General features: G+C 41.3%; 2 protein-coding genes across 6 annotated transcripts; both read right to left on the bottom strand.

Moving 5' to 3' along the window:
• Positions 1-15,450: 15,450 nt before the first annotated feature.
• ALOX5 (arachidonate 5-lipoxygenase) lies at positions 15,451-41,859 on the bottom strand. Of its 4 annotated transcripts, none has more exons than XM_062496291.1 (14): positions 41,710-41,859; positions 37,848-38,046; positions 36,009-36,090; positions 34,211-34,333; positions 30,489-30,595; positions 27,393-27,565; positions 26,547-26,693; positions 26,244-26,447; positions 25,934-26,024; positions 24,088-24,169; positions 21,279-21,400; positions 19,030-19,130; positions 17,047-17,217; positions 15,451-15,825 (listed from the first exon to the last, which is right to left on the bottom strand). In XM_062496291.1, the coding sequence occupies exons 1-14, from the start codon at positions 41,857-41,859 to the stop codon at positions 15,646-15,648; spliced, it is 1,932 nt and encodes a 643-aa protein (XP_062352275.1). In that variant the 3' UTR covers positions 15,451-15,645. The 4 variants fall into 4 exon arrangements, with proteins under 4 accessions (XP_062352275.1, XP_062352273.1, XP_062352274.1 ...); XM_062496289.1 differs by having other exon boundaries at positions 24,088-24,266; positions 25,938-26,024; XM_062496290.1 differs by having other exon boundaries at positions 24,088-24,179; positions 25,938-26,024.
• A 6,987-nt stretch (positions 41,860-48,846) lies between these two features.
• Positions 48,847-115,136, bottom strand: MARCHF8 (membrane associated ring-CH-type finger 8). 2 transcript variants are annotated; one of them, XM_062496419.1, is made up of 7 exons: positions 114,967-115,136; positions 71,351-71,401; positions 63,302-63,381; positions 62,107-62,952; positions 60,010-60,190; positions 56,177-56,324; positions 48,847-53,679 (listed from the first exon to the last, which is right to left on the bottom strand). In XM_062496419.1, exons 1-7 carry the CDS (start codon positions 115,060-115,062, stop codon positions 53,375-53,377), a joined length of 1,707 nt encoding a protein of 568 aa, XP_062352403.1. In that variant the 5' UTR covers positions 115,063-115,136; the 3' UTR covers positions 48,847-53,374. The 2 variants fall into 2 exon arrangements, with proteins under 2 accessions (XP_062352403.1, XP_062352404.1); XM_062496420.1 differs by lacking the exon at positions 62,107-62,952.
• Positions 115,137-116,912: the final 1,776 nt, after the last annotated feature.

Here is a 116,912-nt window from a genome sequence, read left to right as displayed (position 1 = left end):
CACAGCACCTCTCGAGGGACCCTAGTGCAATAAAATGCAAATGTCTTCAGGAGAACACACCATTGGCTAATCTCATCAGCCTGATCTGCCAGAGCAGTTCCCACTGACGGATTTATATATTTTCTTATTATTTGGGAGGTTAGTTTTTTAATGAAGGAAAGAAACTAGTGACATTTCAACTACAAGTTTACTGGTACTGGTGTCTGTCAGTTTGGCTTTTCTCCTAAAACATGCCAAATTACAAGCAGTAAAAGTAAAAATCATGTTTCCCTACTCTAATTGGTAAGCAAAGAAATGTAGAATAACTTGAGAAAGAAGAGCTGTGCCAGAAGATGCACGAAAGCAAGAGAAGCACGTTTACTATACGACAGTCAAAGAGAAATGCAGAAAGCCCAGAACAGCGTAGAGGGCACTGCCTGGGAGGGACCTTTCACTGTAGAAATCAGTGCCAAACTGGTGAGTATACAGTGGTGCTGTGGGGTACAAGGACAGAGGCAGATGAGATGGGGAGGACTTGCCTTGGCCAAAGACCCCATCAATCCCTGTGTGAGGGCCTACACCAGCTACATGGTGACGGAGGGAGAAGAAGAAATTGCAGGGTCAATGGGGAGTTTCTAGAATGTCTTCCACTGTCTGCTCATCACAGTAAAAATCAGCCATTAAATGCTCTGGCAGTGCATGTTGAGCCATTGCATCATTTATTGCCTTAATCCCACAAGGAATAAGAACTTGCATGAACTCAGAAGCATTATCTGGGGAGCAGATGAACAAATTCTGTTTTCCTGGTGGGACACAAGCAGCAATGACTTGAAAGTTAACATAAAAGGTAAACTAGTCAATGAGCCAAAGGCAGAGTTCACTTGATTAAAACAAAGTATGTGACTACTTCATGGTGGAGTGAGATTTTCTAAGCTAATACTTGTATTTGAGCTCCATTTAATGTTTTATAGTGATTGGTTCAGAACCCACAGGGGCCATCCTCTTCCATGGCAGCAGTCTGGATTCAGGGATTGATTCTGTTGCCTCATTCTAAAGCATGCAACAAACTCTTCCAGTCCTCCCTTACTACAGGTTTCATGCAGGGGATCACTGGGTAAAAAGGGCCCATGTAAAGACTCTCCTGCTTCAGGTGTCATCCCTGGCTCCCTCAAGTGTGAAAGTGACTCTTCCCCCTTCCCAACCACCAACTACTCCTACACATATCACCTCCTCTGGAAATGGTGATGCCTAGTGCATTCTCTCTCATAAACATGAAGGATGTCTCCTATCCTTTTTCATATTTTTTTGAAAAGAGGAGAACATTAACTATGATCTGTTTTCCTTACTTAAGAGGTGTGAAGTATATGATGTTTCAATGAAAAATTATCAGGAAAAAAAAAGAAAATAAAATATCTGGGTATGTACCTCTTCCTTCTTTCTCTGTGACTTTCAGATAAAGTTATTAATTGAAGTAAATCTCCCAGCAGTGCTATGACAAAACATACAGAATGGTCCACATGTGGTACTGCACAATACATTCTCTTAGTATTCAACAACCCAGATGACACAGCTGCTAAAAGAAAAAAAAATGTGCAGTTTATCTAATATTTCACAAGGACTTGGCAAGAAGGATATTTGCTTTATCAGTACAAATAAGTAGGTAAAATGTTTCTTAATGAACTCAGTTAATCCAGGCATCACCTGAAAAGTTCCAACATCAGACTTTGTAACTAGGTTGCACTGAAATTGAACTTCCATGACCTCTTTTAGTGTTCTGTCACCTTTTTCACTGCACCTTTTATGTAAGGTACATTGATTCATTAGACTAAGAGCTATTAAGGATGGATTATTATTTATTATTTGATCCAGGTGTACATAGCTACCTGGGGATACCTATAAATCATGTGATGGAAAAGGCCTGCCTAGAAATGTTTCAATCTTAAAAAAGGAAAAATTGAGAAAGGGAAAAAAAGAACATTGTCACCCTCTTTTTACGAACTGAAGAGATTGCTCTAGCCTGAATACTGAACTAATCCTTATGAGTAGTTTGTATCTGTCCTGGAGGCAGGACAAGTTCTGCTTTCCATGGATCCATTTGAATATAACTGGCAGACTGCTGCCTGGGGGGAAAAAAAATAAATACTGAGGCAGAAAATCATCAGTCCAACCCCTAAAAGCAGGTCCTGAACTTTGAATGTCTCACAGACTGTGTACTTGAAGGCCAAGAAAAGAGAAGACTCTAAGCAAAATATGAGCCCAGAAAACCAGCTCCAAGCAGCAGGGATCTGCTGACGTTCCCCATAGGAGACTGGTGAGATGCAGAGTCTCCAAGTGCTGCTAGCAGGAAGCCTCAGCACAAAAACCCGGGCAGCAAACAAGAGCTATCTGGGGGTAGCAGGTACACAGGGTTGAAAGAAAATAGGGTTGAAGAATAAAGGCAGGATGAGGGCACAACCTGTGAGCAGCAGCCTCTGGAAGCAGGGTTGTGACCCCACTTTGGAGATGTGGGGTCACAAAGATGCACAAAGATCAAGGAGGCACTTCTGAGGTGCTGCCCCTTCTGCCCCTGAGGGGAAATATATCTTGGCTAATATAAAGAGCAGTTGAAAGTAGCAAACAAATATAAATGAGACAAAGTATATATTCATTTAAAAAAAATACAGCTAGCTAGATAACGTATAGCCATGGTGTACCAATTTAGAAAGGATTCTAAACTATTTGCTTCAGCCATTGTTTTTTAATTTAATCTTTTATTGATATATAAAGAAATTTTAATCTACTATAATCATGTATATACAGTCTCACTCTATCGGTGTGATAATATTTTAAGTTCCTTATGCCTGTGGGCTGGGTTAAGTTAATTTGGGGGGGGTGGGATCAAAAAGATAATATTAATTCATATCTTTACTACTGTTTCTCTCTCATCTTTCACCTTTCACCTTTCTCTCACCTCTTCACCTCTCTCCTTTTTTCTCTCAACTCTCCAAGGGAAAAAAAAAAAATAAAATATATGGGCCTTCTCTTATACCTCAAAAAATTAAATAACAGGTTCCACGACCAATGAGACATTCCTCTACTACTTTCTATTGCTGGCTGGCTTATCCCAAGTCCAGGGAGGAGTTCACACTGTCATGGATAAACAAAATGATTTCTCCAGATGGCTGCTAAGCAAGTTTTGTGCTGGAGAAGGTGAGGTGCTGCAAATGTGCTTCTTCCTCAGGTGCTCTGTGGATCCTTTTTCTGTCCAGGCCTCTGGCCAGGCACTTTATTTGCCTCAGTGATGGCACTGTCACAACAAATGGCCAGGTGCAATGTGGAGAGAGGGCATCTGGACCATATCTGACACACCTGAGCCTGCAGCACTGGGATATGCACAACCTGCAGATGGGCTACAGAAGTTTAGACAAACCTGGGTGATGTTCATTCAGAGCTTGTGCTGAAAGTCATATACTCCCTGACAGAGTGATTATACCAAAAGATTGATCATCTTGTGCCCCAAGAAGCTGGATGTCTGCACAGGTGTTTTAACACTTGAGATCCAGACTTCTTTTCCATGTTGCAGGCTGCTCCTTAAACTCATGTCAGACAGCAATTTCTCCTCTAGGCTCATCCTCATCTAATGCAAAACAACTCCGTCTCCTGTTCAACCCAAGAATTACACCCTTAATCTCTTAATGAACCGATTAGTCCCATCAAGAGTTACACAGCTGAAATTCTTGCTACAGCCCCTCGCTCAGTCTTCTCCTTGTCCCCATCTAGGACTGTGCCTGGAGGGGTGAGGAAAGCCTTGTCCTCTCTCCCAAATGCCACCTTTTTGACTCTGTGACTGTCAACACAGAGTATGCTGCAGAAGTGTGTGCCACACACATTCACATCTCATGCATTCCCAGCTACTGTCAGACAGTCTTTGGCATGGACAGAACATGGGTGTGGCCCAGGGTTGGTGGCTGGCTCTTCTTTCACATCCACATGCATTTCCAGCAGTGTGTTGCTGTACAATTTAGGATGTTATTCACATAATGACAGGGTTGATGAAGCGGGGGGGACAGAATTTTATCGCTTCATCAGGAACTAAATACTGGTATTTTTTAGCCCAGCTTTCATCAAAATCCACCAAGAAATTCTGAAAAAGAATTCCCTAAACAAACACACAGTGACACACATACACGCTCAAACCCCCCAAAACTCAAACCATTTGTTATCTCAATTATGTTTCACCAAATAAAATTGCCTATTTTTATTCCCAAAGGTCATGTACTGATATATTAACTATAAAAGTGCTATTTAAAAGTGAACAAAACCAAAATCCTTGCAGTATAGCTGCAAAGGTTGTTTATAGGTAGTGGCTGGGTTTCTGCCCAACACTGATGTGTTCTCCTTGCCAGAAGAGAAATAGTGTGGAACAGGGTCTCGAAACAGAGTCATTAGTAACAGACCATTGAAAGGCTGGTAGGTGTCCTATGGCAAAAAAACCCCAATCCCAAAAAAAAACAACCATGAACCTAAAACGAAACAAACAATACCTTCACACTCGCAAAGCAAAGCAAAGCAAAGCAAAGCAAAGCAAAGCAAACTATGACTGGATGAATACTCGTTAACTGGTACTATCTTATTTTGAGAAATGAACACTTTCTGCTGCTTGGCTGGTTTGTTAATAATTTCTGATCAGAATAGGAGAACTCAGGAGAAAGGATAACCTGCTGTTCACTCCCACCAGCAATTGCGTGGGGTGTTCAGGACGAGGGCTCTGAGATCCCAGTGCCCTCTCCTGGCTGGTACTGACCATGCTGGAATTTTCACCGGCAAAGAATCAGGCACTTGCAGAGGTCCAACCTCTTAGGGTTTTCCATCTTTGTTTTTGATGGCAGCATTACTATACCATCCAGTCTCCCTGAAAGTAGCTGGGTTCCTTTATTAATTTAATTAATTAATTAATGCCTCAAATTCATAAACCATCTCTTCCCACTTGTCTTGCTGGGAGAAATAAAGATTGCTTCTTTCCAACAGCTGGACTTGAGGGGGATTGCCAGGGTCTAAAACGTTGCCAGAAGCTTGTGGAAGATCAGGGTAAAGCTATAAAGCTTTATAGCTCATAAAGCTATATGGCAAATATGGCTGAAGGGATCCTCCTCTCTCCACTGCACTCCAGCTCCTTGGAATGCACACACAGCAGCCACTACCATGAAACACTTCATGCAAAGAGTTACAGCTACACAGTGATTTCCTACTCAAGGAGGGACTTAGCAGCAGGGAGGCTCCAAAATTATGTCTCCTTAACTCATTCCTCTGTCTACCTAAAAGGACCCTCTTGTACCTTCTTGTCTGGGACCCCGGCTCAAGAAATGCCAAATGCAGACACCAGGTAATAAATCTAAGAAAATCTCTGCATGAGAAGGGACTCTTTACTCCAACAAATTGACATAGACGTGCAAAAAAAAATAATTCAGAAGTAACACTTTGGATTAACTTGGGAATAAATAAGAGCAGAATTATCCAGTAATGCTCTCATCATCTTCAAAAAGATCTCTCTACAATATGATAACTGATTTTCAACCTTGGCCTGGCAGGCTCTTGGGAAAGGAAAAGCTATGATCCAGTTCTGATAAGATTATGAAAGTCAAATAAGTATAGAGAAAGCCCATTCATAACAAGCTGAAAATCCTTCTGCTGTGAAGTTAGAAAATGAATATTCATTTTCTGAGGTTTCCATCTCTGCTTTCAGAGATAAGATAATTGATCTTTCTCTCCCTGCTTTGCTCTGACCATCCTTTTTGCAAGGGGTCTGCACAAACACAGACTTTACAAAATGACTATTTAAACTTGATGTTTCCTATAATCTCTTGTTTCTGCCATCACACACACTAATGCTTGTGCATTTGTTTCTATCAAAAGATGCACAAAGAGAGTGGCAGAAGATTTCAGTTGCAGAATTATGGAAATGCAGGAAGAGACAGAGCTTAGAGACTAAGTGGTGACATGATGTACCTGGGAGCACTCCTGCAGTCACAGAGCTTGTGATAGCCCCAGAGGCCACACACTGATACCTCACAGCCACATTGCTGCTACGGGACTGCCTTTACCATCTGGGGGTCTCCTTGTGCCACCTTGCTCCAGAAACTGCTACTCTGGTGTTTTTGCTGTGGCTGATAAAGGAAGAGAATCTTTTATGTGATTGTAGCTGGATGAAGTGCTGGGACAGCTTCAGCAAATGTTATAAACATATTTTATGATGTCAGATAATGGAAGCTGCTGACCATTCATCAAGAAAAAAAATGCTATATCCACCCAAGGCATAGGAATGGTGTCTACACAAAATGTCTCAGTGTTTCTATACTGATACCCACTGAGTGAGGGACAAAGTCAATAGCAGTCAGTCATGTAAAGCCATGAGTGTGTGATTAAAACTAGAAAAATCACTGTAGCAGGGGAATGTCAGACATGTCCAGGTGAAAACATAAGCTCCTGGAAAATCTGAATCTGACCTCAGTGCTGATTCCAAAAGAGAGCAGACCAGCAGGGATCACTAGGGCCAACTGCACAAATTGCTGAAATGTAAAGAAGTGAGATGTAAGTTAGTGTTCTCAGAAGTAAAACTCTATCAAAGAGGGAAATCCTATCTCCACGCTTACATGTATTCTCTTAGAAATGCTGCAGTGAGATGCCAGAGCGCTCTGTTTACCAGGTGGTAAATATTAACAATGTTGGCAAAGAACAAGAAATGTTTCTAAAAAATATTAACACAGCCAAGAAGCAGCAGAGGGCACCAGTGAGAACATCCAACTTCTTCAGAGTCCAGAGCCGGGGCAGTCCCCACAGCTCCTTGGAGGCTCCAGCAGCTCTCCAGAACTCTCCTTTGCATCCCTGCGGGGCTGCTTGGCTTCTGGTGCTTCAGCTTCTCTTGCTGCTCAGCTTTGGGCAGTGCTTCAGTTTCACTCACCTCTCATGATACTGTCTGAACTGCTCCCTATGTTATCCTCAGCTATGCCATGACCATTCCCACTCTCAAAGCTTGTGCTCTGAGCCCCCTTGGCATCCTTCCCTCTTTGCTTCAGGTGTCCTGCCCCAGATGGAAGGAGTCGTGCCACAGGTACCTCTCCCTGCCTGCAGACACCCTGTGCTCCTTCCCCCAGGCATGTGCCTGCCCCATGACTACTCCTCCAAGAATTCCAGCACTCCTTCCCATCCTCCACAAGCACCCACACCTAGAATTTGAGAGGTCGTGGCCACTGTGACTCTCATTTCATAAATCTATCATAAAACACTATAGAAAATTCTGATCTCATCATTTTGCTATGAAGAGAGTTTCTTCCTCTCAGCCTTCCCGATGACCTCCCAGAGCACATCAGACTAGGTAAACACAGGCACAAAGCTGCTTCCAAACCAAACCACCCTCCATGTGAAACAAGCTGGGCTCCAGGACTGCAGGACAATGGCAGTGACACCACACTGAAGACCCACAGTATTAAAAGCATGTGATTTGTATCAGGATTCACGTCATACTCGTGTCAGGTATTTCTTTCTGGTTTTCTTCCCTGGCTCTCATCCAGACCCTTGAAAGTCAAAACTCTCCACAGCTGCATCACATGTGCCCTCTCTTTCCTCCCCTCCAGGTCTGGATGCACAGTCATCCCCTGCCAGTGTTCCACTGGGGCTGCACTGGGGACACAGAGTGCTGGCAAAGCTCTCACAAATCCCCCTGCTGCCCTCACCAGCACGGGGGCTATGGAGAAGCACTGCATGATTTCTTCTACTGTCACTATGTTCTCATGCTGTAGCATGTGAAGGACCATCGTGTGGCTCAATCTGGGTGACACCAACTCACACAAGCAGTTATGAGTCATTGTCAGAACCTGAAAACCAACACTGTTAGTGGCAAGATGCTGTTATATTTATGAATAAAAGGACAGAATTTGAATCTTACCTGTTATGGCAATAAAGAGCCAAGCTCCTCCTTCAAAATCCTTAGTGAAAGCCAGCCAACTTTAAAGGAAGGACTGGAGAATTACACTCTTTGCAATGAAAAAGAAATTGCATTTACTGGTCCTATGAATTTAATTAGCTATGTGAATGACTGAAGAGTAAAAATCGTAAATGAACAGTGCGGTGATTTAACTTTGCATTAGGAACAAACAAGTGGCATTTTCCAGCTTCAAGTGGCCCAAGATTTGGAAAACCAAAAATACATCCAAAATATATTCTGAGATGTTATTGGCCTAAGATTTGTGTGAAAATACCCATTCATTACTTGTACCACACATAATACTAACAGGAAACTTGGTTTTACATACACTTTTTTTCTCGGTGAATTTACTCATAGTGAAAACATTTATCATGGAAGGCCTAGAGACAGATGAACTTTGGCAGATCAAATGAGACCAAAAGCAATAAACAAAATCATAAACAAGTATCACAGAAAACTGCAGATATGTAACTGCACCCATTCAACTTTTTCCAGTTGTGCAAGGATTTTTCCTTATTCTCTTGACTCCTCTAAACTAGGTTCTGTTAGAATGTGCATCTATAAATGATGATACCATAAACTAATGCAGTTTAACTTGACCATCTCTACAGAACAATGAATTTTTGTTTCTTAGACCGCCAGAATAATCTTTCAAGATTCAGTCAGACTGAGTTCAGAAGTTGTCAGTGATGATAAATCAATCATCAGCCCTCCTTACTTGAATTTTTCTCTCTTTAGCTACTGGCTCTTGACATGACTTTGACTGCAGCATTTAAAATACTCTATTGATAAAGCAGATAAAGTTTTAAAAGAGATTAATTGATATGAAACCAAACCAAAGCACTCTTTCACTCAACACTGCTTCCATGCTTCACTGGAAGTACATTGTGTGAGTCACTTTTCTTGAAGTTGCCCGAGGAAACAGCCAGGCAAATATATCAGCAAGCCTGTTTCTCTTCATATATGCATAAGGTGTCCAAAAAGTTGCTCCTAATTTATCCCTCATTGCTCTTTATCAGTCTTCAGATTTTTAAATCAAGTGTGTTTAACTCTCTACCAGTGCCAAGTCATACATAATTCTTGCAAAGGTCTCCCCAGTAACTTGTTCAGAGCAATATCTCACCAAAAGGACAAGTTCCCTCCTCCTCTCTGTGGTGCTCCCAATTTCCAGCACAGCATGTTCTGCCAAAGGTGAAGGAAATATGAACAGGGAAGTTTAGCCCATGCAGCGAGTTTGCACTGCATGTTTCTGAAAGCAACTGAAGCCTTCAGACAGCAACCTGCTTGTGACACCTTTTATTTTTATTTTTATGAATTTTTATTATTCTTGCATTTGCATATTATTCAAGAAGCAACTGGACAACGTTCTCATGCAAATGGATTGATTCACAGGACTGTCCTACGCAGGGCCAGGTTATGAGCCTTGTAGGTTCCTAACAACTCAGGATATTCTGTGATACTAGGATTCACATAATTACTGAGATCTTTCAGGAATTGATTTCCCAAGATGTCAGTGTCTTTATAAAGTCCTGAATTCTTCGTGTTTACCCATCACATGTGGTCAGTCCCACTGAGTCTCCTTTGGCAGTTTTCCACACACAGGGTCAAATGCTGAAGCACAGATTCCCTTTTCATGATTGTTAACACGTGTTCTGGGAGACTTTTCACATAAACAGAGTTCTTCATCCAGAACTCACCCAGACTGTGGGTGAGCTTCTAGCTTATTCCCAAACTCACTTTCTGGATCTCCACCTGTATAACTCCCAAAAACCTTATGGAAAGACATTTTGTCATTAGCTGCTTCAATCAAATTGTACATCTGAATATGATCCATTACTTCAGCAAAGCCTCAGACCTTTCTGTGGGTCACCCAAATGCAGCTCAAACCTGCTCTGTCACTGCTCTCTTCAGACCCTCTGCTTCCAGTACATGTATTTTGCAAAGCCTCCTGCATCCTTCTATTACTACATCAGTTGATTTCCTTTTGAGACACAAGTGTTAAGAAAATTTTCTTTCCAGAAACTTTTCTCAAGCATTCTTTAAGAGAACTGTTCATATCTTTGCTGTCAAGCTGGTCATGTAAAACAAAGGGAGTAGAAACATAACTAAATTTTGGCCATGTTTATTGATTGTTTCCACTCACTTTCATCTATGCATACAGAAGTACCAGTACCCTCACTTTTAAATCATGTAGTGATCATTAGCCTTTGAGATCTAATAATGGCAGAAAAATAATGTTTCAGTTCCTGGGAAGGAGAGGGCTTCCAGATGGCCTTTTATTCCCCAAACAAGAAAAAACTGCTGTGAAATGTTGTTGCTGAAACAGCTTGAATATACTGATACAACCCAGACTAAAATAGGATTCCAGTGGTGCAAATCCATTGCTTTTAGGTTAAAATGTAAAAAAAAAAAAAAAATTATTCATGCCAAAATCACATCTGATTTTCTGCAGTCCACTATGAAGCCTGTTGATGGCTATGTTTATGTTGGGTCAAATGAGTGGCCAAGTGAAAATCAGGCAACACTTACATACTTCCCACAAACACAGGAGGGTAGGAAGTCTGCCTCTGACCTGCTGTTTCCACAGGGCCAGGCAAACCAGATCTGCTTGTTTTAGGCCTGACCAAACACAGCTTTTCTACCATTTGAAGCTAAGAAAGCACCAGACAAAGCCAGACTGTTCAAAGTTTTACCCAAACACTTTGTGACACCTGGTCATCAGCCTATCAGGTTGGCTTTGCCATCATGCATGTCTGCTTTTCAGTAAACATGTCCTCAGACAGATTATTCTACAATTATTAGGATGGTGGTTAATGTTGACTATTGACTACTGTTGAAGGCTAATGGCTGCTAGCCATCAGTAAATATGAGTGGCAGCAGACAGTGCCACAGACACCACTCTCTAGAAGATGCAAAAAAGATATTTATAAAGTTGGCAGATCTGAAAAGTTACCAACCAGCTTTGCAATGACCCCTACAGTATTTTCCTCACAGTTGAGTGAGAACTGGCTCCTTACGTCATGTAGCTTCTCTAGGTCTGACCCCAGAACCAGAAAGGAAATAAATGTTGGAGTCTGTATTTGATACTGCCTGAGGGCCAAAATAAAGCTCCCCTTGCTGTCATGACTGCAGTATCTTTGAGACCATTTCATTATCAAATATACCATTATTAAATGGTATGGCTCAGCTTATTGGTGAAATGAAACAAAACATCCATCTGAGAGCAGCAGGCTGCACCCAAAGAACACTGCATTATAAAGTATCTGCAGTCATTTAAATGAGATGAGAATCACCCAGTGCTTTTAGCTGTGCTTCACTTCCCACAGAGACAAAAGGACTCAGAGAGTCTGCTGCCAAGTCTGCAGGAAGATCAACACACCACTTACCTATGGGGGTTTCTCCTGAAAGGGATCCTGAAAAGGCAGCGAGTGGAGAGGGAGGATTGACACGTGGCAGATGTTAGTTTGCACATGACAGCAGTCACTTCATGCTCAGACAAGGTACTGAAGAGTGAAGGAAGAGGTCCACACACAAGCATCAAGTTGGGAAAGGAATGGTTCTTCAGTGTCCTGTATTAAAGGATGTTCTCAGTTTAATTCCCACTGCTGACGCTGTGGCAATTGCACTGAGTTTAAGGCCCTCCTCTCCTGTTTCTTGCACAGCTCCTGGCTGGCCAGGCTCCCCACAAACCTCTGCTGTATTCTGCTCTACGCAGGTGGTCAAAAGCCTGAATTAATGTTAGAACAAACCCTGATTAGGTGAAATACAAGTTAAGTATTTCTAGCATTGGATGATAGAACCCTCCATGGCAGGGGTTTAGAACTAGATGATCTTCAAAGTCTCTTCCAACTCAAACTACTCTATGATTCTACATTAACTCAGCTATGTATTTAGAGAGAGAGCCTAATCACCAAACACTGGATTTTAAATGCTGCAAATCTAAAGTTAAAAGGCTGCTGGATATACATGAATTTGAAGCTTGATAGGGACCTACTGAAGTCCAGGTCACCACTCAACTCTTAGAAGGAAGTATTTGAACAACTCAGTATTTCATTTACTCCCTGAAGGTACTGTCCAATGCTTGCATATGTATAAGCAGGAAATTTGTTCAGTAACAGACAATTTTCTGTGTAGTTTGTGAAAAAAAATCCATAGAAAACCTGCAGATACACAGTTGCAAGCATGAGGTAATGCAGCCTATGAAATAATGACTGAAACAGCCAACTTAATCATCATTGTCATCTGCCCACACACTGTGCACACAGAGGTAGCAGATAAGAGGTTTAAAGTAAGTCGTACAGCAAAAGACTCAGGAAATTATTCAGTTTATCAGAAGAAAGGGGAAGCATGTAGTAGGGAACATGGTCAGAGAAGGATCTTCAACCACACAAGGCTGCTGCAAGAACCATGCCATCTGTTGCAAGATGTTGCAAGAAGCTAGAATGCACACAGAACTAGAAACACAGCATTTATTTTTCACAGCATGAGGGATTCACCAGTGACACAAGTGTCTCAAGCACCAGGGTGTATCATGTTTTGGTACATTGTGAGTGGATATGTTCACAGATGATTCCTAGATCAAGCACCCCTGTACTGAATTTGAAGAGAGAAATGCTTCAGAGAAATTCTAATGCCTGTGTTATGCTGAGATCAGTCTAAGCAATCAAACCCCTGTCTTCTGGCCATAAAATCCCATGACTCAGTTAACCTCTAAATGTACCAGCCACATCGGATTGTGCAATACTTATGCCTTTTTATAGTATAAATAAAGCAGACTATGGCCTTGTGATACTATCTCTGTGTGTGCAATTTCTTCCTAGATACTATGTCTATTACTGTAGCAGGAAAGGGCAGCTGCTGGTTGAAGGTTGCTAGATGGAAACACCTCTTTTGGGGTTTATTCTATACTCTGCTCAACATGCAACAAGCTCAACTGAGCAGTCAAACCTGGACCTGTTGTCCACTCTCTAGAAGGACAAAACTAGCATGCTTCAGATACTCAGCTTTCTCATGTTCTCTCTATAAAGGAAGAACCTCAAATCAGAGCTGTTCTACTGAATTTCGTCGCTCTTGTTCCATCTCCCCACATGTAAAATGGGGATTAATTGGAAAAGGATAGCTTATTTCATATGGGATGACTAAGAAGTATAAGGGCTTAGTTTTCAGGGGCAGTGAGAATCATATTATTGCAAGGTTATGTTTGGGGGTTGGGAAAGGGACAATACCAAAAGTACTTTATAGAGTTAAATTCACCCTGCAAAAAGAGGAAAGCACATTCAGATATGCTGGCAGGGCTTCCTGAACCAGCTGTCTGAAATTAGTTCGGTCTTCCAGCCAGTTGAGAATTACTGCAATTGATTTTCCAGCAAGGGAGACTGAGTTGAAGAGTCAGGCTACATTCCCTTGGATGTGCCAGTAGCAACAGCCATCCAGCCAAGACACGAGGCTGCCAAACCCTGGTAGAGCTGGGCTGATGCACATCCACCTCTAATGTCTATCACAAGCTGAGTGCACCACACACGTCAGAGAGAGCTGATACCTTCATTTCCACCTAGGAGGGAACCTGTAAGTGCGTACTGTACCTTAGTACCATGACTTAGGAGACACCTCTGAGCACTAAAGATGTGGGGAACGAACCCATGGTCCATGCACAGAAAGATGGCTTTGATAGATGGAGACAAGCTGAAAAGGGAGCTGAGAGTGGAATAACAGCATGTATACCCAGAGCCCTGGAAAAGGAAGCACTTTACTATTTGCAAGTATCTGCTTCTTTTCTGGTGCCAGGATTACTTTTAACCTCTTTAGCTCTTTTCACAGCCTTTCCTGCCATTGAATCAGATGCTAATGCCAGTTTTCAAAGCTACACATTTAATTCCCCAAACCTCCCAACTGTACTTGTATCCCAGGTCCTCAGGCTACAGCAGAGTGCACAGATGTGAGAGAACATCCACCAGTCTCCTTCCATATTTTGTTTTCTAAACACATACGTAAATATGCAAATCATTTTCAGATGAAAGCTGAAGCAAGAGGACATTCTCTGTACACAGCAGAAAGACAAGCTGGATATATTGCATCAGCTTGTTGCATTTAAGTTGCACTTTTCTGTTTTTGAGGCAGAGGGCTCACAAGCTGTTGCTGATTCCTTGGTCCTATTCCATGTTGGTTTATTCTGCTTCTACACTCATCAATTCTCATGGGCTGCAGTGAGAAGATGTTGCATAAATCATAAATGTACTAACTCTAAATATACTGCTAATAATAGGAAATGGTCTTACTTTCCACATTTTTCTTGAAGTCTTAGGTTGGGGGATAAAAATAGGAAGCTGTCTGCTGCAAAGGGTCTAAAATCAGTTTCCACACCTGTTTCATATGAGGATGTGTATTTTAGCAGTACTCTTTTCCAAATCACACATGACTGATGGAAATAACTGTATTTCTCAACAACATAAACTTAATTCCTCTACACAGCGCATTTTGTTTATTCCTACAGGGTTTTTGAGACCTACAGCATTAGATGTTGAATTAGGAAATAGATGTTCAGTTCTGTTTTATTAGCACAAGGAACTTTCTTATCTATTGAGAAAACACACTGCATGCTGGCAGATCAAGTACAAGGAAAAAATTCTCAGAAAAATAAACCCAAATTCTAATCAGCAAAACCACAACTCTTAAATTTCACAAACCTCAATTTTGCTTTTCTCAGTGACTTTCTCAACTTTTACCAGAGCCCAAGTGTTTGAATGTAAACACCTCTAAACAAAACAGACAAAACTCAGTGGTTTATAACTAAGATGGAACATGCCAGTTATGCTTAATTGGCCAGATCTAAAGATTCCTCTTAGAAGCTATCAATTAAGCCTTCTCCACTGTTTTTCCCATTATACAAAGTAACCTCTTAATTCCCCACAAAACAGAAGAAATTGTCCACAAACCCCAGCAGCCTCAGCAATGAAACAGAAACTGAGCATAAGCACTGCTAGGTCTGTACTGGCTGACACTGCCTTAAGTAGAACATTTATCCCTATATGTGAATGACATCAAACTCTGCTGGCAGAGGCTAAAACAAACCTTCCTAGCTTTATGTAGAAAATACTTAGATTTAAGTAGGTACAAAATTTCCATCTCCTATAAGAAGTCATTTCACATGAACTTGGTAAGAAAGTGATAAAACTCCATCAGCTATGTCAAGAAAATTTCCTGCTTCGACCTTCATCCGGGTTAGGATAGTCATGATGGTAGTGAAAATACTTGACATTAATCAGATTCAAAACAATGCATAAACTTTAAATATTATAATTTTTCTGTCATCGGTGTCACCTATTAAAAACAGGAAGGATTTTAAAATGTGACTTGCTTATTGCACATGATATGATTTCCATTGAGTAAGTCAATCTGTGATTACATTGTTTTGACAAGGAAAGGAAAAGATAACAGAAGCATGTCTATTGATTCTTAGATTTGTTTAAAAATCCTGAAAAATAAATTTGTAACAAATTTGACCTAGAGGGTTGTCAGTTAGACTTTGCAAGATTGGTCATAACCAAATTTATTTTGAAAGTTCAAATAAACTTAAACAAGCTCTGATGGAGAAGGTGGGTTTCTTATCCTGAAATATCCTTATATTTCTGAAAAGCTAATTGAAAAAGCATAGAACAGAAAAAAACATCATTAGCTTTACAGGCTTTCAAACCCTCCTGGCTATGAGCTCAAACAGCAACACTGTTGGGAATACGATCTGGGGAAAGGTAGTAGTAAGGAAGCTTTTTGTTCTTGTTGCGCTCGGTGATGGTGCTGACAATCTCATCCAAATTCTTGCGGAATTTCGCCATAGCCTCTTTCACCGGCTTCTCCACAAAGTGTTCATCTGGGTACATGCCCAGAAATAGCTAATTGAAAAACACCAAGAAACCATACTTTGAGAAGGCAATTCTGTTACTATATATATATATATTTAAATATATAATACATAATAATATTTTATCTATATATATATAATACCACCACCCAGAGCCTCACCTCACAGATGCTTCTATTAAAATAGTATTATCAATATTTAATATTCCCTCTATTCTTCCCTCTGTTTCTGCTTCTTTCCATCCCTACATGTTTCTGTGGTGCTGGTTCAGGTGTCTACATGGCACTTCTTGACCTAAAGAGACCTCATCCACTGAAAACCATGCACTTTTACTCAGGCCAGTGGTCAGTGAGACAGGCTTCCTATGCCAGATCTCTGTGTAGTCACACAAACATTTATGCTGCTAGAAAAAAAGACAGCATGAGAGGGGAATTCACAGTCAGTGATTTAAAAGGAAGATGACGACTTCATTCAGTGACAGTGAAGATTCTGTTGACTTATAACTGTCCTTCAGAATTCAATATGACAGTTGCTTTAGTCAGCCTGGACTCTGAGAGTTCTCTGAAAAGTGCACTGCCAATGTGCACACTGGTGTTACTTTGGGAACTATTTCCCACAGTACAAGCTTCTCTACTAGTACTGCTTGCTTCTTATAGAGAAACTGAATTTCAAGTGCCCTCTGTCAAATTTCAAAACACATTCTCCAGAGCCCTTGTGTGAAACAATCAGGTACCTACAACATCATTTAACATGAGGGAAATGGCTACAGACCATGCCTGCAAAGCCTTCTGTAGGCTTGTTTTGTTTTCACTTCTTACCCTCCAGGCACAAGCCACAGCTGCAGTGCACATGGCACTGGAGCAGATTTTCCAAAGGAACAGGACTTGGGGACCCAGCACTGCTTTACCTTCTTCCCCAGCACTGCAGGGACAAGGAATGAAGAAAACCTGTATGCCTCTGCAACCCTCTGCCTCCCATACCAGCATCCTTATTCAGCAATGCCGTGCTCAAGCTTATAAACTGGTTATGGCTGAGACAGCCTCAGAGTAAAAATACTTCAGAGTAAAAAAAACTTCCTTCTCAGAGCTGGTTTGCATCCAGAAGAACACAGGCAAACCCACAGCACTGACACACCTCCACAGAAAGGTGAAAATGGCCAAGTCAAGCACAGAGCAGCACAACAATCTCATAACAATGCCATGGCCCTCATGGTCTCGCATCTCCAGCATTTAGAGCATGGAGGTTGACTTACTTCTGTGTCCTGGAATTGGCTCAAGGCCCAGACAGCTCCAAGATGCCAACAGGAACGTCCCCTGTCTGGCAGACTCTCCACAATTTGCTCGATGGTGACTGTCCCCTTTTCTGTTGGAGGAGGGCAGCGCATTGTTGGTGGGGCGTTGGGAATCCAGGAACACCAGTCGTACTGCACAAGAACAAGAGACCACATTGAAAAACCTGCAGTGGCTGGTGTTTAGGAACACACCAAAGAAAAGTTTGCCTCTGTAATATGAGCCCCTCAGAAAGAGATGATACTAATGGGAGATGCTCTAGAGAAGGACTGGGGGTGACAAGGAAGTCCCTACTATTTTGCTCAGGAACTCACAAGAGAGCTGGGTAATCCAAATGAGAGTATTTATTCTGTTAACCACAGGTATGTGCCACACAGCCCAAATTCAGCAGACTGGCTAAGGCTTTAAATATTTTATTAAACAAAGTTCCCTTCTGATAATCTGAGGTGATTGCCTTTACTCCAGCTTCCCTTTTCCACAAAATTTCCTCCAAGAACATGCCCACAGTGAATGCCCATGTGGTCAGATACAGAGATAAAGCATGCTGGTTCATCAAGAGATGTGGAATATGGCATGCAGATCTGACCATGGTGAGCAGCAGACTGGGAGCTCATAGTCACTTCTGGCCTGGTGCAGTGCTGTGAGATGCTGATGTCTCATCTTGCCTCAGATATGACCCTGAGTTTTGCCACCATCTAAGATGCTGCTGTTACCAGAACTCACTCTTTTTCACTTTTTTCATTACCTACCCCTACTCTGCTTGAGGGCAAGTACACAGCCACCTCCTGCTCCTCCCCTCAGCCCTCTCTGCCTTATGGTTCCATGGCTGAAGATCCTTTTACTGATGGGCTGCATACCCTCTGTATGCCAAATTAAGAGATAGTTTCTTGGTGGCTCTTGAACAGACAGGATGCTCTGAGGGGGGAACTGGGAGTTGCCTCAATCAGTTGTAAAGACAAGTTAGAAGGCAATGGTTGCAGAGGTCCCTAGTCATGGACATGTCATAGCAATAGTGTGAATTCCTTAGACACCAGGTTCCAGACCTTCTCCAGGGCTCCTGAGCTGCAGAGGTGGACAGGAAGGTCAGCATAGAAAGTGATGTAGGATATTTGGAAATAACCACCATAATAAAAATGGTCTCTCTGCTTATCTCTGAGATGATATCTCAGAGACCACCTATGCCTGAAGTGAGAACATGCAAAAAAAAAAAGCTCATAAAATCATAGAATATATCAAGTTGGAAGGAACCTATAAGGATCATCTAGTTCAGTTCCCTGACCCTTGCAGAACTACCTAAAACTAAGCCATCAGGCTAAGAGCATTATTCAAATATTCTTTGAACTCTGACAGGCTTGGAACTGTGACCACTTCCCTGGGGAGACTGCTGTAGTGACTGACCACCCAGTCAGTGAAAAAGCTCTATGACTGCCAAAGTGATTTGCTTCTGGCTGTTAAATCTGCTTTCCAAAATGCCTTGATGTTGAAAGAAACAGCATTTGAAAGGCAGGCTGTTATTATAGTTTCAGGGCAGATATATGTCAGCCAAGGCAGGCAGGGAGAACATAGGTTATCGGTATGTGACACATCAAACATCACAGCAGAATCTCAGAGTTGCCACTTGGTTTGTAAACACAAGAAATGAGCAGCAATGCCATTTAAATGCTTAAAAAAATTATTCCCATAATAAAATCAATAAAACTAAAATATACGATTAGAACCCCAATCTGATCTTTGGTACTTACGTAGGACTTTAAATGTCTTTCTCAGCTTTTAAATTACTTCAGTTTCCCCAGATTTCACAGGGATTTATAGATAGCTCTACGGTTATTTTGATAAGACAAAGTAATGCAATTATATGCATCTACTAAAAAATGCTTCTCAGATCCTGCCCTGGTAGATTTACCTCCCATCCCAGAAAGAGGAAAAGTCTTCCCACAAATTCCTACCTGACCAAAGTTCACAGCTGCATGTTGAGCTGATGTAGTGAACATGATCACTGTGAGATATTCTGCTAGTGTCTCTCGTGTCCTGATCATCTTAGGGAACCCTAAATGAGGGAGAAGAAAAGCTTGACCCAGCAATCAAGTAACCCTACCACCCAGCAGTAACCAAAAAACATGGGTTAGAGGGCCATGCAGCAGTCACTGAAGAGCAGGGCATTCCATGAATCATGCTGTGTGGTCTAACAGGAGCTCCTCAACCTCTTTGTGCCTTGGCTGTGCAGCTGTAAAAACAGCCTTACTTCATACAAGTCTGTGAGGCACTGCCACTGTTTGCAAAGTATGTGGTGTTCCATATGGGAAAGACAAAGTATAATCATGCCTTCAAAAAACAGTGTCCCTGTCCTACCTACCCTGCAGCAAGGAACTCCCAGAGTCCCCAGGGCAGGGACCTCAGATGCTCCATTTTTCTTCAGTGTGAACAGGGAAGGTTCTTGCCAAGGAGGAAGAGACCATGTGCTTGTATTCATAAAGGTCTGAGGTTCAGCAATCAAGTGTATTGCAAGAAAGAGTGCAGGGAGAGTTTATTCACTGAAACGGGAAGTGAGAAAATGAGAACTTCTGAAAGACAAACAACAGAATGAGGAACAGAAATAGTTGCTTTAAGCTGTGTTTGAAAAAGAATAAGCAGAGTTATATACAGAAAAAACAGAGTAGTCAGGGACTAGGGAAATATTTTGCAACGGAAGCAACCCCAGGCCTGTATCACTCCTGTCCTCACTAAAGCACAGTCCTGTGCTGTACCCCTGTCCCAGCCCAACGTGACCACAGGTCCCAGTACACCTACAGAGAGGGGCAAGCTGCACCTGCCCAGGCTGCCTGTGCCAGCTGCTTCCTATCTGCCCCACCAACCTGATGCAGATGTGAACTCAGCCTGTGAGAGGGAAGAGGTACCTCTGGCTTAGCCCAAAGAGGAGAGGATGCACCATCCCCTCCTGTGTCCTGCTATTCTAAGTACACTGTGCTCATCTTTAAAGGAGTTTGGCATTCTCACAATCATAACAGCCATCCCAGGGAATAAACAGATATCACAGCCTCCCTCATTTGGCCTCCTCCCATTCTTTATAGTCCTGCCAAGTGTCCCTTCTCTATGATACAGCCCTTGGAGCAGCAGCAGTGCAGAAAGACATGCTGCAAGCCTGGTAGTATTCCCATCTGTAGTGGCAGTCCTCCCACCAGTGGTGCCTGTAGCATCCCACTCCAGCTGGAGCCCTGAAAAGGCTCAGTACTTGTCCCATGTCAAGATGCATAGGTCAAACATGAAATTCTTACCAAGAGGAACAATATTTCTAAGCTTTTGCTAAGAGATTACTAGGCAAAAAATATGAACCTTTGCTTGTTCAGGCAGATAAAACCCAGAAGTCTTTTATCCACTAGGACATAATGATTGGAAACATCACACTTTTGCCTGGACATCTGGCACTCCAATGTGTGCATGCTACACCACAGCCATCTGCCCTAGGTCACTGGCCAAAAGGTGTTGACAGACGTAAATCACGCAGGACAATAGGAAGAATCCCCAGCCACCTCTATAAATTCCTGAAAATCTGTTTGGAAAAAATGTGAATGGAAGAGAGATGCAACATGTTTAGGGAACGACAGTATTTACTCAGGTAGGTGAATTGAGCCATGTTATGGATGAGAGCTCCCATGCCAGGTAATGGTTTGCAAGAAAAGAGAGGCGGCGAGAAGAGACAGAGCAAAGGAACATGTTTATTGGAAATCATTATGAGTATCTTCTCTTGAAGAGAGTAGAATAGTTCAATGATGACACAAATGCTGAACAAATGTGAAATGCAGCAATATACTCCTAGGGAGGTTCTTACATGTTCCTATTTGGTGTGAGGTTTGGAGGAGAGGATTCGAGGGGCCTCACTGCTCCTTGTTTTCTATCAGTCTGCCTGCTGGTTCCAACACATACAGACACACCCCTTAATGCTTAAAGCATGAGCAGACAAACATCAAAGGACCTGTCCCCAGTGTTGAGAGGTTACACAAGTTGCCCAAGCTGATTATGGGAATCTGTGTCAAATGAAGGAGTGATCTCCTGAGAGATGGTCTGAGCCAGGGTCTCACCATAAAGCTGAGCATCTCCAGGCCAAGAAGAGAGGGGGTCTCTAACTAGGGCTGTGCACTCAGCACTGCTGTCAGCAGGGACTGGACAAGCTGCAGACATGGCTGGGCTCACACCTTACCTGAGGCTTTCACACCCCTCATTCCATAGACATAAATGTCTTTGACAAAGGCCTGGAGCTCCACATCCTCACACACCACCTCGTCACTTTCATAGTAGATGTGAATTACATCCTCTGCAAAACTGCAACAGGCACAGACAAACAGAACAAAATGAGAAGGAGAATGCAGCTCTGATATTGCAGAAGATGATCTTCTGACCTTGCAGATGCTACATGGGGAAAGAGAGAAGGGCAAGAGAAGGTCTCAAAACCCTCCTATCTCCTTCCTACAAGCAGTGGGAACGAACAGAGGAAACTTTGATTAATTTAGGATTGCAGCATCACTTCTTCCCCCAAGAAAAAGATCCTGGTCACATTGCAACCCCTGAAAAATCCTGTGCACTTTATTCTCTTACTTGAGGCTTTGCTCCTGCACAGACCTCTGTCATCACATCTACATCTTTTCTCACTCCATACAGACTTCCTCTTGCATGTCCCCATGGCTCCCACACTGGACAGTGAGGTTCCCAAACTGTGATACCAGTACCATTCCCTGCATGTGGGACGCTCCAAAGCTGCTCCTGAATGCCAATAGTTGACCCCTCCCATTGGACATCCTTTTTGTGAAATACTTCAGTGGCCCAGGAAACCTCTGCTGGGAAGAAGAGGTCTAGAGCTTTTTCCTTTGCCCACTGTTTACAGCAGACATCTCCTTCCTGTTCAGTTCCTCTTCTCAAGATGCCTCTTCCTATAAAAGCTTCCCATGCTAGCTCACCTCTGAAAGAAAGGCTCTTAAAAGAGGAAGATAACAGCAGTAGCTTTGAAAGCAGTGAAAACAGGTAATCCTGATTTCCTGAAGAACTGCAGTTCACAACTGAATGACTGGTTAATGGAGCTGTGCTGAGATATTCTGTTAGCTCTGCAGGTTCCTTGCTAAATCCCTTGCTGAATATTTTGACAACAACCCATAGAAACACTTGACTGTAGAAGCTGACTGATGGGATTAAGAATTGCTACCCAACAGAGATTTGTCCCTTAATAAAATATAAATTTACACATTTTATAAATTTACTGCTATTTGGAGACTTCTACAAATCTATCTATGTGGTTCCTATCAGCCAATCAAGAGCTGTCATTGAGGCAGACAAATAACTGCATTAACACCAAAAGTTCAAGAAATTTTAGCTTCCAGAGGAAGTTAAAGGACAACAAAAACTTTGCAACATGCAGAGAGAAGGCTGCTCTCCATGAGCTCTGTCTCCATGCAATTGGCACTGGTGCCAGGTGAGACAGGAAGGGGATCCTCCTCTCAAAAACTGGCAGTATTTCAGACCCCCTTCCATACAAATAGAAATTAGTATATGAAGTGTGGGTGAGACCTTTTGGGCTGAAGTATCTTTAGTTTGGTGCATCTATCTGCAGTTAGATCAGAAACAGGAAGAGGACTAGAGGACTTCACAGATTTTCTGTGTGAGACTCAATGTTTCTATGGGGACAACCTTATCAGCTTCCTTCGGTCTAGGCCATCTACATCATGTGAAATAATGCTGGGGATATAAATTATTTCATAAAAAAAGTGAAGACTGATACCCCTGCAGAGTGTAGGAGATTCCTGGTGAGCAGACACATGGATGACTGTGGGCCCATGGGTCAGGATCTCACACACTCAAAAGGGTACTGCCCACACCATTTATAAATCAAATGATTCACAACTCAGCCAAGTTTGAGGCAGAGTAACATCGTCCTCTAGCAAGGTGAACACCCATAGTCAAACTGAATTGAGCTGAATAAGTACTACCTGGTATTTGAAAGGCATATCTCAATCCACAAAGAAAACACAGGAGAGAGAAGGAAGCTAAAAAAAAAACAAAAAACAAACGACTGCACGAAGAAAACAACCACAGCAAAGTTATAGCTTCCTTTTGTCTCAAATGGGCACTCACAACTGCAGGAAATATTGCAAGATAAACCCTTGTCAAAACACAGAGAAAACACAGGAGACAAAGGTGTCCCCAGAACTTCCAATATTATGCCTGCATCATTAAACTCCTACTTTGTATACACAAAAGATCTGATTTTTAATTAACATGCTTTTCAAAAGTCATGTGACCAGAAACAGCTGCATATTTGGTAAGCAACTTACGCCATGCAAAAGTACGTTGTTTGTTAAATTAAATGTCATTGCAGAATAAAAACCATACAAGTCATCCAAGGCAGTGTTTCAGATCTGAAAAGGAGCCACATTTGTGTGGTCGAGCAGCCTTGCAGTACCTCTCCTTACTCAGAATTGCTGCCCTTCCTGATTAAACTCAGACTTTGCAATTTTAAGGAATTTTAAGAAAGATATAAACCGATGGGAACAAAACCTAATTTATTGCGTTTCAAAAGAGACCCATCATGGAAGCCAAGCTGATATTTTCAGTCCACAAGAACCTTAATGAGCTCACGTGGCTGGCTCAGAGAACTGAGTTCTCTCTTGGCTTGTGCATAACTAAAACCAAAAGAGAACTAAATTCCTTTTGCAGGTTAAATTCCAACTCAATAAATTTCTGTGAAATCCTACACAAGAGTAAATACCTGTAAAGGGTCCTCTGAAATACAGAATGAAAGAAAACAGCATTGGAAAAAGCAGGAATTAACTGTCCTTCAGGAGTGTGTGCTTGACTAAATATTTTTCCTCAGATGAGGTATACTGGATGGAATAGGCATTACATGACTAACCAGCCCAGATACTGTTTACAAGCTGCGATGAAGATCAAAGTGAGCAGGAAAATATTATGTCTGTGTCTCTGTGACTTTATTAGCCAATATCTAGAACTATGGTCTTTACCTCTTTATAGCCTCCCAGACCTTAATGCCATCATCCCGGTAATAGTAGTAGGGGATGTCCTCTTTGCTGTCCATTCCTTTAGCTTTGATCTCCTCAGGGAAGCAGAGGGAACTGTAAGTCAGATCCTTCATTGCTTTTTGCACCATTTGCACATGTCCTCCTCCACCTGTAGCATTTGCCTGCAGGAAGAGCAGCAAGACAGGAACAGTAGGAGATTATGTTCCCTTTGTGCCAAGACTGGCTTTACACATTTGCAGGAGATGGGATACAGAATGCTGGTGAATCTGTTTTTCAAGGAGAAAACCACATTCCCACACAAAGTACCAAACTGCAGAGGTCTACTGGAACTGTGCATTTTGACTTCAGGGATTTCACACCTCTCCCATGAATCATTGTTAATACCCACATTTGCACCATAGGTACTGCTTATGCTGGAATACACTAATAAAGTACAGCATCATCAAAGCACGGCACTCCCTGCAGTCCTATGCTCCAGAAGCTGTGCATGTGTGAAGGAAGGCAGCCCTGAGTGTGTTAGAAGAGGGCTTAATTTAAACTGCCAGTGTTGTTACGGAATACTTTAGGGATGCAGGCTACCCTTAGTCACCCTGGAAATAATGCCAGGAGATCAATCCTGCTGGGCTGCTATGAATGAGGAGTGGCCAGGGTTTCAGTGTATGTTACATTTGAATAACACAGCATGTCCACAACAGACAGCACTGCAAAACTCTGCAGATAATCACTGCACAAGAGTTGCCAAAAGTTGCTTTTCTAGCATAAGATACACTGTTGTAGCAGTTGTGACCTTACATTTACTGTCCTCTTTGTTACCTTACATTTACTGGTTATTCATCTGCATTGGAGCCAACAAACTTCTGGAACTCCAGATCCTTGCTGGCAGGTCTTACCCACACACTCATCCCACATGCATGGGGTATGGACATGACACTTCTGTTTAAAGGGATGCAAAGTCTCCACAGTCAGCAGTGGAGTATAAACAAGGAAAGGAGTTTGGATTTAAACCCTCTATTCTGCTTGGGTAAAAAAACTCTGAAGCAAGGAAGCTGGTTTTGGCCTGGTGCCAGTGGTGTAATGAGGACAGAAGTGTCCTGAAACACAGGCTCCCTCTTTGAAAGGGTATCTGAAACCTCCCTAGACTTCCACAGCATGCCCCTAGCAGGTTGTCAAAGACACTGCTGTGTTCCCAAGCTGTTGCAGATCCCAGACCAGCATTCCATTTCTGCCACCAAGCTTGGTGTCATCTGTGAACTTATAGAGGATGCATGCCAGCCCTCCCCCAAATCATTGATATAGGTATGACATACAGCTATGTTTCACTGACTCAGATGAAGCTGAGAATCAGTCCTAGCAGGTCTGCTGCTTATGGCAACTCAAGAAGACAGTCTGGAATCTAAACACACTCTTTGTGGTCTTAGAAATCTGTCTTACCTACACATCTTTCTGTGATAGAAATTTCCATTTGCAGTCACACATCCCTTTGCTCACAGATGAATAGATGAGTATTTAAAAGAAGTTAGGGGCTTAACTATGTGCATTCATATTATAACCCAAAGGCACATCAGCAATGAGTGAGACACTGACTGACATTGACCAGTTCTGATTTGGCTACTTAGAGGTAAAACAGAACATCTTTAGCACAACAAGGCATCGGTTCTGTGTGCCTGATTCTCAGGTGGTATTACTTATGTTTGCCCTTTAATAGAAAGGTCAGGGAAGAAGACAATATGTGATGATGAAAGGATATGTACATATGGAACCATGAAGAACAAAGAACCATGAATAATGGTGAACTGACATGAACAGTGAAGATTCACAAAGACTTTACCTACCTTGTCAAAAAGGCCACACTCACAGATAAGCTGCTCTCGGGCTTTGGTATTGATGGCTATTGTGAACCGCATATGGGGCACCAAGAGCTGTGAAATGAAACAAACAATGGAAGAAGGAAAATTCTCATATTGAATTCAACAGCAGCCAGATGTAAAATTTGAAGTCCTGGTGGCTTAGCTGTATCTTATCTTGCAGGGCAGCCAGTGAAACTATTTCAGCTGAACGGTCACCAGAACTTCCTTTTGGTTTGTCCAACTGGTAACCACCCCAGCCCACGTGCACCCTCCCTTCATGCAAGAACTAACCTTGAAGAGGGGATGCACAGCAGGCAGCTGCCGGAACATAGCTATGCTGAACACCTCTGAGACCAAGTGTGTCCGTAAGAGGTGGGTCACTGTCTGGTGGATGTGGAAATCAGATGAGCGGACCCAAATTTTAGCTAGCAGCCAGTCATATGTGGCATCTGAAGGAAGGAAGATGGGATTGTCTGGTCCAGGCTTTTGACCAAGCTGAAAGTTATAAAAAGAATATGAGACCCCCAAGTCCTTCACGTTTAAAATGAGACAACAAACAGTGTGACCCTCTAAAGACCCTGACAGCAAGCTCACCTGGATTGCAATGGGTACAATTTTTTTCTCCAGATTCTTATACAGCAGACAGATGGGTGCAGCCAAGTACTGTACTGTGCATGGGTCTGTTTTATTGGCATCCACACCATCAAGAAGCTCATAGTCCACAATGAAAATGTTTCCTTGCTGTGGGGAAAAAAAAAAAAAAAGAAGCATGATGTGTTTTAATGACATGCAAGCAGCTTGGAACAAAGGGAAAATAGGAAGCTTTGGCCAGAGACTGATTTGAGCCTGGTGGTTACAGGCAATCCCTGGCCTGTCCTTGCTCACGGCAGCTCAGGAATGATGCCATTGAGACAGCGAGTGCCATTGCACAAACTACCTGACTTGTGTCTGCAGAGTCCGGCAGTGAGCGTGAGCCTTTCAGCAAAAAGCATCTATGTATTTGGTACTCATGCAGTGGCACTCAGATGCAAGCACGTTTCACCCTGTCAGCTAAAGAGAACCCTGTGTTAATTGTACAAACAAAAGCAAGGCGCCACCCTTGTCAATGCTTCTTCAGCACCTTAGTGGGTAAGATCCTACCAGGAAAGGAAGAGGCATCTTTCCCCTCTAAGGAAATCAGTCAATCCCTAACATTTCAGAGAAAGCCAGTGAAAAATGACTGTTCATCTCCTGGTTACAGCTCTTCCACTGGTCCTGCAGCTCCAGGACAGCAGGAGAAAAGCCAACAGGAGCACTGCCAGTCTGCAGACACAACCAGCTTTGCCATGACCTAGCACATCCTGAAGAAAGGAAATGCAGCTGAAGGCAGTAACAACAGACCCTGGAGATTAGAGGGTGTGAGAAGGAACAGGTGGAGCTCAGCCTGACCCAGAGCTGTACCTTCACTTCCTCCTCCAGTGTCAGGTTCCTCTCCAGACTGCATTCTACCATCTCCATGGTCACAGGCAGCTTCTTGGGTATCTCTGTGCATCTCCTGATCAGCACAGGGTTGCATCCATTCAGGAACTGGTAGCCAAACATAAAATCTTCCCTCCAGTGTTGCATCACATATTCTAAAGGGAAAACAAGCCTACAGCATCAATATCTGTGCAGCATCAATTTCTACTTCATTGTACGATTCCTCCTTTCCCCTTCACCTTTTTGTTGCATGGCACTGCAACTTTGAATACAGAAAGCAGCAAGAAAAGGACTCAAAAGGTGACAGATTTCTAAGAAAAATCACTGAAGTTAAATGGAAAGTTTAATCCTTGCTTCTCACTCTGAGAAGAATTAAATTGATGACACTTTGTTTCTCCATGTACAGAAGCAATGAGGAATAAAATATTCCACTTTTATGAAGAATACTCTCTTCATCTGTAAACCACCATCTCAGGTCTTCCATGATATTTTTAAATCCACCTCTTCAAACTCACAGGGCATGCAGTACAGAGGGGTAAGTTCAAAAACGGGTGGCACAGGGAGGAGAAGGGTGCATCAATGTATTTAGGGAAAGAACAGCAGTGAGTGGAGCAGTCCTTTTTGCTAGAGCTGGGTGAGGGAAATTTGGGGGAGGATTTGGACTCTGACTCAGTAAAACTCCTCATTTGTTATTTTGCTTGTTTGACTTGTTTCCCCTCTATTTTTCAGATGCTGATATAAACCCAGATTAACATCTCAATACAATTCTAGTTTTGGATACTCCATCTCTTTATTATTATATATGTAGTACAACTGGATATTTTCTATATGCAGCGCTCTGTTTTGTAATGTCATGTTGTCACTTCAGTTAACATGAAAAATCCCATTGATGTCTTCAGTGGAAATATGACGTTAGTGAAGTTTTCCACTACTGGCTGGTTTTAAACAAGACAGGACTTTTTCTGAGAGCAATTAATTTTTCTAAAAAGGGTAAAAGGATTAAAAATATAGGCCCCAAGGGAATGCAGTGATAATTTTTAAAAAGTCTCAAAATGCACAATGCTTTTCCATAAAGTGGGAAAAAAGTTAAGTTTATGCAAAATGACATTTACATTATCTCCTTCAAATGCCTAATGAGTCTGCAGCTGTATCTGAAGCCTACCTTAAGAAAAAAATGACTCAGCACCTTGGACAGAAACTGCATGACAGGAAAATGCCTTGAACCACCTTCTCCATTACCCCTGTTTCTGCCAAGGCTTGTAAAAAGAAAATTGAGATTCACATTAACATAACTGAGACAGATGCTTAATGCTTAAATGTAACAGAATTGGAGCTTTCCTCATGAGTATGGGAATGTTATCAATGAAATTAATTGTAGAACATACCTAATTTTTGTGTTAAAAGTACTTTAGGAAGCAATCCCATTAAATGTAACAAATTGCTGTAATTAGCTTTTAATATTTCTGCCACCTTGGGTGCTTGGGTTTATACCCAAGAAAAGCATAATTGCTCTTATTTCTGTGAACTGATCCCATGGCAGCCTGAAGAAGAGTAAAACTTCAGAGGAGGAGGAAAATCCATTTTCCTTTGCAGAGTCTAAACAGCCTATTCATACACATTCAAGGAGTCACACATTAACCAATTTAAAGTCGCTGTGCATCCATTGTATCCAATAATACAGAAAGATAAAAGTAACCACGGATGATACCAGAAGTTTGGGCCTGGCTCACAAATTGGAAGCTCCCCAGCCCATCTCTACAGAAATGACACCATGATCTTCAGAACCCCTGACCGTCTGCAATTCTTTTAACTGGGTTTGTAAGTAACCTTTAAGATTTGTGTATTGAAAAGGGTTAAAGAAAAGCAATATTTTGTCTTTGATATGTCAATGCTACACAAATGAATTTTTTAACAGAATGAAAGATACTGCAGAAACTGAAGGTCCCTGAAAGCAAAAGTGAAATTTATATTCTTAGACAGGGATTTTTGTCTTCTAGTAGGAAGATGTGAGTATGAAATGGCAAGCACAGGAGGATATTTAATGCAATACACATAAATAATTCTGGCACATTTTTGATAAGTGACATTTTGGACAAATGCCACAAGCATTTCCAGGTCTACCTCACACTAACTTCCAGTAAGAAGCATGGTTCCTTCGACTGTGGTCTGATGGCTTATCCTGGTCTGCATCAGGACCAGGTGAAGAAGTTACAGTTTTCAGGTCATTCCCAGTTCTTTGTAACCCATCCACAGATCTGCTGGTCTAATAGCAGAGGCTTTCCTATCTGGAATGATTTCTGTCAAAATAACCCCTCTGGGGAAAAAATTACCCCTGAAAAACATTTGAGTTGCCCCTAGTCACTGACACAAATGGCCCAAGAGAACCAACTGAGAAGGGCTACAGGTCTGTGACATGTACAGCTCTTATGACAGCAGAACCAAGGCACTGGTACCCTCCCCACATTGCAACAGGGTTGAAAAGCCAGGACTTATAGCAGCAATGCAACTGAGCACATGGCTGGAATATCAGGCAACAGCCTTTGATCTGGACTGTGTCAGAGGCAAGAGGGGTCACCCTTGTACTTGCCCTTGACAGAGAATATTACCAGACTTCCCTTTCTGGTGATTTTCTGTGTGTTCGGATTAAGTCCAGGAACAAGGACAATCAAACTTTCAAAAATGCCTTAATAACTACTGTGGTCTGAAAAGCACTCCTACTAAGTTATCTCTAGGTTCAGACATAAAATACTTAAGAAAATCTGACCTATGGGAATTGAGCATGCTTGAAAATACATTTCTAAAAGCCAAAAGGGACCATAATGCCCAGCTGCCCTGATCTCCAGCATAGCTCAGGACAGCGAATGTCACCGAGCAATTCCCAGTAATTCTAGTTCCTTGTGAGATCATAGGTTTGTTTTTAAGTCTTGTGGGTTGATGGTGTGATCAGAAGTCTGAGATTACAGTTTATTTACTGGAGAGCAGAAGAGCAGGTCAGCCACATCCATCGTAATCAGATGATCAAAGACAACTAATTAGTCATTCTATGACGCAAACACGAGCAAATGCTGATAAACTCACCAGAGATTGTGTTGCTGATTCTGACAAAGATCCTCTCAAAATCTGCAAAATCACTCCAGGAGGACTGGAACATGTGCATGAAACGGTTGACATAAAGATTCTCCATCCTAAAAATAAACCAAACCAAAACATATCTGAAAAAAATAATCTCCAGCTTGCTCAATACCCATTCCTACTATTTTCCATGCTTCCATATATCTAAACACAATAAGCTTTTAGCAATGGAATGTGGGATTAGTCACTCTTCAGAATTAATATTGCAGGCTGTACCTTTACACACAAGGCTGAAAGGCACATCAAAGGCCCAATTTCTGCTATTGCATTTACAGAACTCCACTCTAGAATTGTTCTCAGCAGCCTACAGTGGACCTATAAAAACTGTAGTCAGAAAAACTAGTGCTTCCCACATTGTCAGTGGTTAACATCAGCTGAGAGCACTGAGGGCACTACTAACACCAGTTCAGAAAGTGGTATGGTGACACAAAGAGACTGAGAGAGGTGCACAAAACCAGAAGATGAACAACCCAGGATCAGTCAGCCACCATTCCTAAAAAAAAAGAAGAGGTACTGTAAGTATCTACATGACCAAGGCCAGACTGGATCCCAAAAGTACGTGACCTGAGTTTTTGAGAGCTTTCTGTTTACTTGAGCTGTTGGATAAACTTGATGCTCACATCTAACCTCAGAAACCAAGGCTCTTGGTTGAAGACATCACATGAACCCAGGGGGCTGGGAGCCAGAAATGTTTGACTTCATCTGCTAATTCAGCAAATACAGCACAGCCAAGAAAGTTCCCTTTATGTGAAATGACAAGTCCTAAATTATTGCATAAATGCTGAACTGCTGTTATTAGATGGAAATAATTTACTTTGACTGGAAAACAAATAATGAATTTGTAAAAGAAAGCTGGCTTCCCACTAACACTTCAAACACACAAACAAAAGTGCATACAGCACGCAAAGATATGCAGGGCAGACAATAAAGTAAAGAAAAGTCACAGTGTTGTGCAAAAACTTCCCAAGAAGAATTTGAGGAGAATCCCAGGAGGTTGGATTTATAATAAACAAACACATAGAAAAGATTGGATCATAACTGGCTGGAGAGGACCAAAAACCTGGAGAAATAGCCAGTGGTTGTCTGGAAGGAGGGTTCTAGACCAACATGACTAAAACACAGACAAGAGAGCTGCTTCTTCACTAAGCCCAGATGAGGTGCAGGTAGAATGGGCTGCTTCTGTTGCTGCAGATGGCACTCAAGGGTAAGAGGTGCCTGGAGGCATGTTGGGAAGTAAAAGTCACATAACTGTCTAGGCTAGAACATCTTTCTAGGCAAGGTCTTTCCACACTTGACAGGGACACAGAATCATTGTACAAGCATCAAAGCAAGGGTAACTTTGGGCAGGACTTTCTGGACAGGGACCAGGTATCTGAATCACGGATGAACTTCAAGAGGCAGCATGACCATCCGCTGAAGGTTGAATCATTAAAAAAAATATAATCAGTAGTTTGAGAAGAGTTATTTAAGACTGATTAATCTGAGAGTTTCCACTAAAGGTCCTGCAGAACCACTGGCCTCCTTTAGAACTGCTCTAAGATTAGAAAACATTTGACATATAAGTAGATATGTACTGGTCCTCTCCTGCCCAAGATGCTCTTCATACCTGGGGCTACTGATCAAACCAAGCAGTAGGCACAGAACCTGGAATCTAGTTAAACCTGCTGTGGTTTGACCTGCTGAATGCCAAGCACACATCCATGCTCAGATGTTTCGAAGATTACTTCCAATAGGAGGAACTTCTTCACTTTTCCTATCTTGGAAAAAACTTCCAAAGCACTTAGGAAACAAAAATATGTTTTCCTCAAGAAATAAGGACTTGGAAGTCTCTGGCACACACTAGAAAACAGAGCAAGGGAAAAAAAAGTCAAAGAGTTGCTTGTAGAACTTAATCTGCCTAAATGCAACACTGGTCCAAAATAGCTACACAAGCCTGCATTTCTGGCACAGAATCCAGCCTGAGAGTTTCCATTTGCTAGATAGTGTAGGTCATGTCAGCACCAGACACCTTTAGGATTATCTCCACCTACACACAATTAATCCTTTAAACTTATAGAGTTATCCACTTATAATTTACAGAGTTGTCCAATCTTGCAACACCATAAAGAATATCTGAGACATACCCCCCTCTAAGTTAATTTTTGCATGTCTCAAGAAAAAGGGATCCCCCTCCCCTCTTCCACCACTTCCTGTCTCTCATATAACTCCCCCAGCTCGAACATATTCCCATAAAAGTGCTCCTTGCCCACTGCTACATTTTGCAGCTCCACACCTGCCTTTGGATTTCCAGGCACACGTTTGTCTTCCTTCCTACTGCACTCAAACTGCAGACAGGCCCCATGCCTTCCCCCATGTTTCTCCATTCCTGCAAACAGTTGCTCCAAGCTCCCAAAGCACATCATGATAGCCAAATAAGGACTATCAAACTCTTCTCCAAAGATTTTCACAATTCACTTGACCAGAAACCTAGGTCCATATTTTTCAGCCAAACGTTTCAGACAAGAAGCTATACCACTGCTTAGAAAAATCTGTTTCACATTATACCAGTTATCCAGAATGGCTGGCTGTCAGCAATACAGTTTCAGGTTCCTATTTTATGGGGAGGGCCCCTTACAGCCAACGACAAAGATAGATGTCCCTGCACTCTGCTGAGTTGCTTCCAAGTTTCACTTGGAAGTGACTCAGGACCTCTGACAACATGCCACAGCCTGGCAGGATGGGATTGCTAGAAGAGGAATGCAGCCTCCAAATTGCTTATGCCTCCTAATGGCAAACCACTCATCTCTGGCATTCATGTGCTGTTGCTCCTGCATCACTCAGATTGTCTATATGAGCTGGGAAACAGCTGTTCTGTTCTGCACTGGATAACACCATGCTGATTTGACTCTGCATTGGTAGTGGAATTCAGATGCATAAATGAACAAATAAAATACCCAGAATGCTCTGACATGTAAGGACCAGTCTTGTCTCATATCAGACTTCCACCACCTGATAGTATGGTGGGATATCTGAGATGTGATATGGCCTGGGCATTTGAGACAGCACAGAAGGAGAGTCACAGGTCAGAGATCCCATCTACCTCACTGACACTCTGCTATTCCAGAGCTCTGCAGTACTGATGATACAGGCTCATCCAATGGCCATTCAATATTTTCCTCAATTACATGATATGTGCAAGTGGCTGGAACTAATTTGGCTGCCCAAGCAGATTACACTCAGGTGAGGATGACTGATGAGCTGTTTGGAAGAGATTTTCTCCAGCAGGATGTCAAGGGTACATTGATAATGGTCTTCTTTGTGACAAAAAGATTTAATTATCACCACCAGTCAGAGGAGAAAGGTATGTCCAGGGGATAATGCTGAGAACTGGGTGAAAAGTCTCAGGTCCTCATTAGTCCCGCTGATGCTTTTCAATGTCTCCTCCATCTGCCTAAACCCATGGCTAGCCAAAATCCAGAGCCTCAGTCAGTTCAATATTAAATATTGATAACTAAAAAATAAAATAACAAATCCCTTAAACTCCTGCTTTCCTACTTTGATTGGCTGCTCATCCAGCACTTGGAGAAAATAATCCAATTTTGAGATTCAATGAAACCTAAAAGGTGATCAGATCCTTACCCTGCCTCCAAAGAGAATCTGCAAACTCCTGAAGTTCCACAAATACTTACGCTTTCGTGTAGTTCAGAATGAAGTCAATTCCCTTCTCATTGTCGAACTGGATGTCACGAGGCAGTTCATTGTGAGAATGGGCATCGATGCTCAGGGGAAAGCCTGGATGCCACTCCTTCCAGCTGAGAAAATGAGAGAGGTTTGATTAACCATATAACTGTATCAGCATGGGAGCTGTGTCCTTACTTCCATTGTTTTGGTGACTCACTGCTATAAAGGAATTTTGTGTCAGGCTCAGGCCAAAATAAGTGATTTACACCCATCAATACCTACCAGTACTGCACAGAATCCTGAAGCAGACTGGAAGGCATTTACTTGGCCAGCTACCTTCCCAAAGCTTGAAGTAACTTAATATCTGTGATATTTCTACATACTTGCCACATTTGATTGTAACTGGCAGTAGCTTCAAATGTGTTATGAGGGGAGGGGACAGAGAGACAGCTGCCAATGCATGCTCATTCTTGGGACTACACTTCTGCAGAACTGAGATACAGCACATAAACTACTCAGGCATGCATTTAGATTCCTTCAAAGGGCACTCTCCAGGAGTCTTGATTCTAATGTTCAACCTCCAAATGGTGATGGCCCCCATTCTTTGCTCCATTTTCATTTCTAAACCAAAGAAAGTGAATTGTAAAGAATACTCTTTCAATGGTATTTCCAAACTGCCTGCCATGCACAGACTGCATTGTGTATTATCAGCTATGCATCAGAATTTTAAGTAGCTATTTCCCTGAAATTACAAATGGTTTTGCCTTCCATCTTGCATATGTAAATAAAATTTTGTGGCACACCTCTTTTTGAACCATATTTTCCTCTGCTCTATTTCCTGTAATTTGTAGGGAACAGACTTTCCTGTTAAAATGAAATAAACAACACATACACCAAGCCTCAATCCATCAATTCTGAATAGATCCTTTTCCCTGACCCTTATTCTCCCAATAAGGAGATACAAGTGCAAGAAACTTTTGTTATTTTAAGAGAGCATGTCTCTAGCAAAAGGCAATGTCTAATGTCTTCTGGAGTTACCCTCTGAGAAAAAACACAATTTTCTCATCATGACACTCACTAGGAAAAAATGTCTATGTATATGTGTGTATCACATATATGTATCCATATATATCTCTCTCTATATATATCTATATATATCTATAGATATATATATACATATATATATCTATGTATATGTATATATGTGTATCACATAATATATATGTGATATACAGGTATAATATATATGTGTATAAATATATATATATATATATGAAATAGATATGTATAATATACATATGTGAGATTTTTATATATCACAACTGTGTTCTGGTAGCACATTCCAGTTCACTCAAACAGGGCCAGGTTTCCACTCCACCCTGGTTCAGGAAACAGCTCAAGCTAGCTTGGTGCAGCAGCCAAAAAGCTCCAGGAAAAGCTGACATATTCAGATCATGTTCTGAAACTGTAGTACTGCTTGTAATAGGCAAATGAAATATGCCTTCAGATTTTCCTTGAAAGCACAATGGTACACCAGAAGGCCCATACAGAGGTTGCATCACTGAATTCCCACTGAAGTCTTCCAGCCAGGCTTATCTGAGGTACAAGTATCTCATAATGCCACTTGCACCAGCATGATCATCTCTTTACAATGAATTCCATCTAAGCAAAAACCAGATAAGGCCAACATGGTAACTTGCTTTCTCTTATCCAGCAGTTGAGTAATTAGAGGCATGTGATAATGTGAATATACTCTGCCAAACTCTGACCTGATGAGGACAGACCCTGGAGCAGTGGGAAACTCACCGGTACATCTTCTGACGGGATTCGAGCTCTTTGCGTCTGTGCTGCTTGAGAATCTGAGTTTTGTCATCTCGGGGGAGCTTTGCTGTTCACAGGGAAAAGAATCAGGGTGAGGAGGTTCCTCTACCTATCATTCCTCAGGTGTTGAGAAGGACAGCAAAGTTTTCAAATTTTCAAACTTCTGATCTATACCTATACAAAATTTCTGTGGGAAATGCCTACATGATCCCATTTAGTGCTTTTGAGTAGACACACAGGTCCTTGGAGAACCTGTAGAAGAAGATAAGCTTCTGACTTGGTGCTTCCAAGGGGAAATTAGCTTAAGCTAGGAACATCTGTCTCAACTGTGTATAAACCCTGGATTTCTAATGCAGACACTTGCTGTACATATCTAGTGTTACATGGTCTGAAGAGGGACATGGAAGCTAATTTTACAGTTCAGTATCTAGAGGGATTTCCATCAATGAGAAAAACCACAACGTTATTCCAGTTCATCTTCTCTGCTAAAAGACATCTCCAAGTTTCTCTGCCCTTGAGCAATGCCCTGTCAGCTTGGGACAATAATCACATCTTCCAGTCATGAGAACAGAAAGAAAAAAACAATGACACTTCAGTTCCAAAAATTTTGCTCTTCTGACCATGAATTCAATATAATATTAAATAACACAGAGATTTCCTTGGTAATCAGAGAAAGGGCAAGGTACGAGACTCACTTTACATACACAGATGTGGAGGCAGATAAAACCAGAAGGAGTTTCACGACAAAAGCTGCTTGGGGTTGGAAATATCAGAGATAATACAGCTGATAACATATATGGCTAATGGTTTCCAGGTGGTTGTGTTCAAGTTACCAAGAGAGTTTCACTTGCTTTTGTCCTTTACCTCACCATACTCTGAAAGCCACACAAAGCTGCCTTCCACGGAAGTGGTACAGTTGTTATAAAACAAATTACGAAAAATGGAAAGACCAAAAATAAACTGACACGTAGTTGTCATTACAGGACAAAAGACTTCGAACACAAAATGCCCCAGACAGGAGTTGCCAAAAATGTAAGGGGAATATAAACATTTTCTTCCTGTCACCTCACACTTGTTTCAGCTGTTTTCAGGCACTCATGCTGCAGAACATTACAGTAGCCAACCTACCCCACATACCAGAGAGGGGAACAAGCAAACATCAGTGACAAATATCTGCCCAAACCCTGGTCACAGCAAGTAGGTATCTTGAGAGATATTAAGAGACTATATTAAGAGACTCTTAAAAACACTTGTTTTTCTCAGTTGGTCACCATTACTTGAGCAGTCAAATCCAACACCCTGCCTTGTCCTGGACTTGACAACATGCAAAGAGAATGAATGAAAAGTAAACTGTTGTTTCAGTCTGCACCTGCTGAGTAACTTTGGTATTTTATTTCACTCTCATGAAAACAAGACAATTTACAGGCAATTAATCATGAGCCAATTAGAGGCTTAGCATGAAACAAACAGGGAACACTAATTCTAATTAGATCAAAGGGGCTTCCAGCAATGGGGATGTGGAGTAGCCAAAATTTGGCATTAGGGTCAGCCTTCAAATTCAAGTGCAGTGTAACAAGCCAGGATTAGGACTCTTCTTTGTATGTGCTTCCCAAAACATCCAACCCAACTGCCAGTGCCCAGCCCAACAAGCTGCTCAAGAAAGTGTTCCTAGCAGGGAAAGCCCATTCTCTAGGATGGAGCAGAGGGCTGGCAGTGGGTCTTCATTAGAGAGGGAGAAGACTGGGAGGTACATGGAGAAATAGGAAGGAGAGATGGAAGAATTCCAGGTGTTCTGCAAGAAATCTGGTTTCTAATAGCTCTCACCTCTTCCATCTCGAAGGACAACCTCCTTTTCATCTGTAATCCAGCGGTAACATGGGAATTCCAAATAGTCACCCACTGGTGTTTTAACTGTAATATACTTAAGGTACCAGTCATCCTGGTACCAGTATCTTCGTTTCTCAATTTTTATTAGCTGAATTTCTCCAAGGTCTTCTTCCACAGTCACATCGTAGGAGTCAACCTGCAGAGCAGAGTACAGCCAGTGATCCACTGCACATGAAAGAAGCACCACCAGCACCACTCAGGCATTCCTAGTCTTTCCTCCTCTTGCTTTCCAGTTTCTTGTGGGTGAAGAAAGGAAGTTCTATTATTGGACTGCAGTGCAACAGAAGGAGAAAAAAAGAACAAACAACAACATGCAAAGCATTCCAGAAATGGAGAAACGCTTTTGGATGCAATTTAAAAACTATTATTCCTTGTAATGTTTGCATGTCTTAGAAAAACTTGCAGGCCATGAAACCATTCACTACTCTCCTAGCAATAGCTGAAGGAGGTATGCTAGGGCACATCTACTCATGCAATTGGAGTGGAAAGATGTTAAAGAGATTAAAACATTGGACTAGGAATTTAAAGACCTTTGTGTGTTAGATATGTGTGCTTCAGACTAACGACAGTATCCAGGTCACCTAAATCCACTTTGTCTTTTGCTTCCTGGTCTTTTTCAGTTCTCCCTTTTTAAAATGAGGACAATGGTACATTTTATGTTTGTACAGCTAAAATTTGGACAATTATACATTTTATGTTTGTAAGGCTCAGATGTACAAAGGAATTTAAGTACAATGGCACACCTAGAGATATGTACATGTAAGATATAAATTAAAGAGCAATATGAATTGGATCCAAGGTGTTGATAGAAATATCACATTGACAGCCAACTTTCAAAAGAAACTCATTCCTCTGGTAACAACCTACATGCCTATATTAAAAGAGCCCTAAAGTAGTTATTGTTGATGTAATGCAAGAAGGCCATACAATTAACCTAAAAAATCCTGAAGGTTTTTAATCTTTATGACCATCACAACTCCTATTTTAATGGCAGTTCTGAAAGGGAGAGCTCCCTCCTGGTACCTCACACAGCTTCTGCTGCCTCCAAGCCAGCACTGCCATGGGCTCACCTCAGATGACAATTTTGCTAATACAGTGAAGGTGTGTCAGGTTACAGAGAATGTACAAGGTGCAGGTAGGAGCTGACACTTGGTTGCTCAAGGTTTCTATGACATTTGTTGTTTGAGATCCCTTGGTAAACAGTGGGATGGCTGCATGGTGAGCCAGAGATGCAAGGAGCTTTTATACAGTTTGAGTGCAGAGTGAGAGAACAGAAGTAATGAAGACTATTGTGACTGTCCAAACTCCTGTACCATCCTGTTCAACCAATTTAATCTCATGCAAAACCTGAGTCTTCTCTCTTTTTGAGGAGAGATTCCTACTGACCATTCTTATCCTGGAAAAAAGATGGCACAGTCAACTTCTCTTTCTATAAGCACAAAGTTCTAAGTGGAAAAAGCTGTATTTCCTTTCTGGAAATACAAAAGCAAAAAAGAAAGGGGAACAGGAAGGAAAGAGAGAACTGAGGGACACCATAAAACTTTGAAATCACTCAGCACCAGTGGAATTTACTCAAAAGACACTACACAAAGAGCAGAAACTACGACTTTCAACACTGCCTGTGTCCAGAGCTTGAAGTAAGACAGAAAATCTATAACAGAGCTACCATTGTGCAAATTCCTTCAGGCTTTTCCACATACTTTTCCCTCACCATTTGCCATGCAAATCTCCTACTCAGATCTGGCCCTGCCCTCTTTAATCACATCTATTAATATGCCCAATTTGCAATAATGCAAATAAAGACATTACAAGGATAACAGAACTACAGAACCTGGCCCAACATTTAGGGAAAAAATAAAAAGATCCCAAACCTGGAGAGTAGAAAACAACTTACCAAATAATACTGAAAAATGCTGCTCATTCACTAAAAAGTTATATTTGTTTTAGAAATTGATTAACAATTGAATTGCTTTGCAGAAAAAAAAAATTACAAAAATGGTATTAAAAGAAACATTAAAGGCAAACTGTGAAAACAATTGCTACATTTTGCAACCAAACTCAAAGTCTTCTGGCTTGCTTCAGTTTTAGTTTTCTGGTTCTGTACTGTTATTTCTCTTTTCTTTTTCCCTTGCACAACATATTATTAAGACACAGTGTTTTGGGCACAATGTAACCTGAACATGTACCTGGAAAAACATGCTGCATTCCCCTAAAAAACATCCTCAAACCTAAAACTTAGCAGAATGTACTGCAAGTGTCCAGTGAGCCAGAACACAGACTTATTCTGATGGTCCACAATAAATACATGTTGGAAAACCGACTGCTACTAACACCCACGCCCTCTGTTTGTTGCCTCCTCACCCAGTGGCTATGTCTCTGCTCCTGCTGGATCTGGTCCCACAGCAGCTTGCCAGTTGCTGTTGGGTAGATACTGAATGCTCCCATCGTGGCACTTTCTTCCTGCGACAGGATCCAGTCCAAGTGAATGCTCAGAGCACTGCCAGGCTCTCCATCAGAGCCACCTGAAGCCCCTTTTGCAGTCCAGGAGCAAGAGCAAACTGCCTGGTCAGTAAAACCCTGGTGGTGATCTCCTCATCTGGGCAGGGCTCAGCCCTCCTGGGAGAGTGCCCTAAGTCTGCAGGACAGCCTGAGGTCTCCTTCAACCTCTCTAGCTAATGCTGCTCAGTTTTGCCAAAAATATGTGATAAGAGAGAAACAGTGACTGGATGTCCGTTGGGGAGATTCAGATGACGGTCCTAAGCTAATGAATGTTTAATCATGAAAGAAAATTAACTTCAGTGGCAGTGGCTGATAAATATCTGAGGGACCACAGACACACATGCCATCAACACCTACTAAAAATGCTGACTTTTGTTAAGTGTGTCCATGATGTTTAATACAGAAGAGACCATGGACCCAATTCAGGCTGTGAACACATGGTTGAAAAAGCACACATCAGGGCAAAGCAGCACCATGACACTGAAGACTCACTTGTACATGTGGTGGTAGGTCTAACTTCAAAACTTCTGAATATCCTTTTAAAACTTTCCAACTTGTTTCTCTCTAATCAGACCTTCTAGGTACTGTGAGTTTGGTTTCCAGGTAAAATACGCATTTTGGAAAAAGGGGGGGAAAGTATATTATTTCCAGAGTGGACAATAAGCAAATAAATAAATGCCATTCTAAACCAGTGCTCGGAGTATAAGCAATTACATTTGGATATCCAAATACGGTGCTAGGACCGCAGAGAAAACAAGACACAGCAAACAGCAGAAATCTGAGTTAAGAAGAAGAGCACAGCAGATAGCACAGCCACAATTTCATTCTCACTCGTTCATGCTGTTTTTCAGCTTTCATTGACGTTGCCCTACACATTTCTCTTGGCAGGCATTGCAAGTCCCACTAGATGCTCTTACCTCTCTGTTTAATTCTTTGAAGATAACAGGGCTCTGACTATTAGTAAATTGTAACCCTAAACATCACTTAAAACGCACGATTTTTTAAAAAGTTATTTGTGAAGAAAGCAAGAGGGGATCTGAAAGTCCACTGTAAGTCAGAACCGAAGAGCCGCATCTTTCCCAGCGGAATGACCACAGCCGGAGCTAGCTGCTGGGCAGGGATGCGGATGACGGGCGGCCGGGGAGAGCAGCGGCTACCTGAGTCTGGGTACCCCGCTCCGGAGCACCGGCACACGGAGACCGGAGCTTAAGGAAAGCCCAGCCCGGAGCAGCCGCTCGGGCGCCGCTGATGCTGCACGGTGCGCGGCAGCGCGGGGCAGCCGGCGGAGGACGGGACTCACCGCGCCGCGCTCGAAGTCGTTGTAGAAGGGCTTGTCCAGGAGGTGCCTGTCGCTGCAGCCGTCCGTGCCCTGCAGGGTCAGGTACACGTAGTCGTCGGTGCCCGCGAACCACTGGCTGCCCGTGGCCACCGTGACGGTGTAGGACGGCATGGTCGCCGCGGTTCGGTTCGGCTCGGCTCGGTCCCACCGGAGCTGCTGAGCCGCGCTCCTGCCTTCGCCCGGACCCTGCCCAGCGCCGCCGCCTCCTCGGCCACCGCCCGGGGCGGCTCGGAGCCGCCCGCCCCTTCCCCATCCCGGCACACCTACCCCAGCATGGCACACCTACCCCAGCCCGGCACACCTACCCCAGCATGGCACACCTACCCCAGCCCGGCACACCTACCCCATCCCGGCACACCTACCCCAGCCCGGCACACCTACCCCAGCATGGCACACCTACCCCAGCATGGCACACCTACCCCAGCCCGGCACACCTACCCCATCCCGGCACACCTACCCCAGCATGGCACACCTACCCCAGCATGGCACACCTACCCCAGCCCGGCACACCTACCCCAGCATGGCACACCTACCCCATCCCGGCACACCTACCCCAGCATGGCACACCTACCCCAGCATGGCACACCTACCCCAGCATGCCACACTACACTGAGACAACACAGTATGCACTGTAAATACCCCACCCTCTTCATCACTCTAAATTACTCACTCTATCATAGCACCAGAAATCATTAAGCTTGGAAAAGACCTTTAAGATCATTGAGTCCACTCAAATTCATAATTAAACCATGTCCTCAAGGATGGACACTCCTAGGGATGGTGGCTCACACCATACTGCACTCTCATTCTATACACCAAATGTGCAACTCTGTGTACAGCTCACGCTTTTCTCAGGGTTAGACCACTCTATGTGCCCATGCTTTATTCCTGGTATTCCTCTAAGCTTTTGAAACACCCTGCTGACTTTGCATTACTGTGTGTAACACCAAATGCCAGCATGTCTGCACATCAGAAGTGTACATACACAACCAGCTCCCCGTTTGCAGAAAGCCCTCTAAACATCCCATTTCATACTCCCCACCCTGAGTACATCAAGCACCTGCTACCACTAAAATGCTGACATTATGAACAGAAGAGCTGTCTGTGCTTCCTCCAGATTCCAACTTGCCCAGAGAAATAAAGCTTAGCAGTGGCACTGCACACTTGGCACTTCAACACTAAGACCACGAATACTGTTCTCTAGTATTTCATCAAGCAAACAAGTACTACATCCTGCCACCCCTGTTATCTCACTGATAATCATGCTCTGTGCTGCTGGCAGCAGCAGCTGCATCCTACTGTGCTGAGAGGAGTTGGGCTGGGTTTTTGCACATCTCAGTGTCCTTTCATCATTGCTCTGGTCAAACCCAGATCCTCATTTCTTTGCGGTCAGGCACTTGGCATAGCTGGTCTCTGGCTCCTGTGAATCTCTAGTGATGGATATGCGTAACAAGCTAAATTAAAACCACCTCAGGAGTGCTTTACTTGTGGTACAGTTAGAGCTGAGGTTCTGGGCTGGATTAATTAAGTGTATGATGGTAACTAATCAAATCATTCTTTGGTAGCACTTTCAGTATGAGGCACTCTGCCCACAGGTGAGGCAGCAACATGTACAAAGGAATATATAAATTATATATTTCCTCAAACACAGAGGAAGTGAGCAATTAAAGCCAACAGTTGGAAGGTGTTGCTGGCTGCTGTTGTGCCTGTTTCTGTTCTGGCAAGTCCAGTTGCAAAGTGCCTTGTGCCCCTCGGACTGCTGAGCAACATCACGAGATATGCTTATGGATTCACTGCTTCAGCTTCCCAAGACAGGCTCACCCACAAGAGACAGGGAAGGTCTTTTTGTCTCTTCAGGTCAAGCAGAAACTCAAGCATTTTCTGTATTGTGACTTAGATTTCAAGGCTCTCCCACATTCAGCACATGCTTTTGTATATAGACATAGAAAAGTTTCAAAAGCACTCAGCATTAATTTCTTAGATAATTTCTAGTCTGCTGACTGTTTAATTACAAACAGAAGTGCAAAATGCCAACTGTTACATGACCTACCTGAGGCAGCTGCAGAATCCCAGCCCAGAGATCTGACTTCTCCCTCCTGAGATTTAAGCAGCAAAGGATCCTTGCTGTGATCACTTCCATGGACAATGCTACTACACAGAAGTGCACCATAAACCCAGTAAGATCTTTCTTGCTTTCCCCTTCCCTTTACATAAGATTTTGAAGACCTTACAGTTCTGTTTCATTTTTGCACAAGAGCTGCTAGTCCTAATATTTCTATATATTTAGGTTTACAGCCTTCACTGAAAGATACCTGAAACTCTTTAACGTATCAAGCGCTTCAGAAACAGATTTGTCATACCAAGGTCTCTTTCTAGACACCTTCATTTTCACAGCAAATATGGAACTAAGTGGTGTTCCAATCTTGATCAGCGGGTTTCCATGTTTCTTTGCATTTCAGCTCTGATGCAGCATTTGAACACAATTCCATTCCCCTGATTGATGAGCTCTGTTTTCAAATGGTTTGAGGCTCTTCTGTGCAAAGATGTGACTGGGAGTCTCCCTATAGTGTTACAACTTCTCTTACAAACTCATTAAAAAATATGAGATTAGCTCAGTCCTGTACAGGGAAGTTGTAGAAATGCATTTGTTGTGTCTCACCAGCCTTTTTCACAGTGTCTCTTTTTAAGTCTCTTCTTGTAGCGCTTCTCACTTTTATCATGAGGTCCACTTTCAAGAAGTTATTGATAATTTTTGCTTTTGGCATAATTTCAAACACTGTCAAAATCCTGCCAGACAAAAATGCAGGATACATAAAAACCAAACCCAACCATTTTATGGGAGTACATTATTTCACTCATAAGGTGACCCACACTGTACTATCACCACCAGCCAGGCTTACAACCTCAACCCTTTCCCTGGGGAAGCAGGAATTGTTCCCATGCAACACCCGTGCACAAACACCTGGTTCTTCTCTTGGGGAGGGTTTCACTAAGGCAGCAGGATCTGTGCAGCCACATGCAGGCAGCTGGGAAACCAGGCCCTTAAAACATGAGCAGCTGTGATTCCTGGTCTGGCTGTGTTAGTGTGGGGCAGGACAGCTGCCTGCAAGGGGCACATCTACTCTGCCAGAAATTTTGCTGCTTCTTATTCACAGCTCCCCTTCGTGTAAACATCCCTCAAATTTACTACGTGGAGACTCATAGCAGAAATCAGCTGCTGTCCCTCTTTATGCAGCGCCAGTGAAAAACACGGCTGCTCTGTGAAGATGTCACATATCTTACAGCCCTCCTGAGGTTGCAGGCAACTGGGAAAAGCAGATGGACCTCTTGAAATATATTAATAAGGAACTGGGAGTAGAGAGGAATGATACAATGCAGCAATTAATAAATGACAGAAGAGCAGCAGAGCTAAAGAAATTTCCAAGCTACATAAATAATCTAAGGGGCATGAGCTTAATGGCTGAGAACATATGTGTGCTAATTGCATATTACTCCACCAGAAGGGGGAGGAAAAGCCCTCCCTGTTTGTAGAACTGCCTCTGTCCCACCTCAGTGACCAGTGATGAACTCTAGAGCTGCAAAGCTCAGCATGGTGTCCTTGCTTTGCCATCCAGGCAGTGGCAATTCTGGCATCAGTTGAATCTCTCACAACTCCCAACACGGCTGCTAATCAACACTTAATACAGTATTTTTATACATTTTCTGCAAGGGACCATCCAGGTTGCAAGAGGCTGAGAGTCTCCCTATCCCCACAAACTTCCTACCTTCTTTATGAGCTGGTGTTCCTTGGATCCTTCATCCCAGGTACCATGATGTTAGGATACTTCCCTCATCCCTGAGGACCAAATCTGAAACTGTCTGACCTCATCACTTCCCCCTAAATGTGCAGATCCTCTCCTTCTTCTTCAGATATTGCTGTGCAGCTGTTTGACAACTGCAAAATTAAAACAGCAGCGGGAGACTGAAAACTGCTGCAAAATTCCTAAGCCCAAGCAGCAAAGGTAGTCTTGGTAGAGGCTTGTGCATCATCAGGCAGATCCAAACTAATCTGTGAAATAATACCTCTAACTTCAACCACACCTTGATTTGGTCCAGGGCTGCAGGAAGGCTGCTCAATGCAATGGTTTGATTTAATTTACATCTGATTTCTCTGGTGTATATCAACTGCATATATGTGACCGTGAATTTAGTATAGTCCCGAAAGCAGTTTTGGGATAAAATCAACCATCAACTTGCTGCCATGAGAAAATACTGGTTTAAATAATCCCATTATTAGAATCAGTTCTTGTTTAGTACAGCACTTTCAAAGCAAGAAGGTAAACATGAGAGCAAGTTGAGTGGCAAGTCAGGCTCTAGAGAGACCCCAGTTTATCTGTAGGAAGAGGACAGGGGTACTTGGTGAGTTATTTTGGGATGTTTAGGAGTAAAGCAGGTATGATGTATGACACACTCTCCAAGACAGCTGTGCTCTTGCAGCTGGATCAAGTCACCAGCCCAAGACATTTCCTTTCCCTTCCCAACCACAAGGATAACTGTGACAAAGGAATCTGCTGTCCCAGCACCAGACCCTGCAGCTCTAACAGTGATGCATTCTCCCAAGCCTGCTTGGCCTGCCTTGTTTGCAGGTGGCCTTTGAGACAGTATCAGAACAACCCAGCACAGCAAGGCAGTGCCAGCAAAATTGACTGGGAGGTTTGTTTTAGCAAAGTATAAAAATATTAGGAATTACAAGCCTGATTCCTTGAAGCTTCAGGATTTAATGAGCACACCCTGAGTGGTGATCTTCCCACCCTCTGCTCTGCATATCTTTCTGGTGTTTTATTCAGTTATTTCAAACCCTCCTCTGATGTTAAAGCCTTTGAGACAAATTCCTTTATCTCCCTAATACTCTCAAAGTCTACTATTTTCAGATTTCAGTTCCGACACCATTTTTGCCTTTTCCTATAATACACTTTAAAGAGTACTTCTAAAGTTTTCCATCACTCAACCCTGCCTGAGCAATACTACATTTCCAGTTATTCTACCCTATATCATGCACTGAATTTGCTCCCCATTTCCTTTTGTCCAGGGCTCTTTGAATTAAAAAAAAAAAAAAAAAAAGAAAAAAAAAAAAAAAAAAAAACAAAACCAAAAAAACCCAAAAACAACCTCCTCTGCCTCCTTTCTCCACCTAACCAAGATGAACTGAGTTTTCCTCTGTTCAGGTCTTCTTCTATACTGAGGTATTTTTGCCCGATTTTCTTATGTTATACATCCATCCCAAGGCAGTGAAAAATCATCCTCTTCTGCTGTATTGTGGTACACAATACAACGCCAAAATGTCAGAGAGCATCCTACACATCAGAGACTGGAGCCTAGAGGATTTACAGGAAAAACTGGGATCACAAGGGGACACTGACCCTTATTTGCAGTGTAGATTTGGGTACTTCTATGGTCATTCCTATCAACCACACATTATCTGCAATTTGGTACATCCCAGCACAACCCTCACATTCAGCCTGGCCCAGAGGCAAGTGAGGAAGAGGGCAAGAGAAAGGAAATTTGCGTTGCACAGGTAGACTGAAAAAGACAAGCACAGCATGAGATGGGTAACACACTGGGGATAGGGAATCTGGAATGGAGGGGGGCTGACAGGAGACTGCTTCACAGGATGGCTGTGGGAGGTGGGATGGGAGATGTCCAGTTCCTGCAGCAGCGCAGGGGCCTGAGCAGCAGTGCAGGCATGAACCTGGCTTTTGAGAGAGGACATGGTTCTCACAACCAGCAGCTGGAGTTGCATCTTCTGACACCTCTGCAGCCTCCACAGGGCACTCATGGACCTTGCAAAATGCTTTCCTTCTTCTTCCCAGCTGCCTCCTTCTGCCCTGCTCCAATAGGCAAGTCATGCTGGTCCTGCCAGCCAGTCGCCAGTAACTACTCACCAGACAGCTCCAGATCCTGGAGACCAGATGAAAAATCCTGTTCCTGCAGTCACAGCTGTGCCATATGCTGCTGAGCCAGTGCTGTTCTCTGCCTCAGAGATGGACACACTTCACACAGTGACAGCAGTACTCTTTCAGATGAAAATAAAGTTTATAAGAGGAAGTAAGTTAATTTATAATTAACTCGAGATGCCCGAGCCCGAGACAAGGAACACTTTTTAACCAGCAGCCAGATGGCTTTGTGGGCTTTGTTCCTTAAACCATTCATCAGCTTTTCATCTCAGGGACTGTCAGTCAAACAGCAGGTCCTGGGAATTATCCTACCATCTCTCCAGGAGGGTATTTTTGTACAGATGTCTTGTTGGATTTCCAGACTTCATGTAAGTAGCATAATTTACTACAGCCAGACTTTTACTAAGGGAATGTAGGACAGAAACTTTTGTTTTGCATGGAAGACACCTCTTCAGGGCTGCAGATTTAAGAACTCCTTCCCTTCCTTATCTTAAAAGAAAATTAAAATCTCTACTTTAACAGAAATGCAAAGCTGCTCTTTGAGCCCCCTTGTGTCTGTTACAGACACAACTCTCCAGGTCTTTGCTCTTTGGTGTGTATACCTTTGTAACAAGCTCTTTCACAGCAGTGCAGCTTCCTTGACCTACTGGTACTAGAAATGTATTCTAGTGAAACTGCTAAAGACCTCCTCTACTGTATACAAAATTAATATTCTTCCTAGAGGAAGATCATAGCAATGAGCATCTTCTGCTCTGCACTTCCACACAGATGCATGTGAGAATGCTGACTTCATACACGAAGCATTCGATGCTCCATGCAGTGTTGATTCCAGAAGGTCAGATTTTAAGGCCCATGCGAATCTTCTCTCCACACCTCCTGCACGGCAGAAGACAGAAAATTCTCCCTATGATTCCTGCACTTGAGGCCAAATCACCTGCATCGAAGGAGTTTCCCAGTTATTCCGATGGTTACAATGCCTTTCTCATTATGGATCGTTTTATCATCAAATTGTCATGGGATGCTACTCTGCATTGGTCTGCTACACTGAAGAGCCATCAAGTTCTGTGTTTTGATCATCATCTTACTACTGGAGAGCTCAATTTTTCTATCCATCCTTTTTCAAACAAAATTGATACTATAATGGGTTTGGGTTTTTCTGTTTTTTTATAGAAACACTTTATTGCTGCAGTCAATAACCCTGTGCATCACACACAAATAACCAATTACAGTTTAAGAAACTAAAAATAACTCTGCAAGTGGTAATACTGAGAAAATGAACATACATGAAAGGATACAAAACTATACATTAAGTTACTAGAAATTTAATAACTAAAAAATTCTGCAGAAGTATGAAGTGTCTTGTATAAACGTTATACAACACATGCCAGTGTAAAGTTCTTCAACATTATACAATTACCTATCTACAAATGTTTTACCTAAATACAAGATTAGCTGCAAATTTTAAACAGTTATCTTCTATACAAAGACAAGTGCTTTCAGTACTTCATTGGAATATACAGACACCGCAATATCTCAAAACTAAAAAATAATCACAAAATAAAAGGTCCCACTTAGAAATTTTCTTTGCGCATCTAATACAACACTAAGGAAATCCAGCCAGCAATATTCTTGCTTTTGTATTTGCCCTGTTTCACCCATATCTGAGAGGGACCCAACCCAGAGTCACTTTCATTGCTGGCCAGTCTCCAGAGCAGACCACACCAGAAATCTGTATCTTAACACACATCAGCTTTAGGACAAATTCAGACCTGGTTCCCACTTTGCAATAGATACATACTCTGCCACACAGAGGGCAGAAAGCAACCAGCTCCTGTGCACGGCCACATCCATGCATCACTTCAAAGGTTTCCAGTGAGTGGCAGGCCGAGCAGCCCCTTCCTTACAGCACCAAGTGGGACTCGTGCTCTCATCAGTACAGGGGGTTGCCTTGAACAGCGACTGCTGACTGCTTCCCAGGAACTCCCAGGTACAGCACAGAGTCACAGTACTTCTCCAACCTCTCACAGCTTCATTCAGTCTTCACTGAATGCCTGCTTGCTTAAGCAAAGCCAATCTCAATGACATTCAACCAGAGGGAGCTGACCCAGGGTCTTGTCATCTTTTAAGAACACATTTTAACCACCACTTTCACTCCCAAAATACAGGCTAACAGTTGAAAAAAGTTCTGATAATTCACAGGAATTTAATATCTCATCAGCTCTTACACAGGATCAACCTTTCTGCAGCACACACCTGTATTTTTAACATAATTCATGTTCAGGATCTGGCAGATTCATCAAATGTGACAGCAGGGGAATTTCCTTGGCCCAGATGGTGTCTTTGTGGACAGGAGTGCCATCAGTAGAATGGGGTCAGTTGTCTGGGACACTGGGCATATCAGCAAAGGCTCTGGCCATCTAGGGAAGGGACTGTGGTAGATGATATTAAGCCTATGCTCCCTCCTACTTAAATTCTGGTCTCAGGAAAGTCCCAGGGTAACCCAAGCTAACCCTGGCCAAGGTACAAAGATCAGGCTTCTATTTCAGTAATTTCAAAAGCTGCCAGAAGGAAGTACTGGAAAGCCTGATCTAACAGGGGGTGGTTATTCCCCTTACTGACACCTGAACAGAAAGGACAGAGCTCACCTGAGCTGGCATCAGTGCCTTACAGCTGGAAGCTGAAAAATTTCAACAGTATCTTCTTGAAGAAAAAGAAGAAAAAAGCACCATTCAGCCTTCTCAAACATTTGATGGCACCATGCAGAGGTGGAGAACTGCATCTCCAGAAGCCCACCACTAACATCAAGCAAGAATCAGCATGAGAAGTGTAACCAGCACAGATGAAACCCCTGACAGATGGATCTCTTCTGCAGCCTTTCCTGGCATGACCATTCCTAAGCAGTATAAAGAGTTTAAATAAAAGGCCTTAATTTTCATTCAGAAAAGACCTGCTAGGAGAGAGAATTGTTAGCAGCAACACTGGCTAAAACATTTTCATTCACAAATATTTTTCCCCAAGTGATTTTGCTGGAGATGATTTTTCTTTACAAGTTAAGATACTCAGGGGCACAGCAAAAACCTTCAGTACCCTGAATACACTGAACACTACCTGGCACATTCCACATGCAGCTTCCAAAACACCAAATGAGCTTTTGCAATGTTTCACCTAGAATCATGTACAACAGCGACTGAAGCAGAACCAGCAAGGTAGGGTACGCTGTGTCGGTGACGTCAGAACACTGCTCACACACCGGAGCCTCTCAGGTGTGAGCTGGAGAACAGTCAGGTTTCACACCAGGGCTTGTCCATCTTCACTTCACCCACTGGCCACAGACGGGATGAGGGCACGCACAGCACCGCTCAGCAGCTGATCCTGTGCATCCTGCAGCTGTAACGTGAGCATCTCGCAGACGGGCACGCCTTGTGCACTTGGGCATTCCAAAAGAACATCACGGAGGTGTGCAAGACCTGATACTTCACCCACCTGAGTTTATCTAGTGAATCTTTCACAGAACAAAACAGAAAACATAACGGGACAGTGTATTATCTGGGCTCTCACAACATTAGAGGATCACCCACAGCAGAGTTCAGGAAAGGTCTTGAGTAATTGCACTTTAAATTATGGCAGGCACAGGCAACAAACTCTGCATGTGTATGGTCACAAAGACTGCCCTGATACTAGCAGGGTATGCAGGGTTTATCTGCCTGTATCACTTAAGCACAGGACATCCTGACAGCAAGTACAGTACACAAATCCATGCCAGTGCAGCTTTACCAGGACTGCCCAGAGGTCTGGATGTTTTAACACGTCTCAAGAACAAGGTACCACATTGTTCATGAAGATCAGACAGTAAGCTTCAAGCATGAAGTGACAGAGGCACACGTGCTTTTCCTCCAATAGCTTCTAGAAACCACTGGGATGAGTGTTCTTTTACCAGAGTCCCTTCTCTGCCTTCTATTAAAATATTGATTTAGAAATAAATTAATGTTACATTTTAAGAAAAAAAATCCCTGATCTCTTACTGTTATATTTTAAGAAGTCTTAAAGCAGCTGCTTTTACTATGAAAAGAATGTACCCAAAGTTGTACTTCAAAAATACTAAGTGAAACTTGAACTAGAGCTCAGAATTAGTTCACCATCTCAACAAGTAAACAGAAATTTTTACCTGAGAAGTCCAGGCAACTCCTACTAAAACCAGCCATATTATCATCATTGACTTTACAGAGATTTAGATAGGGCTCAGGTAGGGAAAGTCAGCTTTCAAATGCTGAGGCCGCATGTGCTGACTTTGTTTGTGGGGTTTTGTTTCTGCTCCAGTCACACTGAGACTTTGGTTAAATGAGGGCTTAAAGCTGGACAGTGTGCAGTGAAACAGACTGGACAAACAAATCAACTGCAGACACACCCCAGGCTAAAGCCTTGCAAACAGATTTTAAAGCTGTCCCTCTCTTTGCATGAATGCTGACTGATTAAAAAGCCAGTCCCCAATTCAAAAGCACAGACATATACTATTCTCTGACCACACAGTGCATCACATCAAGCAGGTATTTATAAATTTATCCACTTAATGTGATATTTACTTTCTAGAGCTGGATATCAACATCTCCTCTGACAACATCAAATTATGATTAATTCACATATGACACAGCACTAAAGAAAGAAAACCAGTTTCAGCTGTATTGACTAAGTTTCCTTTTTTCTGTAACAGCTCAAATCTTTATCAATATAGCAACAAACCCTTTGCCAATGGTTTGCAACGGAAGTTACATCAGGTATATATGTGCACATATGTTGATGGTCTGACCTGTTGGGAAAAAAAAGAATCAAAACCAACCCCCAAAACAGAGCACTGAAACCACTGAAAACAAACATTGTACACATCCACTACTCCTCATACACAAATCACAAGTGCAATATCATTTGAAGAAAATTGCTCCTCAAAGGAAACCCAAAGAGGCAGAGATTTTTAGTGTTATGTTTAGTAAAATAATGTGGGCAAATACTGGAAATCACAGGCTGAAATTTAAATCTTTTTTTGTAAGGCAAGAGGCTTATGTTCTAGAAGAATAGATGGGGTAAAGAATGAAGAAATGTTTCAAAAATGACACATTCTTTCAAGTTTCATTCTCATTTAACATACATATCACAAAATAAAGATTTTTAAAAGTGCTATATGCTTTGTAAGTCTCATCGCAATATGTAAAGCAAAATTTTACACCTGCTGTCTAAGACACAATGTTAGTGGCAGTGTTAGTGGTAGATTAGTCTCTCATTTCTCTCACTGACTGGGACAACCTCCTTCATCACACAAAGAACAGACCAATCAACCAACCCCACACTACACATCCTCCAGGATCACTTAAGAGTCATGTTCTAAAGTAACACACTCCATGAAGTTGATGACAGCTCGCCAGCGGCTTCCTTGACACCAAACCCAAGGCTCATTCTACCCAATATCCCATGGCTCTTTGATCAGCCAGTATGAGACTCAAAATGTTGAGAGGTATGCAACTATGATGACATTGACAGATATGCCTAAGGGATTTTTAAAAAGTCCAACAAAAATACAAACGTAAAAAATTCATCCGCTAGCCCCCAGCTGTTTGCTGATTTTAAAAAGGTAGAGCAGTTTGCAGTAAACAATGATATTCAAATCTTCAAGGACATACAGAAACACCCCTTACACCTAACAATCAGACATGAAGGATTTCTGCAGCACAGTCTTCTGGCTCTGTGTAATGTGAAGAGTTTGTGTCTGAATGGTGAACCCCAAACATTTCTTTACTTTCGTAGTTTGGCTCCATTAGTGCAGGTTTTTCAAAAATACTCTTTTTGCTAGTTTCTGGACAGTTTTGTACATATATTACTCGGTTATAAGCTTTAAGTCTCTTCCACAGCTGTACGTACACCTTGCATTGTACATACATGAACAGAAGTCCTCCAGTGAAACCAATAGCCACAACTACCAGCTTAGTCCAAAATGGCCACTCTAGAATACCTGGAAGAAAGAAAATAAAAAGAAGAACTAAATTCTTCTCAGAGACTGTCAAACAGCATGCCCTGGAAATTATCCTACCATCTCTTCAGGACGGTATTTTTGTATAGAGGGCTTGTTGGGTTTGTATACTTCATGTAAGTAGCTTAATTTATTACAGCCAGACTTTCTTTAGCTAGACTAAACTGGATCTTTCAATAATGTACTGTAAGGAAACTGCACAGAGTTTGGGTCATGCAAACTATTCTTATTTTGCAATTTTTCCTGTCTAGCTTTTATTTTCCTCTTCAAGTCAAACACACAGACTTCTGCTTCACATACCACATTCTTCCCCACCAGAGAAAGAAAACCCAAAACCACTGATTTTCTGTGTCTGAGCCTTGATGCAGTATAATCAAAGAGTCAAGGCAACCATCCATAATATGCTTAGGGCCTTTTACACCTGTTTTTAAACAAAGGCTGGATCAAATTATGAAAGGAATTCTATGGCATGGTTTCCTCTTCATAGCAGAGACTCAACTCAGTGACCCAACAAGTCTGTTCCACTCTGTGATCTCACAGTACATGGAGACATAAAGGAATGATTGTAAACATATAGCTTGACATGTTTGTTATGCAGATGAGAAAAATTTTATCAGCATCACATCCAGTAACTTGTATCTGAACTAGAGCATCTCCTCTGATACAAAACTGCAAGTGATGGAGATGCTGAAGTATTCCAAACTTACCCTCTGTCCTTAAAAATACCACCATCACTTCGCTTAAATTTGTCTAGTTAGAACATTTAGACAGTTACATTTCTATCAACCAATTTGAAATGAAAAACTATTCATTTTATACATATTCCACTTACATAGGTCCTGTATTCATCCAGCCTGCTTAAAATAAGTGCCATCACAAGATAGATATGAAGCTATGCTGAATCATCCATGATCAGATTTTCCTAAAGTCATGTCTTTTCAACTCTTCTAAGTTTTAACTAAGATACAGGCTGGTTATTTGAAAATGCATTGTAGTGTGGGAGGAATGAAAATATTTTAATCCCAAAATACAAAGGACATTGCAGCCCTACTACTGATGAAATCCCACCTGTGATTCATATCTGACTCTCTCATTCAAAGGTGAGCTGTCTGATGCTGTCTGTAGGCACTGACAGCACATGCTTGTCCCTGTGTGGACATGAACATATATCCACACACATTTCCTGCAACCCCCAGCTCATTACAGCACTTCCTGGATTTAGAATCCAAATGAAAGGAGCAAAGAAAGCACTACAATAGGTACCAAGTATTCACATAATTTCTTCTAGTTATGTTCATCTAATATATTTATTGGGTAAAATAACCTGAAGATGATAAATCTTTGAAAACATATCCTTTTCATTATCATATGGAAACCTTGCACTTTTGAAAGGCCAATAATGTTCACTGTTCATGGAAGAAATGGGGTTGGATGGAAAAGAAACTAAGAGATTTCACTGAAAGCAGCTTCCTGACTGAAGTTGTGAACAATACAACTATAGCATAAACGAGAGGGTAACTTTAATTTCAAGTGATTCTGCTATGAGGAGACTGCAACAGCTCTGTGGATTTACAGGTTCACTAATACTCAACTACCTCCCCAAAGGACATTGTTCTATCACTAAACAAAACACTTTCCACCTGCATGTCCAGTTCCATGCAGGGCTTTGTAAGCAAGGACAGCTTGCCATCTAACAGCTCCCATCCATTCCATCTCCACCTTCAGGCTCAGCTTCTTGAGGAACAGTTTTGTGACAGCTGCAAAATCTGCAGCCCAGCATACCTGAGTAAACACATTTCAGCTTGGTACGTTTAGTGCTGACATACTAAAGAAAACCTTCTATTCAAGAAGTTATTGTGCCTGTGCACTGGGGTGGCAGCCCTTGATAAGACTGCAATACATCTTATCTCAGTTGTGCAAATTGGAGTCCTAATATTCAACTTGAATTTCTTCTGCTTCAAGTGCAATCACTCATAGAAGTTCTTCCAGCCTAACAGGGCTCTCACTGATGACTAACCCACCCCACAGATGACTGGGCGGAAAGAAAACCCTACTGATTTACCTCAAAGATTTGAATTTAAGTTCCTCTTACTTCTTCTCTTTTTTAAAACTGTTCCAGTTTTGCCCAGTTTAAAGGTAGTCATAGAGGCAAACAAATGCTTACATCCTTATCAGCAAATTTAGACCTAAAGTTGCTGAGGCAGTGCAACTTTGTATCTGGCTTACAGTGGATTAGCTGTCATATTTCACAAGTGCAAACTAAAATAACCTGAACTAGATTTAAAAAGTACCCACAGATTAATTCACTGGTTAATTTACTGATTTAACTAAGTAATTTTAGAACTGTGCTTTTAAACCAACCCAACACAAGGGTAAAGCTGACTAGTTGAAGTTTAACACTTATGTTTCACATCCTCTCTGCAATCAGGATAAATAATTATTCCAAGAGAGTAAGTGGGAAGATAAACAAGTAACATACCGGTAGTTTGTCCCTGTTTAATCTCTTCAGCAGTCCTGTCTATCAGGACATAGAGAGACCACACAACGCAGGTGATGGCAATGATGTGGAATGTTACAGAGCACATGATCTTCCTCCTCTCACTGGCTGTCATCTGCAGCTTCTCCCACTGGCAAGAAACCAGAACCAGAGCAAGAGATTAGGAGTTTATTGTAGTTACTAGAGAGTATGAAAAGAGAACATTGATAAGAACAAAGACCAGGCAGGAGACCAGTTTCCTCCTAACAAGGATTTTAAAAGTCAGATGGCATCACTGCTTTGGTTACTGCACGTGTGTGGTGGCTGCCAGCTGACCCTGCTGTCACAAGAGCCATGCTGGTACCAGAGGGGTCTCAAGTGCCCAGCTCCCACCCTGAGCCTCAGCATGATGTCAGCACACCCTGCTTAGCACACAGGGGCAGCTCCAGCACAGAGGGGCCCAAGCAGTGCTGCTCCTTGCTGTGCTCTCCCCTTGACAGCAGGTACCCACAGCTGCAGCTGAGCATCATAAGTGGGAATGAGTACCCTTGCTCAGGGAGGCATTCAACGGAACAGTGGAAGTGGCACATGATTCAGCTGTGTAAAGACACCTCATGGTGAGCTCTCAGAGTCCCATGGGTGTTCAGCTCTCACCTCCTGCCTCTGGGGGTTTCACTCAATCTTCATTTATATTTAACACCACTTATAGCAGTGACACTCACACTTTATTTTCAGTTTTTCAAGTGCACTTAAATACCTATGCCCTAAGAATATACATTAGAATGGGGGTGACAGCTTTTCTAAGTGAGGGGATGAAGCAAATTAAATCCCCAGATCCGCATCTATCAATACTGCTCATATAGCCAAAAACAAAACCACAGGACCAAGCCAATGTACTTTCAGAAAGATACAAGGAAACTAGACAACAATTAGAGATGCTTCTAATATGCCAGACATACCTGGGACACCCAGAAGCTGTGTTTTAAATTTCTTTTATGTAATTTCACTTATGTATATGATAAAAATTTTTGCATGTGGGACACACATCCCTCAGCTTATCTGCTTGGAAGAGAGTTATGACGAGTTTTTCTCATGCTTTCACATAATACATGCTGGGACACATAAACATCTCACACATAAAATGGTGCATTTGATGTTTCATTTGATGAGTAATTTGTAGAAAAAGAGGACGTCAAAAAGGAGGCATAACGTGGAAGGGGGTGAGGATGACCTGAATGGTATGACTGAAATCATCCATTACGTTGAAATATTGCTTCCACTGCCACAAAAACGAGAATGATTGAAACATGAGACAGAGACTTTGTGATCATCTCTGTGCTGCCAACAGACACATCTCTTTGCCCAACCCAAGCCACATTTCCAGTTATGTGGGCATCCAAATCTCATCATGGCACAAGAATTGAGTGCTTCCAGGAATGGCATGCTAGAGTCATTGTACTAGGAAGCTGTATTTTTTTCAATAATTTTAGAAAAAGATTGAACAAAATATTCCCTTTGCATGTTGTATTTTAAACAGAAAACGGCTTTTGCTTCTACACAAAGGTGTTGCCTTTTGATAGAAAGTACAAATTAATTAAATTATTTTGCCAAAAAGCAGCCGTGTTAAATCTATTTGCAAATGCTTTTACAGAGGCAGGAGGACCTGTGCTTTGACTAATTTAAAGTTCTCTTTTCTGTTCCACAGCTTGGGCTCCTCTGCTGGGCAATACCTCCTGCTGGCTCCACAGTCACACAATCAGCTTGCACCACCTCACTGCTTCAAGAGATATGACTGCAAAGCAAAAGAGGAAATATTCTGCAAATTGCACACTAGCCCAGAGAATCTGTAGGTCCCCGCTATATTATTCTGATGACGCAGCATGTGGCATTTCCCACTTAAAATAGTCAGCAGTTCTGGACTTTTCAAGTGTTGTTAAAACAAAGGGGGGAAAAAAGCCAACAGAAAATTTAGATTTTAGGTCTCTTTGTTTCATTGAAATTTTAAAATTAAGCATCTCTCTCATCTGCCCTCATCTTCATTTGAGCCATGACACATTTTCTTCTCACCCTCTTCCCTTAGTAACTTTGTGTTTGAACAGCCCCATTCTGCAATGTAACCTTAAGATGCCAAGGAAGTTTAATTCTATTTCTAACTCTACAGACAAGGAGAAGCCCTATTATTTGTCCCATCCTGCTCATACTCACCAGCTCCAGACTGTTTTCTCCTGACTGAAAGGCTACCATAAAGACTGAGTGGAAGATACAGAGGCATCTTATCTTTTTGCTGCAGCTGAACCTCTAAAAGGACTATTTAGATGTATCTGAGAAGTAAACTCCTTCTATTTATGGCTCTATCCCTACCTTCTGGCAACCTGTATGTTTCCCACAGATGACCTGTTCAGATATAGCTAATGATGCTGAGTGACTCATTTCTGAAGGTGCACAGCACTTTTTTTTACACAGGGCACAAATATTCAGAAAATGTTACCCACCCACTTCGGGCAGAGTGAGCACAGAAAAAAACAAAACAGCAGTCAACTGACATCTATAGCAACTCTTCTTTCCTTGGATGATCTAGACTAATTTCTTTCCTGTCCTATAGTTAGGCTGTGCAAAGCATTGTCTCTGCAGACAGCAGAGCTTATAATGACCAATACTGCAGCTCAGAAACAACCACACTCCGTGCCAAGGGGCTACCAAGCCGAAATCTGCAGTTTTTAGAAGGCAATTATCCACCACAGTCATAAGCAAAGGACATCCCATCCACTGGACATGCTAAGCTATATACTTTGCAGATAGTACATCTCTCTGAAGAAATCAGAAGTGTTAGAAATCTGCTCTATTTTCTGTTAGAAGTCACTTTTAGGATTTGGACAAGTTCTCACAGCAGTTTAGATAGCTGCAGCCCAGACTTCTCACCCTACATGATTTAAACTCATTGTAACTGAATTTAATGTTTCTCATTTATTCTAGTTCCAGACTGAAGTTATTGTTATTAACCTCTTTGGTAGATATGGCAGGATTTGTCTGTACTAAGAATGACTAAGTGACTTCCACCTCAAAATCCTGATGTAAGAACAACTGACATTGAAAGCTCAGAGGATGTAGGAGAACAAAATGAGGATAGAAGCACAAAACTCATCTTAGCACCTATACTTTAGGTCACCAGATTTATGAAAGATGCTTATCTATAGAACAAAAATACAGGCTCTAGTCATTCACAGCTTAAGAAAAGGTAAAAATGAAAACACATTTAACAGGGAACCACCTTTGAATTGCAATGTACTATTTTATGTAAACAGGTTTGATCGTTTAAGAAGAAATTAAAAGCTACAAATTTTAAATTAATTACATTCAAGAAGTACAATTTAAAGTAAATTTAATGTGAAATCCTCATACTCTGAAAAGAACTTAAAAGCCATGTGGATCTTAAGAGCCACAAACTAAAGCAAGTAACAGTAATACAAAGCTCCACATTAAAAAAATGTTGGTAACTGTAGAGTTTCGTACTCTAAAGTCTAAAGGAAATAATCAGATTGTTGCATGGACATATATATATATATATTTATACACACACATATATATATATTTCCACATTTACACACAGAAAGCTGCTGGGCTGTAACAGCTGTTACCAGAGCTGGATTCCAGAGATGTTGAATTTGCCAGGGTGAACACTAATTCAAATCCTTTTGTAGCTACACAAGACTGACCAGACTTACTAAGGAGCCACAAAAACATTAATAAATACATGGTGGGTGCTGCAGGCTCAGCCTGTTCCAGAGCAGATCTCTGTTTAACAAAGCATGCCATGGGGAAGCAGGTCCTGTGCCTACCTTTCTCAAAGGCTTCAGTTTTGTCTCCATGATGAACTCATACTTGCACAATTCACAGCATCGCGTATCCGAGCTCTTGATCCATTGTTGCAGGCAGGCCTGATGCACAAAATGAAGACTTCCTGTACAGTGACAGGGGGTAATCAAAGGGCTCTCATCATCTCCTTCACAGTGACATATCCTGAATCAGAAGCAAAGCTGCTCATTAGGAGAAGAGGAAGCAGAAGGGATGTGGAAGAACCATGTAATATCTGTGATCACACATGGATATTCACTGAGGATCCCGAGACATATAAATCAAAGGGATGTGTTCCACAAAGCAGCTAAAACTCAACAACTCAATTGCTGCACAAACACATACACAGGCACAAAATAATTAAGCACAGACACAGCTAACTAGACAGCTGCTTTCTCACAGATGAGGCACACACATAGAGCCTGACAGAAATGCAGTACCTGAAAGAAAATATGGAGCAAGAAATAACAACATTTCACCCAGACCAATAGCACTTAACTGCAAATAGCATTTAAACAGATCAGACAGCACTTCCCAAGACAAAATATGCACAGAGAGGTACAGCTACTCATGCACAAAGGTCTGAAATAGAAGACAAAAAATAATTCCAATACCAATGGTGAAACAGTCCACCCCAGGATCAGGGGCAACCGATTTAGACAGCATGGATTTTCCACAAGTGATTAATTCCAATGCAAACTGCTAAGAGACCGATCCGCAATGCAAAACTACAGCACTGAATCTGAACCCCAAAACACACTTATTCTAAATGGTTTTGCTTCCCCAACTCTTAGTTAGCTAAGGAAGCATCAGCTCTGCAAAATTCCCTACTTTCCTCCCAGCCTGTGCAAACAGCAAAGACATTTGATAAAGTGTTACTACCAACTGCTGACATTTGATTTCCAGAATCAATTTACACACAACCCTTGGGTAGCATCAAGCATTGCGAAGTCCTTCTAACCATGTGGAAGAGGTCATGAATTGAAAGGGGGATGACGAGGAGCTCAGGGAATGAATACAAGTTACTAAGCATATGTGAAGTACATTCTGGCCTGCTGCCATCCCTATTACTGAAATCTCTTACTGATGTGTAGCATCTTGCCTCTTGTGACCTTGCTGAGCGCTGGCAAGCGGAAATGAAGGCGTGGGTGGATTACAACAGCATCTTGTTGATGGTAAGTCAGTACAGAACTAAATATGGTGGCAATGAGGGGGGAAATCAAATAATATTGGCAAGTAATAACAAAGCCAGCTTTAAGAAGTGCTGTTAGGGAGGAGAAAGACTACGATAATAAAATGCTAGGTAGAGGACATTGGATCCTGAACTTGATGACTCTTGCTCGTCAACCACATTTTGGATGTGGGGCAGGGCAGACCTGCAGATAAGTCACCATGAAGACAGTCCAGATCTCGTTCCTACCACCAGTGCACACAATTAATCCTCTGTAGTTGGAGTAAGTCATTCAAAAATGACACCTGTCATTTTTGAACCTCACACCATGGACATCACACAGGCCTACTGCTGACAGCCGGTGCTCTCATCCCCTTTGACAAAGGCAACCAGGAAGCCCGTAACAAATAAAAAAGTGTGGTGGGATACAAACTGAGGGAAAAAAAATAAATCTAAAGCTCTATTCATCTGAACTCACAAGCAATTTTCAAGCAATCTGTCTTCTTCCTGATTCCCACCCTCTGACCAAACCAGCAGTGCTGTCAGGACAGCACATTAAAAGCTAAGACATGTTCAGCTTGACCTTTATGATGTGTAGCTGAGTCTCTCATAGTATTCCCAGTTTGGGCAACTGATAAGACAAAAATACTATCTCAGAGCCCCAAACCTGAAATAAATTTTAGAATTTATTTGACTCCAAAGGAAATTATTTTGCTTAGTAGCCTTGTTAAGTGCATCAGAGGGGTGCAGGACCGCAGAGAGAAGGCTGCATGCTTCAAATCACACATACTGTATTAGCAAGGTGACAGGGTAAAAGAAGAGATGGAAAGAGCACAAAGGCAGGGGAAAGCAGAACAGTCACCACCGCATGGGAGGGTTAAAAAGGTAGGTGGTTCTCTGGTAAACCAACCTGCAGGTATCCCCCGATGTGGACACAGGGGAGAGAGGGGGTAACTTTTCTGAGAGTGGGGAAGGGCAGTCAAGGTCACTGTCCTTCTCAACTGAACAGAGCGGTGCCCGCTGCTCTTTTGCTTTGAGTTTCACTGAGGTGCTGTCCTCAAAGACGTCATCATCTCCCATATCATCAGAGCAGAAGTCCGTGCTTTCCACCAGCATGCTGGAGGATTTGTCAGCTTGGAAGTGACTGGAATAGCTCTCCAGTTCATGAAATTTATGCAGGCTGCTGATGCTGGAGGTGTGGGAGAAGGAAAAAAGGTAACGCAACAGTTTTTTGCTCCTTGAGGAGTCATGGTCCACCTTGTCCTCCAGCAGGGGGATATGTACAGCACTGTGGTTCTCTGCTCCTCCCGATGCACTTGAGTAGTTGGAAAGGGAAGGGATACAGGAGTGCTTAGAATTGCTAAAAGAAAGAGGCCTGAGATTGAGCGGTTTCCTCTCTTTAAGATGAAACTTGTTAATCCTTAAGCACTGCTCTTGATTCGGGGTCAGTTTGCCTTCTGAGCGTGTTCGCTCCACATAATCAAAGCACTCGTTGGTGGTCTGTGCCTTCTGGTCCACGTCATTGAGGGACTTGGAGAATTTCAGAGTGCGGCTGGGCTTTACATTCTTAGCAGACCTGAGTGCCTGGCCCCGATCCTGCCCACGGGAGTTTCTTTTTGCTGCATGTAACGTGTCCTGACAGATTACTGTCACAGTGACCCCTTGTGTCAGAGGGCTCTGCCAGTGTGGATTTTTCAAGACAACAGCAGACTGCACTGGACTGTGATGACAACACTCAGAAAACACTGCACTGGAACTGCATGCAGAACAGTGGAATATAAGCACAGAAAGTAAAAAAAAAAAAAAAAAACCAAAACCAAACCAAAACAAAACAAAAAAGATCATTAAAAAAGAGAACATGTATAATTAAAAGTGAAGAAATGAGAATTGCAGCTAGTGTGGGAATGGCAAACATAGCAGGGCCAAACAGTCAGTAGGATTTAACAAAGCAGCATTAGACAGCAGTCGAGTCAAACAAATGGGATGCTTCAAGTGGGAATCCCACATTGCTTACTTCCCCCATAAACATACTTTTTCAGTTTTGTTTTTCCTTCATTTGAACCTCGCCTGAGCCTCACTGTAGCCACACAAATGGCACACTTTACCTGCAGATGTCCTGGTTGGATGGTGTAACAGAAGTCCGAGAGAAGCTATGAGGGGCAGAGACAGAGGTTGGACTTCCAGCCTGCAGTGACATTAAAACAGACAAACAAAAAAACCCTCAAGTCAGGAGTCAGTATGCAGAGCAATCACCTTCAGGGTAAAACACAGCACAGCATGTGGAGTCAGATATCACTCTACAGCAGATACTCAAGGGCTAGTTGCAAGAAAGTGATTTTACTTACTAAATGTGAGAAAGGTCGTCTCTGTTCAGAGCAGCTTACAGAAACTCAGCATCTGAGGCACATTTTCCTTTCCCCCCTTTCTGCTTCAGAACAAAAGCTATTTCTCTATTTGTTGGAAATTTCTCTCTTTAATGTTTAATCTCTCCTAAAAGTAGGTACGCCTGACTTCATATCCTTTTATAAGGGTTTGTGCAGTAACTATTTTTTTAACTTGAAGTCTGACAAATAAATGAAAGATCTGACAATAATTTACTGATAAACTGTTTCACTCTGCAAATGAAAATTAATAACTTAAATAATGAATTTTTTTAAAAGCCATATTAAGCATTCTTCTAAAAACAAAATATTAAACCAGTAAAACAGCATGTTGCATTCTGCTATGGAGACAGAGCTATATATTGTTGGAAGTGAAGTCACAAATTAATAAATCTGAGATTTTATGTTATGAGCAAATCACAGAAGGTAACCTGCTAAGAATGAATCCAATCTCTCAGCTGCTCCAGTTTAGCAATGAATTTCTCTAAAAAAAGGACATTAGAACATATGTGACAGTCTAATAGCAGGTGACTAGAATCAATGATCCAAAATTTGCCTTCCAAACCCATGTTACTGGTTTCTTGATCCAATTCTCTGGTATCAACAGTGTTAAAATGTCTTGCCACTTGGGAAATCAAAAGGCTGGACAAAAACGAAATTGTGGAATTTAATTTGCATTTCAAACTTAGTATTTTGCTTCTAGATGCCAGTACTATTCAGGGCAGCGTATAGAGAGAGATTCACCATCTGAGGCACATTTCCTTCCCCCCCCAGCTTTCTGCTTCAGAACAAAAGCTATTTCTCTATTTTCATACATAACGAAAGTGCAACCAAAATACGGACAGAAATTAACACACTTGGATAGGCACCACAAAAAGGAACGACAAATCACTGGAGAAAGTTATGCCCCACCCTTGATTCAAACTAATGCAAGCTGTGGCTACCACTAAAAGCCATAGTTCAATGAGCCTCTACTCACTCACTCCTTTCATCCCATGCTTTTTGCTCACGAAACTTCACAGAGCTGTGCTTCAACTCAGAGTAGGACAGTGAGGTGAGGTAAAACGAACCATTGCTTTAATACCAGTCACTTCCCTAGGAATGCCAGTCAGTGACAGCAATGAGTCTAACAGTGAAGCACAACTCCCTGACACGAGCAGAGTTAAATGCAAGCTGCTGCCAAAAGTCTAAGTTCCAGGTTCTGCTGGATCTAAAAGCAGGGTTACACATTGCTGCTGCTGGCCAGTCCTCCCAGCTCACCTGGGTGTACAGACTCAGACACAGCAGCTTTGAGGCAGAGAGGTGTCTCAGAAAAGAAGAAATACAGGCAGCCTCGGGACAGAACAGGTCATAGAAGAGGTGGTGATGGGTGAATGAAACAGGCGGATCCAGCTGTCTTGGAGCTCTGATGCTGCTCCCACACAGGGCTCAGCTCTGAAGAGGTTGGGAAAAGAAGAAGACAAAGCCTTCTCCACTCTGTAGCTTCTGGCACACACCACCCTTACTGCCCCAGCAGCAGCCTCCCAGGTAGCAGCACCTTTGGCCAAATTGGCTATTTATGATAGCAACAGCAGCAGTAGGTTTTAGAGCGCTCCTTCTCATAGGAGGTTTCTGCCATGTTCATATGTGCCATGTATCCTAAGCCTTGACAGCCTGAATTTGACCCCTCTAACCCCATAATCACGTGCTGAAACTCTGCAGGCTGTCATGCCCTTCACATGGAGAAACATCACCTTCAGTGACAAGCCTTGGAGCTTGAGTGCTTGTGAGTTATTCTGTACAGCCCAACTGGTTGCCTAAAATAGCTCAGTACTAATGGTCAATAGTTAGTTAATTGTGTATTGACATTCCCATCTAATGCAATTCAGAGGTCACAGCACGGCATACTGCACAGGTATTCAGATAATCACAACAATTTGGAAGGTAACAATTCCTGGGATTCTTACAGTTTTCTGAAGGGTTGACAGCAGGAACACACACACACACACACACACACACATATATATATATTTATATGCCTATATGCAGGTGTCCATGCATATATACACGTATATGTTCTCATTCTGCCTCCACATGAACAGTGTTACCTATTGGTGAGAGAAGTCAGCCTGTTCTTATTACATACTTTTGATTACATGCTGCATACCAAAACCCACAAAAACCCCACCCTGCCTAAGAAAATAGAGGCATCTTTGAAGTGAGCCATAGTGAACATGCCAATGGCTTGGGTATATTTCGAGATAACCTGCTTATCTGAGACAACACTTCTGGGTATAGTTGCTGTTGTCCCACTCTGGGCTGAACTTCAGTAATAGCAATTACATCTAATTTTAGAGAACAGAGCCTGTCACATTCTAAAACTTTATCAAATTATTCATTTAAGGTAAAAATAAGAAATTACTTCTGTAGAATTTTCCAACTAATTGGAAGTCTAAAGGAAGCAAAGTTTTTTTCACCCACACATGCAAACTTCGTCATTTCTAGGTGCCACATGATTAGGAACAATACTGCGCTACAAAACCATGCAGAAGTCTCAGCTAAGGATCTGGAATTAACATACTAAGAACTATGCACATTTAATAATAGAACACAACTCTTTTATGCAGACAAAGAGTGAAAAGAAGTTCAGTTTCATGTCCTTTATTGGGAGGAACTTCAGAACAAGGAGCTTCAGGCAAATACAAATTTAGCAATAGGGTAAGGAGCAAAAACACTCCACAAGCCAAATTTCAACCTGGCATTTTGATTACAAGGCTTCCCTTTATTTGATGTGCTCTTGAGTACTTTCAGCAAGTACTGTATTCCATGCAATGAGAGCAAACTGTACAAACCTGATAGCTGAGGTGGGCAGAACAGGCCACCTATGGACAGACAGCCCTGCTGACAGGCTGGTTTTGAAAGCTTTTATATCAATGTGGCACAATCAACCATCAGCAACTTCTGATCTTCTCCAGTAAGTTCTCCCTACCAGATTCATGCCATGTTGACTTCCAGTACATATTAAAATCAAATGTCTTTAGAGAGGGATAAGATAAAATATTAAAATGGAGAGGGGTTAAAAAACTAGAGGAGAGATATGGGAAAGAGGCATCTGAAAATTCCAGGACCATCAACTCCACCATGTAATTTTGGCAACAATTTGATAGGAACCAGCAGTCAGGTGCTGGAAGAACTTTCTTCCATACTTTATATAACATATATGACTATAATTATAACTACGTCTAGCAACTGCAAGCAAAACTGAAATCAGCTTTCCCTTATTATTTCTAAAGAAATCCAAAGGAGGATTCTGTCAGGAACTTTCTCAAGAGATTCCAGAGCTAAAGATACTAGAGAAAAGAGGCTATCTAACCCTTCAACATCTTCCCAAGAATAATACAACCTGCCTATAGCACAGGAATAATGTTGACTAAACCCAGTAACAACTGCACAGGTTCTGCAGGAAGAAGAAGAAAAAACTGTATATAGCTTTTTGTCTTCAAAAATCTTCCTCAAAATACCTTGAATGGACTGAAGGAACAAAAGAGGAAAGGAAACCCCTGCAGGCTCCTCCTTAATGGGGTGTCCTCATACCTTCACGAAGAAAGAATCCAGGAGATTCCCAGGAAAAGGAATTTATCCCAGCACAGGGAGACTATCACATTCCTTACAAACATGACTGCACTGTGCTCCAGCATGAGATTACGTGCTCCTGTATTTGGGGAAAGAGTACACTTTCATCTTAGCACTACACAATTTTTTGTGTCTTTTCTTTCCCTTCCCCAGTAACTCAGTAGAAGGGGTTTTTTTAAGCAACTTGTGTTTCCCTACCCCCAGGCTCACGTACCTGAACAGAACACCTCTGAGAAACAGCTATTTTCAGTAAGCCTTGGTCATCTGATAAGACTACAGGATAGCTAAGCTCTGCAGCTGAAAAACCTGGACTACTTTTCTACAGACAAATGCTCACTGAATCCATTAAAGCTTCAGGCAACAGTGGACATGTGTATTCATATGCTTTTCTAAATCTGTTCCAAGCTGATGAACAGCCTAAATGGATTTTAAATTTCATAGCAAGCTTAGGGAACCACTTTGTGTCTGCACTGGCTGCTGTTCAGCCTAAGAATAATCTAATACTTTACAACATGCTTCTGCTCAAAAGATAAAACTTATACAGGCCTTCAAAAAAGACAAAGAATTTACATCTTTTAAGGAGTTCACTTTTGATTTCTTTGCTGTGATCCCAGTATTAGCATTTTCAAAGTTTATCCCTTGGAGTGCCATGAAAATAAGACTACAAAGTGCTTCCCCTTGACATTAGAATCAACCCTCCAAAGCAATCAGGTGACAAGAACAGCACACAGATGACCTGAAGGTATTTCCAGACATCACACCATCAGTTTCAGGATATATCAGACACTTTAAAGGCAAACAATACCACTAATTTGAGAATAACTGTTTAGAGACTAGCTTTGTAAGTGGCCTCATTTCATCTGCTTGTAAGCACAATTCCTTTATCTATAAACTGAGGGCATGAATTACCATTGCTGTGCAAATCCCTCTCTTGGCTGCTCCCAGTGACTAGCTGTGTGTTAGGGTCAATTTCTTCTATATTTAGAGGACAAAGCTTCTGTAAAGCTTAACTACTTCTTTGTGGGGCTTGTATGATGAAGGCACTTCGCAGCAATCAGTGGCAGCTTGGAAAAAATTGCTGGCTTAGGGTAAACAGTTGAGATGTGGATCTGGGCTGTATCCCCTTGTGCCAAATGGGGTTGTTTCAATCAGCACCAGTGCTGTTTATATGTCTGAACAGGGCAAGTTGGGGAAAATGGGCTGTGTTCAAGTCCCATGACTAAATCAATTAAATCTGCCTTGAATGCTATTTTTTATTATTATTTCAAAACAAATATAAAAGATTTCAGAAATATAAATATTTCAAGCATAGCAGATTTCAAAGGAGTGTTTGAAACTCAAGCAACAAAAAAGCAAAGAAGGGCCTGGAGGAATGCCACATCCCCCAGTGTGCAACATACCGCACACAGCCTAATGACACCATATGAAGATTGTCCTACATCTTATTCCCTGCTCCTTTTTCTGTCCTCCATCCCTAGCCAAGTATTCAGGTGATTGCTTTTTCTTGGCTTGGCCACATTTACTAGCATCTCTTCTGCCTCCCTTGGCATCTGCCTCTTGGAGAAGTGCCTTTTAGCCCCTTTCTCCCGAGGGACAGCTCCACCTGGCCCCGACACTGGGGGTCTGTATTCAGAGAGGTCCTGCTACCTCTACCAGCTGATTGCATTTTCAGCAGCACCATCTGTCTGACTCTCTCCCTGATCACTTCTAGCCCATGGGCATTGCTTTCCTTGGTCACAATAAGTAACACAGCATCCTGTCTTGGCTAAAGGCTGAGTTCTGACTCAATCCTTTCCACTCAAATTGCACTGTGCAACTGAGAGCACTGGAAAGATACATGGTAATAATCACAGCAGGTTCGTAATGACTATCAGCACCAGTAAGGCTTTGAATCAAGTGCCAGTGCCAAGAATTTGTAGCAGATTTATGTTGCTGTGCTGTAAGCTAGATTTGGGTGGAAAAACAGTGGCTGAAAACAGTCAGTTGCAGAAAGCATGACCATTATTTCTGTACAGACATACACAGAGAGAAACACACACTTCAACACATCTGGAAATGCAGCATGCAATTGATTTAATCCCATTTTGGTTTAAAAGCTCTTCTTAAAATGGTGTAAGATCAACAAGCTCTGTGGATTTCAGAATAGGCTACACAGGCAGCCAAGCACTTCCATACTTATTCCTTCACTTGCATCCGATCTGCCTTATTGGCCAGGTTGCTACAGTATTCTGAACAATAAAAAAAGGGGGCATTTTCTTATTAAAACTCACAACTAAAGAAAAATATTCCATGTACTTAGGGTTCCATGCAGCATTCCACTACTACAATCTTTCCAGATTTGTCATTTGAAATTGCTACCAACAGCAATTTCAAAATGCTCCAAAACACCTGTCAACCACAAAATAATTGCTGCAGTTTAGCACTGAACTGCCTGGATGCACAAGGCAGCATTCAGCCATGTAGGCAAATCAGGGGCTGATAGCACTGATGGGACTTTCACCCTCTGGCCTTGTTTGAACTTACCTCCAGAGTGGGGAAAGTGCACAGAATGGATCAGACAGAGGTGACTGAAGCAGCAAGAACCTCAACACCTCTGGGAAGCTCACTTTGCAACCAAAAAGTCTCCTCCATTAAACTGGCAAGACTGACTTTTGATCCCCTCAAAAACTTTAGCTTTTGTAACACAGAGCAGTCACATTCAACTTTCCAGCACTTCAAAATGAATGTAAATACTGATGTCTCACTTGCCAGCACTTCCAGGAAGAGCTTCGCCAGAGTGCAAGGTCCTTCCCACTGCACTGCCACACTATCAGTTCTTGATGAATTAAAATGAACTGTGCAGATTCACACGGGTACAGAAGTGCAGCTGCCAAAACTTATGCTGATTTGAGACACTCAGGGAAAAGTACAATGATACTTAATGGCTAAACTACTATCTCTGCTGAACAAAACCTGAAAATCCAATTAAGGATCCCTAAGAAAACAAGAGCCAGGGTAAAAGGGAACAAGCATAGAAAAACCCACATGACAATTTATACTCAGTGTTTATTTCAAAACCCCTTATATAAATGCACATTTTCTGATGCCAAATGCAAAATGACCTCTTATCAATCCATGATAACAACACCTACAGCTTGGTCAATACCTTGTGCATTGAGCAGTTGCCCTGCTCAGTGTTTCGGACACCCATAATCGTGTCTTTTGCCTCCAAAGTGAAAGTTGTCTGTGCCCATATAAACCATATATTATATGCAGACACTGTCTCTTCTGCTGGAGATAGTCATGAACAGTTCCTAGATCCAGAAGTACTCACAATACTTATTATGTTGCAACCACAATGATTCAGTCTTTCACTAAAAGTAACTACAAGCAGCCACTTAAAACTGTGACAACAAAGAGTTGAAGCTTATGCATCCCATGAGAAGTACTGTTCAACCAGCACAGCCTTGCTTGTATGAAGGCTTTAAGCAATTTTACTTGTGTAAGCAAGACATCGTCAGGCTTATAGATAACAAAAGATCTTATGTACAATGGAAATTTGCAAAGAAGTAGGGTATGTATTGCAATAACTATCTTGGACAGACGATACCTTTTTCTTAATGGCATAACAAAGCAATTATGCTTTGGATGTGCCCACTGGCGGAGCATCATGCTTGCTTTACATGACCAGGGTCTGTAAAATCAAACATTTAAAAATACATAGTCATGTCCTGATGACAAGCTCATGGCACTTAAAAACAATTCAGTGTTGAAGTGACAACTGAATAACATTTAACCACATATCCTACATGTATTATAGGATGCATAGCTATACATATCTTACACAGCTTTGTCTTAAACAACAACACACTTGAGTGATGCTTTTGGAGCCACTTTCCCTCCAAGATAAGATCTCAGGCATCTGTCAGCTATCTTGCTCCTGTCAGGCTAAGGAGGCTGACAGTGTGAAAGAGAAAACCTACTGTAGCTTCCATTTCATTTTACCTGTAAAGAGAGTCTGCAAAACACTGGAGTTCTACGTTTCAGGAGTGACTATCAATGACAGGCATAAAAAAGTATTTTCTACTGGTCGCATCATCACATGTATCACTCAATTTTGAAATTAAAGAAATCCCAGTATTCCCAAATTTATCAAAGGCTGAGTGACATTGAGCAACATACCTTTGAGATGTTACTAGAGCGGCTCACGGAATGCCCCAAAGCCTTCTCATTCTGAAAGAGCAAGAACAGGATCATTGCAGCAGCAAGTCACAGTTATGAAAATATTTAGAACTTGGCATTAGAAACCAAATTCCACGGAGAAAGTCCTACAGCTGGAGCTTTTAAGGATGTTGCTTCTATTGACATCAGACTGATTTACAATAATCACTGAATTGCTTTGTTTGTTTAACAAGGTATTACCTTGCAGAAAATTATATAGGCAACATGTACAAACTGACAAATACTAGAACAATTATTTCTTCTCTCTGAGGGTAGTGGAAAGCTCTTTACTCAAATGGCATATATTTTGGAAAGGATACTTCTCAACATCATCAAGACCTGCCTCATTTACATTTCAAAGCAACATCCAACCACTAAAGCTGAAAGCTCTTGCTTAACACAAATATCATAGTGATGTCTGGAAATAATTGTGAATAACCACATGCATATCACTTCAGGATACAGGGGAGAATTATTGAGGAACTTCCTTTTAATATAGAATTTGGAATTAAACTGGAAATATCATACAAGATGGAAATGTGGAAGCTGCAATTCTCAAAACTGAGATTAGTAATGATTGTATCTGTTACTCACTTTTCAGTGTGCAGACTCTGACACATAAAGAAGACAAACTTATCTTCTTCAGAAATTAACTGCAGGTTTCAGCAAGATATTTCATCCTTTAAAGATACCTGGTGTCTGAACATCAGTTTACTGTAACTGGACACAACTGTTTCACTTGGAAGAGCCTAGAAATTGCTTTGCAAAAACTTTCCTAATAAAATCCAATGAAAAACACTTTTTCCTAAACAAGTACTACAAACAGAGCAAGTTGTAATATTCAGTAACAGATCTACATTCCTCTAAGTTTGTAAAGCTGGGATGCAATAGGTTTGAGATTCAAACCCTCTGACAAAAAAAAGCCAAAGTTAGTTCTTTTTCCTGTGGGCTCTATGCTATTCAAGGGCTTCTAGAAGTGCATCTTTTTGCTTGTGATTTTAGGAAACAAATTCTTTCACATTTATTCCGGAAGAGAATTTAACCTAACAGACACTTTGATTGACAGCACCCTCTTCTGTTCTCAGCAGTGACTGATCAGACAGAAATTGAGACCAGAAGTCCTACACCTGTAACAAAACGGGACATGAAAATTTCCCCATCAGTCAACTGCTGTCCTAGATCAGCACACTGGTCTCAGACTCCCTGCCTATGGTTTACTACAATTCAAGTTATCCTTCAATGACTAAAGCCTACATGAAGTCAGCCTGGCTGGCTGAGTGTTCAGATGCTATACCCATACTTTTGACATCCCTGTGTTCTCAGATACTTCTCCTAAAGTGCATTCTCCAAAGCAACTTCAAAGCTTTCTGATGAGAAAAGAGAAGTCGAGGCATAAAACTGTAGCATGTGCTTACAAAAGCAGGGTGTCCCTTCCTCAACACCACCAGCTGCCTCTCAACACAGCCCTGGGCACTATGTCAATTGACAATAAAAACTGCATTTCCTTCATTAAAAATGTGAGGAAGCAAATACAGTGTTCTGAAATTTCCTGTGGGAATCCGAGTATCTAGAAGACAGTAAAATAGTATTTCTGAAGAAAAGGGGAAAAGTAGTTAGAGACCACCACATAGTTTTGACCAATGGTAAAATTTGAGTTTGATTTTTGAGATGACAATAAGCTTTTGTTACAAAGAGAACAGTATTCCTGGAACAGAAACAAAAGCTCAAAAATATGGACATAATGCTTATGCAAAGACTAATGTTGGACAGGACTATTGCCAGAACTTGTACGGGTAAGATCTGCCTCCAATCGTAAGGGAGAGCCTAGCTGATTCTATCAAAGGCAGTGTAGCCATAGCAACAGGGCAAAAAAAAATAGTTCATTCAAGCTACAGGAGACAGGAGGAAGAAAAAAGGGGGCAGGAACATGTTCTCAAGCTATGATGAAAAGAGACCAACACCAGCTGGCAAGCAGAGACTTGCCACTGCATATGTGTGAGGCATGTGGGGGAAGCAGGCTGTGCTTGGCCTTCGAGGGATGTGTGGGAGGGAAGCAGAGTGAGGCGACATGCAACAAGGAAAAATGATAGTGGAGAGTGAAACCCTTGGGTGAGAAGTCTCCCTGAAGCAAGACAGATGACAGTCTCAAACCCAGCCCGAGGTGTCAAAGAACAAAGATGAAATTAAACAGCAGAGGTTTCTTCATGTTTACTCAGTGCCCCCTAAAAACTCCTTTCTAGCTGAAGAAGATGCTTGCAAGGGAGCATGACTGAACTTACACAAGCACCTGTGTTGAAAAGGATGTGCTAAAATTCAATAAGCATGACAGGCTGGAAGACAAGACCTGTATTTGCACAACACAGTGGATGATGCAGAGTAAACAGACTTTTAGCTGCTGCCACAGAAACTTGTCTCTCTGCCTCGGCTCCCAGAACTGATTTTATCTGATAGATGCCAGGAGGCTCCAAGAGACAGATGCACATATTATCTTTATTCATCTACTGTTGGAAACATACCTATCAGAGGTTTCGGACAGCAGATGACTGCAAACAATTGGTTCTGTTATTGAAAAAGTGACCATTTTAAAACCAAAAATCAGTCTTGAAAAGCGTTCCCTTAAGGGCTACAGAGTGCATGCCCACATATATTTAGGAATCTGTGATATTCTTAATGGACTCCTAAGCACCTAAGTGCTTGTAACATCTCTGTTTCTTAGCCACATATCCATATATCCATAACATCAACAGGAAATTCACTACAGTAGATTTTAACAGCAGGCACAATTAATGAGGATCAGAAACATTAAATATATAAAAATTATTTAAAAGGCAAACAAACAAATCTCACTTTTCACTCTATATCCATCACTAGAACATTAATCCTGGGATCTTTTAGAATTATTCACAAATTACCACTGATATGGGAGTGGCAAGGCTAAGCTTTCATGGTACTATCACTCCCAACAAATAAAAACCTTCAGAAACTATTTCTAGTATGTTCCCACTGGATAGTAAGATATATTCTGGTTGGTAATCACAGCTCCAAACAAGCTCTCTTTCCCTCATGCAAAAGCATTAGGCTTTGCACTTGAATGAAAGACCAAGACAAAAGCAACATCTGCAAGCAAGGACCCTACAATTATCATCAGTTAAAAGCCAGTGTCACTCTCTTTTAGCAATTCCATCTTTCTGTATGGAATAATGGGAACCCTGACTTTTGAAGTCATCCTCCTCAACCAGAACCACCTGGCAGGTGTTTAAAAAACAAACAAACATACCCCACACAGACAGGAAAAAATTACAAGTGCATCTTGTCACTTCTCCTGAGCCATTCACTGGCAGTTGCTGCTCTGAGGTCCCCAGCAGTTAGTGCGACTCTAGAAAAATGACTGAAAACCAGAAAATTGCTACCCAGTCCTCTGGATGCACTTGCTTGTAATTGCCAGAATCCTCCTCTCAACTTCCCTTTCTTTTTCTACCTTCCCCTTGAATTTGCTCCCAACAAATTGTGCCACTCTGGGAGTGACAGAGCTGCCTTCTTCCTTCAGCAGTTGCTTCAGCTCACACCTGTCCTTTAGGGCTCTACACCTTGCCCTTCTCTGTTTTGCTTGGCTCGTTTTCTCTTCTGCTACCATTCCTCATGACATGACAGTTTCATGACATCTCTCAAGGTCTTTTCAGTTCAGCTATCTAGAAGATGGTAATTTCCTCCTGTCCTTCCTTTTACCTCAGTCTTTCACATATTCAGCATTTCAAGTTATTTTACCCTTGTTTTCCTACCCTAATGCATTTTTCCACTAAGCACAACAGCTACATAACTCACAAGCCAAACCCAGAATTCCTGTGAACCCAAATACATCAGTTCCTACCATGAGAGCCAGAGCAGCCATAGCTGCTCTTGTCCACTTAAAACACCATTATATCAAACTGGCCTTTCTCCAAACTTAGCTGCAGACTTACTGCAGCATCAGAAAGAAGGCACCCTAAAGAAATACAACTTAAATATCTTGACCAGATGAAAACTGTATCAGTAAAATAACTGGATTTTGTATTTCCAGCACTCTGGTTTCCAGTCATTGAGGCAGGTAAATAGAAGATGACAGAGGAAGCAGTTTCATAGCTTGTGCAACCACCTTCTGGTTACAACTGTGACTACACACTAAGCTCAGTCTTAAGCATGATTAATGCTAAACCCATCTTTATCTCTGGTCACAGACGTTGCAGAAGAAACTGCAGATCTAAATGAGTTAGCAAGAGGACTTTCATTCTCTTTCCATCCAGGAAAGGAGGACAGAGGGCACCAGAGGATGGCACTCCTTTGCCCTCAAGACACCAATGGCTACATGCGAACCCAGCACAGACTTGCTTCCTGAAGTCTTAATTCTTTAACACATCAGTGACCTGACAGGGCACTATATTCCCCATTTTGCAATATAATTTCTGTGTTACATTATCTTGCATGATAATATGGGTTAAGAGCTTCATCTGAAGATAGGCATTCTCCATTTAAAATCTCAGTAACAAAGAGCAGAGACTTTATTTTGAGGACAGTGTTACTGCAGAGCTACAGACAGAGATCCCTACAAGGCAAGGACTAATATCTTAGCCCAAAAAAGACACAAAAATAAACCAGGTCACACTAGCTAGAGCACTGCCTACTTGTGGTTTTCTACATGGACTCTGAAAGACATTTTAATTTCATTTCGTGCATTACAATTGCATTTTGTGTGCATTACAATTGCATTTTACAATGACAGATGAAGCATGAGATTGATACCTAGCAAAATCACTTGCTGTTATCAACAATTCATGTCAATGAACTTTAACAATGTCTTCTGGGTAAATGGTTGCTTTTCTTAATAAAAAACTTGGCAGAAGAGAATAAATAAGTAACAATTGCTCCAATTCATACAGCAATTCTCATTCTTAGATCTGATGAGAATTACAGAATGGAACAGAGAATAGCACTGTTTGAAATGGCGAGGTGCTGAAGTACTGAGTAGCTGATCCACACAGGGAAAAAGCAGTAAATCAGAAGTGAAACTCTATTCTTCCATCGAATCCTAAGACCAGAGCATGAACGCATCACTGTTCTACAAACATGCTGTTGTACACACCTACACACACAGTTATTGTTTCAGGTTTCATGACTCTGCCAAATTTCTTGACAACTTCTTCCAAGAATTTCTGCAAATCTTGCTCTGAAACCCTATACCTGAACAATATATATTAAAAAGAACAGATGCTTTTAGTCCGGGGAGAGGAATTGCAGCTGATAATACTGGCAAGTGCACTTAATTGTCAGAAGTAGATAGAATGGGAGGAAAGAAATGGGAAAACACTTTGCAATTATTTCCTTCATCTCTCAAAACCAATGGATTGTTAAGTTACAAAAGCTTTGTCAGCACTAGATCTCATCACTGACAGAACATTTAATTACTTCAGTAAGAAATGGTACTTTGCATCTTATCATCTGAATATGACCTTTATTTCTTTGGCAGGTCATTGTGGAAGAGCAATAACTATCATCAAGGTTCATCAATGATTTTTGCACACAGCTAGAAAAGTAATGAAATTAAGAATAATGCCATAATGCACCTAGTCAAAAATCATTAATGACATCTACGCTTTGTATCTCTGCTCTTGTGGAGTACTAACTTGAAAATACTTGTGCAGTGCTTACTTGACACCTGAAAGTGAAAAGGTGATGAAAATCATCATCACCTACTTCCTTTTTTTGCCTTTCTGGAGACTCAATATAACTACTGAAATAGGAATCCAAATCATGCCCCTTGCATCTAGTCCAGTATCTTCTGTTACTGGATAATCCCACTTGATTCCTGGCAACCAGCAATCCATGACTAAGGGCAAAAAGCCAATGTAAGATTTCAGATCTATCACAGGAGGAAATCTACACCAAGTTCATTGTGGATAACTCAAAGAACTCTCTAACTTGTTTATTCATATTCACATTAAGCCACTTCGCATAGTGGGAGACAAACTCAGAAAAACAACCTGAAGGCAAAAGATAATCCTGAAAGTAAAACATAGGAGAATTAACAAGCTTTATTCCAGGTACTGAACTTACAGCTGTGCCTGAAAACATCAGCAACAGAAATAAAATCATGAGATCATATGGCTTTAACAGAAAAGACAAGAGACCAAACTGCTTCAATGGCAAAGTTCAAGGAACTTAGGAATTCAAAGAACCCCCCTTGAGAGTTTGGGGAGGCAGATCAAGGATGCTAGCAGATCACAAGAAATGGAACTGAGAAGAAAATCAAAGAACAAGGCAAACACAGCAGAATGTTGATGCCAAATAAGAATCTCTTGCCCATGTCTGCACCCCAGTGTGGACTGAAACACCATGTGCTCCACCTCCTGCCTGCCTTGGGAGCAGCTCTCAGAACTTCCATGGATATGTCCTATCCCATGCAAACTTGTCAGGCATGCAGGTCCCCACATGTGACAGATAGGGTTACTTGTGTACTGCTCTGTGCCTGGCTTCGCCAGTTTGGACCTAGAGAGATACAGTGCTTGGATTCTTTCTGGGCTTCAGCCAGATGGTAGATAAGGTGAGAAGAACGTTCTCTTCCAAAAGGCCCTCTTCTCCAGGGCTTTGTTCAGCATACATTTTTCTGGGTTTTGCATTGCTTTGCTTTACCTCCAAAGACTCTGCAAAGTGCTTCCCATCATGGATAATCTGCATCTCCAGCTGCTATTTCAAAATGGACATCTGACCTCCATCTTCCTTCTTTAACCATGTGAGCTAGAACATGATCTATATGTTTTCCTCTTCATGACTAAAGGCTGCCTCACCTAAAGTGAGTATTTTTATTTCTGTACAAGACCATCACTCTGGTACTTTTCACTAAAATCATATCAATTTGCATGCTTTTTACACGCACATACCACTTGCCCAATTTCAAACAAAGGAAGTAAACTACGAAGTTTGGCACCCAACATGTTTTACTGATGTTCTTATCTTGCTGTTGCCAGACAACCTGCCTAAAATTGATGCTCGACTTTGTATGATGAAACACACAAAAAAAAAGTATCCTTCCCTCAGGGAACAATTCATATGAACTACAAAAGACATGATCCAAAAATATACACCTTTCTTGATAATGGAAGCAGTACACATTAAGCTTACAGCAAAAATGCCATTTCAAACAATTTTGTGTATTGAACAGCAGAAAGAAAGAGACAGGCGCTGAGGAAGTCTGCAATTATAAACACATTAGAAGGAATAACATTCTATCTTTTACAAAGTAATTGCATTTAATGCAACTGCTGGAATTCTCACGGTACACTGAACGTGTCAATATGCCAAATCAATTGACTATTTTAAAACATTCACAGATTAAAAAACCCTCTGGGCAGCTGGTAACTTGGAATTTCTCAAGCTGCTAAGAGATTTCTCTGCAGACAGAGGAAGCCTGCACCCAGGAGAGCCTCCCACAAGAGCTGGCCTTTCCTGGTGTCTGCAGAGCCCTGCAGCTGCAGTGCTTGCTGCACCATGAGGCCACGCTTTGGTACCTGCTCCTTGGACCTGACACAAGGATCACTGCATCACTGCCCCGCTCACCTAATGGTCCACAATGCTGCTCCTGTCTTCAACTCAATACCACCAAACTATACTGCTAAAACAGACAGCTACCAATTAATCTCTTAGCCAAGGTCACAAAGGTCTCCTGAATCTAAAACCACATTCAGAACAACACTAGAAAACTGTTGCCCAAAGAAAGCTTGATGCTTCAAGTAGCTTCTATATTGCTCAAGAATTCGAACTTCTTTTCCTCTCTTTACATCTTAATGTAACATTATTGCTTATTAACTATTTCTGACTGCATGGATCATAAGGGCAAACCATGTGCCCTAGAGAAATTAGAGAAATTCACTTCCCAAATGATGCTGAGAAAGTGTTCAGGATATTTTTGTTAACATTTAACACGATATGGCTAAAAGCTCATGACAAAAGAGCTCTTGAAAGAGCACTTGTAGATATTATACCTATTTAGCAATACCTAATCAGTACAGACCAGCTTGCTTTTTCCTGGAATTTCACATTTGTGTTCTTATTACTGTAGTCAACAAAAATATTCTGCCTGAAGCATTTCAAACTCGGTGTTGAATGATCACAGAAATGTAGGTGAATTACTAACTAGGGCCTACAGATGCCATTAAACTCACTGAGGCAAACACTAGTTAGAGTGAAATCCTTTTAAGACTCTAAATTGTAATGTTCTGGAGAGTTTCAATCACATTACATTTCTAGCACCATTTGTTTGTCAGTTCAGAGAACTCACTAAGTGAAGTGTCTAAGAAAAGCAACATATTCAGCCATCCTTAAGGAAAACATTGCTCTGGGAAAAAAATATTATTCACACCTAAGGGAAAAGGTACTTTTCATTTAAAAAACAGAGCATCTGAACTGCAGAATGAGAATATTTTAAAGCATAAATGTGCTAATAAATATTTTTATTAAATGACTCTTCAGAGTTTCTGGCTAATTATCCAGGAAATTCCGAACATGTTGACTGGCTATATACCACAAAAAATTTAAATAACATGCATCTGTGAATGCCCACATTTACATACTTTTAAGATTTGAATTAAAAAAATCCCACTCCCTTGCTCCACCTGGAAAAAACCCTACAAAACTAGAGAAAGCACATACACAGCCAACCTTCTCTTTCCCCAAAACTCACACCCTGATACCAGAAACAAAGGCAAAAAACTCTTGAGATGTAGCAGGCTACCCTAACCAGTGGGATTTTATATCATTTTGTCAAGAATGTGTGAGACAGCTGGTCTCACACCTGATGCTATGGGATGCAGCCAACTAGTCTGAGTCCAGAGTAGGCTACCTGAGACTAGGAGAAGACCCCTCCTGGGCACAGCATCATTCATGGGCACCCACTCCTGCACTGTTTGTTGCTGTGAACACTTAAAGTCATTGCCCTATGACAGTACCAGTGCCTGGCAAGGACCTGGTAAGGCAGTGCTTTGAAACACATGGCTACATCCCCAGTCTCCTATGGCACTGTTAACCATACCCTCCCACAGCCTGGCTCAGCAGCACCTTTTCTGCAATTGTGAATTTCAGGGCTTCCTGCAAAAATTCAGAGCTGATGAAGCCAAAGTATGGTATCTACTGCTTTTACACATCTGCCTGTCAGGACCATTCTGTCTGCTCACAGTTGTGTGTGAATAACACTAACTCAAGATGGCCATTTCTCACTGACCAAGAAATTCTGTGATTTACACAGTACCAGAGGCTGCAAAAGCACACAGGATTTAACACACTCTTCATGTACTTCATGGCCATCTGGGCACACTGCTGGCTCCAAGACTCTGACTGAGCCACTACCAACACCCTGACCAGAAGAAAAGTATTTCAGTAGCTACAAGTGGTAGTAGGTAGTGTTAAAAATAATTTACCTTCAAGGATGAGAAACAGAGAGGAAAAAATTGCACTAAGAGTCAGTTAGAAAAATGTGTTTGCCTTTGCACATGGAAATCTATATATACTACACATTCAGCTGGGAGAATCAGGAACACATTTTAAAGAACCCCTGAGCAGGAAGGGGCAGCTATGCAGTACTTACACTGTGCAACACTGAAGCCAATGAAGCCTGTTGGCTAAATGAAGCAGAGATGACCCAGCACAGCAGGGCCATCAACCTGCAGGCCAACACAAAGTAAAAGGAAAGGAAAAAAGAGACTTTTTTGGGGCAGGTGGTGTGAATACAGAGTATGATGCCTGTAGCTGAAAAGGGATGGATGTTCCATGTGGGCAGCCTCAAAACCTAAAAATCTAGAAGACAGCAGAAGACTGCCTGAAGCAGTAGGATGGGTAAAAACCTACCAGGTGAAGAGAAGAAGCCTTCCAGGAGAGCACTGCTCTTCACCCATGTGGGAAACTTAGCACACACTAACAAAGCTGATAAGGAGGGCTGAGGTTTCTGTGTGTCTGAATGAGCTGAATGGCAGCAGCTGCATAAGAACTAAATTTACCACCACAGTCCCAGAACTCCTGCATTTTCTGCTAAAATAAAATCTCTGGGCCATTAGCCTATTGAAACAGAAGCTTTTCCACTTAACTGAAGACATTTACTCATTCTCTTTCTGCAACTCTCATGCTCCAGTTCCAGTGAAATCCTGCTCGGTCTCAAGAGTTTTTTATGGAAACACACATGCATCAGCTCAAAAGTACCGATATTATGCAAGTAGTATTAAGCAATTCACTTCTTTGGGTTCCTCTGGCTCACTCATTTATTCCTATGAAACAGAAAATGAACTGCAGCTGTGGAGTGTGCTGGCTGACCTACTGGGGACAGTGCTGCATTCCTGCGCTGACACAGCACTTTGCAAAGTTTACTTCCCAAGGGGAAAGGGTTATAAATAAGTCTCATATTCACATTAAATCTCCTGATCTTTATTTATCTAAAGCTTTGAGTGAGGACTTTTTTTTCTCACAGGAAATTGCATCAAAGTTATCAGGAAAAGTGTATTAACTTATACATTCAACTTTTGTCCAATTGCCTTTAAATTGACCCCCACCAAAGCCTGATTTTAAAAAGTCAAGTTTCCATCTTTTCTAAGCTCACTGCTCTACAACATTCATTATCTGCAGAAATCACACTGGCTATCTGTGAAATCTGCAGCTGGTTTAGAAAGCAATACATACTATTAAAATACATAATTTTGTATTTTTTGAAGTAACTTTTAAAACGTCACAAAAAACCACTAAATAATTAAAGGCATTTTCATATACTTGCTGCACATATATAACCATACCTTTAAGGGAGGTTGTTCTCTCTTAGCCTTTGCACCTGTAGTTGAGCGAAAAGCTGAAAACATGGAAGAGGGACTTCACCATTGGTACTAGAATCCAGCAGAGAAGATTCCCTTTCAGGGTAGGATCCTCAGTTTGCAAGCTTTGATACCTGGAGCATCGTACCAACCACATGCTTACTGATCCTTTTACAACAAAGTTCTGATCCAGAGCTGAAATTTCTCAATCCATACACCCCCTGCCCCAAATCTTTTTCTGATTCCTCTTAGTATTAAAAATACAAAAAAAAAAAATTACCCCTGAATGTAAATACCATACATTCAGTTGGGTACAATAAATGTAAATACCATGCTTTCAGTTTGATACTTCAGATACTGCTGAAGTATCTTCCTGGAGATTGAAGAAAAGTAACTACTACTTTGGAAATCCATTCTTCTTAAAAGCCAAATCCCAGGCAAGCAATATTGCTTATCTGGACATTACAAAATGTCAGAATTCCCCCTTGGATTTTAGTTTTAAAGGGGCCCTTCAGAAGGAATCCAGCAAGAAAAAAAATGTGCAAAGCATTCTCTAAAAGTTAAGAGATTATTTGGCACAACAAGCACTGGGAAAAGGCAGGAGCACTGGGGGAAAGATTAGATGCTGCTGAGCTGCATCTTGTAAGTGCAAGCAGAGTGATCAGACAGTACCATGGGATAAAGACGTAATCTGCATGAACAACTGGACTGTGCTCTAAAATACAGACTTAAATGTACAAAGACTGAAAACAGAACATTGCGGCCCACATTCAGGCTCCCCTATATTTAAAATTCACAGTTTTTGTGTTTCAATACAAACAGTTACCAAACATGAGTGAGATTGATGCAAATTTGCAAGGAAATGCTAAGGGTTAGATACGTTTATCATATTTTGCATTTTAACTCTTTGGTTCCCTTTCACCATTCCTTACACAGATGTGCTTTGTTTTGAGGAAGTCACAAATGTCACTGTGTTTTCACAGGCATCCAGGAGGAAATTCATAGATGGGATTAAATGTTTCCTTAGGTCAGGCAAGACCTGAGACTGGTGAGCAGGGGTTCCTGCAACAAAACAAGCATCATGAACAATGGGAATCAACCAAAGGAAAATGCACTTACAACTGATCAAAAGATAACACTTTTGAGTTCACCCTGCAATTACAACAGTTCCCTATTACCCTTACAATTTTTAATAATCCTCCAAAAAGGGAGATAGAGATATTTAAGTATCAGGTCTGGAAAAAGTCTGTGGGTGTTTGGATATATTCCCTTGTAGTTTTCCCTTGTTTAATGCATGTAAATGAAGAAAACATCTCATCTCCAGTGAAAAGTCACTGGGACAAACCACTTCCAGTCACTTAAAACTCCAAGCTTTAGAATCTCAAAGTAGTGAAATAGGCAGACTTATCCTGCAGCTAAGAACAAAGTATAACAGAGAGGTAAATAAGAAAAGCAAGAGTTCAAATGAACAAGTGGCCAATTTTCTACACAGATGCTCAAGAAAAGCTGATACTTTTCCTGAAAGGTTCCTTAACACCATCTGCTACTAGTACCCAAAATGACAGAACAAATTACATAAAAAAGAGAATAGAAAATTGGAAGAACCTCTCTTAGTACATTAAAATATTTGGGTAACACCCATATTATCACTGAAAATCAGGCCGTGCTACAGGATCGAAACTTTGGTGCACAGTGCATGTGCTTTCTTATATAGCAACTTTCCTACAAAACAGTATTCTCCCTCCAGAGGAAATACTGCAGTTGTTCAGTGTTGAACAGCACTAGGGAGCAGCTGAAAATAAAAGCAGAACAAGATGATACCTGTAAAAGAGATATGACAAGGCCAGTTTCCAATTTACAGCTTCTTGCCAAACACATGCCTGGAGTTTGATATCAGTATCCTGAAGCAGGCAAAAGTGGCAGTTACTTGGCAGAGGAGAAACCTGAGGCACAAGGAAATGATGCTGCCCTGAGTGAAATTCACCCCTGTTTGTACTACTGCTGTGTGTGGTGTTGCTCTGTGTCACAGCCAGCAGCTGTGTCCTGTTACAGGCACGTGGCCCAACTGTGTGTGTGGTTTGCACAAGGATGAGTTTCATGTGCAGTGAAACCATGCCAAAGGGAGGAGAACATGAGCGAGAGCTCTCCCCTCCTTTCTTCTTGGCTGTAGAATGTAAATCTCCAAGCTGGATCTTGTCAGGGCATTGATTTTCAAATGGAGTATCAGAGTTCAAGATCTGCCTCCCAGAGCCCACCACGTGGTGAAACACTTGACTACTTCTTAGTAACTGCTTCCTTTAAGTCATTGTGATGTATTTCACTCCACCAATCTCATTTCACCCCTGAAATATTTCTGTTTGTCCCCACCACTTATAAACTTCATCTCAAACTGTCATTGCACTTCTCTGGCTGTATAATGACCTTTAGTTCTCTAAGCATGTGGTCCATGACCATGCAGAAGGTGCTCCACAACGTCTTCATTCCCCATACATGGAAGCAAGCAAACCGAGGGTGATGCAAACTGATATATGTTCAAAGCTGCCTAATTTGTTTTGGGGTTTTATTTGTTTTGTGATGGGGTTTTGTTTTTGTTTGCTTTGTTTGCATTTTTTGGTTGGTTTATTTTTTTTTTTGCAAGTGAGGCCCCACACATAAGGTATCTACAAACTTGTCCAAAAAAGTTGAATATCTGAGCACCTAGAGGAAGCCTAACTTTTTCCAACCTTTGGCACACTCAGAAACCCTGCTGCCAGTGCTCCCAAGCACATGGGCATAACTGGAGCATAGAAGTGTAACTGAAGTAAGAGGATTACATTTCTGGAAGGACAAGTTTTAGTGCGAGACTAGAGGCTTATGGAGATTAAAAAACAGGAGCTGCTTCCCAAAGTGACAGGGTGAAAACAGCAAAGCCCACACATAAACACTGCCTATAAGTAAGCATTGCTTCGTATCCTTCAGCAGCAGAGATACAGTGAGGAGAACAGCCAATGAACCAGTGACCACATCAAGAGCATCTTCAGCCACCACCACTGTCCCCAGCACCACCTTAATCACACCACACCTGCACCTTCTGTCTCCTTGTGCTTTTTATCACTCTTGATTCTTCTTAAGATACTGATCTTCCCATATGAACCAGCCCTTTCTTCCTTTCTGCTGCTATCTGTATTGTCTTTCTCTGTATCCTTCCCCACCCCGGTAATAACTCAGAAATATTTTTTAATTCCATGAAAGAAACAGAATTTAGGATGTTATACAAAGGAGGGTGACTTCCAAATCAAGAATCTAGAATGGACAGAAATATAGCCATCTTCATAAAATCTAATCTTGGGTGCAACAGGGAGCTCTTATAAGCTTTGGAAAAAAAGGATTGCAATAATTTTTAAATCCAGGAGGATTTTATTTCTGTGCCAACACTCCTCAGAAGTGGAGCATTAGATCTGGCTTCCAGTTCAACATACCCTTCTAACAAATACTTACAGATAGGGTGGTTTTATTCCCTCAAAGATATGGAGTTAATCTCACTACAAGAGCTACAAATACTGGAGGGCCTAGAACAACTGGAATGTTCTGTCTGGATGTAATTAAAAATCAGAATACTGTGCCAAATTCAATTGATTCTTTCAGGAAAGAAATCAGGAGCATGGCTGTGTACTGCTCAGCAATAAAGCACATGGCAAAAGGCTGGAACTGATTCAGAAATCTTACAACCCAGTACAAGAAGAGATGACTACAGCAATCAACAGAAGGCACTAAGAGGAGAGGATACTGGTGTAAAAACTGGGAGTTTTACTGGAGTAGAAAGACTGCTAGGCATATTTATGTCAAATGCATTAAAATGCATACATAGACATATATACATATACATTACAACAAAAAAACCTCACAAAATAAATTTTGATTTCATTTAATGGATATAATCTAGACAGGGTCAAATCAAGGGCTACAGTAAACTAAGACAAAGAAACCCTCTCAAGAGATAAATCCTTCAAGTGTCATCTCAATTATAATAGCAAGGTAGTTGATTTAATTTGTACCAGAGACAACAGCAGAAAAGAAAAGTTAGGCTAACCACTGAGGAAGGGCTGAGGAACTAGGAGATGCACTTTCTACAGACAGACTTTCCTGGTCTTGGACACTAAACCTGCCCAAAGCTCATCTGAAAAGAATGGGACAGAGTCAGAGATCACCTCTGAAAAGCACTGACAGGCAAAAGTGGTTCACATCTAAAAATGGTAAAGAAGACAACTTGCAAAAATGCTTGCATTACAATGAGCAGATTCTCTTCCACTGCTGATCAGCAGCTCACATTTCCTCCTTGTTAAATTCACACTTCTTGCTATTGCAGATGCTCTGTTTTCATCTCAGATGTATCTGTGTTCACCCTTGTTTTCCATTCAGTGAAAAGCATGTTAACATCTTCCCTGGAGTCAGACATGTGAGAAGGCTTCTACTTGTGCTTCTGCAAATCAAAAGCAGCTGCTACATGGCATGGCATGGCAGAAGTGAAAACTCATAAATAAAAAGCAGAAGAGAAAAAATGGAAAGGAGGACAGAGCAAGTAATAGGCAATATAATCCACAATACAACTGAGGAAGAGAAAAACAAAATAAATAATCCTCCTCTACCCCTTATTTTTTGTTTTGCTTTTTCTAATGACAGGATGTCTCTAATGTTTCTTTTTTTTTTAATTTCTGATGAGAAATGTAGGTCTTCTGAAGACAGGCAATTTGCACAAACCATTAATAGTCTGAAGTATCAAGAAAGAGTAGACTGGAGAGACTGATCCACAAGCTTTTTCATGGGCTAGGGGGAGACTATCAGACAGCAAAGGAGACTGCAGAGCTCCTTTCCAACTGTATTCACCCAAGGAATATTCTTGTCCCTGTTGAACTTTACTCGACTTTGAGATAAATGGGCGGCAGAAATGAGACTGTTAAAATGTCCATACTACAACTGCTGCATATCAGAAATCCTTTCACAGAAGAACCTCAGCTCCCACCACTAAGTTTTTTTCCAAGTTGTCATCTGCCATAATATTATAATAATCTTGCAGGATACACAGTTTCTTGATCAAAAGACTGAAATAAAAGACAAAAAATTTGCATCTGGTCCAGATTATCACTGCACTTACCTAGCTTGATTTTTCAATATGAATTTGGCCTCTGTTCTGCTTTTTTTTTTTTAAAGACTGCCTTTCTTGAATTATCACATACATTGTCCTAAGCCTGTTCCTCTCCACACAGGACAGCTATGTACTTTATGCCAGGTAACCAGGAGACAGTCTCAATCTTACCTCTAAGAGGGCTTTGCTCCACTACAGCTGAGGAAGACTGAGAAGCAAGGTTTTAAGAAATGGCTTCTTGTAACGAGCTACATTTCTCATCATCCATAACACTGGTGCTTACAGTTTATTGGGAGGAGTGGCACCCTCTGATTTTTAAACCACACTGTGTAGTTTAAGGCAACCTCACTGAGAAATTGGCTTTGTCCTGGTACTACTCTTCAACTCCTCTTCACATTTAATACAGCATTTTTGCAGAAGAGAAAATGCCCAGTGTCTAATTATGAGGTTGCAATTTGTTTAAATGCCACAGGTATGTAATGAAAACCAGGGTGAAAAATACCAACACAGAACTCCCTGCCTTGCACAGCCAGTGAAAATTTGCCAATCAAAACAAGCTTTATGGACAGAGATTTTTTTTTCCCCCATTTTTTCTTTTGCCTGTCTACCATTTGTTTGCCATTTAAATGCAGGTAGTTTGGTAATTATGAGCATTCAAAGCACAACTTAGGCTTATAGCTCTCCTACCCTTGCAGCCATTAAGAAAAATAGTGAGAAAACATCTTTTAACTGTGAAAATGCTCTCAGTTGAAAAGCTGATATGGCAATGATGAGGTATTGTCATAACAATTTGCCACCAAAGTTCATTATTTTGAGGCTGATGAAAAACAAGGACAGTTATAAACCACTATCCCTTAGAAACCAGCAGCTCCCAAGCTTTGCACACAAAGCTGTTTCAGGGATGTTGACTGCAGCTAAGCTCATGTTTCTTAATTTAAGAGCTTCAGTCCAACTGTAATAACTATACCAGACTGCAGCACAGATGATCACTAAGTCAACTCCTACTCTGACCCTTAATGGTAACCTGGGAAATGAGAAGCCAACAGAAGTCAGGAGACTAATTTCCCTTGAAGCAAGGGATATTTTTAGAGAGAGCAACACACAGTCAGTACTCTCACAAAGACCAGGGTTGGTGCAGGACCACAATTATGGGAGAGGGAAGCATTAAGAAAAAGTAAAATAGCAGAAGCAGAGTTCCTAAACAATGCAGATGGAAAACACAGGGTTTATTACTCTAACCAAGATGGCCCAGCCTGGATTTGAAAGTAGAGCTGGTGCCTCAAATAGCCTAAGGTATTACATCTGGTTCTTCAAAATAATCTGACCCCTTTGAGACAGACAAATACTTCCTTGGGGAAGAGTGTTGTTATATTTCAACATCCTAATATTAACCACTGACTGTCAATTGAGATAAAATAAGTACCCCAGCGAGTCACAAAACACTAATTTTCCATTAGCAAGAGAGAAACTGAAGACAAGTAACAACAACAAAATTAGTAGGAATGGTAAAAAAATGTTCAACTATTAACTTAATATCAAGAGAAAGAAATAACAGTGTGTTATTTCAGTATTTAGTAATCACAGAATGCCTCAATACGAAGACCAACTGTCCAACACAGTCATTATAAGGAAGCTTAAATTCATTGGTTTTGAGACTGCTTCCTGTTACACCAGGCTAAGCTGGGAACTTGACATTAAATTAGAAAAAGGAAAAAAAAAAAGATTCCCAGACAAGAGAAACACAAAAAGCCATGTTAGCAGCATCTCAGCTGCCCATCAAAAGGTGCAGAAACCAGTCTCTGGAAGAATATTTTGAAGACAATTCTTCATTCTCCCACCACTCTCCTGCTACCTCTCTTTTGAAATGCCAAATTCTACCACTGAAGAGCTCCAGATTTCCTTTTTAAAAATAATAATAATAATAAAAAAATTAGTCTAAGGACTGTCTAGGAACATGCCAGTTCATCATGAAATTGCCACTGGAAACATTACTGGCCCTAGTACTTGGAATCCAAACTGTTCACCACCTTTTAAACAACGACAATTCAAATTCAGTGAGCTCTTATATATCCCCCTCCCCCCCTGCCCCCCTTACTTAAATTTCAAGATTATGAAATTAGCTTAAAATTTATAAAACAAGTGCACACATACCCAGTCAGAGAAGCTGACGATAAAAACATGTCAGCAGCACTGCCTGGTAAGTGCAACAGAGGAAGCAAATCTTAAAAAATACGCCTTTCAAGTATTACTTTAAATTTTTTTGAGTAAGATTTAAAAAAACCCCAAGAAACCTTTATCTACATAGCTTTCAGTTACATGCAGAACAGATGCATGGGAACGCTCAGTGCAGAGATCACAAAATTACCATTTCTTTTAACATACTCATTGTTTCAGTACCACTGTTTAGATTTTGCTTTTGAATGTGTTAGATCTCAGAAAGAACTAACAGCATGTTTTAGGGGGATTTTTTGTTTGTTTGGGTTTTTTTTAAAAATTTGTTTGTTTGTTTTTCCTTGGAGGGGTGGGGATGATTCGTTTCCAGGCTTTTCGTGTGGTTTCAGTGGGGTTTTGGTGGTTTGAGGTTGGCTTGCTTTTTTTATTAGTTTTGTTTTTCTTTACTGGAACTGAAATTTAAGGTGGGTTTTTTTCCACCAAATGAGGCTGCCATTCAGAGAGGCAAGGCTGTCTGATGTTATCACCTAACCAACAGGCTGAAGTCATTGTGTCCTTTGCCAAAAGGCAAAATAGAAAAAAAAATGGATGAGGCAAGAGAGAAGGATGTGGTGGGGAAATAATCTAAGTAGTCTTTCATCCCTGTATTGCTTAACTGAGGAAATGGGAAAATCACCCCCTTGCAGTGTTCTTCTACATAACCTCACCTTCTCCAAGCCCATAATCTCTCTGGAGTACATCCTATGTTTTTAAGCAGTTCTGAACAACTTTACAATACCCTTCTGGCGTCTGCAGTACATCAAAATAAGAAAATTTGGAAGAAACAGCACTGGTGGATATGCTTTGTCCAGCTCTAAGATGAAAGTCTTGAGTTGAGCTGTTTGGATTTCCTCACAGATAGGCTCATAAAGAAAGCACTGGAATGAAAAATTCCTGCCCAGCAAGAGACAAAGTTCAGGCAAGGGTATTTTAATTAATTTCAAAGAAGGGCAGCACCCAATCAGACTTTATAGAGCCTCTGAAGTGATACTGGCAGAGAGAACTGTCACCTCCTTCAAGCCCACTATGAACGCTCTTTTGGCAAACTGAATCACTTCAGTGAGAGTAAAAGATGACATGAACCTCACAGGTTTTGCCCTGAGAGAAGCGATAGAACTTTACACCATCGGTCTTCAGAGACCTACTTCTCTTTAGCCAATCTAACCCTCTAAAGCCTTCTTTCTGAGATGACTGGCAGAAGCATTGACTGTTTGACTGCTTGCTCTTGATTATCTCAGTTTAAGCCACAGAAGGTCCCAACACACTTTATAACAGCCACCAAGCAAATACATTCAGCAGCACTAAAAAGCATTTAGCAGTTACTTGGTGAACTTGCAGTTAAGATAATAAAGTAGCACCAGGAAAGTTCCCAATCATTCCCTTTGTCTTTCATTCAAGTATACCAGACAGATCATAGAATCTAAGAACACTTAAGGTTGGAAGAGACCTTTAAAATCATGAAGTCCAACCATCCAGCCAGCACTACCACTGTAACCCTTAAACCACATCACCCAGCACCAGATCCTGAGGCGTCTTAAACACCTCTGGGGTGGTAACTTCACCATGTTCCTGGGTAACCTATTCCATTGCTTGACCACCTTTACAGTGAAAATGTTTCCAGTATCTAATCTGAGTCTCCCTTGTCTCAGCTCTAGGCCATTTTCTCTTGTCCTCTCTGTAGGCAGAGTAGAAGAGACCAGTCCTCACTTCACTGTAACCTCTCTTCAGGCAGTTGTAGAGAGTGATGAGGTTCTCCCTGGGCCTCCTCCTCTTGAGACTACACAAACACAGCTGCCTCAGCCATGCCTCATAAGACAAGTTGTCTAGATCTTTCGTGAGCCTTGCTGCCCTCCTCTGGGCACCTTTCAGCACCTCCATGTCCTTTCTGAAGTGAGAGGCCCAGAACAGAAGGCAGTACTTGTGGTGTGGCCACACCAGTGCTGAGTACAGCGGGATGATCACTGCCCAGGTCCTGCTGGCCACACTATTCTTCATACTGGCCAAGATGGCAATGGCCTTCTTGGCCATCTAGACCCACTGCTGGCTCATATTCATCCAGCTGACCTGCACCCCCAATCCTTTTCTGTGAAACAGCTCTCAAGCACTCCTCCCCCAACCTGTAGAGCGGCACAGAAAAGGGTCATTGCTAACATAGAAACATGGATTCCAAGACACATTACAAAATGGTATTTTTAGGAAATGCAACCGTAAGAAAGAAATTAGTAACTTCAGCAACAAGTGGAAAGAATCTGTAAGTGAAAGCAACATATCCAGATGAAGGGAAATTTAACAAAAATTAAATCCCAATGTCAAAAACACATCAAGTAGAGACATGAAAGAGAAGGAGAGCAAATCAGAAAAAGACATCAAAAACCAGACGAGGTGGGAAGAGCAGCATAATCTGAAATTCTCTCTGTTCTTTACAGATTTATGAATGTTGAAGATCATACAGAAAAAGCTCCTTACTTTTCTTTAATGTGTGTCTTGTTTTTCTCAGTAACTCAATGCAACAGTAACTTATCAAAGTTTAGCTCTACTTTATAAGTTTGACTGAACTGTCTATTGACAATGTCCTATTTCTGACCTTCTCCAAATATTGTCACGCAGGGGTGGGGTTTCCCCATTGAGGCTGGTTCATTTCTACTGCAGTTGACAGGACTTCCGCACACCCAAAATCCTTTGTAGTCCTTTGACAACTCACAGTGAAGGAGTTATGTGGCATGCAAAGTGTTATTAACAGATACAGAAGGTACAACTGGGTAGCTGTCACATTTGTGGTCGTGCTGCATATGACAGAGACAATTCTCTGTCAAACCACTCATCACAAAAGCTTTACCTATTTGTGCCATCTTCCAATATATTGGGGAGGCACCATTATATAGGTGATGATACGCCAAATTTTGACATATCGCATAATTATGCGCCTCTTTTTTTACTACGCCCTAAGTATCTCCTCTAGCACATTGCCACAAGGTGCTTTAGTCCAACCAGGTACAGCAGTTCCTATGTCCTCATTTCTAGCTGTGGTCTTAACTTAGCTGACAACTTTAGTACTCTGGCTATCATGAGTGTAAGGGACTCTTTGGGTCTTTGAGTCAGATTAATCCTTTGCTGGATTCATCAGCATTCATGAGATATGCATTTAGTGCTGCAGGGTTCAAGAAAAAATTATTTTTCTACTCCTGTACAGGAGATGGTTCTCTCCAGAAACTGATTTTAGATCTTAGTAAAAAAATCAGCAGATTAGAAAAATAACAATACATGACAGGAAGAGAACAGGAAAAAAGAAACGCCACTACTGCCTTAAATACCTATAGTGCAGAGATGCAGTCAGACAAAAGTATCCTAGGATGTGACTATAAAAATGACAAAATACAACCAAATTCCTCAAATCCCAGACTGCATTTGTTGCTATTGCTTCCTTCCTGACCTCCATTTTCTCAGTGCTTTCAAGCTGCCAGTCTTCACTAGCTTCACACAAACTCCTCCAGAAGCACAGGAAAGGCACAGTGGCTAAATCTCTCTGTAGAGTCCAGTGTAGACATGGTCTGACTTGGAGAGATTTAACTGGCCTATCCGTATTCATGATTTTATATCTCAGTCCAAGGTCATCATTTACAAATGATCTGTATGCCAACATTTACAAATGGTGTTGAAATGCCTTTCTGTTAGCTTTAAGCTCGGATGTTGTGTGCGTCTGCAATTATCTCACTTCAGGATTGTACTCTAAACATTGCTAAAGGTCAAATACATAACCAGGTAGCTCCAAAGCAAAACTGCACTGACCATCAGTTATCGTATGCAAAACATCAAAATGCTACTTTACCTCCAGTCTGTTCACTCACTATTACTTTAATAGGGATGCACAAATAAACCAGACCAAACCTGAGCTGTGCCAAGACAGCACATCACTCAGCCCTTTGCCCAAGACTTGCTCAGAGAGAAGCAGTTGCAGCCTGGCACATCTCTGCACTAATGTGCTCATTCAGCTTATAGACTTTATTGTCAGTCATGTCCTGAGTCACTTGAGTTGCAGTCCATCCATAGAGACACACATGGTTACCTGCTATCCCCCTCTGTCTCCACCAAACCTTACACAGGGTCACATCCCTACTGTATTTCTTCCCATCCTGCAGTCATTCCCAGGAGGGAAGAAACGTACAAGAGAAATGTACCATTTCAGTTGTCTCTGCTCAGCTATCAGAGCCTCCTGTGTCTTTTGGACAATGAGATGCAGAAGTCTGGGGAGGCATAGTGGGGGGAAACAGTCTCTGTCCCTCCTCTTACTGACCCTCCCTTGTCACCCGTGACCAAGACCTGCCCTCGATGAAGTGGCCAAACCCATTACAGGACCATCCCTTCTGCAGCCCCACCACTGTTGCTCTTCCCAGCCACACCCATGGGAGGAAGGCAATCACTATCCTCCTGCGCTGCTGGCAAAACAGGGAGTCTTCCCTGTTTTCTACTACATTTCCCAAGGACATCACAGATGGATTTGATTTAAATGCTATTACAATATGATGCTGCCTTTATATCACAAAACTAAAAATTCCCCTTCCATTCACTGCATTAAAACCAATATAAGCATACTCTTCATTTCAGTTTGTAACGTTTCTTGCTGCTGTTAAATAGGGAATATTTTAATTGTATTTCTGATTTTTCCACTAGAAGCCTTTACATTCATTTACAAAGAGGTACTGAGATAGGAGATGGAACTGCTAAGGAGCTTTATCAAATAAGTCTCAGGCCTGCTGCTTCCCACAGCCTGCAGAGAGGGTATGTTGTTTCCTCCTCTGGCTTGATTCCAGCTCTTCACAGTGATCTACATAAAAATAACAAAAATTTGATTTCTGCCCTTGTATTCCTTATTTCCTACCTTTTTTAAAAAAAATGTTCATTACAATCTCTCACCTTCCTGTATCTCTAAATAATGTCTGAAGTGCTCTGTTCAGTCAAAATATTTTTCTCACTCTTAGTTTACAGAGCAAATCTTTGGCAAATTTTGAAGATATTTTAATCCAGCACATTTCTCAGACATGTGAAAGTTTACCATCATTGAAACAATGTCTGAATTTTAAAAAATTGTAAAAATCAGAATAAAAATTCTCTTTCCAAGACTGAGATTTTATGATCAATAGTCTGTCCATATGACTTTATGATCATAGTACATCCAGGTCTCCTGTGCTTCAGCTTCCTGAAGATTTTGAGGAATTTCTGAAGCATGGGCATAAGCCCAGCCACTTTCATATGGCACATCAAATATGACTCTTTCATCTGGGCCCAAACTGGTCAACACCAGACTGAACATGTTTGAGTCCTTTTTATGCAAACCATGCTGTAATTGTGGCTTTGTGCTACAGTGATAGTATTAGATAGTATTTGATTATAAAAAAAAAATTAATAAAATCAGATGAGTGGGTAGCAGGGTGAAGGCTGAGTACAGATGAAATCTGAATGCAGATAGCTGAAAAATAACAACGTGGAGACACTTTTAGAAAACTGAATTTTAATTATCGATATATTAAACAAGCAAGTACAGAAATAGCTCTTCCTTACCCATACCTGACATCTAGATGACATAACTCTGGACTCTAAGTGTAACTGAGCAGCAGGAAAGTAAAGTACACTTCATTGTTAAAAAAAAATTCTTAATGTTTAAGTCACATAATCGCAAATACATCTCCACTGACTTCAGTCAATTAACTGAATGCACAGGACCTCTTAAGTCTAATAAAATCAGGTAAATAATTTTACTAGCTAGCTTCCATGAAACAAAAATCTTACACATTGAAAGGTCATACATTCAGTGGAAGAGAGTATTAAGACTGCCAGCTCTCTATTTTATGGCAAATATTGAAGTATCTGCAAAATCCAGTAGGAGAGCAATTCTTCCTTGTATGCACAGCGCATAAATTGGAAGAACTTTCACACAAAGCCAAAACAAGTTCTTACAGTTTTAGATTCAAAATTTCAAGTTATTTAGGACTACCAAAAGTATACATGTGTCCCCCCACCAAAGCCACGGACTGATAACGTGTGGGACAAAAATCTTGTAACTCCCAACTAACTGCTAAAAGGCAAAAAAGAAATGTCATTAAACAACATTCTTGTGTACATGCAAATTTTATTTAGGCGATCAAGTCATCTTGGAAGACAATATACTGGCAGGCACAACATACTTAAGCTCCACCAAAAACACATGACCATTAATCTCCTGAAGGATTTCACATAAAGCTGACAATTTTTGCTTCCACCAGCAATGCTTATTTACTAAATCCTAGACTGGACTTCAAGCTATTATTTTGAAAAGAAAACAAATTGTCTGCACAGCAAAGCACCATTTTGTCCTAGTTGTCTAGCAATGACTCCTGATCTTTGCACTGTCAAGTTTTATCAGCCCACTAAAACAAACAAACAAACAAATAAATAAACAAACAAATAGATAAATTTCCTCCCCAAAGCTCAAGCAGGTCCCCAACAGGCAGGACACAAACCTGCACAGTGCAGCTCCCAGCCAGAAGCAGCGCACACACACACACTTCAGACAAACAAAGCAAATAACATTTGAACATTCTTGCCAAGTGAGATTATGTGTTAGTGTACCTCCCTCTCACACATATGCACAAACCCACACATTACACAGCAAATAATGCTCACAGAACAGAACAAAGACCCTTTGTTATTGTTCCACAAGGTTTTGCAAAATCCCCTTCTTTGTCTAAAACTGAATTAACAGTATTGCTAGAGCCCTAATAATTTAAACATACAAAGCTTGCAGAGACAGACTATAGATTTCTTTTAGAGCAACCGGTAACATTAAAAAAATACAGATATGCTTTGAGAACAGAAGCTCCTATTTACAAGCATCTTTATTCAGCAAATTTTAGCAAGTAGCAAATATTGCAGCCATTCGAACACAGACCCTCTGAAGGGACACATTGGAGACTAAGGCTTATCACATCCAGTTGTGTTTTAACAGAATCTCTTAAGGTTACCTTCCCCCCAAACAGAAGTGCTAATAACCAATAAAATTAAAAAGCCACCGTAAAGCAAAACAACTAAAAATTTTCCAAAAACCAGCAACTCCTCTCCCTGTTTTTTAACCCCAGCACCCTTAGGAGCATGTCAGTGTGAATGAAGAAAACACGGAAAAAGAAAATAATGCATCTTCACAATTAGAACTGAACAAAGTATGACACTAAAAGGGATCATTCAGGTAGCACTAACGAGGAACCTCTCCAGCAGCCTCCCTCGACAGAGGCTGCCCTGACACACATTTATCTTGCAGGGCTCAACAGCATCCCTCTGCTGACAAGACATTCTCCTACCTGAAGCTTCATTTTCCAGCATGAATGCACGTGTGTATCCTCAGTGCAGCTTTTCCTGGTTGCATGACTCCTGTTCTTCAGACTAAAGAGACAGAGGGGTGCAAGCAGAGCTGCAGTCTGCCCTACATTTGGCCTCAGATAAATAGAAAGAGTTGGTGCAGTACATGCCTGGGCTTGTTTAAGTCGCCTAAATATAAATACTAGTGTAGCTTAAACTAGACTAACTACTTCCTCCAGCTGATTACAGTGAAAAGAGCTGGTGATGAATAATGCATGAGAGCTCCCCGTGAACATGATCCATTCCTTGCAGCAGCTGATGTCCATCTCTCCCCGCTTCCCCAAAGCACTCCTTAGCAATTTTTGTGCTATGAAGCATAACAATTCTATAAATGTACAAAGAGCAAGGATGATGACCCTTCCAGATCCATTTTCTTTCCTCATTAGCCAAATAGAGCTGGTGATTTTCTTTTTTCTTTAATAAAAATGTATATAGCTACAAGTCAAAGAAGGCATGATGAGCACAGAACCACATCTCTGGGAGAACATAACACTTGTAAATTCAGTTGCTTAGTAATTAATTTTTCTTAAGGGCTGTGATGCAAGAAAGCTGTGTGAAGATGAACACTGAAGACAGCAAAAGAATGTGACAGACCAGAAAATAATACTGTATGAAGAAGGTGGAAAAAAAACAAAACGCTTACTGCAGCAGGTGAGTTCAGTTGACTGTTTACAGAAAAAATATATTATTCAGGAGAACTTAGTGGGTGGAGTAATACAGGAGGCAAGTTCACATGCTTATTCTCTTAAGCAATAAATTTTGCTGTGTCAGTAAAATTTTTCAAGCCAACTACAAAAATAATTTTCGTGTATTTTTCTAAAGAGTGAACAAACAGAAGAGCAATTTGTACATAATCTATTTGCAAACACAATTATTGCAATATGCAAATACTACATGTAGGTTTGGGTCTATTTCTCAGAATTATTTTGTTTTGACTTAGTTGCTAGAAGCACATCAAGTTATTTGGCACTTGTGTTTCAGTTACCCACTGCAATCCGAGGGACACTGCTGTCCAAACACAAGTGACAAGGCTCTCCAAAGCCATTCGTTTCTTGTAAAGGAAATCTGGCTTGTCAGTCTCGCAAGCAACAAGAGTTAGGGTCTGAGGAAATTGCCTCAAATTGCACCAGAGGAGGTTTAGATTGGCTGTTTGGAAAAATTTCTTCACCAAAAACGTTTTTAAGTGTTGGAACAGGCTGCCCAGGGAAGCAATTGAGTCACCATTCCTGGAGGTATTTAGAAGATGCAGATATAGCACTTAAGGCTGTGTTTTAGCAGTAGATTTGGAAGTGTTAGGTGAATCACTAGATACAGTGATAGCGAGGTCATTTCCAGCCTAAATGATTCTATGATTTACAGTGAGGGAGTTCATGCAGCTTCCTAAATTCTGAACCATGGCTCTTCAGTTTGGGCATAACTTAATTCTCTAGACAGCTCTGAAATCACATGTCTCAGGTCACATCGTAACTAAAGAGACACTTCCTGCTTTATACCTCCAATTCACACAAAAGATGAGAGAGAAAAGGTAAAGATAACACAGAACAGAAACAGAAAGGGATATTAAAAATGTTAGAGTCATCTGAAACTCAGTTGTGACTGCTTGTTACTTTGGAAGAACTCCTCTTTTGCCTCTGCTAAAGGTGGTCCTCCTGCATGGATCAATGCTTTTATTATCAACTTATCAAACTTATGTCTCTCTAGAGGACATTATCCAGTTACATTTATTGCTCTGCTTTGATACCCTGTGACCTCAGGAATGTGATGCACACACCACAAAGGCACAGGAAAGGATTTATCTTTTCAGCAACTGTTTTTACAGATCATCTCCATCTTTTTACCCGCATCAGTTCTTGCCACATCCACTTTTAAACTGAAGTTTTCAGACGACTGCACCCTATTAAAAATGCAGTTTCACCACAAAGTTACATAGTACAAATCTGGTGGCAAAGATCACTATGAAAATACTTTGTTTCTCATGCTCTCCCTCTTAGGTCAAGGACAACACCCTGAACTAGACAGAGCTTTTGTCTCATCCAACACAACTAGTCCTGTGTCCTGTGCACTCAGTAACTCACTGTTTCTCCCTCCCCCCCACAGAGTGCTCCTTTTAAAAAAGAAAAACTCCAATGAAAAATCACATCCACACAAGCATTACCAGCTTTACAACAAAAGCTATGGAAGCACTTCACTTACCAATATCCTACAGATAAACAAACCACAAGGAGGCAAAGTATCTTAACATTTAAAAACTGAAGCCTTAATATCTTCCTTCAGGCTCCTCCATGATGATTTTAAAAGTGGAAACCAAGAGGCTTCCAGAGAATTAGCAGGGCTTCCAACAGTAGGAAAGCAGGGGCTTTGCATAAATCCAGCCTTGTATGCCAGGTAAGCAACCAATTCTGCACATGACAGATGCAGAATTACTTTTTAGAGGGAGCTTCTGTCTCTGCAAAGGAAGCCAAAAGGGCTACACCTTGTTAGCAAACAGAACTTCTGCCTTAGCTGAACTTGGGCTGCTGTGGATTCATTCACTACCCCGATATTTTCTTTCATTTGGAAGATAGTGTTGAATTCTGAGATTTTTTTTCCCAAAGGCTCTGAGGCTAATGGCCATGAATTAGTAGAGGGGAGGGGAAAAAAACATGCCATTAACATGCATTTCTAAGGCTTCTATAAAGGGAAGCACTTTATCTAAGCTCAGTTAAAAAATTCACACAGCCCTCTGGATATTTACCCTCTTCCTATTTGTACTTCAGGAGGTTGGGTGAAAGGTTATGAAGGTTGGTTTCTAAATTCAATAGGTGTATTACTACCATTACAAAGAATTATGCAAACACAACAAGCTGGAAGAGAAATACAGTGTCATTACATTCTGCACCAGTGTTACACCAGTGAACTCTCAGCAGAACTATGTGCGCACGTGGCCCATGGTACTGCCCCTGTGACACCAAATGTTATGTGAGAGTTTCTGGGAAAAGTAAACCAGAACATAAACCGATGAGCATGACAACAATTAAACACACTTTATTATTGCAGACCATTTCTCAGACCATTCTCTCCGCTACATATTCAACTCAAAATGCAACAAAAGCATTAAAGCCTATCTGCCTTCCAAAAAAGTGTGCTTCACAGCGATTTAACTTTAAAAAAAGTGTTTTCCTAACTTTTGAAAGAATGACGAGCTCAACTGTTTTTTTAATCCATCCATTCCTTTGAAATCATGGGATTTGCACCAAAAATTTGCTTGTCCATTTATAGACACCTGCTCCTATACAAAACCTCCAATTTCTATTTATCAGAGCTCCAGGTCAAAAAAAAAAAAAACAAAAAAAACCCCACAAAAAACAAACACATTGGAAACAAGAATATTCAAAGTCCAAAGCCATGTGGCAAACAGCTTGGAAGTAACTTGAGTTCATGGATTTTTTTAAAGGGATGTGTGACAATACTTAGAGTTAACATACTCTTCAGTCTTGCATCCCAAAATAAAGCAAGTTGCTGCTTGGTTTTTTTTTCTCAAATACCGAATATTTTCAAATACTGCAGTCTAACCAATATGTTAAGTCTTATGTTTGTGAAGCTAAAAAGAGCAGTTTAAAAATTAAAGGCATTCAGCCGAACAGCTTTATATTTCATTTAATATGAGCAACATTTTGTAGCATTCTCCTGCATGCCTGAACAAACATGTTGCCAGTGTGAAAGGAAGAGAGGAGGAAAGGCCTCACCGCAGCAAGAAGAGTGCTTAGCAAAATCATCTTTCATTCATGTGCACTTGCTAGATAAAACTTGAAATAATGTGTGTGGAATAAACTCACAGACATATCACTTCATTACATGCTTATGCTAGGGGCCAAGCTGAATCATTTTGGTTAAGGATTTAGCTACTGGCTGGCCAGTTAATTTTACAGTCAAATTTTGTACAGTCTATTTAGTTTCTCCCATTTTTAAATAACTGCAACCTCCTGGGGAAATTCTCTACTAGACCATCTGCTCGTTTCCTATAAATCCTCTTTTCAGACCTTCCACAAATTTCTGAGCTGCCAATCAGAACTTCTTTGATGTCTGGGTTAACAAAACCCCAACTATTCTGAATTAAAACCTGCAGTACAAAGAGATTAGTTGTCCCCTGATCAGTAAAGTAACAGCAGCAAAGCGAGTCATTTCTCTGAAGCACACCTCAAGCAGCAGATCCACTCCTGGTGGATGAGCACTTACGGTCCTTCCCTGGCTGCAGGACAGTCACAAGCCAGGGGACAATTCACTTCACACTTTCAGCTTGTTATTGTCTCTGGAGTTTCTGCTGTCCAAGCACCTCGTTTGCTACCATCTCATCATCTCAGCTGGTACCGCCTGCTGGATGTTTCCCAGGTCTAATCTCAAAGCAGGGTTGAGGGAAGGGAGAACCAACTTGAATGACAAAAAGTAGAATGGGGAAAGATGACATAAGGAGTTGGTAAATACCAGGCAGTGTTTCCTGTCTGTGCATTCCCATAATTATGCTTGTGAAAGCACTGCTCTGCTCTTCTCTGGCTTGTGAAACACTGCAGGCTCTGCAGATCCAATGATACACCAGACTTTTTCCAAACAAACAAGGCTGAAAGGAGTTTCAGCAACCAGGAACACTCTGAACAAGCTAATGGACTTTGATCCGGCAGATGTTTTTCCAAGTACATGTGAATTTCACAGAAGAAAGAAGTAGTGAAGATTCTACAGACATTTTAAATTAAATTAGTGCCAGTCTCCAAACTGTACCAAGTGTTAAATTCCACATAAATCACTCTTCTAACCCATGCTTCTATGGAAAAGGCAGAAAAGGAGCAGTACCTTTTGGTAGGAGCTAGCTTTTGTTGATGCCGGTGTCTAACTCAAATACTGCAACATCAATTCACAATGCTGCAAAGCAATTAAGAGCTGCTTACCCAAGGGCTGTGGGTGTTACTAATGCAACTATAAAGCAAGATTGAGGTATAACAGTAGCACCTGAAGAATTTTCCAAAAAAGACTACTGAAAAAACAAAACAAAACCTAGCAACAACCCAAATCCACACAAAGCAACTTAGACTATCAAAAACTGGATGGCTGAACACGAAATGAAATGGCCAAGCAAGTAAGGGGCATATAGAGCTTGGTAATGCTTCTATTTCCCCTCACATCTACATTTTTGGCCTCATAAAACAGAACTGAGTTCAGACCAGTGGACTGCACACAAGTTCTCCCCCCAGAAAACTGCACAGGCAGGAACTAGTTAAGTCACTTTCATAAACATTTGAGAAATCTAGGAGAAAAAAGTAAAAACCAGAACTTTCCTATAAAGAGGAACTGTATGAGCTTCCTCAAAAGTTTCTCCAAAAACAACCCCAAAACAACAGAAAAAAACCCTACCCAAAAAGCCTCACCCCAAAAAACAGCCCATCAGATTAAAAAAATCACAACAGCTAAAACCTACCCAAATATGCAAGAAGAATTCACCAGAAGGAATACAACAGGCATGCGGTCAGTGCTCTGCATTAGAGCACCCCCAAAAATTCTGGTTATAAACCGGAACATCAGACTTAGTTATTTCTGTCACAATGACTGCACTGAAAACCATCAGGACTATAAAAACAGCTTGATCTCATCTGCCTTCCTTCACTCTGCAATCCAGAGACCTGGGTGTGCCTCACGTTTCCTACAGGTAGGCAGAGAGAAGTCAGTGTTAAAAAAGGACTTTAACAATGTATTACTGTGTTCCAGTTGGGTACCCCGTCATCATTCTTGGGGCAGGATGGCATGGGAGCACCAGAGCCTGCCACTGAGTTCCTGGCAGGCTATGTGAGTAGTGAGACCACAGGAAACATTTTCTAGAAGAGGCTAAACCATGAGAGTGCATTTCACAGGGGGTGAGAGGAAAGATACCTGGGTTTTACTGGATGAGGTGTGGATGGATGTCACTTTTAAAAGTAGCTCCTTTAAATGAACTACTGCAGCACCAGAGGTAGAGAGATATCAAAGAGAAACCTTTATGGAATTGCTGGGCTATAGTAGTTCTTATTTATTTTCCAGATGTTTATAGATGGGCTTGTGTTACAAAGGTCTGACTGAAACCAACCAAGCTGCTAAAATATTTAGACCTAGATATCAGAACTCTTGAAAGCAAATCTTTGGATCTGGAGATTTAGCACAATCTATACGTATTCCTGATGGCTCCTTGGGGCAGCGTGAGGATTCCTGGGAGTTTGGAAGCAGAGCAGCAGGGCTGGAAAGAGGCTAAAACTGGGAATGCTTTCAAGAGATAAGCAGCTGCCACCAGTCATGCTCAGCATGGGACTGGGTAGACTGGGGACAGTTCAAAATGCTCATAAATCTAGGAACAACAGCAGTGCTCTTAGTTGTATCTACATTCAAAAAGAAACAGAGGTTTATAGATGATAAGGGAAAAGCCCCAGGATTAAACAGTCTGGCATGAACATGATACAGCTGGAACTGAAACTCTGAGGGGACAACACAGCCCAGACATACAGGTTGTGTCTTTCTTGTCACCTGCGTTCATGGGAAAGGCCCAGTTTCCCATGGAAACTGCAAGCTCCTATACACTTCAGTCAGTTCATTGTTAGTAACCATTAAAATGCATATTTTAGAATAGCATTAGTTATTCAGGCTCCAAAGCACACAGAAAAAAACACTGTAAATTGAACTCTCATACCTGAGCATATTACCTCCTCTTGAAATTCTCCCCACTAACTTTTGCAGAAGAAATATCCCTTACAGCAGCTATGCTCAGGATGTGATTGGGAAGAAATGCTGCCTTATTGCAATCATGCTGACCCCATTTGTTGGATGGGGCTTTTTTGCCAGTCTGTTGTCTCCTATTAACATTTCCCTGAAGGTCTGTTTTTGCTCAGTAGAACTCCCACCTTTACTATGTCTGATATAGTGGAGTGTTTCCTTCTATTTCTCTTCTCAAATGTTTCCATCTAAAAATGGAAAAAATTATACTGATATAAAACATGTTCAAAAGCAAAGATCTGACTGATGACAGATTTGATGTTGACCTTATCAAATGAAGACATCCCTGCTGTTTCCACAAGATTGGTGCTAAGCCAGGCATCAGTCAATATTTTCAATAATAGTATGGAAATTAATTTTAAAAGAAAACATAGGAAATTCTGCTAGTTATATTTACAGGTAACACAAAGCTTAGCAGGCTGATGAGGCTTACAGACACTTCACAGATACAAAGCACGTGAAACTGATTTGGGGGAAGAAACCCCACAGTCCTAAAACTTCCTTTTATTTTCACCAAAGTGACACAGGCTGTGATTGAAAATTATGTGGGTTTCAGCTTATAAAGCAGAAGTACAATAGAGGATTAGATGTAGAAAGCTGTAGAGAAGTGACAAGTGGAAATGAGAACCTGAGTGGGGTTTGAGGACAGGATCAATGCCATTCACCCTTGCATTAGAGCAAGCAGAGTTTTCAGTTTTCCCTCTGAACTGCCAAGGCAGCATTGGAGAACTGAGGGAGGACAAAATCTGGAAAGCCACTGAAACCCTACCAGCAAGAGCAGCACAGCTAACCTTGTAAATAAGATACTTTTTCGGTGTCTCAACCTTTACTTTCAGACAGGAAAAGAGAAGCCCCAAAAGGATATCTTTCCCTCATTCCCCCTGCCCCATTTACAGTGCTGAAAGAAACACCCTACTGGGTGAGATTCCAGAATTTTAACTGTAAGCTTTTAGATAAAGTGAATGACCTCGCTTGTTTTCAACACATAGGTCCAAAAGCACAATTTAAGAGCCTGTTTCAATTAGTCAAGAAAGAGCTGCTAGCAACTAGCAGGCAAAGCCACGGTTTCTGTGCACTGTGATGGTGGCTGGCATGGAAACAAACTGCAAACTAAGACAGAAGCTTTACCCTTCATCTTCAAATCAAGGCTGGAAGCTGAAGTGCCTCTTCCAAATACCATGAGTTATAGGTTCAATGTACAGGGGCAGCTACACACAACACAACACAGGTAATTCCAAGTCAGATGTGGCCACCCCTGCTGGCCTTCGGTGTCACAAATGTCAAAGGAATCATTAAAATAAAACAAGCCATTTTCAACCACATTGATGGGAGAGGGTTTTGGGGGTGGGAAGTGCTATTTTTATGATGACTCCATCTAGGAACTAGGACAATCAGCCCTTTATTACCAGCATCTAAAAATTATATACATATATATACATACAGGTATGTATGTTCTGATTTTTAAAAAAACTTTAATCTGTACTCCAGCATGCCTGTTCTCCTTCTGCATTAACTTTGTCATTGCATAGTGACACAAAGTTTTATTGCTGATCTGGAGCAATTGTAAACCAAATAGTCAAGTTTTTCATATTAATCACAGAAGAGAACCAGCTCAGTCTTATTCCCAGCTGTAAAAGAGAAGGTATCTTTTCTTAGATTAAGTACAAATTAGCAGTGACAGTACCCAGTGGTCCTAATTTGCTAGTGCTCCCATAGTACCCTAGTGCTTCCCTTGTCACTACTTAATTTAAAGTGTCTTTGGTTTAAAGTCTACATGTTGACATGGTATGTGGTAGCTATGCTTCACTTCTCCCAAATATCCCAATCACGGAGCATGAAAACAGAAACCTCTCTATTTAGGGGTCACTACCACAAATCTGCTTGCAGATGTTTCAGTAACTCCAGTGTCTCTCAAGTACCTGAAGCTTGTTAGCGGCCAAAGAGGACATCACATTCCAGTATTTCATGCAGAACAAAGTTGCTTAACTGTTGTTAAGTTAACCAGCTCAGAGAAATTAAGATGCAAAAAAGAGCAAATGTTTCACTTCATTGCATTCAAGGCTGCCTTACAATCTTTATCCAATTAATGTGCTTTCAGCCATCTGAGTAATGGTAAACATACCTAAGAATACTGGAGGGAAACCAAGCCCAAACAACTCTTGTATTCTCTGGGATCAATCAAAAGTTTTCACTGTTACTATGCATAAAAACTGAAGCAAGGAAGTATCACACAAGCCACTGACTGAGGTAAACACATGTTGTTTCAACCTGAACAACCCATTAATCACCTCCTCTTGCATCTACTGCTTGGGAATATTACTAGAAATAGGCAAGCAGATGACTGCCATGAGAAACTTTACAACTGACAAGGAGTTTGTGCATCTAGTCACAGCTGGCTAAAACATTTCTGATTTTGCAATTTTCCATTCAGCAAAAGCTGTCAACGTGTTACAAAGCTGCCTGTTCACCACTTTCAGGAAAAATAAGTCAATTGATCAGGTGATATTCAAAAACACCAAGATCAGCCTCTTTTAAACTTTTAAAGTATCTTTTTTAGGCTCCTCTCTCTAAATTCTAGGAAAAGGATAATCTCATACTTCTTTTAAGAATTTTATGCCAATCCATAATTACCATGAGATATTACATACGATACGCTTAACTAATGAACACAACTACACACTAGAGAGTGAATTTGACTTGAGAGTTAGGGAGAAAAATACCTGAGTGACTTTTTAGATAAAAAAAGCCATGAATACTTCTGTGTCTATGAGACCTACAGCAGTGATTTTCCAAGGTGTAAGTACCAAAGAGTAGGAAATACAATTATCCTTCAAGGCAGTGAGGCACACTGGAAGTCTTTGACTCCAAATCTACCTTTGATAGAGACCTCAGTAAGTTACATGAAAAACTGAGATGTACACCCCATTTCACTACTTCAAGGTCTCCAAAAACCTAAGCATAAGATGCAAGTTTATTACTAAAAAGGTTATAATGTTAAAAATACACCAAAAATTGCTACCACACTCATAGAATCTGATTATATGTATATCTGTGCTAAACAAAATCACTTCCAGTTACCCTGACAGATTCACAACATGCGTGCAAAGCAGTTGGTGACACAGCTCCAGATTCCTGCCTGCAGGAACACTAGAAATGCTGCACCCTTGGAGAACATGGTGGAGACATGCAGTGCTCACTTAGCACAGGGGTCAAGTCCAGTGCTGCAAACTAAAGGACAACCCTCTCCCTGACACTAACAGCTACCTGTAGTCCAGGTGCACAAGGAATCAGATGTGATCTGCATCCAAGCAAATGAAAAAAATTATGAACAGGCCACTTTGGCTCATTTTCATCAACATCAAAGTGGTGTTTATTTACAGGAAGAGAGGACTGGCTTGTAAATAAACTTAAACCTTGAATCACTGAATAGGTGATTCTGCTCCTTCCTTTGTTTCAGAAATTCAATTCTTGACTGCTAAAAATTGGAATTCTGAATTTCAACCACTGACTTCACAGAATACACATGTGGGCTTCCTCAGTAATAAAAGCATGCTTTTACTTGTGGCTATCATGCGAAAAATCTCCAAAAGAAATTTCCTAAAACATGAGCTACTTCTTGTGCCAGAGAGAAACATGTTTAGTAGCAGATGAGAGACCATCACTTCCGGGACCAAGAGAAGCTAAATGAATCCCAAGGTGGATTTTGTTTCTAGGTGTGAAGATTATTGACTCAGAAGGTTGTACTCCTAAGACCTTAGATTCAGCAAAGGAGGGATGAGCCATTTCTGAAGACCAACTTCCCCTGTCAAGAATTATTCATAGATGGCATACGGGCCAAGTAGAAATAGCTAAGTTCAAGGTGCAAATATAAGCCTATATATAATTCTGCTGAAGATTTCACTGTAGACCACTGGTGTGCAGGGTTTAAGGGGATTCAGCAGATTAAAACTACACATAGTTTTAAAAATCCCTGAGGTTCAAGTACATTAAGAGTACTACACCAAGCCTCCCTGGCAGAATTGTTAGTCTTCATTCTTCTCTCAAAACAACCCAAAACAAAACACCCTAAAAAACAATCCAAAACCCAACCTGCTTTAATTCACCAGGGAAAGAAACACATCTGACTGAAAGACCAAATCAACAAAGTCATTCATTATATATCAATGCATGAAACAAAACACCCTACAGGACAAAATAGCACCTATACTTCCGGGATGTCACATTTACAGAAATTACATATAATAAACAATGAACTTTAAAAATCAGTTTGCAGGAATGTGACAGCCTCGCTTGAAAGAAACAGTATAGCCAATGAATGATGAAAATCACTGCGCATTACAATCAAGTCTTGACTAATATCTTTGTGGAGCTGTGATGATTTCAGCAACACAGGTATTCATATGCACATATACATCACTGCGGGATCATGACTAACACATGTCTCATAAGAAGGCAAATAAACAAGCATGCTTCTGCTAGGGAAGGAAAAAAATATAAACTCATACAAACTCCAAAGTCACGCGCTCACATCCAGGGCTTCCTTTATGGAAAATTGTTGCACATTAACACACACCAGAAACATTAACAGACCTGCAAAATACCACCCAAGCATACATGACCATCATGCTATTAAACAGCATCAGCACTTCTTTTAGAATACTGTATTTTTTGAAGAATGACTCAGCTTATTTAAGTGAGTGCCTAATAAAAGCCAGTGAAAAAGTGAGCGGCTAATAAAAGCCAGGCAGATTTTGTTAACATCGGAGAGGTGGTTTAAAACTCAAGTTAATGAAACAGCTAGAGATTGTAATCATTAACTCTAAGTTTCTGGTCCCGAGACATCAAAGTAAGGAGTTCACATGCAATAAGCAAAGTCAAAACATAGATTGTAAACAAATGAGTGATTATAAGCACACTACAAAAGGTGAAACTACTGAAGCTGCTTCTCTGAAGAATCACTACCTAAAACTCTGCTGCTATAGCACTGCTGGTAGTTTTCATAATGTTTACTGAATTTTTAAAAAAGAAAGCGTTTTCTCCTCTTTTCCCTCAAAACCCTTTCAGAAACCACTTCCCACACTTTGCCTTTTGTAATTCATTCCCACTCAGCAGCCATCTGCTCCTTTCCTCACACACACATGCTGTACGCACTCCAAAACAAACACAATGCAGAATCAAACAGCGTGATCTGACTTTTTTGTTAGGACTGCTCAGGCAGGAGCAGCTCCCATCCCATCCCATCCCATCCCATCCCATCCCATCCCATCCCATCCCATCCCATCCCATCCCATCCCATCCCATCCCATCCCATCCCATCCCATCCCATCCCATCCCATCCCATCCCATCCCATCCCATCCCATCTTGCCCCTTCATTGGGGGTTGCTGGGAAGCAGCATGTGCTAGCTTCCAAGAGCAGGGCTCGAGAGGACCAGCTTCTCACCCTGCACTCAAGCACAGTAAGAGCAGAAGAAATTCAGGAAAGTCACAACACTTTGCACATTCCCCATGACTGACATTGAGCAATGCTCACCTTCAGGAGGAAGACCCCTCAGCTCTCCACAAACCCCATGCCCACCATGTCCTGCAGCAGAGCTTTGGGCCATCAGCACCAGTGTCTGCAGACTGGGACTCTGGCAAAGCTTATATCTCAAAGGATGCAGTGACAAAGGCTTCCAGCTGCTCAGCTTTTATCCACTTGAAGTCCTTTACCAGAGCTACTCAGCAGTGCCAGCCCTCTTTCACAGAAGGGAGTCAGGATAGCATAAGAACCCAAAGGATTTGCCAAAACCATCTAGCAGGCTGTAAGATAAAAACAAATCCCAAATTACAGACCTGTCTTAATTCAGGCCTGGCCACACTCTGTGTGTTTCTTGTTTTCCAGGTACTATACCAAAGGCAAGGTTAAGTCATGCTCTTGCCAGGAACATGTGGGACAGTAGAAGAAAGCTCTTAAGTTGGCAAGGGGCAGGAAGAGTGGAAAGTGCAACTTTTTCTGAGAAATGATCCATTGAAAAACACACCAAGTAAAAAACAAGATTCGAATTTTCAGGAAAGGTCTTCACAATTCCCACCTACTCTGAGGCCATGCCTATAAGAACTACTGCAGGAGAAGTACATTCTGCTTCTCACAGAAGAGAAAAAATACTCAAACAATAATCATTCCATACTTAGCCAGTTTCTCTACAAAGCAAACTTCAGAAAGGAAAAATGCCAGGCCCTGTGTAATTATATGACATACCTACACAAACACACCAATCACAGTACAAAAAAATACGGGGTTAAATTCTCAAAGGATTTAGAGCCTGGCTGCTTAATGAATAATTTAGTTTAATGGGCAAGCAAAACTAAAAACACACATACACAGAGCCTTACAAAGCCTGAGTATTTGGACCAAATTCAGCCACTCAGATGTCATTCACAGGTCAAAGTCCAAAAAGTGAATGGAAAAAGTCACAGAGTGCTTCTGTACCTTAAAAACAGCTCTCAAAGTGTCACTCTACATTCAACAACATAAAGCACACACCTTTACCTTGAGAATACTGATCTATGACTACAAACTCCTGCAAGTGCATCAACTGCCTTTTTTTTGTCCAAGTTCTGCTTTTCCAGTAAGATGTGGCTTATTTGAATCAATAGGCCATAGTGCCTTTCCTGTTACTGGATGCTGGAGATCATTACAAAGGCAGAAGAACTTTATGAAGATGCATCACAATGTTCTTCACTCACTATAATTTCATCCAGACAAATTAGGCACTCAGTATCTTACAGATAACAGCTTGAGATGACATACCTGGAGATGTCTCAGATCTCTGCTGAGCACATAGCAGCCAGTAATACTGCACAGCACTTGGAAAACAAGAGGAGTGAGCAGAAGGGAGTTTCAGCTGATCGACTGAAACCAGCAAGTTTAAATCTGACTACAAGATTGATCTGCATCTGTGATAAATGCTGTGTGATCTTTAATGACAACTCAGTATTGATTACCAGGTTGAGGCCATAGAGAAGAAACAGTACTGTGCCCAAAAATTACTTGCACCAACATCTCATGATCTCTCATTTGACCACTGATCCCACCCATCCCTGATCTGCTTAAGAGATCTGCAGAGATCACACACCAGGAGGCCACAGTTAATGCACAGTTTTAGAAGAGCAGCGAAAAACTATTGCTGAGGGAGCTTCACCTTCTGCAGTAATGCAAACAACTTGTAGTAGACATCAGTCTGCTTCAGTGAGGAAGGCAGAAAGCTCTCAAAAAGATAGTGCTGTAACATAACCCAGAGCAACACCTCCATCACATGCCAGCATCGTTTCCTTGTTTCCCATCAAATCCTGAAAGCTGTTTGCTTTTGCATGCATTAGGAAACACTGCTGCCAGCATACTGCTCACCAAACAGGGGAAGGGGGGGTTGTGGCTTCTCACACACAATAGATTGACTCTCCTTTAAGTCAGGTAAGCATGAAGCTATTCCTAGTGAAGGGTAAGTAAGAAGCTAATGATGGTTATTAATAGCCCTTAAAGCTATCAGTTCATCTGAGTTAAATGCAAGAGTATTAATCCCTTTATGACCTTCCTCGTTTTAGTGGGGAAATGGACAAAGTTTCACGAAATACTGCTGCTAACCTCAGATTTCAACTATTTTAAATGCTGAAAGTTACACTAACCTGAATCTAGCAGGTTCTGTTATGTATACATATCACTGAGGACACAGACCAGAAATGGCAGGCAAAAGTCTTTCCTCCTAATGCTTTTTAAAATTCAACAGGATTTTTGCCACAGTCTTCCACAGGTATTGAGTCTACAATTTAATCCGCCATGAAGCATGCCTAGGTATTATACATCACTCAATATGAGAAACTGGACTGTAATGATAAAGGTGGTAAAGACTCCTTGCTGTTCTTCACTTAGTCACAAATCAGTACTCCAGAAAACTTCCTCATGTAGCAAGAAAAACTAGAATAAAACCAAGCCTTAACCTGAAATACAAGAGCTACATCTTGACCAGAAGCATAGAAGAAAAGAAATAGTAAGAGATCTGTACTATTCAGATTGAGAAGTCTTCCTCTGCAGCTCTACTACAAATGTGGATAACTAAGCACATCCATAATCACAAAAGATAAAGATAACGCAGGTTCTGGGGAACAGGAAAAACACTAATTTTTCAGAGACTGGTGGAAGTTCTCTGTCTAGGCACCTCAGTTCTTCACTTTCTGCTGCTGGGCTTCTTGAGCCTTTCCTCCAAAGGACTTCTTGGATGTTCTCCAAAGGACAATGCAGGATGTAGATACCAACAAGCCAAAGGTCTGGTTTGAAATACCAAAAAGGAAAGAAAGACAAAATTTCATCTGCTAGATTACACTCCACCTTTATTCACCTTGGCTTTAGCCACAGCATATTGATAAACAGGGGAAATATGTACATGAGTCTGCTCAATCTATAAAGTGCACACCTGGAAATGCACTTGGTCTAAGAAGATTGGTACTACAAAGCAAACCTATGTATTTATCTGTGAAATAGTACTATTGGTTTTGATTGTGGCTTGTGGTTTGATTTTGTTCAGATTGTCAAGTGGCTTTGTACAATTCAAAATATTTTAAGACCACAGTGTACATTTGTTTGAGTTGCTTACTGTTGCTGCACAGAAAAAGTAAGAAATTTACTATTCTTATTACATGATAAAGGTAAGGTAAGGTACTTGGTACCATGGTACTTGAATCAATCTGTGAAATGTTGCACATTTTTCTCAAAAACTATTTTATGTTTTTGCAGACATAAGAACTGTGTCTAGGCCAATCTATGTTGTCTAATGGGAACTCATGCAACTGAAATATGAAAGTATTGAAGTTACACTGACTTTGTACTGAAACACATTCTTTCTCAGCTTTACCTAGTATCAATCTCTTGTACAGTAGATATTACCTAGGGCACAACAACTACCTGCAACTGCTCAGCAGATTTGCCCAACACAGGATCATGTTTAGCTGCACTGCTGCTCTATATCTTGGAGTTTTCTCAACAGAAAAACAGGCATTTTGAAACTAAAATCTGATTAAAAATACAGCAAGGATAATCTAGAAATTCTTTTTCTCTTGCATCCCACCTCCCCTTTACTATATTCTTTAAGTATGAACAAAACTCAGTCTTGCCCAGCAGATCTTGACTGCATCCAAGAGTGAACAGGGACTCTGACTATAAAGTATCCTGGAACATCCTACCTGATGCAATATGAAAATTTAACTGGATTGGTCAAAGTCAGTAGATTAATAACTCAATTGCTCTCAGTTCATTGTAAGATCCAGTATTGAAGGTACACACCAGAAGCAGGAGTGAAGGAAGGGAACCTAAGAGCCAGGCTCATGTGCACAGGAGCAGCCACAGTGTCAGTAGAGCTCACACAGAGCTCCAGCTGTTCCAGTTGTAGTTTTGGCAGAATGCAGGACACTGGGGATGACTGAATACGCTGATGGAGACAGGAAGGACAAGACCTGGGAAACATGAAGTGTTTCCAAGTTAGCCTAATCTACTGCTTGCATGGTCCCACTTCCTCTTCAATACCGCACGTATTTAAACAAGGATTCTGTTCTGCTTCTAATGTGCTAAGGCTTGAAAATATAACAGCAACCCAGCAAGGGGAACAGTAATAAATATTTCAACTAGTTATCATGAAGGAAACACAGGGGATATTTGGTAACACTGAAGTCACTGGCTGGAAATGAAAAATGTGTTTAGAAGGAGAGTTTTAACTCTCACTTCTGGGCCCACTGCATGGTTAGAGGCACAAGTTGTTCTGATCTGCCTCCTAATCTCCATCATCCCAGAGCAGAGTAGTAAATTCACAGCACTGCCCTGCATTTGACAAAGGAGCTGTTTCACTCTCAGCACATACAGTTACTCTATGGGAGAGCACCAAAGGGAGGAAACAGCAGAGCCCTCTAACCTAGGGAGCTGCCCAGACATAACTATATGCAACAGGTGGGAAGTGACAGAATCCAGCAGACTCTTCAGACAAGGTGCTTTATGGATTTAGAGCACCTCCTCTGTGATAGTAACTTCTTGCCCAGTCCTGGCAACCAAAGGCAGAAGTGTGCCAGCCTAATTAATTACTGGTTTAAGAATATGAAGGGCTAGAATGAATTTTAAGATGCTACTAAGGACAAGACTCAAAAAATCCAGTATTAGTACAGTTTATTTCTCCTGGTGACTTTGATAGGTGCAATCTGGACAGCTGTCAGGTGAGATGGGTAGTCAGGACAAATTATCCCAACACATCAGAAATTACTCTTTTACCTTACTCAAAGTTAGTGTTGGTAAATCCCTTTCTGTAACATGACAGTGCTCTTCTAGTCCCTTATACATAAGGTACATCCTATCTGTAATCAGCATCACTCTAGGTCTCCTCAGAGTTAACCACTGCTGAGCAGTCCACAAAGCAAGCCCTGCAGTTGTACCATAATGTAAAACGTTCCCCTGACATCATTTTACATTAAAGCTAAAAAAACCACGAAGAGGTTTCTGTGGAACTGACAAATAATATAAGATCAATGCAGTACACTGTACACTAAAGCATGACGCACATAAAGGTCTCTGGGCTGGATCAGACACAGCTCAGATAAATAAGGTTGACGTGTGAAGACTACGACATAGTCTAGTATTCTTCACATGCTATTACAAACTGTTAGGTAGTGTATTGATTGGATTTTACTGGACTTATAATCAAGTATTTTTGCATTAGCACCACAGCAAGACCCCAGATTGATTCTACTCACACATATGCTCCCAAATTAAGAATACAAATCATAGTCTATAAAACAGTACAGTATGTATACATATGAGTGTATACAGCCTTCCTTGTGATATTCTAGTCACTTGGAAACACAAGCTACTACATGCTACCAAGAGCACAGGAAAACAGGATGCATGGCTATATATAGGGGGTCACATTCCACACAATTTTTCTTTAAATACACCTGTAACAGCTTCTACAAAAATGGTATTAGAGCCATCATGCAAATTCCTATCTGCCTTGAACTCTTATGCAAAATAGATGGCTGTAGCTTGCATTCTGCAGAAGTTACTCAACAACAATCTCTAGAATTTTGCAGCCAGCTGCTTTAAAATAGCAAATACAAGAAGATAATTTGGTAGTATTTGTCCTCATTAAAAGCAGCAGTAATGCAAGGAGTTGGGGCTTTGGAACAGAACCAGGCCTGATTTGGTAACTCCTATCATTCTATACTTAGATAACTTCCTGTGAAAATCAAGCATATCTGACAGTACCTGTTCCTCTTTTTCTTTGGTCTTGCTCCTGGAGACTCTGGAAGAGGTAACATCCTGAGTTGGAATGACAGAGATTTGATGCAGTGGCATGTTCATCACACCGCCTTGTTTGGTCCTATCATTTACAGGAAGGAGGCTTGAATGCAGTACTCATTCCGTGCCATTGTAAGGCCTTGCAACTAAAAAATAAAAATATTAGATGATGTTAAAGTAGCTTGAAATGCAATAATTTCTAAACAAAAGCTACGCTACAAGACATATGTCTTACTTTCTCTGGATTTTGGTGCACTTGCTGGGTGAGAAGAGACACAGAAATTTAAAGAATTTTAACTAGACAGGTCAGACCACAGTTAACACAAAATGAACAAAAATTCTCAGCCAGTTCTGAAAGCATTCTGAGAGCAGACCTAGAGGGCAGGGATCATGCTTGAGTTTGCTTGAATAGAGAGAAGAGCAGCTGTCAAGTTGAGCATGCTGCCTGGAGGTGCAGAGAACAAAGCTCATACAGGTAAATTTCCTAAACTGCCAACCCCCCATACTGGATCCAATTCAGAAGTCATCCTAAAACAAAGTGAATCCTTTAGCTTTGGCTAAAAACAGGTGGTAGCCCTCATTTGGTTCTTGTCATTCATATAAACCTGTACCACTGTCAGTTGAAAGATATATCACATGAGCTGTACCTTTCCTAAGACTATTAGAGATTAATATAATCAAAATCCCTCACTAGGGATTGTGAATTCACTGGATGGACTATACACACTTTATCCTTCTTTCACTCATGTAACAGGGAAGCATTACACATAGGAAAGATAGTGATAGACATAAATTAACCAAAATTGGCAATGCTAATCTGAAAGGCAGGCATAATTAACCATAGTTTTATTAGATTAATGAAGTTATATTAAATAAAAAGCTTTTTGAAACATGTAATATCATGGAGTGTTTGTCTAGAATGCAATTTGCCACAAATGAGACACAATCAATTGTGTTTAAAGAACAGATTAGAAGGGAATTAATACAGCAGGGACTATATTAAACAGGGCAACTGAATGATGCACTGTTCTTCTGTTTCCATAACATAAAAATTTTTTTGTTTGGGTGGTTTTGAGTCTGAAAAAGTAAAAACCAGAGACTAGATAAATGCTCTATGTATTATGTTGCTTACTAATTTGGAAGCGTAGCTTAGCACTTAGTGCATAACCTTAACTTATGCTGCATATATTTTTTATTTAACATTTAAATGTAAGTTTTGAAGATAGAACCAGACCATTCAGCACCTTTTGTGAAATCAAAAACCTAGAAAGCTTGGCCTATTTCCACTAGAGTCCACAGGAATACTGCAGTTGTGTAAAATGGAAACAGGATCAACTATTTTGACTGTTTTTGATTAAGCAATAGGAAAAAAAAAATAAGTTCCAAGAGAACTTCATATGAAGAGTGATAGTTCACTATTCTCTTTTCACTTAGGGGTAAAGAATTATCAAAGGTCATAAAGCAAATCATGAACAAAACCAAAAATGCCTGCAAGGTCTGCTGCATCCCAATCACACACTCCCTCTGCTGCGTGATGCCGTCTGCCCGTTCGAGCGCTCAGCCAAGTTCAAGAGCTTTACTGACACGTGGGCAGGATTTGTATTACTCCCACAGACGCCAGGACAGAGCATCATAAAGCACACATGAGAGCTTTAAAGGCAACGCCTCTGTAACTTTGAGGCATCACTTACTTTAAAAGTAAAATATATCAGTATGCATCAACTAGCAACAAGGACGCTTCCTTACTGGAGGACAAATGGAAACATGAGATTTACCAGCATTATTGAATCCCAGCATAAAGAGGAAACACAGAACCTTCTCAGATCCTCCCCACACCTGCTTAGTTACATCCTTTAAAAGAGCCAAGCCAGAGGGAATATAAACAAACATAGGCTGAGATGGGATTATCAAAC

This window comes from Cinclus cinclus, chromosome 7, assembly GCF_963662255.1.
Source record: "Cinclus cinclus chromosome 7, bCinCin1.1, whole genome shotgun sequence".
NCBI lineage: Eukaryota > Metazoa > Chordata > Aves > Passeriformes > Cinclidae > Cinclus > Cinclus cinclus.
The sequence above is the reverse complement of the archived record's forward strand: the minus strand, read 5'-3'. Positions and strand labels throughout refer to the sequence as shown.

Bases quoted from the DNA above. Each gene is read 5' to 3' on its own strand.
- ALOX5 (XM_062496289.1), bottom strand. From the start codon at position 41,859: ATGCCGTCCTACACCGTCACGGTGGCCACGGGCAGCCAGTGGTTCGCG. The intron at 38,047-41,709 runs GTGAGTCCCGTC...TCTGCTCTGCAG, and splicing joins ACGACTTCGAGCGCGGCGCG to GTTGACTCCTACGATGTGAC. The intron at 36,091-37,847 runs GTGAGAGCTATT...CCCTGTGAACAG, and splicing joins TGTCCTTCGAGATGGAAGAG to CAAAGCTCCCCCGAGATGAC.
- MARCHF8 (XM_062496419.1), bottom strand. From the start codon at position 115,062: ATGAACATGCCACTGCATCAAATCTCTGTCATTCCAACTCAGGATGTT. The intron at 63,382-71,350 runs GTATGTTGCTCA...ATGTCACTGCAG, and splicing joins GCTCTAGTAACATCTCAAAG to GCTGGAAGTCCAACCTCTGT. The intron at 60,191-62,106 runs GTTGGTTTACCA...CTTCTGATTCAG, and splicing joins ACATCGGGGGATACCTGCAG to GATATGTCACTGTGAAGGAG.